The sequence below is a fragment of the Sturnus vulgaris genome, chromosome 28 (assembly GCF_052056855.1).
Source record: "Sturnus vulgaris isolate bStuVul1 chromosome 28, bStuVul1.hap1, whole genome shotgun sequence".
In the NCBI taxonomy this organism is placed as follows: Eukaryota; Metazoa; Chordata; class Aves; order Passeriformes; family Sturnidae; genus Sturnus; species Sturnus vulgaris.
The window spans coordinates 6,003,444-6,115,505 of record NC_142270.1 but is presented as its reverse complement, the minus strand read 5'-3'; the positions used below and the strand labels follow the sequence as shown (position 1 = coordinate 6,115,505).

Below are 112,062 nucleotides of genomic sequence, written 5' to 3'. Positions count from 1 at the left end.
TTGCTCTGGGTAAGGGATTTCCCTCAGTGAAGCTGTGGTCAGCAACACCTGACAAAGAAGAGGAGAGCAGGAATCTCCCTTTCTTTAACTGACGTTAATGTTTCTCTCACCATTCTGGGAGATCTTGCTGCATTTGGTTCTGCTTCGCCAGCGGTTTCACTCTTGACACATCAGCGCTTTTACACAGGGAAACATAACTCTGCCAGTCAGTGCCAGGTCGTGTCTGGCTGCCCAGGGATCTGTGGAGATCTGCCACCACAGTCTGGGGACATCCCTGGATCCAGGGCTGTCATCCTGCTGGGCTGGATGCGGGAGGAGCATCGCCAGTGACAGCAAGAGCAGCCGTGCTGGGTGGTGGGATGTGAGGAGCTGGCCCTGCCCTGACTCTGCTTTCCTCCTCCACAGCTTGTAGGGGCTGCCAGCCCTGCGGAGACCCCCCCGTGCCCGCCCGGGGCCCCCATGGAGTGGGAGTTGCCGAGCCCAGTCGCGGAGCAGTAGCTGCAGCAGTGGGATGTTTACCTGGCGGTGCCTCATCCTTTGGGCTGTGCTGGTCGCAGCCGCGCTCTCCGCTGCCCGGCCGGCCCCCACCCTGCCCGACCAAGGTAAGAGCACAGCCCGGTGTGGCCACTCCTTGTCCTTAGTGTTCCTCTTGACAGCACGAGCTGCTCTTCCCTGCAGCACAGGCTGGTGTGTGCTCCAGCCCTGGGGCCACCAGCACGTGGTGCCACCTGTGTTGTCACCCTGCTGCTTGGGAGCTGGGGACGTGGCACACGTTGTCCCCAGAGTGGTTTGTGTGAGCACAAAAGTGGGTATGTGGCTCCAGCAGTGCCTGGGGACATTTTAAACCTGGAGAAAAATTGTGACAAACCCTGACCTGTTGGCTTGGAGGAGGATACAGAGCCCTGGGGGCTGTGTCCCCTGCGGGGGTCACTGTGTGTGACAGCACTTGATGATCTATGACTCAGGATGTGTGTGAGGCTTGGCCCCACTGGGGTGATCCTGGGCTCAGCTGGTGGGGATGAAGGTTTGGGTTCAGGGCACTGGTTCAGCTCCTGCCAGCTGGCAGTGCCAGGGATGGATGCACCCCACAGAAACCCTCGGGATGCTCCAGTGCTGCTCCCAGCTGGGAATGCCCAAGGTGGGGGCTCAAAGCCAGGGCTGGCTCAGGTGATTTGTGCAATTTGTCCCAATCTCTGCTCCCCTGGGTCTGGGGAGCACAGCCCTGACCAGCACATCCCTCCCTTGTTATCACTGTCCCCCAGCAGCAGTGCAGGGCTGGTGGCAGTGGCCAGGGGTGCTCCTGGCTCCGGTGAGGGCACCCCAAGGCTCAGGGATGGGCCAAGTGGGTCGCCTGGCCCTGGGCAGAGCCAGCACTGGCAGAGAGCCGTGCTGGGGCACGTCAGAGCCTTGGCCCTCGGCGAGGCAGAGAAAAACCAGAGCCGGCAACGGCGCGCGGGGCTCTGACTCCTTTTGGTTCTAATTACCCAAGAATGTCTGGGCTGTGGGCACTGCTTTGCTGTTTAAGACTCGCTCCCCCTTCCCCCTTCCTCCCAGCAGAGCCCTGAGAGGCAGATCGCTGGTGTGGCCAGCTCGGGCTCGGGGCTGTGTGGTGCCCCGGGGTCCCCTCAGGGCTGGGGGTGGCAGCTGGTGGCGGGTGACCCCTGGGAGATGCCTGGGTGATGCTGTTGGCTGCCAGGGTTGGCACCTCTGACTGGAAGTGCCCCGCAGGTACCCTGGTCACAGGGTGAGGTGACACCCCAGGACATGCGTGGTCCCTGGGGAGCTGCAGCTCCGGAGAGGAGCCCGGGCAGAGCTGCACTCACAGGAAACATTGCTGAGATTTTTTCACTGGCGTGCCTGCTCCCCGCATCTGTAAACAATGCGGTTGACAGTGGTAAACATGTTTTTCTCGGGAGATTGCTCTTCCTGGAAGAGGTTTCCTGGCAGCGTTTGGGGATGGCTCTGTGCTGCCAGGAGAGCAGCACCTGCAGCCCCAACCCCGGCTGTGGCGCTGAGAAAGGTGTTGGGGTGTTCAGGCTGAGGGAGCTGACTGAGCACAGGTGAATTTTGGGGTGTGTGAGGAGCTCTGCAGCCCCTGGAGGGTTTGGGAGCAGCGTCAGGCGGTGGCAGTGGAGGAGGAGAGGCTGGAGAGGAGGGAGCTGGTTCCTCGCCAGCCTCATGCCAGGGCTAACAATAACCTCTGGAAACATTTTCCGACACGGTTCTCACCAGGGCAGCCCAATTAGTGCCACAGCAGGAGCCCGGCTGGGGCAGAATCCGTCCCTTGGCTCGGGAACCGACTGGTGGGAACAAAATGTTCCCAGCAGGACGTGTGGGATGGGAAGAGCCAGCTCTGGGCCAGGACCTGCAGCCAGGGCTGAGCCACCAGCATCTCTCAGGGGCAGGCTCCGACCTGGACCCAGGGGTTTTGGGATCCCGTGGGGTGTGAGTGAGGTTCAGCTGCCATGCTGAGGCCATCGTGTCCTGGGGGCCAAGGTCTCTGTCCTTCCCCCTGATTCAGGAGTGTCCCCCCATCACCCTGGGGGCCAAGGTCTCTGTCCTTCCCCCTGATTCAGGAGTGTCCCCCCATCACCCTGGGGGCCAAGGTCTCTGTCCTTCCCCCTGATTCAGGAGTGTCCCCCCATCACCCTGGGGGCAGCCGTGCTCGGTCCCTTCCGTGCTGGAGGCAGCAGCTTTCCCGGACTTTGTTCTGGATGTTTATGGGGTTTCAGTTTACTCCCGGTTCTGAGGCAGCTAAGCTCCCTTCTCAGGGAGGAGTAATCCCCCGCGGCCGGTCAGTGGCCTGGCCTCGTGTGGAGGGGGGTTCAGCTCTGGCCCCCCTCTCCTTGTGGTGTGGGAGGGAGCTCTGCTTGTCAGAGGCTCCCTCCCAGTACCAAAAAATCTGGAGCAAATAAAATATTAACAGGCACTTACTGCATTTTATAGTTACCTAAATTTGGAGGTGGTGAAAAAACCCTGGTTAAGGGGAAAAGCCAAGAAATTTCCATGCGCAGCCTCTGTCCCTCCCTCGCACAAAGCCGCTCTTTGTCTCCAGGTTAAATAGAAACCTGCAGAAAATTGCCAAGGTTTTTTTTCCCTCTCTCCTTGTCTGCCATTGTCCCAGGCGCTGCTCAGGCATCTCCTCACAGGGGCTGCCCTGGCCCTGCAGGGGTGCCGAGTGGCCGAGCAGATTTTCGTGGGGAGCCGTGTCCTGGGGCAGGAGGGTCCTGCCTTGGGCAGCTGGTTTTGGGACACCCTGAGCCCCAAACACCCCCAGGGCAGCAGATGCCTCCCCGGGGGTGTGTTTGCACTCCAGAGCACGGGGGGTTTGGCTGCAGCCCCCTCCCCATGGGGCAGGGGCCCAGGGCTGCCCCATTTCCCAGAGTTGCCCAGCTGGCCACAGGCTTAACCCCCCCTCCCTGGCCATCTGCAGGGGCCCTGGCTCCCGGGGCTTTGTTGTCCCCTGCTCGTCCAGGGGGTCTTGCTCTGCACCCTGTGGGAGCCAGAAGTCCGAGCAGGCAATGTGTCCAGCCCGGGGAGCTTGGGGGAGCCCAGCATCCCTGCAGGCAGCACCACGAGGGTCTTTGGCTTGTCCCCCCTGCTCCCCAGGGCACTGCTGACCCTCGGCTCTGTCCCCCTCCCCATTTCCCTGCTGTCCAGTCCCTCCTTGATTTTTCAGCTCTAGGTGTGTCCCAAAACCTAGCCAGTCCTGCCAGTGCCTCGGGGAGCCCCAGGGGATCCCATTTGGAGTAGCTGCCTCCTTGCTGGAGCCCCACAAGCAGCTCAGGGATTCCCTACCAAGCCTGCAGCCTCCTGCTCTTCTGCTGTTGATGGCAGCAGCCCAGGAGTGTTCCTGGAGCTCCGGGGGCCCAGCAGCACCCCCAGACCCCACTGCTGTGAGACATGGCTGTGTCCTCCAGGGCTGTCCCCTCCCAGCCTGGCCGGCATTGTTCCGTCCTCCCGCCTTCCCACTCGGATGCTGTCACTCCGGCCCTTAATTGAGGAGGAAAAAAAGAAATACGAGTCTTTGGGGAAAACAGCGAGTCTTTTGGGAAAGCAGCCGTACTCTGGCGGAGCCTGGGCTGTGGAGCTGCCCCGGGAGAGCAGAAGGGTCCCCGAGGGTCTGTGGGGTGTGGAGCATCCCGTGTGCAGCACTGGGGCTGTGCAGGAGGGAGGTGAGCAGAGGGATGGGCACTCGGTTCCAGCAGTGAGCCAGGGCAAGGCAAAGCCAGAACCCGTGAGCATTGGGGTCTTGTGTCTCCTGTGCCCCCCGTGTGTGCCGTGCCCGGGGGGAGCCCATGGGGAGGGGTCCGTGCCTCCAGGGCTCTGAGCTGCTGCGGAGCCCCGAGCACGGCCAGGGGGGCCCAGGGAAAGGGGTGGGTTTATCCTGACAGCTTTGCAAACTCCCAACACGCCTGTTAATTAAGTGCTGCTTCATTTGCAGCACAGGCTGGGAGAGCGGGAGAGCCTGGAGCGGGACATCAATCCCCTGTCCCTGCGGAGGAAAAATCCCGGGACCGAGGGTTCGGGGGAGCCCGCGGGGTTCGGGGGAGCCCGCAGCCCCCCCGGCTGGCTCGGGCAGGAGGAGCTGGGGGTGCCAAGAGTGTGCCTTGAGCCCGTGATGCTCATGTTGGCATCTCCCTGCTGATGCTTTCCCCGGAGCATGGATCCAGGGATGTTCCCGGCTCTGGAGCCGCTGGGGTGCCGGGATGTCGCCCCTTGGGCCATGCCCCCGGCACGGCCCGGGCTGGGGGGACACGGCAGGGTGAGGAGCTTTTTAAATCAAAAAGAAGCCAATCCCCACGTCCCGGTGAGCGCTTCCTGTTGGGATTAGTGGGGCTGCCGGGCATGTGTGTGCTTTTTCTTCAGGAAATACCTTCGGAAAGCCCCGCTGGGGTCTCCAGGGCAACCGGCGCCTGCGGCTCCGCGCCCCCCGCCCGCATTGTCCCCGCGCCGCTTTGTTGGCCCCTTTATTGCCATCGTCACCATCGCCATGGCCAGCACAGCCATGGCCAGCGCAGCCTGTGGCTGTCCCCGCTCGGAGGGTGCACCCGGGCTCCCCGCTGCGTGTGCCCAGCCTGGGGGGCACAGTGGACACGTGCAGGTCCTGTCTGCAGGGCTGCCCCGTGTCCCTGCCCCAGTGTCCCCGACGGGGCTGGCCCTGGTGACAGTTCTGTGCACTTGGTGACACTCTCCATCTGGGCTCTGCTCTCGGTTCATTTCAAAGCTGGAATAGAGTAATAAACCCCGGCCAGGGCACTGCGTGCCTTCTGGGGTGCTCACGGAGGCACCATCGGCTGGAGCTGCTCCTTGCCTCACTGGGGACCTTGGGGCTCCCCATGGGCGTGAGCCCTCCTGTCCCCGGGGACAGGACACTCCCCTGTGGGACTGGTGTTCCTGTGCTCTCCTTGCTGTCACCCCTTTGTGTGCTCAAAGGGGCTGTGACCAACCCCACAGCTCCAGCTCAGGTGAGGACTCCCACTGACCGACCTTTGTGCAGTGCTGGGGGCACCCGGAGCCCTGGGGGTGAGAGCCACGTGTTTGTGTGGCTGGTTAATCTTTGGGGAGGTGGCCCATGTGGGCCATGGGGAGCAGCCAGCCGGGGGCTGTGCTGGGGGGGTTCTGCCGTGGGTTTTTGTTGGGAGGCTGCAGCCGGTGCTGTGGTTTAAGGTACAGGGAGGTATCAGGGTAATGAGTCCAGCAATCATTAACCACACCAGTGCCACCAGCAGCTCTCAGTGCCCCCGGTGCCATCTGTGCCATCCCAGCAGCCACAGAACTCTCTGCCTGCCGGGCCACAGTGCAGCTCAAGCACTGAGCAAACCTGGACATGCTCATTAGCCTGTGCATTCCTTCTCAGGCCGTTCCCTCCAGGCTGCGCTTTCTGCCTCGTCCCAAGTGCCAGAGGAGTGCCATGGGTGACCGAAGGGCACCGTGCCCTCTGCCTCCATCACCTCAACACCTCCGTGCCTCCCAGTCCTGCTGTTGCTGCAAACCAGCCCCTGGCTCAGGGGGGCTGGAGGAGGGGGCTGGCAGCTTTGAGAGGGGATCTGGCCCCCCTGCCCAAGGGTCTGCAGAAGCAGTGGCACCTGCACAGTGTACCCAGGGACCTGTGCCCATTGGGAAGGGACCCTCCTGAACCTGGAATTCTGCCTCCTCAAGCCCTGCCATCAGGCTGGGGTCCCCTGAAATTTCCCCTTCTCCGTGCCCCGGCTGCCTCTTCACATTCTGCAGGTGCAGCGTGGGGTGCTGGGGGAGCTCGAGGTTTTCCTGCAGGGTGGTTCAGTTCCATAGGGAACTCTGCTGATGCGTGGGAAGGGGCAGAGCTGGGAGCCAGATAAGGGCAGATGTGGCTGCAGCCCTGGATTCGTGCTGGTTTGGGTTTTCATGGCTGTTTGTTGCCCACTGACCTTGCTCTGAGTGAGGAGGGAGTGGGGACAGGCAGGAGGAGGTGGCGTTACCCAGCCTGGGGTGTGCAGATGGACAGGATGGGATGTCACTGCTGCTTTGTGAGCCTGCAGAGATGCCTGTGACTAATCACTTGAAACACAAATCAGAGCTGTGAGAAGTGCCCGTCCTGTGGGAGAAAATCAAGGCAAAACAGAATTGCAAAGCAAGACCCTTCCCCACCACCAAAGGGGCTCCCGTTGGTCTTCTCCTTCTACATTAAAATGTTTTGTAACCTCTCATGGATGAACTGGAGCCCTGACATTGGAACTACAGCAACCGAGGAAAGGGAATTCTTTCCCATCCCATTGTTTTCCTTCAAGTGCTGAGCAAAAGAAAGAGGAGAAACTCTGGAGCTGCTCATGAATGTTTTTCCCATGAAGCTTCTCATCAGTCCAAGGCAAAGAGAAGTGGCCAAAAAGTGAAGTGCAGGTCACGGTGCAGTCAATCAGAGTTCTGGAGAGCCGAGGTTTCATTTCTGGCTGGACAGAGTGGCTGTTGGGTGCAGGGAGAGCAGGGAGGTGTGAGGCCTTGCTGCTGGTCCTGGTTCCTCTCTGGGGTGCTTTGTGCCAGTAGAGACCCTGGGCCACTCTACAGCCACTGGCCCAGGGCGAGCTCTCTGTGGCTGTTCAGAGGGGGGAGCAGAGTTTGTTCTTGTCTGGCTCATTGGGCACCCAGAAATCCTGGGGTGCTCAGCCCTGGAGCTACGGATCAGCTGAAGCTTGAACATCTCCTGGCTGTTCTGCTGCATTTATTGGGATTTTCCAGCACAGTCTCTTGCCCCTGAGAGCAGCATCTGCAGCAGTGCCCTGTGTCCCTTTGTGCTGCTCCCACAGCATCCCACTGGCATCCAGCTGGCCAGGAACAGCTGGACACACGTTACAGGGGAGGAGACAGAGGCCAAGGGGTGCCTGAAGAGTTGGGCTCTGGAGCTGTGCCCACCAACCTGTAGAGCTCAGTCTGGGATGATGATCACACTGCATCCACCCACATCATCACCGGGAGCCTCTGCAGAGTCGGAGCAGCCCGGACCCTTCCTTGGGCTGTGGGATTTGAAGAGGTGATTTGAAACGCAGCATCTTCCCCAAGCCTGGGACCAGGAGAGCTGCTCATGCACCACCCACCATGGAGGGCAGGACTTGAGGAGAGAGCGCTGGAGACTTCAGGGCTGGGAGAGATGAGATTGTGTCACAGCAGGATGGAGAGAAAGGATCCTTGTGCTGCTCACACAAGCGTCACCTCGGGGAGCTCAGCTCCCCTGCCCGGGAATGCTGAGGATGGGAACACCATGGCCGTGTGTCCCACGACCCTGTGTGTCCAGAGCTCCCTGGGCTGCCCTGTCCCCCCTCACTCCCTGCCTGCTGTCCTGCCGCAGCCCCAGCCCCTGCCCTCTCCTCCCTGCAGCGCCGTGCTCTAACCAGGGCGGGGTCCTGGGGACACGGGGACCCTGGCCCGCTTTGCTGGCTACCCGCTTGTGGTGGTGGGGATCCTGAGAGCCCTGCGAGGCAGCAGAGCCGTGCAGGGCTTTGGGATGCTCCTGGGAGAGGCTGGATCCTGCCACGGCAGCAGCACTGAGTTGTCACGAGTTTCTCCCCCATTCGGGAGCCCCTGCCCTGTCACGCTCCATAAGAGCCGAGAAGGGCGAGGGCTTTGGAGCTGCCCAGGCACGGAGCAGGTCCTGCTGTGCAGGGAAGCACCTGGGGCTGCTTGGGGTGCTCGCAGCCTCTGCCTCTGCCTCTCCTCTGCTCTGCTGCTGCTGCAGGCTCCATCCCCTGCGTGCTGGGTCCCTGTGCTGCAGAGGGAATATCCCAGCAGGGGGAATATCCTAGCAATGGAAACATTCCAGCAGTGGGAATATCCCAGCAGAGGGAATATCCCAGCAATGGGAATATCTCAGCAGTGGGAATATCTCAGCAGTGGGAGCATTCCAGCAGTGCATGTTGCCTCATTAACCAGGCCACAGCTGCATGGTTTTTCTTTGGTCTCTATTTCTTTTCTCCTTTTTTTTCTCTTCTTCTCTCCCCTAACTCCTCCAGCTCTGCCCAAAGCAAAAATCGAAGTGGAGTCCTACTCAGCCCACCCCGGCGAGCTGCTCCAGCTGCGCTGCCGGCTGCGGGATGACGTGCAGAGCATCAACTGGGTGCGGGATGGCATCCAGCTGGCCGAGAACAACCGCACCCGCATCACCGGCGAGGAGGTGGAGCTCAGGGACGTGGTGCCCCAGGACTCGGGGCTCTACGCCTGCATGACCAACAGCCCCTCGGGCAGCGAGACCACCTACTTCAGTGTGAACATCTCAGGTGTGTAACAGCCTGTGCAGGGAACAGGCAGCCACGGGGCCGGGCTGTGAAGAGAGGAGCAGGCTGCCCCTGCACACCTGTGAACGCATCTGTGCACCTCTGCACACCTGGGCACCCCTGTGCACACCCCTGCACACCTGGGCACACCTGGGCACACCTCTGCACACCCCTGCACCTCTGTGCACACCCCTGCACACCTAGGCACACCTGGACACCCCCCTGCACACCTGGGCATACCTCTCTACACCCCTGCACACCCGGGCACACCTGTGCACACACAGTGGCCATGCGTGGGGAGTTCAGGCCCACCTGCAGCTTGCCCAGAGCAGTGTCCACTGTGGTTCTGTGCCCTCCTGGCTGCTGCTGTGCAGGAGGAACAGCCAGAAATGATCTCAGGTTTACCTGCAGGGCTGCCCCAGGAGGGGGCTCTGCATTGGTGGTGATGAGTGTGAGCCTGGAAAGGGAGGAAGGCTCGAGCTGGGGACGTGTCTGTGTTTGGGGGATCCTGGCTGCCACCCCCGGGGTGTTGGTGGCACCAGACATGGGGTGAGGAGCTCCGAAAACACCTGGGACAGCAAATCTGGATGTCCATGGCTGCAGGCACTGGGCTCTGCCAGCCCTGGATGTGCTGGGGATTGTGCAGAGCATTTCCCTGGGATCCCAAAACCCCTGGCTGTGCTGGGGATTGTGCAGAGCATTTCCCTGGGATCCCAAAACCCCTGGCTGTGCTGGGGATTGTGCAGAGCATTTCCCTGGGGCCCCAAAGCCCCTGCCAAGCATCAGCACAGCCCTGCGCTCCCACCCCACTGGGCACAGCCCCCACCACCCACCCATGCCATCCACAAAGGTCCCCTCACGCTCAGGTACTCAGCTGGGCTGTCCCTTCTCTTGCAGATGCTCTCCCCTCTGCAGAGGATGATGATGATGAAGATGATTCCTCATCGGAGGAGAAGGAGGCAGATAACACCAAGCCGAACCGTAAGTTCTGGGTTTGCCCCTGGTGCTGCCCTGTGGCCAGGCAGGGGGAGGCTGGGCGCACCCAGGGCTGGGGCAGGTGGCCCAGGGCTCCTGGCAGTGCCCAGGGCACAGTGGGGAGAGCAGGTCTGGGTGCAGGGGGTGAAGCAGCAGGGTCAGAGCACGGGGTGTGCTAGCACGGCTGCATTGGGGTCAGCCCTGTGAGCTGAGCATGCACCCCACAAGGAGGGGCTGCTGTGACTCGTGGGCAGTGCCCTGTGTCCCAGAGCTGTCCTCCCTGCTTCAGCCAGGCTTGGCTGCTGCCATCCCTCTGATGGCTGCCTCAGCCCTGCTCTGGGCACGCTTGGGGTCACTCCAGGAGCTGGAGGCTGCGGGGTTCGGCCGTGCTGAGCCCTCCCTCTGCTCCCCAGAGGCCATCGCTCCATACTGGACCTATCCTGAGAAGATGGAGAAGAAGCTCCACGCTGTCCCTGCTGCCAAAACAGTGAAATTCAAATGTCCCTCGAGTGGGACACCCAACCCCACGCTGCGCTGGCTGAAGAACGGCAAAGAGTTCAAACCTGACCATCGCATCGGGGGGTACAAGGTACGGGGCTGGGGCTCTGGGGAGGGCTGGCAAGGGGCTCTGTGGCTGGAGAGGCACCAAGCCCCCAGCCAGGCACCCCAGCAGGGCACATGGGCCCCTGTGACTGCCCTCCAGCCGTGACCTGCTTCTGGGTCATGTTTGTACCAGCTCAGCCTGGGGGGAGGGGGCTTGTGCCGAGGAGCCAGGAGGAGCCAGCCTGGCCTGGCCACCTCTGCCTAATCCCCCAGCAAGGAGAGGGGCCCGGGCAAGGAGAGGGGTCAGGAGCCAGGCTGCAGATGCCACCTGGGCATCAGCTGGGAGGGAGGAATGCAGTCGTGAGCAGGGCTCAAAGAGGGTTTGCCATGAGAGGCCACAGCTGGAGCCAGCAGTGACAGGGCTGGCTTTTGGAGAGCCTCCTGGTGCCCTGTGGCCAGAGGGACCTGGGCAGTGACATTCCCAGCAGAGCCCCTGAGGCTGTCCAGAGATGCATGGGGTGCAGGACACCCAGGCTGGCCCACTGACCAGCACTGGCCATGGGGAGCAGTGGGGCTCTGAACCCCAGGACCAGCTGCCCCAGGGGAGGCTGCCCTTGCAGGAGGAGCAGTGCTGGTGTGTTCCCTCCCCACACAGGGGCCACCAGAGGGGTGTCCCCACACACCAGGCGAGGCTGACAACATCTGCTGCACAGTTGGCTCCGTGTCCCTCCTGGGACAGCTGGGAGCAATTACAGCCCCTCTGAAGGGAAGGGAAAGGTGACCTCAAAGGGAGATTTATGTGCTGCCTGTGCCAGGGGTTGAACCAGCCCTGACAGGAACAGGACCTGGGCTCGTGTGTGCTGCACGTAACTGGCTCTGTGCTCCCCCTGCCCCCAGGTCCGCCAGGCAACCTGGAGCATCATCATGGACTCGGTGGTGCCGTCTGATAAGGGCAACTACACCTGCATCGTGGAGAACAAGTACGGCAGCATCAACCACACCTACCAGCTGGATGTCGTGGGTGAGCAGCACAGGGCTGGGGGCTCAGCCCCCTCCCCATCCCCTCAACCTTCCCAGGCAGGGCTGGGTGCTGCACCCTGTGAGATGGGTGCTCCCAGGGAAGGGGCTCGCCCACCATCCCCGTGGCCACCTCCCATCCCCGTGGCCACCTCCCATCCCCGTGGCCAGTGTTCTCGTCTGCAGCACAGCAGGCAAGGAGCCAGCCAGGCGGAACATTCACCCCACCCTGTTCTGGGGATTTTTAATTGTGGCGAAAATAATTTCATAGACCAGACAGAAACTTTTTCTAATCGCCTTATTAGCCATAATTCCCAGCTGGGAAGGCTGGTCTGAGCAGTTCCACATGTGGAGCTGCTCTAAATGCCAGTAAATGAACCATTAAAAATGTGATTTAATTTGATTACACTGAGCAAACTGAAGGGAACAGTCAGAGAGGTGAACAAAGGGGTTTGTTAATGCTGACTCACCACAGTGGCAGCCACTTTGTTAAGGACCAGGGCCCTCCCTAGGTTTGTTTGACCTCTGACCCTGCCCAGTAGGTGCTGATGTCCCTGTCCCCTCACCAGGGTTTCACCTGTCCCCCATCCTGGATGCTCTAATCCCATTGCAGGCAGGCTCCTGGGGAAGGGGACACTAATGCTGCGTTGGGGCCACCTCAGCCAGGGGTCCTGGGCATGGGGGCTGCAGGGTGCACCCCAGGATGGGCCCCAGGGCACCCCAAACCCCGGTGTGAGGTGCCCCGTGTCCTGGTCCCGCAGAGCGCTCCCCGCACCGGCCCATCCTGCAGGCAGGGCTGCCTGCCAACAAGACAGTGGCCCTGGGCAGCAACGTGGAGTTTGTGTGCAAGGTCTACAGCGACCCTCAGCCCCACATCCAGTGGCTGAAGCACATCGAGGTGAACGGCAGCAAGATCGGCCCGGACAACCTGCCCTACGTGCAGATCCTGAAGGTAAAGCCACGCTCTGGACCCAGCCATGGCCCTGGCTTCCCTGTGCCTGGGGCAGGACAGGGCACTGGCAGCCACGGGGATGGGCCAGAAGAGTCACCTGGGGCTGGGGACCACCGGCCTGGTGACAGCTGGAGCCCCAGAGCCACCAGCAGCCTGCTGGGCAGGGAGCAGGGAGGGCTGTGGTGTGCCAGCCGTGTGCCACACTGTGCTGGCTCTGCAGTCCCTTCAGAGCCCTAAGGGCACTCACCCCAGGGCTGGGTGGGCAGTCCTGGGCAGCGAGCACAGCCCTGGAGCTGGGAGCTGAGCTCTGGATCGTCCCAGTGAGAGCAGCTCCCTCTGCACCCCAGCAGTGCCACTCAGCGGGCACACTGGCCACTGGTCCGGCTGTGGCAGGAGGTCAGGCTGGGTGGCCTTTAAAGATCCCAGCCCGTTCTGTGATGCCGTGCAGCCATCCCCAGCTGTGCTCCTGACCTGTGGGGAGCAGAGGGGAGCAGGGTTACCCCTCCATTCCTGCCTGCTCCTTCCTGCTGTGACTCCTGTGTGCAGCCGCACCCCTCGCACCCAGCCGGGGGTGTGGGGGGAGCCGCCCCTGCGCTGGCAGAGCGATGCCAGCCCTGGGGGCACTGCGGTTCCTGGGCACGTCCATCCGTGTGACTCCATGTCGTTGGTCTGTTCCAGCACTCGGGGATTAATAGCTCTGATGCGGAGGTGCTGACCCTGTATAATGTGACAGAGGCCGAGAGCGGGGAGTATGTTTGTAAGGTTTCCAATTATATTGGCGAGGCCAACCAGTCTGCGTGGCTCACAGTCACCAGGCCCCTGGCCACAGGTAAAGGAAGAATGCCTGGCGGTGGAAAACAAAACTCTGGGCTCTCTTGTTTCTGCTGTTTCTGGTGCAACAACCATGGAAAAATACCCGGCGGGGCCGGCTGTGCTCTGTGTGTGTGTCCCAGTGTCTGTCCTGTGTGCTCGTGTCTCGTGTCCTGCTGTCTGTCCTGTGTGCTGCCCTCCCCATCATGCAGGCACCAGAGCTGCCCAGGTACCTGCTGGGTCTCTGAGGGTGCTGCCATCGGTCCAGGCACCCCAGACTGGCACAGTGCTGCATCCCCTGTCTGTGCTGCCCTCCCATCTCCATCCTGTCACCATCCTCTCGTCTCTGTCCTTTCTCTGTGCTCTCATCTCCATCCTTCCATCTCCGTGCTCCCAGCCCTGTCCCTGTCCCTCCCTGTGTCACTGAGCCAGCCAGCTCTGCCCGGGCTGATTTCTCCATGCAGCCCATCGCCAGCATGTTCGGATGGGCAGGAGGCTCCGTTTGGTGAAGGGATTTTTAACCAGCATCTCCCTAGGTCGGCCGGGATGAGTGGTCATCCCGAGGGTCTCTCTAGCAGGTCTGCAGTGGTCTGTCTGCTCCCCGGGGGTCTGGCAAATGAGACTGGGCTCTCCCTCCTCTCTGGCCTCCTCCCAGAAGATCTCATGTCGTTTGCTTCTCCGTTTTTTGCTTCCATTTTTCCTTCCAGACGGCTGGCGTTAACACGACAGACAAAGAAATGGAAGTCCTTCACTTAAGGAATGTCTCATTTGAGGATGCTGGGGAGTATACATGTTTGGCGGGTAATTCTATTGGGATCTCCCATCACTCTGCATGGTTGACAGTTCTCGAAGGTATATACTCCTCTTCTCTCCCTTTCCTCCCTCCTTTCCAATGTATGCATTGTGGTCCGGGAGAGAGCATTCCCTGCCCCTGTCCCCTCGGTCAGTGTGGGTGCAGCTGGAGCACCATGGGGCAGTGCCCCCCTGCTCTGTGCCCCCCTCCACCCCAGTTGGGGTCTGTCCCTGCTCTCTCCCTGGCCGAGGCAATGCATACCTGGGGAATTTAACCAGGGCTTGCTCCACTGGAGCAGGACAGTCCTGCACCCCCGGGCCGGGCCAGGCCAGGCCAGCTCTGCCTGCTCAGGGGGCACCAGGGGAGTTCGGGGGTGCTGCCTGCCAGGGCCTGGCCTTGCCCTGCAGTGCAGGACTGCCCAGGGGCTGTGTGTGCTTGCCTGTGGGGATGGCTGCCCCGTCCCCATTGATGCTGCTCCTCAGTGTCAATGCGTGGACCAAAGCCTGATAACAGCTCTGGGAAAGCTTTTGGGGTGCTGCATGCTCACTGCTTTCCAGCCAAAACTTTCCCAGTTATCAGCCACTGCTTTGTCAGCCAGGTGTGCTCAGAGGTGGGACAGGAATCTTCAGCTCCCTCTTACGCCTCTCTCTGAGGCTCTGCTCTTTGGGGGTGTCAGGCTGGGGGTGCAGACGGTGCAGTCACAGCCCTGTCCTGCCGGATTCACCACGGACCGTGGCACGTGGCTGCGGGCTCTGAGCTCTGCATGGCTCCAGCACCACCTCAGCCACCAAAGAGGGTCTGTGGGTCCCTCCTCTGGGGAGGAGGTCACCCTCCACTGGGGTGCCACTGGCTGCTCTGTTCCGAGCTCTCCCCAGTCATTACCAGTAAGGCCTGGACTCCCACAGCCTGGACACTGCCAGACCCCCCATTCCATCACACATAACCCCAGATCCTGAGGGACTGCAGCTCCCAAGCTGGGACAGAGAACTGTCCCCAGAGGTGCCCGTGGTGCCACATCCCTGAGGGGTCACTCAGGCCCTGTCCCCCCACTTCATGCCTGTCCCAGTTGACCCCATCCCTCCCTGGGCCACCTGCAGAGGTGGTGAAGGCACTGCTTGGCCATGGGGATGAGCTGGGGGCTGCTTGCACGCCTTCCCTGCAAGGGTGGGTGGGCAGCCCTCAGTCCCTGCTGCACCAAGGTCCCCACTGAGCTTGGGGAGGAGCCAGGGGCTCCCCAGTGCCACTCCCTGGGGCCTGGCAGGTGCTAACAAACGCCCTGTTCACGCTGACCCAGCTATTGAGGACACCCCAGCCATGATGACATCTCCCTTCTACCTGGAGATCATCATCTACTGCATCGGAGCCTTCCTCATCTCCTGCATGGTGGTGACCATCATCATCTACAAGCTGAAGAGCACCACCAAGAAGACAGACTTCAACAGCCAGCTGGCCGTGCACAAGCTGGCCAAGAGCATCCCCCTGCGCAGACAGGTAACAGAAAGTAGAGAGGGGGTTTGTTTGCACCTACTGCCTCTCCTGGAGCCCAGCCTTCCCCGGGGGTGTGGGGGAGGAGGGATGGGAACCACCGGGACCATCTCACCCTGCTGCATGTGCCACCCACCCCAGCCTGTGCCCAGCAGTGGCACGGGATGGGAACTGTCCAGGCTGTGCCTGCAATGGCAGCAGGGTGGGGAGGGGGCTGCACAGCTCCCCCCATTCCCCCTTGACGGGGCTCACGAGGAGATCCAGGAGGATTTACAACAGTGCAAGGTTTGAGCAGAGCGTGGCACACACTGAGGACATGGCAGAGCTCCCAGACTGTGCATTTTGGGGTACAGCATGATGGAGACTAATTAAAAATTCCGTAGAGGGGGCAGCACCCGGGCAGGGTGGGCAGGGGCTGCGGGCAGGGCCGGGTACCAAGGCTCCCATCACCATCTCCCCCCCGGGGGCAGCCAGCCACGGGCCTGGGCACTGTGTGAGGGTAACCCACGGCCCCCTGCAGGTGTCAGCCGACTCCAGCTCCTCCATGAACTCGGGCGTGATGCTGGTGCGGCCCTCGCGCCTCTCCTCCAGCGGCACCCCCATGCTGGCCGGGGTCTCTGAGTACGAGCTCCCCGAGGACCCTCGCTGGGAGCTGCCCCGGGACAGGTGAGCTCCAGCCCCGCTGGGACCTGGGGGAGGCTGCTGCTGCTGGGACTGACCTGCATCGGGGTCTTCTCCCACCAGGCTGATCCTGGGCAAGCCTTTGGGAGAGGGGTGCTTCGGGCAGGTGGTGCTGGCAGAGGCCATCGGCCTCGACAAGGACAAGCCCAACCGAGTGACCAAGGTGGCGGTGAAGATGCTCAAGTGTAAGTGGCAGCAGGAAGGGTGGTCCTGGTGCGATGCCAGAGTCCTGGCTGGGGTCTGGGGTATGCAGCCTGGCACCCCCTAACTGCTGCCTGCTCCCCTCCAGCCGACGCCACGGAGAAGGACCTGTCTGACCTCATCTCTGAGATGGAGATGATGAAGATGATTGGCAAGCACAAGAACATCATCAACCTGCTGGGAGCCTGCACCCAGGATGGTGAGGGTGCATGATGGGGAGGGTGTCCCCTCTGCCTCCCCTCCAGTGCTGTCCACTGGGAGGGGCTGGCCTGGCTCCGTGTTGCAGCCTCTGATCACAGCATCCCCCCAGGACCCCTCTATGTGATCGTGGAATACGCCAGCAAGGGCAACCTCCGGGAGTACCTGCAGGCACGGCGGCCCCCGGGCATGGAGTACTGCTACAACCCCGCCCGTGTCCCCGAGGAGCAGCTCTCCTTCAAGGACCTGGTCTCCTGTGCCTACCAGGTGGCACGGGGCATGGAGTACCTGGCCTCCAAGAAGGTGAGGAGCTCCAGGAGGCTGTGGTGGGATGGGCCTGGGCCATGCACCTTTCCCCCCGTGGTGGGGAACCATCACTTGTTGGGGTCCAGCTGACAGCCCCGTGCTCGGGCAGTGCATCCACAGGGACCTGGCAGCCAGGAACGTGCTGGTGACAGAGGACAACGTGATGAAAATCGCTGACTTCGGGCTGGCCCGTGACATCCACCACATCGATTACTACAAGAAGACCACAAATGTGAGTGGGGTGGAGATGCTCCAGTCTGTGCTGGCAGGGCCACACTCAGCCCTGCCCCAGGCTCCCTCCCAGCCCTGGAGCCATTGTGGGGTTTTGTGTCCCAGGGTCGCCTGCCAGTGAAGTGGATGGCTCCTGAGGCTCTCTTTGACCGAATCTACACCCACCAGAGTGACGTGTGAGTAGGGCCTCCTGGGGAATGCGTGCATGGGATTCGTCTTGATTGATTGAAATTGCACTTGGTGTCAGCCAGCCAAACATTTTGAATCCAAATTGTGTTTGGTGCTGGGGCTGGTTTATCCTGCAAAGTGAATCGAAACTGTGGAGAGTTGTTCCTCTCAGCAAACCAACCTCTCACTGTACCCAAACTGGGGCCCAGTGGGGTGTCAGCACCCCAGAGCCGGTGCCCCAGCATCCGCCCTGTGTTCCCAGGTGGTCCTTTGGGGTGCTGCTGTGGGAGATTTTCACACTGGGTGGGTCACCCTACCCTGGTGTGCCCGTTGAGGAGCTCTTCAAGCTGCTGAAGGAAGGTCACAGGATGGACAAGCCCAGCAACTGCACCAACGAGCTGTGAGTGCAGTGCTAGGATGGGGAGGAGGGGTTTGAAGTCTCTCGGTGCCATTGCCAGGCCCAGAACACGGGTGGGGCATGGAGGGTGACCGGCAGATGTCTGGAGTTACAGCCCCAGCAGTTCCCAGCCCTGCAGAACCATCAGCCCATCAAATTTGCATAATCAGCATCTCCCTGGACAGGAGGGAATCCCAGGGTGACCCCAGCACAGGGACCAGCCCAGAGTGTGCCCACCCTCCTCCCCAGACAGCCCTTGGTCATGAGGGCAGGCAGGAGGGTTTCCCTTCCTTCCCCGTGGGGATCACCCTCAATCCCTGCAGGGTAATTCCTTCCATTGGCCCTGGCTGCCAGCCTGGGCACAGGGACACGGTCCTGGTGCTTCTCTGCTCCTGTGGGTGGGGTCCCCAGGGCCTGCCCCGGGCTGAGCCCCTGCCTGCCCCCCTGGCCTGGCAGGTACATGATGATGCGGGATTGCTGGCACGCCGTGCCTTCCCAGAGACCCACCTTCAAGCAGCTGGTGGAGGACCTGGACAGGATCGTGGCCATGACCTCCAACCAGGTAGGAGAGGTGGCACTGGTGGCCCTGAGGTGCTCCCTGGGGGCTGCCCAGTCCCCTCCTGAGCCCACCCCTGGGGTCTGTCCCTCTCAGGAGTACCTGGACCTCTCCATGCCTCTGGATCAGTATTCTCCTGGCTTCCCCGACACCCGCAGCTCCACCTGCTCCTCGGGAGAGGACTCTGTTTTTTCCCACGACCCGCTCCCGGACGAGCCGTGCCTTCCCAAGTTCCCTCCTCAGCACAGCAATGGTGGACTGAAGCGACACTGAGGGTGGCAGTGCCAGGGGAGTGCCGTGCTGTGCCACACCGTGCCCGTGGACGTGCCTGCACAGCCTGGTGCTGCTGGGCTGTTGCAGAAGGGGTTCAGAGACATCTGTAGCATCTCACGTAACCAAAACCACCCAAAGCACCTCCTGCCAGCTTCTCCTGCCACCTCCTGTCAGCTCTGCACAGCCCAAGGGTTCGGCTCTGCTGTTTTTATGGCATTTCCTGCTCCTGTTTTTGAACCTCCTCTCCATGAATCCTGTGCTTGAGTATTCCCACTTGGCTGAGCTGAAATCCTCTCCCGTGGGCAGTGCATGGCCAAAGAGCCAGCCAGGCATCCTGGGATGGCACATCCTGGTAGGGCACAGAGAGCCAGGCTGGTCTGCCAGGTAAAGAACCTGAGAGCCAGGAGCAGCACCCGGTTCCTGCAGCTGCACCAGGGGGGAGCCTTGGTGTGCCAGGAGCTTTACTGGTGTGCCAGGAGCTTTACTGGTGTGCCAGGAGCCTGGTGGTGTGCCAGGAGCCTCAGTGTGCCAGGAGCCTCGTGGTGTGGGGCTCCCCCTGTGCCCAGGATGCCCCAGGCTGGTCCTGCAGCCTCACAGGGCCAGCAGCAGTGGGCTTTGCTGAGCCAGGCCTGGCACATCCGGGGCAGGAGCCCTGCACTGCTCAGAGGTGACTGAACCCACCTGTGCTAAACCCAGAGTCCCGTGTACATAACGAAAAATATGTATAAATATGAATATATATTTACATGTCTTTTTAAAAAGGGTTGTTACCAGAGATATACCAGTTTGGTAGGAAGGTACTAGTGGCTGGTAGATATCAGTTGCTATAAAAAAAAAAAAGTCATATATTTTGCTATTTTTGCTGTTTTTATTTTTTTAAATTATGTTCTAAACCTATTTCAGTTTAGGTCCCTCGATAAGAATTGCTGCTGCTGCTTCAGTTTTATATGGGGTTGTATTAAACAATAATAATAATGTGTCGATGCCTTTTGGGAATCTGTTGTCATGACGTGCCTGGCCTTGCCCCAGCCCTGCGTCCCCCCAGCTCCCTCCCAGGGTTCTGGCGGGGCTGGGGCTGCCCAGTGCCCGTGTGGGGGGTCAGGGCACTGCTGTGGGATGGGCACGGTGCCCTGGGAGGGGGGCGTGGGTCACACCGGGTGCCAGCCCCGGGTGTCCCCGTGCAGCCCCCGCTCCCCGGGCAGTGCCAGTGCCTTACTGGGAGCAGCCTCACCCAGCCCTGCCCGTCCGTGCTCCCCGGGCTGCGCCACTGCCCGAGCTCTGCCCCACCGAGCTGCTACCTGCCCGGCCGGGGCAGCTCACCTGGATCCCCTCCCTCCCTGCCACCGGCGTCCCCACGCTGGAGCCAGGCCGCTGTTACTTGAAAAGTTTATTTTGCCTTTGTATGGAGAAATATTATTTGTTGTAAACTCTTCTGTAATGAATCTGGAATTCTTGTAATTATTAAAGACTTTAACCGCGACTCCGCCACCCTCGGGCCATCGCTGGGGGGGCGATGGGGAGGGGCTGCCAGGGCTCCGGGGGCTCAAGCAGCAATTGGGGAAGATGATGCTCGGGGAGCTCGTGTGATGGCAGCTGGTTTTGTGGGAATTCTGTTTTCCACGGCTCCAGCACTCGCTGTAAAATGTTTTAGCAGCCTGCACCCCACGGGCAGTGGTGTGGGTGGAGGGAGGGGTGAGAGGGGCTGCCAGCCCCTCCCCAGCCCTGAAATGGTTAAACTGAGGCAGCTGCAGCACCCCCAGCCTCCCCGGCCTTTTTAAATGCATCTGCTTGTTGCTATTTCCCGGTGTAAATTAAATCGATCAGCTGCACTCTGCCCACCCCCCACCCCCTTTAAATTAAGTAGAGCTTTTAATCAAGTGATTTATGTAGAATTTGCAGCCCTGGATTAAACTCGCAGCCCAGGCGGGGGGAGCAGGGCTGGGGGGCTCCATAAATCACTGCTCTCTGCGGGCCCGGCTTGGCGAGGAGCAGGGAGAGCTGGACTTGGTGTTTACATCATCCCAAACTGCAGCTCTCACCGTCTCCTGCTCATTTCCTGGGGTTACCAGGAGGGCAATTAAATATGATAATAAGCAGAGCAGCTGCAGCAGAGCTGCTGGTGCTCCCTGCCGGGCTGGGCAAGGGGCACCCAGCTGGGAGCCCCCTGCATCCCGTGGGGACACGGGCATGGGGGGGTCCCCGGGTGCTGCCCTGCCTGGCGCCCAGCACAGACCCCGGGCACTGATGGGACGGGGCTGCCTGCGTGCTGGAGCCCAGCAGGGAGATCCAGCTCCTCTCTGCTCTTCCCGGTAAGCCATCCTCTCCACGTGGGCAGTCTGGGAGATGGGCATACCCCAAAACTGGCCTCAGCACCCCACGGGTCCCACCCAGTGCTTTGGGGGACCTGCAGGACCAAAGCACCCCCCAGCTGGGACCCTGCCCAGCACCAAGTCTCTGCTTAGGAGGGAGATGGGATAGGGTCCCTTGGGAAATGGCTCCAGAGCAGTGGAGGATCTGAAGGTGCTGCCCTGAGGAGCCCCAGGGGGGTGGGGTGTGTTGGGCATCAGTGGCTGCTGAGTGCTTGGCCTGTGCCACGTTTGGCTCTCGCAGCATCCTTTGTCTTCTGCACTCCTCGCCTTCCTCGTTCTCTCCTTTTAAAGCCCTCGGACTGTGCAGGGCCAGGACAATCTCTTGGCCCCAGCCCAGGACGTGGCTGCTCTGCCAGCGCTGAGCTGGGCTTTGTCCCCTTGCCAGCCATGGCAGGAACCTCCTGTGCCTTCCCACCTTGGCACAGGGTCCCGTGGCTCCCCCAAACCCTGGCTGTCCTGAGCCCTGCCCTGCACCGTGCAGGCACCAGGAGGAGAGGCAGGATGGACACCTTGACGGGCAGAGGGATGGGACCATCCCTGGGGACACCTTGGGGACATTTCCACCTGCACCCCATCCCACTCCATGCGAGGTTTGACACGGAGCCCTTGTCCCACATGACTTTAGGCTGGGATAAAGCTCCTTTTCCTTTGTTACACGTTTACAGCAGAGGCAGAAGGGCTGCAGGAATGTGGTGCTGGGATCCGGGAGCTGTAAATCCCAGCCTTTGTTGTGCTTGGGCCGCACTAAATCACCGCTTTTCCCTCTGAATACTAATCTCCTCCAAAAGTGCTGACCGGGGCATCTTTCCCCAGCAGCTTTCTGGGGAAGAGGCTGACGCAAGGCCCAGGGCTGGCGCTGGCACAGGAGCAGCATCCAGCAGAAATCCCCGAGTCCTGGGCAGGGTGGGACGGGCACGGGCACCACAACAGCCGGCTGCAGGCTGGGCTGTGACACTGTGAGGGTGCCTGGGGGAAGGATAAACAGCAGAGGAGCTGGTTCTCCAGGCTGAGGGGAGACTGGAAGGTGTTTGGCAGTGGCGTGGCTGGAAAAGCTCTCCCCACGCCAAAGCACACACGGCCTTGGATCTCTGCAGCGTTTCATTTGCCTGATGTTGCAGAACAGAATCCCGTGATTTATGGGGCTCCACGGGGGTCGTTTCCTCCCCTCACTCCGAAGGTCATGGAGCAGAATTGCTGCCCCTCCCCTGTGTGTGCCTGCAGGGTTCAGGGGTCCTGGGAAGGTGCCTGGGGTCCCGACATGCCAGGCAGAGGTGAGACCTGGGCACATCCCCCAGAGAGCCCTGCAGGGCTGGGGGAGGAGGGCATTTCTGAGCTGGAAATAGGTTTGTTCAGAGGTAAGGAATTGCCTCGGGTTCATCTCCCTGTGCCTGTTCCAGGCCCGGCTCCCCTGGTGCAGCCAGGCTTTGCCTGTGCTCCCTCCAGGCTGAACACGGTGTGGGGCTGGTGGTCACCACAGGAAATCCAAGGAACGGCGAGTCCCAGCTTCCAGATCTTTCTAAATTGGAAACACAGGAGGCAGTGGGACACACGAGCCCCTGCACACACAGCAGTGTGACGTGGTGGTGGTGCGTGGCTGGAGGGCCACGGGAGGCACCAGAGCTCGCCCAGGGCAGGGCAGTGCCCAGGCGATGCCCGGGCTCCCCGCCAGCCCCTCTTCTCTGTCCATCTGTGAAAGCTCTCACAGAGGAATGTGCTGCTCCCTCGGCAGCCGGCGCTGGCTGGCTCTGCCTTCATCCCGCCCAGGACACTCGCCAGCCTCCTCCTCTCCCTCCTCCTGGAGCCAGGGCTGCCGGGCAGGAGCTGAGTGGGCGCTGGGAGCACGCACAGGTCGGTGCTGGGATGGAGCAGGAAGCTCTCCGGGCTGCTGGAGCCCACCTGGCAAATGAAGGAGCCGTTACCTGATCACCCCAAACATCCCCGGGGCTCCAGAGGCTGCCAGGAGAAATTCAGCAGGGTTTGGGAGTGCAGCAGTCACAGGAACACCAGGTGGGAGGAGATGCCTTCCCTCGTTACGGCGCTAAGAGGCAGCAGTGACTCCACAGCAAAGGTGTTATTTTATTGAAATAACATTTGCTCCCATTTATTAGACACAGGTCCAGCACTGCAGGTGGGCTGGGTGAACAAGGAGAGGTTCAGGTACAGAGCTAAGGACACAGAACTCCTGACAGCTGGCTCTGTGTTGCTGTAGGAGCCTGGGGCCTCAGGTTTAAAGTGCTGCTCACACCTGACCTTGGAGAACTGGCTTTCAGTCGGGTTGTTCTAAAAGCTGTCTGACCTCTGGAAGAGACATTTCATTCCTACTTAGCACCAAATCTAATTTTACAGTAAGTATAAATATACGTATTTAAAATCCATAATGTAAGTCATTTCTCAGCATTTACATAGGACAGAGTAAAAAATTTAACAAATGCTAAAAACAGCTTTTCAGTATCCTCTGAAACTCTGGCAAAAACTGAGTCATCACTAGAGCGTGTGAGGAGTCACTTTGTGAAGTATGGAGAGCACCTGGAGTGTATTCTGAGCCTGGGAAGGATTAACCAAATCTCCACGCTTGGGAAAAGTGTGCAGGTCCCTGGCTGCTCCTCATGTGGCCCAGGGGGATCCTGAAAGTGCAAGTCTGATTCTGTCACAGTGTGTGGCACCTGCACAGCTCTCACTGGGGAAGCAACACTCCCAGGTGGAGGCTGTTCCTGTCACTGCTCTGTGGGAGAGCTCTGTCTCCTGTCCAGCAAGGCCTGAAGTCCTGATCTGTTCTGCCACAGCTCCTTCCCTGTGCTTACCCTCCTCAGTAAAACTGTGGCCAGTGGGTCCTTGTGGGCTGGTCATTGGTTACAATACCCTAACCAGGACCAAGAGCCTGAGCTGTGACACCCAGGACAAGCTGCTGGCCCTGGGAGTGGGGGGGGATGTTCCTGCAGAGGATTTAACACTCAGAACAGGCTTTGCTGGACCCCCAGCCCAGCCTGCTCTGACATGAAAAGCTGCCTTTGCTAAGCACAAACACCTGCTCAGGAACAGCACAGACAGCAGCACCATTATTAACATATTTACACCATAAGTTAAAAGTAGCAGGGCAAGGATCCAGCACAAAAGAGATGTCTGGGGCCATCCAGACAGCAGTGCTAGTTGCTAACAAGCTTGGGACAGAGAGAGAGGCTCCTGAGGGCTACTGCCTTGTTGTGTAGAGCAGCCTCCTGGGAAACCCCTGTTCCCTTTGCAGGAGTGTGGAGATGGAAGCTGCTTCCTCCCAGTGCTGCCTCCAGCTTAGGCTCCATTGGCACCAGCCTTGCTGCTCTGGGATGCTTCCATTTTGGTCTAGGGGCAAAAGAAAAGAGCAGGTTTTAGACAGTACAAATGTTTCTTGAAATCCAGAATCTTTTCTGAAGGTGTCTTCCCGTTTAGCATGGGAAGCTGCTCTGGAGGGTAACAGCTGATGAGGAGCAAAGTTCTTCAGGTTAAAGGAGACAGGAGTCTGTCTGGACTCCCAAACTCGCATCCCAGACGTGCACAAAAGCACCTAAACTGAAATCAAATATTCACAGAAAGAAAATGGGCAAAACAAAGGCAATCACTGCAGAAATATTTTTACAGATAGGAAGTGGCTCTTACCACCCTGGTGACTCCAAGGGAAGGCTGCTCTGTCCTAGTGGCCCAAGGCAGATTATTAAGGAAGAGTACAAGGATATACCAGTAATTCCCCCAGTGCTCTGCTCCCTCCTCCAGTTTGCTGCTCTCTGTCATGTGCCATTTTTGTATTGAATAGCCCTCAGTGCAGTTCTCATCCAGTTTCTCCAGCTGCTCCTTGAACCCAGTGTTCACAGCATCCTGTACTATGAACTTCCACGCTTTGGCTGCAAGCTGTGTGAAGAAGAATCTCTTTTGGGAGGTGGAAGAACTCTGACAAGCTCACCTCTCGTGGGGGAGGCTTCACTGACGCTTCTGAGAATGGCAATTTCTCTGTTGGCTGGGACACAAATTCTTCATTCTTTAAGGAAAAAGCAGCTGTAAGTCACAGAACCCCCTTGGAAAGGGCTGAACCCCCCAGCCCCTTCTCCCTCCTGAGCAAGGCTGTTCCCTGCTCACTCTGAAAGCTATGCTGGCATTTCCATTGTTTCCCCAGCACAATTTAACTATGTGGAAATATTTCTGGCAGTTGATACAATATTCTTTGATTCCTGCTGCTGCTTTTATCAGCTGGGACTAATCTAAGGAATTCACTGCAGCGTGATGCTGAGAACCATATGCTCTGGCTTCCTTACTCTAGATATTTTGGCTCATTTTGTCCTGGACAACTGAACCCAAATTCAGTGAGAGGGCTAAAAACAAGTCCTCTTTAACTGGCTTCTCTGAGCTGAATGTACCTGGGCTGAGGCCTGAAGCAGTTCAGTCCAGTCCTCCCTGGCTGGGAGCCAGTACCATGGTACTGAGTAACCAGCTGTTCCCAGCCACAGGACCAGTTTGTCACAGCAGATCCCTGTTCCCTTCCCTTGCCTCTTAAATCAGAACATGCAGCTGTGAGGCTCTTGGGGGGAAAGATCCACACAGTGCAAGAACAGACACTGCTCGTGCTCTGTGCCATGGTGTCAAACATTGGTTTTGTCCAGCTTTGGAAAGCTTTGGTCACACTCAATTCCCAATGATTTCAGCACATGTTTTCCTGCTTGCAAACTGCTATTTCTAACCTTTCTTCCCTGTACAACAGGGGCAGGATCCAGGAGGGTCTCCTGACCTTCAAGCACAGATGTCATCACTCCTGCAGCTTCACCTGTCTGCAGAAGAACACAGAGGCATAAGTTCAGTCCACTTGTACGATCAAAAAACAAGGTTCCTGTCACAGTCCTTCATTTTTAAAATGTATAATGGTTGAGCTATTAACCCAAAAGTTTTATTCAAACAACTTGCCTTGCTCTGTGGAATGGGAACAGATTGTGGCTTCAGGTCTATTAAGTACAAGGCACGGGAAAGCAGGAGGAGAGAAGAAGGAACGTTCTCCTTCAAATGCAGATCCAGCCACTGTTGGAAGAAAACAGAAGGAAAAGTTGCTTCATATTGGCTCTATGTGGGTATTTGTTAATACTACACTCTTTGTCCTTAAAGCAATCTTGAGTTTGGATAATACAGTTTTAAGTTACCATAATGAGAAAAAATGGGTCTGAAGAGTTAAGAATAGCCCCCACTTCACCTTGCTTCTATCTGGCCCTTGTTCTATTTGGTTTTCTCTTTCGTCTAGGACATAACCTGGACCCTTTGTGCCTTAGAGCTTAGATCTGCAGGTGAGGATCCAGCTTGAAACTCGTGCATGAATTCTCAGGAAGCTGTGCCTGCTGCACCTGTCCTCTGAGGAACCTGGCCACAGCAGCCCAGGCCAGGGCACACTCACCTGCCCAAGCTGCTCCTTCAGCTGCTCCTCAGTGAGCCCCAGTGACCGCATTCCTCTGGCCCTGCAGGCGCTCTGCAGCTCTGACACGCTCAGGCCACTGACCCCCTCCTTGGCAATCATCTGGAATGAACAAATGAACAGCAACGTTCCCATCCAGGCACAGAGCAGGCCAAGACCTTGTTGTACCTGAACGGACTTCTGGAGGTCCCCAGTCCAATCTCCTGTTCAAAACTGCTCAGCATTTTCCATTTGTGCTTTGAGCCTCTTTAAGGATGGGATTTGACATCTTCCAGACAACCCGTTCCCCTGTTTACCTACTCACTGATTTTAATTTTTTTTCTTATCAACTTGAAATTCCCCTTGCTGCAACTTACGGCCATTACCTGCTGTCCCTCCACTCTGCACCTGTGAGTCTGATTCTATTTTCCAAACAACCCCATTGCACATTGAAAAACATCCCTTTTTTCTAAAACTCTAAAACAAAATATTCTAGTGACAACATCTGCAATGCCACCTTCATTACAGTTCCCCAAAGCCTGCAGGAGTGCAGGGAGATGAACTCTGATTGTGTTTCCTTCTGGAATCTCTGACAGGGAGGATCTGACTCCCCTGCTGTGGGGGTGAGTGGGCAGGGACACGAGGCTGGTGCCAGCACCAGCAGCTCCCCCGTGCAGCTGCACACCCACCTCGTCATCGGCCTTGATGCTGCGCAGCCGCAGCAGCAGCTGGAAGCGCAGCAGGTTGTTGGTGCCCAGGGGCTGCAGCTCCAGCAGCTTGCACAGAGCCACCAGCTGGGGCCTCTCCAGGTGCTCCAGGGTCAGCTCGTCCTCGAAGAGCTTGGAGAAACGCACGATCTCCTGCGTGCTGGGCTGGTGGCCGCTGGGGCGGATCTGAACCGGGCACAAATCAAACCTGAGCAGGGTGGGAATCTCCTCCCCCATTCCCCTTCCTCACACTGGAATTCCCGTCCCTGGTGGAGACAGGATGATACAGTTAAAGGTTAAAGTGAAACTGTTATTGAGTGGCCACTGGAAGTTTCACAGGGTGAAAGGTGCACCCTTCCAGGATGGGAATTCCTGTGAGCAGGGCTCTGACAGCAGGGTCAGCAGGGAGGCACCCAGGGAACAGCACCTGGCAGGGCAGCTCTGTCCACAACCCTGGTACAAATCCCGTGCTCTCTGCCCAAACCAGCAGCACTAAAGGTGTGTCTGTGCCATGCCTGTCACCCCCAGCCTGTCCTACCTCATGCAGGTAAGAGGAGAATTGCTTCCCTTGTCCTGTGTCTGCTTTGTTCCTTTTGGCCATCTCTGCAATGGTCTCCCGCAGGAACTTGGCTAACTCCAGCCTTGCATTTAACTTCTTCTTCAGCTTTTCTTCCTTCATTTGGGAAATACAGAATTATAAATTAGAAAATGTGATGTAGGAAATGGAATTGCTGTGCACATTCCTTCTGATCCCGCCTTCCAACTGCCCCACTCAGCTCAGGAATAAGCTGGGAATGTCTCATGCACTGGGTGAGGCTGATCCTCACATGCAGCAGCAGGCAGGGAACAGCAGCCCTGCACAGCTGCACAGATGTTCTGAGGAGCTGTGGACACTCCACAGCCTCAGAGAGGACACAAACCTTTTTTGACTCCGTCTCAAACGTCGAGGGCAGCATTTGAGGGAAGAGCTTCAGGAACACAGGTAACAGAAACTCCATGAAGGGGACAATGAGAAACACCAGGAAGGGAACCAGGCGGAAGAGATCTGCACAAGTTCTCAGCAGCTGCACGGAGAAGAGCACAGCACAGATTACCCTGAGATTATCACTCAGCCAGACACACAAAATGTGTCCAAAGAAGGGGTTAAGCCTCTTATTGCATCACTTTATGTAGGTGTTGTGGCACTTACCCTTCGCCTCTCCCTCCTGGTGAGCACCTGCCCGTGGAGCAGCCTCCACACCATCCTGGCAGCCACCTTGGTGTCAGTCCAGAGCAGGTGGAATCCATGGTAGTAATACTTCAGCTCATCCACAGCTCTTTGTCGCAAGGACTTTTTTCCCCCAGGAGCCTCTATGACCTGCTTTGTCAGAATCTTAGCAGGTTTAGCTCCCTGGTTTCTGGTATTTTGGCTGGGCAGGGATTCACGTGGGAGCTGCTGCCGTGGGCTGGTGTGCAAGGTGTGGGCAGGTGAGCGAGGCAGGGCAGCGCCCAGGCAGGCATGGCGTGGCCAGGGGTGGGCTCTGGAGTCTCTTGAAGTCCGGGTTAACTGGGAATCCACCAGCTGGACAAGAGCGACGGCTGGAGAGTACAGAGGGCTGGAGTGCGCCAGGAGATGGGAGCCCCTGAAACTGGAGAGTGGTTTCAGTTAAGAACAGTGCAGTGAGAACAAAGTGCCGAGGCATCACACCCTGCTCAGCACCAAATCAACCTCGTAAAATTGATTTTGTGGCTGAGATCCCGATCCTTCAGCAACAGCTGAAATACTGACAACTTGTCCTGTGCTAGCAACTCATCTCTCGGGGGAACCTCCGTAGCGTCTCTCGGAGCCCTTTAACCAGGCAATGCGATAAACGAGGAAGCTGCGAACAACCCCCCCACGGTTCATGCCCACCCCGCGCGGAACAGAGCCCGGGGCACTGCGGGGCTCACCTGGCCCTGGCCGCGGCCAGGAGCGCGTTACAGCCGCACGCAGCCATGGCTGGGCCGGGGGCGGCGGCACCTCAGCCCCGGCAGCGGCGGGGGGCGGCGGCAGCTCCGGGGGGCACCGGGGGGCACCGGGGCCTGGCCGGACCCATCTCTGAGCCGCTGCCTGGCGCTCCCACGGGCCCCCGGCTGAGCCGGCCGGGCTGCGCTGCCTCTCTCCGGTCTCTGTGTTCGTGTCAATGCCGGTCCACCGATCCACTGATGGTGATCCCGGTCCTGCTCCTGGTACCGGTGCCGGTGCCGGTCCTGGTGCCGGTTCCGGTTCCGCCGGCCGCACTCCTCCCGGCCCTCCCACCCGTCCCGTCGTGCCCCGCACGCGCCGCTCTGACCCGTCGCCGCTCTGTGGTGGTTGCGCCGTGACGCCATCGCGCAGCACCGCGCCTCCTCGACGTTAGCCAGTCAGACGTCAGAATGCCGGCCCTTCTGGAGGCCCGCCCAATGGGAGCGGAGCGGGGCGCGGCCTGACCCGAGGAGCCCCCGGGAAAAGCCGCTGATTGGGTGCGAGAACGGCGGCGGCGCGCGGGTGTCGATGTCACGGGCCGGTGCGTGACGCCATCGCGAAACGGAGAGTTGTGCATGACGTCATGTGCTCGGGACCGGCCCGCGGGGTCGTGAAGCCTCTGGAGGAGCCGCACCGGGACCTGCCCGGGCGGAACCCGCCGCTCCCCGTCACGGGGCCCTAGAGCGCATCCAGTGCCAGCCCCTGCCGTGGGCAGGGAACCTCCCACCATCCCCGTCCGTCCCTGCCTCGGACACGTCCGGGGACGGGGCAGCCACAGCTTCACTGAGCAGCCTGTGCCAGGGCCTCTCCACCCTGGCAGGGAGGAGTCCTTCCCTGTATCCCCTGGCCGTGGGAAGCCGTTTCCCCTTTCCTGTCACTGCGGGTCCTTGTCAATAGTCTCTGTCCATACAGTGCCCATAAATCTACAAAACCCCTCGGGAGCAGCTCTGTGTGTGATGGGACAGCAGAGCAGAGACTCCTCTGCATTCGGGGAATGGCCTTGAGATGGAACACACTGACAGCTGGAGAAAAGCTCTCAGCAGGTTACAGGTGACTTGATCCCTTGAAATTTTTAAGTACCTTCCAACCCAAGCCATTCTGAGATTCTATTAAAATACTACCTGGTTTTCAGAGACTAGAGGGGGAAAAAACACTTAATTGCCCTACTGAAAAAAGGGTCTGGAACTCTTTGGCTAATGGATTCTCAAACAGATGAACAGTCTTTTTAAAAGCAGGAAATAAAATGACATAGATGGGTGAAAAAGGGGACAGAGCTCCCGAGTCTGCTGCCAGAGCTCCCAGTACAAAACTGGAATTTAAACACATTTAGATTACGTCTAAAAGAGATATTCCTGTGAGAATGAGGGAAATAGATGAGTCTCCTCTCCTGCTCCTAAGGAGACTCATCTATGGATGTTCGTGTGCTCTGCAAGCGCCTTTAGGAAGATCCCTAAAGTGAAGCAGAATCGCTTTTTAAATTTCCTTTCTTAGAGCTGTTCCCAGCCCAGCCCCTTGTCCCTCTTGTCCCAGGAGCCCAGAAATGGACACAAATCCCGCCCAGTCCTCTCTTCTCCCCGGGTCCTCTCGGGGGTCACTCCACCGCCTCCCCCGCCCGAACTACATCTCCCGCGGTGCCTTGCGGCGGGCACCGCCCGAGCGGCCAATGGGTGATGGCGGCGCGTGCGCGCGCGGCTGCGTAGTGCGGCGGCGGCGGGGGGCGGGCGGAGGCGGAGGCGCTCGGCGGGGCCGCACCGGCACAGCCGCTCCAGCGCCGCCGCCGCCAGCGCCTCCCTCGGCCGCCGACCCGCCGGACCCGCCGGGCCCCGCCAGCGCCTCCCTCGGCCGCGGCGGGCGCTGGGGGCGGGCGGCCTCCCCGGGGCGGAGCCGGCGCCAGCGGCGGGGGCGCGGAAATCGAGGCCGGGGCTCCGTCGCGGCCTTGCTGGTGCTGCGGGAGGAGGAGGCGGAGGCCCCGCGCCGCCCCCGCCGCCGCCTTTGTCTGCGCGGGGCCGGGCGGACGCGGCGGGGCCGTGAGAATGGAACTGACTGAAGGTGAGCGCGGGGCCGCGGCGGCCCCGGGGCGGAGGGGCCGCGGCCGCCATGTTGCTGCGGGAGCTGCGGCGGCACCGGGGCGGCGGGGCCGGGCCCGGGACAGAGCCTGGGCAGGGCAGAGCCCGGCCAGGACAGGCCCCGGCTCGGCCGGGCTCGGTGCCGTGCCGCGGGACCCCCGCGCTGCCCCTCCGGCCCGCCCCGCGCTCCCCGTTCCGGCCCCGCGGCTCTCACCGGGGCCGCCCCGACCGGCTGAGAATTTGGGGCTTTCACCCAAGCGGGGCCGCCGGTGTCGCGGTGCCGCCGGTGTCACGGTGCCGCGGCCCCCGCAGCTCGCGGAAAAGGTTTTACTGCGCGCGGGAAGCGCTGCGCGGCAGCGCAGGGTTTGTTGTTGCTCTGATGTTATTTTTTTTGCGGTGCTGTTGCGTTGTGCTGCACTTTGTTGTGGTCTCGCTGTGCTTTCATTTCGCTGTGGATACACTCAGTCGTTTCAGTGCAATTTGTTGTTAAAAGTCTTAATGATGACATAGTTCTACAGATACTAACTGGCTCAAAGGGCAATATTAAGTAGCCAGTAGTTATAGTTGAAGGAAAAAGGTAGCCTGCTTTGATGACTGTAAAAGTCTTTCAGTGACCTTTTGCAGAGATGCACAGTGAATGCCTTGGTAGTTATATCTATTTCTTTTTATTATTTATTTTTATGAACTGCTTGAAAAGATTTTGTTCCAAAACCTAAGCGCGTGCAATGTGAAGGTACGGAGTAGGAATGGAGGATGCTGGTCAAAGACTCTGGTTTGTTTCAATACAAACATGTTCTGCATTTTCCAGTTTCACGGCTTTGCCTGAATTTGAGGGGGTTTGTGTGAGACACGCTGTGGTTCTTGCCCTGGCTGTGATGTGACTGCCTGTCACAACGTTACAGTGTTTGGTGTTGCCAGAAATCTGAGTTCTGGTTTTATAGCAGTATTAGCCCATGACTTTTCCTGAAGATCCGAAGTTTTTGCTCCGTGTTTTCCATTTGAATCACACGACTCTCTAAACAAATGAGTCTCTGAGCTCCTTTTTCAGACAAACCCCTTTTCTCTGCTGTCCAAGTTGTTTCTTTCCACAGCACCGTGGGAAACTTCTTCCAAAAGCCCTTATCAAGCCCAGTTACAGACGTGACTGTTTTTTCTGGCATTCAGAAACCAAATACAGAACACCTTTACAAAGGTGCACAGGGAAGCAGCCTCACCTCATGCTTTCAAGTTTGTCAAGAGGCCTCTGATTCACCGCTGGTGTCTGCCAGGAGGAACAGCTCAGTCCAGCTGGAGTCAGGAAAAATCCACAGGCTGCAGGTTTCCTGTTAAAGACCCACGTGCAGGTGAAAATTTGGCGTTGTCTTAACGTGTGCAAACAGAGCTTTGCCTGGGGGATTTGTTAAGGACATGCAGAGAAGAATGGTACGAAGCAGATTGCACAGACTGAATGCAGAGATTAGTAGGAACGAGTGTTTTATTTCTATCTGCGGTTCATACAGTTCTGCCCCACCAGGATGGTGTTGCAGGTCACAGAGGTGTCCCTCTGGGTCATGGTTAATGTGACCAGAAGCCGTGGGTATGCTCAGCTCTGGGGAGGAGTGAGGTGCTGGGTGTGTGTGAACTGCAGGCTTAAGGTTTTGAGAGGTCAGGAGCGATTGCATCACTTCAGACACCTGGCCTGGCCAGCCAGGCAGCTCTGTCTGTGTGTCTGTCCAACACCTGCAGCATTGAACAGATACTGAGAGCAGCTGCTGTGTTGGTGCTTGAGGAGACAGCACCAGTGCAGGTTGGATACTTTGGGATGAAACAGCACAGGAAATGGCAGTAGACACCTGTGGGGTCTTGGTAGGATGTGAGCAGAGGTTTGCATCTCTCTGGCTTAGGTCTGTGTGCACAGGAACTGGGTTGGTATTTGGACAGAAAGATGTCCTGGAACTTCTGCTTTTGAGCCTGTTGATAGAAAGCCCAGCTCAGGGTGACGAGGCAGTGGCTGACTCACAGCAGAGCCTCCAGCTCCTTTAGGGAGCCAGCAGGCCAGGTCCTGTCTCACAACACACACTTGCCATCCATAGAACACCTTACCTCTGGCTGTGCTAACCCTGCGTGGGGATTGTCAGCAGAAAACGGCAGAAAAAGGTTTTGTGAAACCTCTGTTTAAAATATGTGTGTGCTGGACTTTCATCAGTGGCTGTTGGGTTTCTCTCTGCTGTGACCACAGCCAGTCTCAGCCAAACGTACAGAACTCCCTGGTTGGGAATAAGAAAAGATGTGATCACGTGGGATTGGAATTGTTTGATGATCTGACGTTAGTTGTTATTTAGTCTAATGCAGCATGGAAGCAAGGTTTGAGAACTTCAAGTCTTGTTTTCTGAGAGCAAAGTTCAAAAATACTCATGCTAAAGCTGGTTTTAGATAAGTGCAGTTGTTGGTGAAAGGGTGAACCTGGTGGATCCATAATCTCTGCAAAACCTTCCTCTCACTGAGCACTTAGGCTTGGAGTGGGACTGATTTGAGTTGTGCTCAGTTGAGCTGAGAATCTTGGGATGGGAACTGTAACAAACAGTGTTCACTTAAGAAGGAGCTCCACTAGGCTGACCTGCCTTATTCTGCTTACTTTTTTCCATTTACCTTTTCCTCTTGTTACTTTGGATTATGACTCTCCCATGGGTGGCGGGAAAATATTTACTGAAGGTGTGTTGAGTCTTGGTGTTTGTAAAGGGTCCTGTGTCCCTGTCTGGAAAAGGACCAGCATAGGATTGTGGACACTCACCTTTAAAGAGGAAACTCTTTCTCTCATTAGGGAATCCAGCTGCACTTTCGGAAGTGTTAATTTCAAATGGTTTCATTGTTGATTTCAAGTTGTTTGCATTCGCTGTGAAGTGTCCATTTCCTATAAACCTTGAAGTGATGGAACTGTTTCTTTATCTGTTGATCTCCAGTGCAGGATCTGTTATGGGTCATGTTTGGAAGCCAAATTGTACAACTCACAGGAGGCTGACACGGTGGGTTAATAGAGCAATCACTGGCATAGTGAGAAGAATTTATTCTGGAATACTTTCCTGCAAGATCAGCTGGAAATCCTGTTGCCCTGTGGTCTGAGTGGTGTGGCAGGCACAGCTCTCTGTGGTGACAGTGGGGTGTTCTTCACATCAGTGCTCAGGAGGGACATACACAGAGTGATCCTTCCTTGGTTTGGGTGTTGAGAGTCCTCTTTAAATTTAAATCAGGATTCCTCATTGTGTCCTGTTTTTGTGGGTAGCTCTAGGGCCTGTCCTCTGGCTGTAATCCTGCCCAGATGCCCCTTCACTGGGCAGCATGTGGGACCTGATCCACTCAAGCAGAATTTTGGGAAGGAGGGTGGGAAAGGTGTGTGAGCAGTGCTGGCAGCAGGGACTGGGCAGGAGGGAGCTGGCAGTGATGCCAGAGCTGAGGGAGCACAGGGAGCAGCCTCGGTGCTTTGGGGCTGCTGGGGCAGTTGTGTGGAGCCCTGACCCTGGCTCTGCACGGAGCTGCTGAGGAGCCCGTTTGGGGTGGGGTGTCCCAGCCGTGCAGCACAGACTGGCACCCAGGCTCAGGGACACGGGTGAGCTCCAGAGGGAATTAAAAACAAACAAATCATAACTCTGTTCTTTAACTGGTAGCTCCTAAATGCAGTGCTCTGAAGTTCATTAATCCACTCTTCTGTCATGTAACAAAACAAAGCACAATGCAGCCACCTCTGCAGAGCCTGTGGGAGCTGCACTGGCAGCTGGGGCTGGGCCCATCCAGCTGTGGATGTTCCTGAAGTACTGCCACAGCTTCCCACGAGTTTTTTATAAATATTCTGAAGAAAAGATTGAAGTGATGGTTTTAGTAAGAAGTAAAACCCAGCCTAGTGTGAGAATTTACTGTTTGCTCTTCGGTTTGGCAGATGGAAAGTAACAATTTGGTGGTAAAATAAATAGTACAAACAGCCCCACTTCCTCTTCCTAGAACAGGGGTGGTTGGGTTTTTGACCTTGCTGTGCAATCCCACGTGCTGCTCCTCAGGTCTGTCCCCCCGACAGTGACGCTTGTGTTGGTTTGCTGGCTGATGTGCAGAGCTGTGAAGGAAGGGATGGTTTCATGGCCCCGAGGTTTAAAAGTTCCTGCAATGAGAAAATTCTGCTGCAGAGCCTTGTGCTGTTATTGCCCTGAATTGCTTAATTACGGTGACAAACGTGCCTGAGTCAAACTCACAGGGCTGTGAAGATGAGGACAAGCATCAATTTAGTCTGAGTGTGGGGATCATCGAAAAACATCACCCCAAAACATCCAGCACAGATCTGATCAAGTTCCTGTTCCTGTTGGAACGGGAGTTACTTTTTGCCGTCTTGGAGGAGGGAAGTTCTCAGTGTTAGGAAAGCTCTTAGCTGAGGTATTTAGAGGCATGGCTTTGGGAGGGTGAGAATTACATGTGGGCAGGGTTTAATGGAGATTCCCTTTAGATGAAGTGTCTGTGGGATGCATTAATGTCATTTCTAACCCAAACCAAAAGGGCACAGTAACCCTCCTGTGTGCCCACACGGGCAGAACAAATACCATGGGGCCGTGTTTGCTTTGGAAGGGCTGAACTAACTTTGTGGGAAGCAAACTGGTGTTTCTTACCTGCAGGCCAGGTCACTGTGTTGCTTCTTGTTGAACATTGAGCTGCTTACGTGAATGCCAAAGCCTTCCCTGAGCCTGCAGTTGAGTTTTGGAAATCTAACTTTGATTGAGTCTGCTTTTGGTGGTCTAATGTGCGCTGGAAAGGTGAAGGGGTGTGAGTCTCATTCAGTGAGTAACCTCACAGTCTGGGGGGCTGTTGATGCTGAGGCACAGAGCCATGCAGTGCTTAATATTAAGATAAGGTGTGAGGGGCAGGAGAATAACCCTGCTCACACAGCTGCTGAGAGCCAGTGCATGCAAACTGTGCCCTGCTTTTCTGGGGAGGGAAGAGCTTGGGAAGCTCCTTCTGAGGTTTCCCAGTGGCCAAGGTGGAATGACCCACTTGTTTTCATTGTGCTGTTGTTCAGAGCATCCTGTGGCTTGCCCAAAGGCTGCTCATGTCTCGAATTTTGGCAAGGAGGTGGGGAGGGAGGAGGAGGAGGAGAGATTTCTCTGTTTGTCTTTCTGTGTTCCTGGCTTGTGCAGTTTGCAGTGACTGTGTCAGGAGAACTTGCTACTCTAACATGCTGCAGGGTGAAATCCTGTCCTGCTGTTTTGGGTTGGAATAACCCTCCTAGGCCATGACTGGGAAGGCTCTAGAGAGTGCTGGGGATTTTGGCACCATTATTCTGACTTTGTCGTACTTTCCCTTAGAGTTCTTAAGCACTTGTAGGTGCTTCTGGTATTTTTTGCAGTGTCTTGGAAAAGAAGAAATTTGCCCTATGAAAGACATGTCAGAAACCCTTTGTGAAGGCTCAGTAACACCAGTACTCTGTAAATCCATGTGAGGGTGGCTGCTGAATAGAGAGGGGGAAATTGTTCTTGAGATCCCTTTTTTCCTCAACTGTTTAATTTGCTTAATTACTGTTTTTTAATTTACACTGACTTCTTATTTCCCTTCCCCTGCCTCTAGGCCCTATGAGAAAAAGGGAAAGCTAAGGATGCTGGAGCAGAACAATGGATTTCTCTTTCTCTTTCATGCAAGGGATCATGGGAAACACAATTCAGCAACCACCTCAACTCATTGACTCGGCCAACATCCGCCAAGAGGAGGCCTTTGATGGCAGCAGTGACACTGCCGAGGATGGGGCCCGGACGCCGTACGAGGCCGCGCTGCAGCAAGGCTTCCAGTACCCCCCGGCAGAGGAGCTGCCCCCGCTCAGCAACGGCTACGCCCCGGCCATGGGCATGTACGAGCCCCAGGGCAAATTCCAGAGCTACCCTCAGTACCCCAACGGCTCGGCCAATGGCTTTGGCAGCGGCAGGAACTTCAGTCCCCCCGAGTATTACCAAATGGAGAACTCCAACGCCAGGCCCCACGAAGCTCTGGAAAAGCCTTCCCCTCCCCAGCCGCCGCCTCCAGCACCACCTTCAGCGCCACAAGTGGGCATTCCAAAGAAGACTGGCTCACCAGAGATCAAACTCAAAATAACCAAAACTATCCAGAACGGCAGGGAATTGTTTGAGTCCTCCCTGTGTGGGGACCTGTTGAATGAAGTCCAAGCGAGGGAATACGCTAAGGCAAAACATGAAGGGAGGAAAGAGAAAAGGAAAAAAAGTAGCAAGCATGACTCTTCCCGGTCGGAAGAGCGCAAGTCACACAAAATTCCAAAATTAGAACCAGAGGAGCAAAATGTAAGTGGAATGGTAATTTCAGCCATCTGTACACCTGGTGTTGTTGATGGAGAGCGTGTCCAGCAGGGTTTGTCCTTGTTCTGGCTGTGTGCACGCTGAGTCACCAGGCTTTAGGTACTCGTCAGAGCCTCAGGATGAGGTTGCCAGGAGCTGTCTCTGTAGGTAACACGATGTTGGTTTAAAGGCGTGTATGAAAAACAAATTTTAGAAAAGGTTGTATATTGTTTTTTAAATGTTATTTAGCGGTATAGCATGTTTAGAGTTTGCTGCACTCTGGCCAGTGTTGAAGATGAAGCTTCTGGACAAAAGCTCACATATTCCTAAAATTGCCTCTTAAAAGATTGCTAGATTGCTGAGTGGAAAGTCGGGTTACTTGGGGCATTCAGCAGTGAAACGTGAATTAATCTCGTACCATATTGTCCGTATCCAGAGGATGTACATCACGTGGTGTTAACTGAGATTTTGGGAAGCAAAGAGCCAGATTATGTTGGTGCCTTCCCATTCTTTTTCTTTCAGTTTCTTTTCATAAGCCACTCCAGTATTTCTGTTTCCTTTTGTCATGTTTGTTCCTGCCACCTCTGCGGTGCTGGTTTCTGCCTCTCCCAGTTTGAGGGAATGGGTGGCAGAGAGGCTGGTAAGTGCCAGGAATGGGGAAGTTGCCATATCTGGCCAGGACAGAAATTGCCCAGTGAAGGCTGGGCTGTTACAGAATGTAGCCGAGTTTGTTGTGAGGTCTGTGAAAGCTCTTGGAGCTTGCTGCTTTCAGGGAGAAGATCCTGTCCTGCAGGGGTCAGCTCTGCTCTGGCAGAGTGGGTTCTGTGCTCCATGGAGGTGCTGTAGGAGCTGCTGTGTCCTGCTGACACTCCCTGAGCAGCCTCTCTTGCACTGTACCTGCTGTCTGGCCAGGCTCCATCACCCCCACATCGGGCTGTCAGTTTGTTTCCCCTCTTACCAGTGACTCCTGTTCTACTCCTGGAGCTTCAGCTGTGCCTGTCCCTCTGGCTCTGTTACCTGCTTACCACGAGAATGGAATCTTCTGTCTCTCACAGACTGAACTAAAACCTTACATCTTGAATTCCAAGTTCCTAGTCATGTGTGTCATGCAGAGTTCACCAGAAATCTTATTCTTGCTCTTGTCCTCCTTGTGGCTTCCATTTCCCTTTCTAAAGGTGGTGTTGCAATAAATGTTTCATGTTACCCAGCCCTGTTTCTGACAAGGCCTGCTCTGACAGGAACAGGATTTTTTTGGTGGTTTTCAGTGTGAGTTTGCCAGGTCAGTTTCAGGTCCATCGTCCCATCATTTTGCTTTCTACTGCACAATTTCATCTTCATGTACACTTTTGTGATCTTCATTGTTAATGGTGTGAGACCTGTGACTTGGGATCATCTTCATAGGAACAAACTTTGGGTACAACTGTGGTTGTTTTATAGTTTTACACTCAACGAGGCTGTGGCAAGTCAGGTGATCACCAGTTGTTCCTTATTCTGACGCTGTAATCTCAGTGGAAATCCACTGACTCTGAGGGAATGTCCATACTGAGAGGCTGATTTAAAATGGAAATGTGAAAACGCTAGTGAGCGTCAAGCTCTGAATCCTTGTTTTAAGAATCAGCCTCTCTGCTCGGTAGTTCTGTTCTGTGGAAATTTGCAGGCTGTGAACCCAGCTTGGCTCTCCTGGCAGAGGAAGGTTTCACTCGCTCCTGTAGTGAAATAAAGGCAGGAATCAGTGCTGTGCTTCCTGCTGTACAGGGAGGGAGAATTTCTGCCCAGCAAATAACAGTGTGATTAGTCTCAAATGGTGGTTATGTACAGACAGCTCCAGCTGAGACACTGGGCTGTGCCAGCCCTGACCTGAGCTGCTCTGTCCCTTCCCTTGTGTCCCCATTTCTCTGGAGCACACGGCATGGGCTGATGTGGGGTCTGTGCTTGGAGTGGCCTGGGAATAATGGGGGTTGTCAGCACTATTAGTTCCTCACTGCTTGTGGCTGACCACTCCTTTTGCTGCTCTTTGAGTCCTTTGACTTCTCTGCTGCAGGAAAAACGAGTGTGTGGCAAATGTCTCCTGAGATGGCTCCTAGCCCAGCCTTATCTCAGCCCCTGTCCCCTCACACCCTCTGGCATGGCCACACCACGTCCGTGTCAGCTCCTGCTTGGGGCTGATTCTGCTCTGTGTTATGGACTTTTGATCCTCCAAATATATCTGTCAGCTCTATGCAATTTAACATGGATTTTACAATTATCATGTTGTATATTTGGCATAATTTATGTACTGCAGTTCTTGCAAATAATTGGTGTACAGTGAGACTCACATCACTATGGTTATCCTCACATGGGCTTCTCTGGTTTTTGGAAGTTGTGTGTTATTTTAGGTGGAAAGTTCTTTGAATTTGCTGTTTCTGAATGTGTGTTCTTCTGTTACCTGTTACAGGAGAACATCCTTATATTCAGGTGTGATAGTAATGTAAATGGTGCAGGGGAAACCAGGTATTTCTTTATTGTGATGTTACTATGTTAATTGGGTACGTGGAATAGTTATATTCCTGTTTTCTGGGTTCGTGGTTGCCTTTCTCTCTGTGAATTATTTTTTTCTGCCTGGTTTCTCTATTATCTTTGTTGTTTCACTGCCCCCTTACCTTGTTTGTGTTTGTTTTCCTTTTTTCTCTTCATTGTTACCCATTTCTTAGAGACCAAACGAGAGGCTTAGCACACTCTCTGAGAGACCAAGAGAAGATGCAGTACTGGAGGAAGCCCCGGTTAGTACCTGCACCAATTAACACTCTTGGAACTTGGAGAATGTCACTATTTTTGGACTGTTTCTTCCATTGAGTCTTGAATTTGTCTGATACATCAGTTGTCATTTCTTTTAAACTCTTACTGCTCTCATTACTGCATCCATGCATCTCTTATTTTACTGGATTTATTGCTTTATTTTATCCTAAAAGCAGTATTTCTAATCAGCTTAGGAAGCAGAATTGTTTTTGGGAGGGTTGGCAGTTGCTCTTTTGTGTCTCAGTTTGTCAGTGATGCTGTTACGTAAATCCGAGCCGTGTGCAGCTCCTTTCACGTTTCTAAGAAATGTTTTTGTCATCTTGGATTACCAAACCTCAGGGATGGCTGAGAGAACAACAACAACAGGTCCCAGTGGATGGTGTGTGCATCTCCCCGTGCTGTAAATCCTCTCCCGTGGCTTTAATCTGGTGTTTCCTTTGCAGGTGCAGCCGCTCGTGCCGTCCCTTCCAGCACAGGTCACCCACGACGTCAAGTTCCAGGTTGGGGATCTGGTTTGGTCCAAGGTGGGGACGTACCCCTGGTGGCCTTGCATGGTGTCCTGTGATCCACAGCTTGACGTGCATACCAAAATTAACACAAGAGGTAAGGGAGGAAGCTCTTTGCCAGAGCGTCAGGGTCTGTAGCTGTTCTTTATTAAAAATACCTTCATTCTGAACTGCCTTTGTGGGATAAATTCTGCTCTGTGTGTGCTGAACTAGCACAGAACTCGTACGTGGTACTGTGCAGGTGGCACTGTGGGAATGGGCTTGTGCACAGGTGTTTGTGCTTTTCTCAAGCCAGCGTGAGAGTGTTCAGTGTGGGCAGGGTGTCCTGAGCTTCCATCTTAAACTGTTCTGGATCTGGCCTCTTGTATTTCTGCACTTGGCCAGGTGCCTCCACTTGCAGGAATGAAGCACTGGGGAGGAGGAAAGCATGAGCTGAGCAGGCAGAGCAGTGTTGGTACAGCTGCTGACTGGAGTTTGCCCTTGCAGGTGCCCGGGAATACCACGTGCAGTTCTTCAGCAACCAGCCAGAGCGAGCCTGGGTGCACGAGAAGCGCGTCCGGGAGTACCAAGGGCACAAACAGTACGAGCAGTTACTGGCTGAGGCAGCCAAGCAAGCCAGCAACCACTCTGAGAAGCAGAAGGTACAGGGGGCACTGGGGGATCACCTCTGTAAGGGACGTGTTCCAGGGCAGCTCTGGAACTCTTCAGAGCTTTGCCCTGAGAAGGACTGGCTGCATCTCACTGGCAGGGAACTCGGTGTCCACATTCAGTGTCAGAAATACCCTGTAAATGGAGAGCAGGCTGCAGTCTGCTGCCTGAGAGATGCAGAGACCCTCAGGATTGTGTTTAAGTGCTGTAGTGGCAAAATCTTGAGTGTAACCAAGTGCTTGTCCTGTCCCTTAAGATTCGCAAGCCGCGGCCGCAGAGGGAGCGAGCGCAGTGGGACATCGGCATTGCCCACGCCGAGAAGGCGCTGAAGATGACCCGGGAGGAGAGGATAGAACAGTACACCTTCATTTACGTGGACCAAGAGCCAGAGGAGGCTTTGGCCAAAGCCAAAAAGACTGCAGCCTCCAAATCGGAGGCCAAGAAGAACCGGCGGCCGAAGGCAGCGCCGAACACGCAGCCGGAGCACGGCAGCGCGGGGACAGGGACGGGGACGGCGCCAGGGCCGGGCTCGTCACCCTCCCACGCCGAGGCACGCAGGCAGGGCCAGCGCAGGCAGCCCAGCGGCGAGGAGGAGGAGGCACCGCCCGTGAAGATCGCCTGGAAAACAGCTGCAGCCAGGAAGTCCCTACCAGCTTCAATAACCATGCACAACCTGGATCTGCAAAAGTGTAACATGTCTCCGGTTGTTAAAATTGAACAGGTTTTTGCCCTTCAGAATGCTGCTGGGGATGGAAAACTCATCGATCAATTTGTTTATTCCACCAAGGTACGTGCTTGGTGCAGTGACCCCTCTTTTGCTCCTGAGTTATCCCGAGCCTGCCTTACTGGGGAGTTGAACTGTGTCCACCAAGCTTTCACCATCCTTGTTCCTTTCACTGGAGAGATTACCAGACAGACGTGACAATAGAATCTTTCAGTGCACTGAGCCCCACTGGCAGTGCAGCTCTGGCAGTAACTGTTTTGCTGGTGGCAGAGCAGCTCCCTGAAGATGGCCATATTTTTGTTCATAACATTAAAAATATTAAAGCTGTTTAACTTCAGCTTCCTAGTTGAAATAATCCAAAAATTATTGATAAAATCAGTGGTTTTGTGGGAAACAGATGACAAAACTGTTAGTAATGTACTAAAAAGTATTTTGTGTAACAGACTTTTAAATTGAGTTCTGCCTCTGAGCTTCCTTCAGGTGCACAGCAGCTTCCCACAGTCAGTGTAAGGAAAAGGCTTAGGACTATTTCTCTGCCTCCTTCTTCTGCCTCTCTACCTGGAGAGTGTTTATTTCATCCTAAGCCCTGTAGAGAAGGTAATGTTTAGAAAAGTCACTGGAATTATTTTTTCCTTATGTGTAAGGGGAGATTGAGAGGGTGGAAAGCTCTGCAGGGAAGCAGCTCTGTAGTAGATTAATTCTGAGCGTGTTGTTGGGATGGAGAGCACTGGTTGTTTCTGTTCTGAGATTCAGGGGCAGGTCTGTTACCTGGTAGCAGCACACCTTTATAACAGGGGAAGACAATCTTTTCCTTTTTTCTTTTCAAGGGAGTTGGTAACAAAACAGAAATAAGCGTCAAAGGACAAGAGAAGCTCAATTCTTCATCAGCACAGAGAAGTGAAAAAGCAGTGGTGCAAAATGCTTCCTCTCCTGAGACAACTTCTGGGCTAGCAGGTAGGGAAACTGCAGTCCTGGTCTGAGCCTGAGCCCTCAGCATGACAATTCAAATACCAAACCCAGCATTTTCTTATTACTTAAAAATGATTAACATCTTTCTGTTTAATAATAACTGTAATGAGCATGGCTAATGTTACACATGTGAGCCAACATACACAGCATGGCTGTGGGGTGGGATTGGTGGCTTGGCCTCTGACCTTACAGCCCGAGTCAGTGTATTCAAGGGATGATGTCCTATGCAGAACAATGGCAAGCTGGTTCAGAAGACAACCCAGGGGATGTGTGTTAGCAGGGCATTGCCATTGCTTTTGGCCCCAAATGTAAAATACAAGAGCTGTCATGAAAGCAGAAGAGTCAGGCAGTGGCACATTTCAGTAGGGAATGTCTGATTCAGGATGGAGGCCCCCCGGGCTTTGTGGTTGAGTTTTTGCATGACCTGTTGAAGAACAGGGAGTTTTAAAAAACTGCTTCATCTAATTCCATCAACCAAATGAGGTAGTGCTTGCCTGCTGAAGCCATCTCAGGGGGCACATCATAAAGCAGTGAGTTTTGAAATACCAGGTCTGAGGGAGAAGAACCACTGAAGCAAATAATGGAACTTGGGCCTGAAATGGGGAAACCTTGAATGAGCTATTTGCATCTCATAATGTTGCCAGGTGTCACTTCTGCTGTAACTATCCATCTATTTGATGATTTCGCCCTTTCCAACCATGAAATAGGTGAGAACCAGAGTCAGAATCTCAGTGGTCAGCAGCCATGAGTCCTCTGCAAACACACTTCAGGTTCTGTCTGTGATGGTTTCAGGCAGAGTTATTTGATCTGCTGCTTTATGGAGCATTTGGGACGTGGAGCACACGGGCCAGGAATTCTGGATTTCCTGCTGTGACTGGGGATTCCCCTGCTGTTGACCGTGGTGGTTCTTTCCAGCTGTGGTTGTTGTGGTTACCTGAATTGCCTTGCAGCAGGAGAGGCCATCATTCTGCTTCTCTCACCTGGGATCTAAAGGCTTCAGCTTCCCTGAGGCTCCTCAGATGCAGGGGTGAGAATTCTGAGCCTCTCTTTTTTCGTTTCCTTAGGCCTTTTGGATACGTAACACTCCACCTGCTAACACCCAGTAAGGGCCTGAGCTCACCTGCAGTGCACACTCCAGTCCCTCAAAGCCATTTCCAAAGTCCAGTTATTGGTCCCCTCTTGTGGAACATAACTGCCAAGTCCTTTTTTCAAATGTAAGGTCAGCGGAACTTCAGAATCCCTTACGGTAAAGTATTTCCCTGGCTGGCTCTGGGAGTCCTTACTGATAACCTGCAGTTAGAGACACAGAATTCAATAATGCTGGAAAGAGAATTTTCTTACTTGAAATCTGCTACTGAAAGAGCAGCCCTGAGGATCCCTGGTGCCTCTGGCCTGCAGACACTGAAGTAGGATTTACCTCCAGCGAGGTGAAGGGCTGGTCCAGCTTCTGTCCTGAAACTTTGGATGAAAATTTACCTGAAGATGGGATGGGAGCATTGTGAAGGTGCTGGCTGGATCCTTGGAGAGCAGGAAGAGGAGAAAGTGCCCGTTGCAGTGGTCAGCATTAGACACTCTGGTTCTGGAATTCTCTGGTCCAGGGCTTGGTCTTATCTCCTTGGCTTCAGTGAGGCAGCACAGAGAGAAAATCCATTCTTGGTTAAAGTAACTGTTGGTCACACCTGCTCAAATTTACCTGAAGCTGCTTCAGGGGATTTTGGTCACACAGCAAAGTGACAAAAGATGTTCCCCAGCTCTGATGTGGGAGTTCCTCAAGGGATGGGGCCTATTGGAACCAGAAGTTACATGTGGATGGACATGATAGATGTTGATCTGACTCATTAATTTCTAAATTATTAATAACTAATTGCTATTATTCATTAATTAATATGCTCTAAAAGTTTCTTCCCTTGAAGAATACCAATTTTTTCCCCTCAGAAATCCAGTTATTGTAACATGATAACTTTTCCAGCTGGATAGTTTAGTTACTGAGACATTCCCAATCTATGCAGCCATAGGAACAATGTTCATCCAATGGATCAAGAGGAGTTTTCATTTTTTTCTCTGAAGTCCTTTTGCAAGGCTGTCTTTCAGTCTGATTCAAGCCCGTGTGTGTCTCTAGAGACTTGATCTTCTGACAAGACCAGGCAGGTTTAGCTCCTAACAGTGCAGTCAGCTCCCAGGAGTTTGCAGTTTTGCTTGGAAGAAAACAAAGTATTTCCTGGTTGTGTCCTCTTTAGGTGAAGCTTCCCAGCAGCTCATTGTAAATCCTCAGGTGCCAGTTTTGTGTCAGCTCCAAGTGTGTGCTTGTTCAGCAGCTGCCCGTGGTGTTGAGTGTCGTGTCCGTGCTTCTCCATGTGCCTGGCTGGGAGGTGCTGGAGCACAGAAAGGCCTTTTTGACTTTGCCAGCCTTACTTGGAAAAAACCCAGTATAGCTCCCTCTTCATCTGTTGAAATATCACAATAACCTCCATTAATCTGAGTTTGTTTTCTCTGGTAATACTTTTAAAAACCTGTTTTTCACATTCAATAATGACGGTAACACATCGTGGTTGATGCTTCTGTTTGTGCTGAGTTTTTCTTCACCTCAAAACCTTCAGGTGAGCACTGAGGTCTGGTGTGGCTGCAGGTGGTGCAGGGTGGGGCTGGCTGTAGTTATGTGGCAGAGCCATCACCCCACAGAGGGGGGCACAGATCTGGCATTTTGGGGGAAATCCTGGAGCTGTGCTTTGCGTCTGAAATTTCTAGTTTGTTTTTGTTCAAGGAGTTTGTTGTGGCCACCTTCCCAAAACACCAAAGATGGACTGTTTGGTTCAAAATTACCCAAGTGAAGACTGTGCCTGAGAGGTGTGTTATGGATCATGGAAATCTGCTTGCCCTAAGCTGAATTCCAGCCTTTTGTTCCACTCTGTTACTTGTGTGTGTTTTCTGAAGCTGATCTGTCTCTGCAATCAGAATATGTGTCTGCAGCCTCAGCACCAGCTGGTCAATAGCTTGGAACTGAATTTAAAAATAAAACATTCAAAAGAGGACAGAGTCTTGGTTTCGTTCCTTTACCTCTTGATTTGGTGTTGCACATCTTGGTGTACCTCAGAAATGCAAGGAATCATGTAATGGAAACCTTTTTCCTTCTTCAGGTTCTGTAGAAAAGAAGCAACAGAGAAGATCGATTCGAACCCGCTCCGAGTCTGAGAAATCCACTGAAGTTGTGCCAAAGAAGAAGATCAAAAAGGAGCAGGTTGGCTTCCTCCATGTAGAGAGTTAAAATATATCGTATTCATAAATGTTGTGGCTTATATTGGTGCCTTTTTATTTTTCTCCATTTTTCCCCATCGGGTTTCGGTTTGGACTATCCTCCATGAAATCCCCCTGTCAATGCCATTGCTGTGACTCTGCTACTGGCATCTTCTCAGTATCAGTCAGGCTATGGAAGTGGGAACGCAGTGATGGATGACTCCCAATGAACCTGCCATGTTTCCTTTGAGATTTCTGTTCTGAGCAAAATGGGTTTGTTTCAGTGATTTCTCTTGGATGGAATTGCCACCAGGTTCCTTCCTTTGGCTCTTGATTTAGCTGCTGGTTTGTGTTGAGGTTTTGTTTTTCAAATGAAGTTAGAGTGATTAAATTTGACCACTTCTGAAAATGGACTTCAAGAATGATTTCACTTAAAGATGAATAGTCAGACTTTCATGTTGGCAGACATCAGCAAAACAGTTCTGGGATATACCATTTTTTTCATGAAATACTTCTAACGTGTACAGGGCATTCCTTTAATCTGGATGTCAGATAGACAAATGTTGTTGCTTTAAAAAAATTTAATGATAAAAAACTTCTGCGTGGAAATGAGTAGGAGAGTGCAGTGGATGGACAGAAATATTAAAACCTGCATACACTTTTAACAAGTTTGTCAAAGTTGTTGGTTCTTCTCCTTGCATGGTTGATTTTTCCCTCTTCAAGGGGCCTCTGCCTGAAAGCTGAGAATTTTATATAAAAGTTTCATAGTTTAGCTTTTCCCAGTGAGAATTTTTAAAGAGCGACAGTCAGGATAAAGATTTATATGGGAAGGGGAAAAAATATTTTTATCTCTTTAATTTATTCTTTGCCCTTTGCGCTTTGTTTTGCACTTCCTTCACTTCAGAGACTGAAAGTGAACTCCGTTGCTTTTTGGGATTTTTTCCCTTATTTTTCCTTTGATGCTGCAGCATTTCTGCACTGCTGTGCAGCAGAGGAGTGCTCCAGCTCGGGGCAGTTTCTTGCTGAAACTTTAAAGCAGTTTAAGTGTTGGGTGTGTGACACCTGCTGTGGTCTGTGGAGCCTCTTGGCACGAGCTGTTGCAGCCTCCCCCTTTGAAAAGAGTTGGTTTGTGTTTGTAAAGGTTTCTTAATCTAACAAAGGTATAAGAACCAACAAGATGAACTTCATGGCTGCCAGGTGGCTTCATGTGCTTCTCTTACCTGGCTGAGTCAGTCTGTGGACATTAATTAAAGTGCTTTTCTCAGGAGAAGTATCTGACTAAAGTGAAACCCAGGGGCACTGTAATGCGCTAAACCTTGAATGTATTAAGTTAAATTTTAAAAAAGAAAACTTACTAACTTCTTACAATTATGCAACAATATTTGTTACCCAAAGTCAAGTTTTCTTGATTCCCCAGTTAGTCTGCAACAACTTGGTATAAAATTATAACTGGAACGAGTACAATTAATGGGAAAAACAAAATGTTGATGCTACTGTTACAGTGACTAGTGGAGAAATAAAAGTGATTGTTTAGATTTTATATTTGTATTACAAAATGTATCCTATACAAATCCTTCTACTGTATGTTTTTACCTATTGTACAACAAAATAAAATATTTTTTAAAAAAATTATAGAATAATCCTTAAATATTTACTAAATGTGTTTCTCCATGGATATGTAACCACATTGTAAAGAAATAACTTGTAATTCTTAACCTTGAAAACAGGATTTTAGGCAACAGCTTTCTTCTGTAGATATTATCCAGTCACCAAATTCCCACATCTTCCATGTATGTTGGCAGAACAGTTCCTAAACTTCTCCGTAGGGTCAAGGACTGGAGGTGCTTTTGCAAGGTTGTAAAGTTGTGCCTTTGTGTGGTGACGTGCCCTGGAGTCCCAGTGTGTAGAGCCCTGCACCTCGGCACCGGGCGGGCCCGTGCAGAGCTCTAGACGGGAGGAGGGGCTGCAGGAGCTCCGGGGAGCGCTGCTGGGAGTGGCCCCGCGCTGTGTCTCACTAGCCCAGTGCCAGCCCTGCCAGGGGAACTGCGCTCACGCACGTGTGGGCTTTGCACAGCATCGGGGTGGCTGCCCAAAGCCCCGGTGCTGCCTGCTGGACACGGACACAGCGCTCCTGTCACCTTCATGGCCCAGGGGAGACAGAAGGGACCTGGCTAGTGACCTGGCCCGTGGCCCGTGGCTGCCATGGCTGCGGGCACCAGCCTAGGCAGGAGTGGATCCAGCGGGACACGGAGGCTCGGGCTGAGGAGGGGATGGCAGCTCCCACCTGAGTTCTAACCCCTTGAACTGACCTGTTTGCTTTTTGGTACTAGGGAGAAACTTTCCTGTGGTGTTAACTGTGCATTTTCCTTTCAAACAGGTTGAAGCTGTCCCACTGGCAGCAGTGAAGACGGGGCTGCAGAAAGGTGAGTGACAGGAGAAAAGGAACTCGCCTGAGCTTGGTGGCTCATGGCCCTTGGGCAGCAGCTTTGTCCCATGTGAGCTGCAGTGATGGTTCTCTGGGGGGCTGAGCTCCACTTCGCTGGGTATGGGCTGTGTTTGGGCTTCTGGTCCTTGTGCACTGCTGGGGGAAGGATGATTTGTTCATGTGCTGTAAGTCCTTAAGTCCTGGGCATTTCTTAAAAGTTTCTGCTTAGCCAAAGTTAAAAAGATGGATGATGAAGAGAAAATCTCCTAAGGATTTATCCTCCCTTAAAGACAGTTTGTTGCCTTCTTCTACTGTCTCACTACGTTAAAGTTGTCAAAAGCTCTGCCTAAGCTGGTTTTCAGTTAATTTTCAGGGAGAATACAACTAGTAACAAAATTGCAAACTGAAAATTAAGGCAGATAATGGAATCCAAGGTCTCGTCTTTCTTTCCTTTATTAAGTTGAAGCAAAAAGTTGAGAACATATATTAAACTAATTTTAGCATGTTGTGTTAAGGTGCCAGTGAGATTTCAGACTCCTGTAAACCCTTAAAGAAGAGAAGTCGTGCCTCCACAGACATGGAACTGACCAGCTCAGCCTACAGGGACACATCTGACTCTGATTCCAGAGGACTCAATGATTTACAGGTAAAGGTGTGTTGGTTCTCACAGGGACCTGATCAAGTGTACAAGAGGCTTTTTAGTTGATTATTGCTAAATATGTGAACACTATTTTCGTATTTTATTATCTGAAAACGTAAAGCATAATCTGTTTCCTTCTAATCCCCTCCATTGCTTTGTTATGAAAATAGTGTTTACTTACAAATTTTCCTATTACTTTGTCTGACAAAGCATTGGTTTAGATCATGGTTTGCTCTGTGGAAGGTTTGAAATTCTTGGGAATTGGGAGATGCTGCTGTATGTGGTGTAACTCCAAGGAGTGTCTGGAAAAGTAAGAGAGCTCTTTATGGTGTTTAGCACTTGTGTCATCCCAGTGAAGTTCAGCACCTTTCCAGAACCTTTGTGTCTCTTGCCCTACCAAATGCTCTTTTGGTCAACAGTGACAGATACTGTCCCCAGTGTGGCTGTCCTTTGGAATGGTGTGGTTTGAGTGCTGTGGGTTTTTGCTGTTTGTAGGGCAGTTTTGGGAAGCGCTCAGACAGCCCCTCAGCCACTGCTGATGCTGATGCCTCGGATGTGCAGTCGGTGGACTCCAGCTTATCCAGGAGAGGAACTGGAACAAGTAGAAAAGACACTGTTTGTCAGGTAACTGGTGATACTGGGAAGTGATGGATACTAAACATGTATCTCCTATTTCTGTTAGTTCTCTTAATTCGACCTCTCAGATAAAATATCCAGGATTTTAGGACTTTTTATCCTCTGGAAATTATTCATATTGAATAATGCCTAAGCCCTTCTACAGGCCAGAAAGCTCAGCAGCTGGAAGGTGGTGTCTAAGCCATACCTGCCAGAATCAGTAGAAAAAGTAGATGCCATTTTCTGCTCCATTTAAAGATTCCAGCTGGTTAGGATAGGAGAGAGAGTGAGAACTTTTTGGTATTTTGAAAAAAAATCCTGGGATCTTCTGTCCAGTTCCGTGGTCAGTAGTAAAGGACCTGAAGAACAAGAGCAGCTTGTTCCCTGAGAAATGGAAGAGTGCAGTGTAGTGCCTCTCCTGTCTCTGTCCTGGCTCACACTGTTACCCCAGAGCAAGCTGCAGGGAGTGCTGGGGTTGTCCTTGGCCTGAGACTTGCCAGGTTCAGTTCTCCTGCCTTACCCTGACTGTGAAGCAATTCCAGGCAGTCCCTGGCCTGTCAGGGCTCCCTGCTGAGCTCTGTGCCTGTTGCAGATCTGTGAGAGCTCTGGCGAGTCTCTGCTGGCCTGCGAGGGGGAGTGCTGCAGCATGTTCCACCTGGAGTGTCTGGGCCTGAAGGCTGTGCCTGAGGAAAAGTTCATCTGCACCGAGTGCAAGAACGGTGAGTGTGTTCTGTGCCTGGAAAACTGGGAGGGATTTCCCCCTTTGCTCAGGAGCCACATTCTGGTCAGAGCAAACCAAGGTGGTGCTTTTCTAGGGTTTGTGACTAAGCTTGGGTTATTCCCAGGCTTTTTTAACCTCTGAGACCAGATCCTCATTTTCCATTTGGCAAGTGCCTCGTCAGAAAAAAAAAGTAATGAGCTGCTTAAGGTTTTACTTGAAATGAGATTTTTATGTGAGCAGCTACTCCGGTGTTACTGTAGATCACAGCAACCACCCAGCCTGTGGGACAGGGAGGATCCTGTATTGCTCACGGTCTGTTGGCTTCAGAATTTGTTGGGACAGTATCTGTGTGTCAGAGCTGGCTTTTACAGCGGGGGTTCCTTATTCCTTCTCTCCCAAGGAGAGCACACGTGCTTTTCCTGCAAGCTCCCTGGCAAGGACGTGAAGCGCTGCTCTGTCAGCACGTGTGGCAAGTTCTACCACGAGTCCTGTGTGCGCAAGTTTGCCACGGCCCTGTTCGAGTCCCGCGGCTTCCGCTGCCCCCAGCACTGCTGCACGGCCTGCTCCATGGACAAGGACATGCACAAGGCCAGCAAGGGTGAGGACAGCTGCTCCGAGCAGGGGGAGGCCCAGCAGCAGCACAGCAGCGCTGCACCCACTGGCTCCACTGTCAGTAACGCAGCAGGCAGGAGTGAGGTCATCAGCTGAAATAGCTCATGGGTGGGAAGCAGGCAGACCCTGTGCAGTGTACCTGGATCTGGAGCCACACACCTGGTCAGCTCCTGGTGCCGGGTTTGATGGAAGCCAAGGGTTCATAGTACGAGGCCAAGGAATGTTGAGTTTTAAAGACAGTTTGTAGTGGCCTTGTGAGCAATTATTTTTCAAGGAAAAAGATCCTTTTAGAAACGAACCAAAGTGTTTAAACCAAGCAAACACACTCTAGAATGATAGAAGTTTTTCTTAATTTTAAAGTTAGGGGATAATATTTGCAAAACTTCCTTTAGAAAAAAGATGTAGCTGTTTCTTTGTTTTACCCAGTACTGCCATTGGAATAGACCTGCCCTTACCTGTGGGGAATCCAGGCAGTCCTGAGCCCAGCCCTGGTTGCCCTCAGTGGTGTTGAGTGCTGTGTTGTGTCGCAGGTCGCATGGCGAGATGTCTGCGCTGCCCCGTGGCCTATCACTCTGGAGACGGCTGCATCGCTGCAGGAAGCTTGTTTGTGTCATCCCACATCCTCATCTGTAGTAACCATTCCAAAAGGACTCACTCCTCATCAGCTGTAAATGTAGGCTTTTGTTTCGTTTGTGCAAGAGGTGAGACGCTCGGTTTTTCCCTGTTTTATAGTTCTGTTGTCACTTGTGCAGTTTAGTGATAAAAGTAGTGTTTCATGAGGAACTCCTCCCTTAGGGCCTGCTGGGGTTAAATGGGATTTTCTATCTAATTTAATTTTATTTTATTTTGGTCAGCAGTTCTCATGAGATTCCACTCGCTGTGTTGGTCCATAACATTTGACAGCCAGAAGCAGCAACAGGCCCTCAGGCCAACTTGTTCTGCCAGTAGGGAAAAGCAAATCCCAATTCCCCCATTCCAGCCTTTTCATGCTGAGAATGACTGCTGTGTTGTTAATCACTGTAATAAGCAGAAGGGAATTCTTTCACTGCTACAAACTTAAAACTGTTTAAGGCTAAAAGGTGGAATTTACTTATGAACTAGAAAAACTCAATTTGTAACTGCCATCACATTTGAGAACTTTGAAAGAAAACCTTTAGCAGTACTGTATGAGCAGGTTTCATGCTGGGCTTTTCCATGTGTCAAAAGTTCTTTTTTTTTTTTTTAATTTTTAACTTTTTTCCCCACTTGTTACTTTTATGGTTCTTCAGTCACCAGGGTTCTGCTAGAGAGCAGCTTAAAAAAATGTCAGTGCAGCAGTTCCTTTGGTCTCCAGATTCAAAAGCACCATTATTCTTAGGCATTGGAATAATATTAATATGTACCTTCTACAGAATGCCAGCAGTGTATATTGGATGTGTTCTCTGCAGCAGTTTTGAGAGTCACTAACAGGGAAATGAAAGTCAGCTGGATCTTGAAGTTACTTGTTTTCAGTTGTGTTCATTCAGGTGGAAGTTTCGTTTGGCTTGACTTTGCAAGAGCAGAGTAGTAATTACACATCTCAGAATGATAAGGAATACAGAAGGAATTTTTCATGCTTTTTTTTTTCTTCCACTTTACATTTGTTTAGTAATTCTCTTTATACCTGAATCTGGCTCCATCAGAGATTAAACTGCACAAGTCTGTGTTTTCTCCTGGCAATCTAAATAACCTCTTGAGCCCTGGCAGATGGAATTCCCTGTCCTGTGCATTCCCCAGATCTTAAATAAGAGAACTTGAACAGTTACAAACCATTGCCACTGCCTGAATTCTCTGTGTCTTAGAGCAACTCTGTACTTGTTCGTGTAGGACATTCTTGTGGGGCTTGTGTCCATCAGCCTGGCTGGAATCAGGAGCCAGAGTGCTGAGGACAGTACCTGGGGCTGAGCACTGAGCCACCTGCTCAGAAAGAAATGGGGAACTGAGTGCTTTGGAAACCCTTGGCTATCTCTGTGAGAATGGTGATTTAATCAGTGTTAGTCACTATCACAAGCAGAGACTTTGTATTTAGATGCAGTGAAGTGGGAAATGTAGATGAGAGGCAATCTATAAAATATACAAACTTGCTTACAGTGAGGTACTTGAAATGCAAGATATTTAAAGACTTCTTCTTCACCACTCTGCAGTCTGCATGTTACAGCTCTCCTTGCATGTGTAGGTCCCCTTGTTTTAGGAATCCTCCCAGTGTCCGGATGGGCTGACCCCAGTCTTCTTACAGCAGTGTTTTAGGCACCACCAAAAGCTTCTCTCCAGCCCTCAGCTCTGTGTCCCTCTGGGGAGGAGTTGGGGGCTCTCTTGGTACCTCATCTTTGCTGTTTCTTTGGGGCTCAGTTGCTCTGCTCTTCTGTGAGTTACTGGCCAAGGCTTCTGCTCTGCAGCTCTGGGCTCTCAGCTGGGCTGCCTGGCTCTTTGGGGTAAAGAGGAAAAGCTCTTCTTGCTGCAGGACTGAGAACTGCAGAGGTCTGGAAGGGGTTCTGTAGGGAACTGAGTGCTGGACTGTTCTGGAGCAGCCCTGGGAGGGCTGGGTGGGGGAGCTTCACCAGCACAGCCTAGGGCAGAACCTCCATCTGTGCTTCCCCCTTGGTGCCTTGCAGAGCACTGACCTGCTCCTTGCTTTCCAGCGCAGTTACAGAGACAAAACACTTCTGTAGGCGAGATCTCAGGGATGGATTTGTAGGGAGTGGGATGGTGAGCTCTCATTCCCAACATCTGTTCTGTCTGTAGCCCCAGCTCAGACAGAGCACGGCCCTGCTGCAGTGACCATCACTCCTTTTGTCCTGTGGGAAGGAGAGGGGTTCCCACAGATTCAAGCTTTGTTGCTTTTCTTGTGCTAGTCAACAAATGCACAAATGAAGGGTGAAGAACCAATTGAAATTCCACTCAGAAGCAGCTTATTTCATTGCAAGATTTTCCAGTTAAGTTTGAGTCTCTCCAGCACAACCTCTGTGCTAGAGCAGAAACTTTGTCAGACTTTCCTTTTTCTTCATTTTATCCTTTTTTCATTCCCACATAACGCATTAGAGGTGTTCATGGGGTTTATTTGATTTTTCCTTCATGGAATCATGGGTAGTTTCATTGCAACTCATCTCTTTCTGTTTGTTTCGTATAGGGCTGGTAGTGCAGGACCATTCAGACCCCCTGTTCAGTTCCTATGCCTATAAGTCCCACTACCTACTGAATGAGTCAAATCGTGCTGAGTTGATGAAATTACCTATGATTCCTCCTCCTTCGTCAGCTTCCAAAAAGAAATGTGAGAAAGGTAACCAAAATAGTTTCTTTCTCTTTAATTTACTTTCGCTTTTTCTATTTTTTCTCTCTAAATCAACGGAGAAATGTCTGCTTGTCCCCACACTGACTGCTTTCAGTGACCTTCACTCATGGTTTTTGTGAGCCTGTGTTCATGTTGTTGGCGATTTTTTCTTTTTTTTTTTTTTTTTTAATTATAAAAGGGCTTAAAATAATTGCTGTCACTAAATTCTCCTTGGAAGAGGTTTGGTCACTCTGTACCTGGCCTGGGCTGTTCCAGGTTCAGGGAGCTGTTTGCAGAGCAATGTGAAGAGGAGGACATGGATCTCGATATTGTTGCAGTTCAGTATTTACCTGGATGATGTAAAAGCACTTCTTAAATGGATTGGAAGCAGAGGGGGGTGTGGTGCTGATCTTGTGCAGGTCCTGAGAGGAGAGAGGGCGTTTGGGGCTGGGCCAGGGTGGGTGCTGTGTCCTTCTGGAGGGTGCCAGAGCAGGAGGGCAGCGAGCTTTGGCCCGTGTGTGTCCCCACTGAGCCTCGTGTGCCACCTCCAGCATGGGACAGCAGTGCCCTGTGCCTGTCCCCTGCCCCAGGATGGCTCCTTGCCCCAGCCAGGCTCTGGCCCCGTCCTGGGTCTTTTCCTGCAGCTGGGGGGGCCGGGGCTCCCCAGATCCCTGCCAGGGCAGTCGTGCTGTGTGTGTGCAATGCTCAGCTGTGATGTTTCGTTCCCCACAGAGCTTTGGTTCCCCGGGAGCGTTCAGAGCCGGTGCCCCATTGCCCAGCCCAAGTTAGGTCACTTGGAGCCTTGTGGGATCAGTGGCTTGCAGTAGTCCTGTAATTCCTGGAAACAAGAATTATTTTGAGCCCTGTGCTTAGCTTGAGCCATATCTGCCTAATGCATCCCGAGAGTAATGTTGGGTTTTTTTCTTGCTTAGCATTGACAGTTTCGTGTTTGATTGTGTTTGATTTTTGCATCTCTTGGCATTTTCTCATCTTGGATAATGTTTCAGTAATTTGTCTGTATTTCCTCTGAAATTACATTTGCAAAAAATACTTGAAAATTTTCACTATGGGTTTGGGAGCTCTGGAGGATCCATATGACTGGATTTTACTGGTTTTAGCAGAGGAAATACAGTGCTGGTCATGCAACTGAATTGTTTAAGGAATGCTCCTTGTAACATGCAATAATCAATTAATGCAATGATATTTTGGGAAGTCTATAGGTGGACAAGATTTTCTGATAAAGGTTTGAAAGTGACTATTCACACATCTTTTTATACTGTGATTGAAAATTGATTTGAATACTCTCAAGTCTGTCTCAGATTTTCCATCTGTGAGACAAAAACTTGTTAATTTAAAAATATATATACATTCTTATATGTATATATATGTATTTTTATATACCTACATGTATAAAATATTACAGTGTGTGTAATGGATCAAGTCCTCTTACATGAGCTGCTTTGCTGAGGGTGGCTTAGAGATGTGCTGTGGCTCTCCACACGTAACACATCCTCCAAAATAACTTTTGCCCAAATTAGTGTAAACTTCAGAAATTCTTGTGAACCCCAGTGCTGAGGTTCCCTCTGTGCACCAGGAATTCTCGGGATGGGGACAACTCACACGTGTCTCATTCTGCTTTATGTACTGGGCTCATCCTGGTAAACCTTCTGTGGAATAAACACACTTATCACATTGCTTTTTCCTGTCCTTGCAGCAGAAAAGTATTGATCAACCTATAGGCTGTGGGGTTGGTGCTCACTAATGATTGGGGATTCAGTCAGAGCAATGTTGATTGAAAAGGATTCTTTAAAGACCTGGAGGTTTTGGTTGCTTTGGCCATCCCCAAAGCACTAAAAGCTGTTCCCAGCTGCAGTGCTTCCCTTGGGAGTGCTGCTCCTCCTGCCAGCTCGCCTCGTGCTTGAGTCCTCAGCTGCTTTTTTGTGTGATGCAGCTGAGTCCTAGCTTAGATTAAGCACTGCACAGTCCTTTTTAACCAACATTGCTATGTTTGACTTGATCCCTTTCCTTTGCCATTTTTCTGTGGGGCAGTGGGAATCTGAAGTGGATGATTTAAAATGAATGTCAATTGCTGTGCACGGGGGGAGCAAATCCTGACTTCTACAAACCAAGCAGGGCTTCTTTGTTTCAAGGTGGCAAACTGTTGTGCTGTGAGTCCTGCCCAGCTTCCTTCCACCCCGAGTGTCTCAGCATAGAAATGCCTGAGGGATGCTGGAATTGCAATGACTGTAAAGCTGGCAAGAAGCTGCGGTACAAGCAGATCGTTTGGGTCAAGCTTGGGAATTACAGGCAAGTTCACCTTTTGGGGCTTCTAAGGCTTTGGGTGTTTTAATGTACTCTGGAATTGCAGGAAGATAAAGCAGCTCAGTCATGGTGAACGAGAGGTAGAAATGCAGAAATTGCTCTGCTGGGGTCAGGCATGGATGTCACCCTTAGATGCAACGCTGCTGCTTCTCCCGGGCAGCGATGGACTCTGGGTTGCAGCAGAGGGCAATCCCACACCTTTGCTCTGCTGAGCTGATCAGGATGGGGGAAAGCAGGGGCTGGCAGAGCCCAGCTGTCCTTGCTGCAGTTTGCTTTAGTCAGCTGCAGCAGTACAGGTGTTTACAGGTGATCCTGGAAACCCACTCTCAGGCCATGGATATTCTTAGAAGGCTTTTCCAGAATTTGGAGTAAGAACATTGCTTGTGTTTTGCATGGAGCTTCCCAGGCATTGCCAGCAGGAGCCTTGGCTGTGTGAGGGATGAAATTCATTTCCTTAAGAAAGGAAAACTGGCTTTAATTCTCAATCCCATTAGGGAAGCTCTGGTTCAGGGAACTTACATTCTTCTTTTCTCCCCTACTCTGCAGGTGGTGGCCAGCAGAGATCTGCAATCCCAGGTCTGTGCCTCTCAACATACAGGGCCTCAAACATGATATCGGGGACTTCCCAGTATTTTTCTTTGGTTCACATGACTACTATTGGGTACACCAGGGCAGAGTTTTCCCTTATGTTGAAGGAGATAAAAGCTTTGCTGAGGGGCAAACTAGTATTAACAAGACCTTCAAGAAAGGTAAAATCAAACAAAGTTTATAGTGGTTTATGACAAAAATTCCACGTGTTTGTGTCTCCATCACCACTTAACCTGCATGGGAATATTATGTGACTAGTGTTCTGTGTTCACGTGAAATCCAAGCATTGTGTTGATCCCTTGACTGCAGATAAAAATGTGTTTAAGTGCCTACTCATTGTGTGTTGTTGTGGGCCAGTTCAGTGATTCCACAAACGGGGAAATGTTAAAATGGATCTTGGGCTCTGCTGCATGGGATCGTTGTTCAGTATCTTGGTACCTGCTGAAAGTACCTGATGATAAATTCATTATAAATTTCAGTAACTAATTTTTAGTTTGTCTTGTTGTTAATAGAGTTCTGTTCCTAGTCTTTAAAAAAATATTTAAATAGATACATGTACATGTATATATTTGATTAGCAGCAGCTGGGGCTGATTGCTTTCTATTCTGAATTCCTTGCACAGCACTTGAAGAAGCAGCAAAGCGTTTCCAGGAACTGAAAGCACAAAGAGAAAGCAAAGAGGCATTGGAAATTGAAAGGAATTCAAGGAAACCTCCGCCCTATAAACACATTAAAGTGAGTTGGCATCTTTCTTTATTATTTTTATTCTGTGTGTGAGGAAGTTATGTTGTGCATGAGTAAGGATGCCTAGAGAAGGTGTGGCTGCCCACTCCCTGGCAGTGTTCAAGGATGGGTTGGAGGGGGATCAGAGCAGCCTGGTGTAGTGGAAGATCTCCTTGCCCATGGCAGGGGTTGGGACTGGACAGTCCAACCCACACTGTTCTGTGATTCTGAGTTATGTACTTACACCAAGGTGTTCAGCAGTGCAGGCCCAAAGAAATGAATGTGAATCATTCTGCTGTTCTATTCACTAATCTCCTGTTGTATTCTACAGTACAGTAAAGCACAGGATAAAACAGTTTTTTCTTTGCCTTTTCAGGTCAGTTGTTGACTCTTGTTTGCAGTGCATTGTGTTCATCCTTTGCTCTCCCCCTTTGTTCCCAGTCCAACAAGGTGATCGGGAAGGTTCAGATCCAGGTGGCCGACCTGTCAGAGATCCCGCGCTGTAACTGCAAACCCTCGGACGAGAATCCCTGCGGGCTGGAGTCCGAGTGCCTCAACAGGATGCTGCAGTACGAGTGCCACCCGCAGGTGTGCCCGGCCGGGGAGCGCTGCCAGAACCAGTGCTTCACCAAGAGGCTCTACCCCGACGCCGAGATCATCAAAACCGAGCGCCGCGGCTGGGGGCTGCGCACCAAGAGGAGCATTAAAAAGGTGCAGTGGGCAGGGCAGGGCGGGGACAGCCAGCAGCGAGGCTCTGGGGGAGAGCACTCTGCACCTCCAGAGCATGAGCTGTGTTTTAACCCCTCAGCAGCTGACTGGCAGTGCCCGGTGCATTGGTGACCTTGTATCGAGGTGTAGGTCAGGTCCCAACTCTCCTGATTTTCCTTAGAAAACACTATTGGCCTGGAGGGCTGCTTTAAACATGGGGTTTAGCCATTAATTTTATTTAATTCAGAACTTTTAATATCTGTGTTTCTTGAAAACCTTGTTACTGCAAATGTTCTGAGTTTATTGACTACTAAAGTCCTAATAAAAGTGAAGTATGTAGTGAAAATGCTTACTGGAACAGTTCCTGCTTCCTGAGGAGTCCATGAATATCATCACATTGTCCTCTTTGAAGAAAGTGGGAAGGTTGAAAGGATTTTATAGATCTGACAATTGTCTTGTGTACTGAATGCAGGAACAGAACTGCCTTTCCTTCTGCGTGGGTGTATTGCTTGGACAGCAATTACCTGGTGCATGTATTCACATTGTGCCTACCAGAACCACTTTGTTCTTTTTTATAGGAAATGCTTTTTCTGTGCTGCTTCCCTTTAATTGTGATTAGGATGCACAGATTTCTTACTTTTGTTCTCCTTTCCTTTGCAGGGTGAATTTGTCAATGAGTATGTTGGGGAGTTGATTGATGAGGAGGAGTGCAGGCTGCGGATCAAACGTGCTCACGAGAACAGTGTCACCAATTTTTATATGCTGACTGTAACCAAGGTGAATATTGTGTCTTCTTTGATAGCAAATGTCACTCAGCAGCAGGAAACCTCTTTGCTTTGTAAGTACTAAACACGTCTTTGTCTTTTTCCTTGAAGGACCGAATAATAGATGCTGGCCCAAAGGGGAACTACTCTCGTTTTATGAACCATAGTTGTAACCCAAACTGTGAAACACAGAAGTGGACAGTGAATGGTGACATTAGAGTTGGACTGTTTGCTCTTTGTGACATTCCTGCAGGTAAAAGGATGGCATTATTTGGCGTGTTTGCTTTTGTCTTGCAGTAGCCAAGTTCGTCAGTTAGAATCACGATTTTTTCTTTGAAGTTATTAATGCCAGTGAGGTGTTCAGGAACTTTTTTATTCATTGGAGTGGAGCTTATGGTCCCAGTTTTAGCAGGGGTCTCATGATAACAAATGCTAATGAAATGTCATTGTCACAGGCCTGTCTTCCCTCGGTGTGGGTGAATTGTTTTTCTTTAAATTGTAGGAATGGAGTTAACATTCAATTACAACCTGGACTGCCTGGGCAATGGCAGGACCGAGTGTCACTGTGGAGCAGAGAACTGCAGCGGCTTCCTGGGCGTGCGTCCCAAGGTACGTGGGTGAACCTGGAGCTTCTGCTCCCAAATCCAGGCACTTGGCAGGGCAGAGAGGGGTTTGATTTGCTTCCCTCTTTAGCCTGTCTAATACTTTCTACCCTTGGAAGTCTCCAAAGATTTTATAGTGTGCCCTGCCGTGGTGTTGTACCTGGTGGGAAGTTAATTCAGGAACATCTGAATGAGCACTTCTGGTTTTTAGAGCTTAAAAACTATTTTAAATGGATGTAATTTAAGAAAAGTTCATGGAAATAATAACCCAAAATTGACTTGGATGCCAGGGGTTTATAAGTGACTCTGTATTGTGATTTTCTCCTTCTTAGACAGCATTTGCAACAGCAAATGAAGAGAAAGTGAAAAATGCAAAATTAAAGCAGAAGAAACGGAAAATAAAAACAGAACAGAAGCAAATGCATGAAGATAATTGTTTCCAGTGTGGAGATGGGGGAGAGCTGGTCATGTGTGATAAGAAGGACTGTCCCAAAGCATACCACCTCCTATGCCTTAACCTGACTCAACCACCTTTTGGTAAGAGCAGTCACGTGGCTCCTCCTGCTCAACTTTTCCCTCTTGCTACAAGACAATGTTGGAGGTGAAATGCAGCATTCGTGTACATAAAATACACTCTTCACTTGCATTAAATTCAGTATTCGTTTGCACTAAGTGCACCAAATTTGCTTTTGCAATACCACTCACTTTTAGCAGTACATCAGGTGACTCTTCCTAAATGTGACAGTGGGCAGAGGCTTTGTCATACTTTTTTTTGTTGTTCTTTTTCCTCTTCTTAAATCAAACTTCATCTTATTTTGATTGAAATATGAGCATCATCTTGGTGTCCTGGCACAAACAAATGTCAGTTCAAACACTGACAAAACCAGCAGAATGTGTAGGGCTGACCTAAAGCTTCCTTTGGAGGTACCCTGTGAGGAGCACGGTGTCCAGGGCAATGTGAGGTGCTCACAAATCAGGAAAAAGTACAAAACAAACTCTGTCTTGCAAGGACATGCAGTGCCTTGATGCCTAAGGGGGTAGATCTGACTGTTTTAAGGTCTGGTTGTGCATGTAGTAATGTTCTGGGCTAAGAGAGGCCTAAGAAAATGTAAAACAGAACTGTATTCACTCAGATTCTTGTAGAATCTCAGATGAGAAGCAGAAGTAGCAACTGATTTTTCTGAACTTTATTTGCATTCATCTGAGCAGTCCAGCACGGAGTGCTGTCTCCAAAGTGCACTAATTCCAGCTTCCTTTCTCTCTCTCCTGCCATCCTCAGGAAAGTGGGAATGTCCATGGCATCAGTGTGACATCTGTAGCAATCCTGCCGTGTCCTTCTGTGAGTTTTGCCCCCATTCCTTCTGCAAGGATCACGAGAAGGGAGCCCTGGTGCCGTCGGCGCTGGACGGCCGCCTCTGCTGCTCCGCACACGACCCCAAATCTCCTGTGGCACCCGAGTACTGGAGCAAGATCAAGTGCAAATTGGAAGCACAGAACGCTGTGGAAGAGGCAAAGGAGTGAATTTGGTTAAAGACAAACACGGGAGGGGAGAAGAGGGGCAGCAGGCGATGAACTCAGAGATTGCCATGCCACACTCGGCTTTGTCCTCGGGGCCGTCACGTGTGAGCTGGAACGGGACCATTGAGCGAGGAGGACCAGGCACTGGTGTTTGCTTTTTATTGTTTGGTCTTTCTTTTACCCTTGAATGTGCTACAGCAGCTCTTACTGTTGGAAACCAGGAGCGTCTTGGCCTTTGAAGAAAACCGTAAACCTTTTGACAGTGAAAAGAATATTCTGTTTAAAATAATGTTCTTTGAGTGTAGAAAGCAAAGCATAGCCACATATTTATTTATTTAATTTTGAAAGGGTGTTGAAGATCTGGCTTTGATCAGTCATCGTGTCTTTAAAAACAAAACAGCGAAGCCAACGTAACTTTTGTGTCTAGTTTATGGAAAGAGCAAAGCCTGTCCCCTCTGTAACACTGAGATGCCAAACAGACAGGTGTGGGTGTCAGACCAGGTGACTCTGAAATGCCTCTGTTCCAGTACTTATTGTTAAAGGCATTGGAGAAGGTAGGTTGTCTCTCATGTTTACTTATGAATATTATTGTGAAGCTTTTCCTGTGAGAAATCAGGTGTGTGACTTCTGGGAAGTGCTCATAACACAAGGTCTGGCAGTGGGGAAGAAATGGTGGTTCCTTGCTCCAGAGCTGTCTTGGCTGTTTGCAGACAGATGGAAAAATTCAGAGTTTAATTGCACAGCGGTCATTTCTTTATGCCACCTCTTTTGGAAACCCCTCCCAGGCAGGAGAGGCTCCCACCCTCAGTCAGTCCTGGGTGGGTTCATCATCTGCCACATGTGCCCTGCTTTGGTGGCAGTTCCTGAGTGTGATTCTTCAGTCCTGCCTTCTCAGTCCCCTTGGCTTCAGGGAGACTTGGGCACGTGAGGGACCTGACCCATGTGCGCGTTGGTTTCGATGGAATTAAGATTTTTTTTTTGTTGAGAGAGATCTTCTAACTTTATCTTCATTGTTAATGGAGCTGAGGAACATCTCAGCACTTCCTCAATGAACAGGGTATTTTGTGTCTGGGTAAGGGGCCACATCCCAGCAGCCAGCTGATGCCTCAGGAGCTTGTTCTGTCTTGGATTTCCTCTGTTAATCAGAGAGACAGACTCCTCCACTGAGGCTTTCCAAATGGCTTGTGTTGGCTCTTGCTCCAGAATTTTTTTTAGAAAACTTATATTCCTCCATTTTTTTGTGCAAGGGGGGCACTGGAGCTGGTTTTGTTGACTTCCCCCCCCCCAGCCCACGATCTCACCAAGCACTGTCTCCCCCCTGCCCTGGCACAGTGAGTATTCTGACTCGTGTACTGATAGCAGCTACTCCCTGCCAGCCTTTGCTCGTGGGTGCTGAAAATAATCAAGTGTTGCTGGCATCTGGCTGAACTGAGCCTTGGAATTAAGATCCTTGTCTCTGGAAAACTGCTTACACAAACCTGTGGGAGCACGGAGACTTCTCAGATGAAGAAAATAGGCTGGAAAAGTCTGTGTGGAATTTAGAACATGTCTTGTCCCTGCCTGGTGTCCTTCTCATCCTCAAGCTGATGGACAGGGGGAGTTTTTGTGTGTGCATGGTAGAGTGATAGATACACTACAGCCCCTGAGCAGCTGCCCACGCCTGCCTTGGGGTGACAGAACCCAGAAGTGTCTGGGCCAGCAGCTCTTGGGATCCCTAAAGCACTTCCTGCTGTGGGCCACACTCCAATGAGGGTCCAACACTAACCCTGCTGGAAAGCAGTGCTGGATTTTGGTATTTTTAAAGGAAAAAAAAAATTACAAAAAGGATTTTATTTTTCTTAACGTTTTGTGTGAGAAATGTCTCTTTTTAAGCTCTTATTAATGATGTTTAACCTTCTCAGAAATTCCAAACACAGCTCTTGCTACCACATCTGTAGGGCTCGAGGTGTTCACTTTATATTATTTATTAGGCTTGATAATGTTCAGTGATTTTTCTCTGAAGTCAGAGCATTCTGATACTGCAGATATCAGCTGATATATTCTATATATATCAGATATGTTGCTGGTATCGTGCTGCTGTGTGAGTGCACTGACCTGCTCCATTCTTTCCATGTCCATGGTGACCTGCTGAGCACAGGGATGTGGTGTGGCAGCACCAGGACACCTTGGGAGCCACAGACTGTCAGTGGCCACCTTGGCCAGGGCACAGAAGGCTTAAAACTTCTCAAATGCTGTGATGGAGGCTGCTGCTCCTCCTGTGCCACTCGATGTCTTGGCTCACTTTGTGTTCAGACTTCTTAGAGAGGCTTCTTTTTTCCACCAAAAAATCATCCATAGCAGCCAGCAGCTGGGTTTGGACTCAGAAGGGAAAACCAGAGAGGTTGTTCAGTTTGTGAACAAAACTCTGAACTGAAGGTGAGTCTTTGAAAGAGCTTTAACATTGTTAGATAAGAAAGGGCCAGTTTAGATGATCTTGGTGACTGCAGGGGCTGTTCTGAGTGCCAGACTCAGATGTTAAAATGCACATTTTAACCATGTCTTTGTAAACTGAGTAACCAGAATGTAGTTTGCTTAGTGCAGCTCCTTTGTAAGGAAAAGATTGCACAGCTGTTCTGATGGATTGGCTTCAGCAGAGTGGGAGGCAGCTGCTGAATTAATTTGTGTGGGCTCCAAAATAAGGAATCTTGGATAGTTGGGTCATTTCATGCTGAGACCTAGAGGAAATCCACAGAACTGGTGATTTTGGTGGGACCTGTTCCTTCATGGGAACACACTGGTGTGTTTTTCCTTTCCTTTTGTGTTAAATTTTTGGGGTGGCCTCACACTTCTGGTGACCTCCCTGCCCTGCCCAAGAGCAGGGTTTGTGGTTTACTGGAGCTTTTCCTCTGCAGCTGCCCCTGGGCACAGTGCAGGCATCCTGCAGCCCGTGGCCAGGTGAATCCAGGAGTAAGAATTCCAGGATGCTGTGATCCCGGAGCTGCAAGGCTGGTTCCACCATTCCTGAACACATGGTGCAAGCATTAGCTGTTGTAGCTGTCAGATTATTGTATAGACTTGTCCTGTCCATAGACTGTTGAAGGCGTTTGCAGCTCAGGAAGGAAAATTTGTGGGCAAATCACCTTCTCTGGTCACCACATGGTCTTGGAGAATCAGTTCAAATGGAGTAATAGGGCTGGAATGTGGATTTTTGGCCTTTCTTTTAAAAAAAGCCCTTCTTTTATCTTAATTTCAAGATAGAATGGGAAAGACACAATTACTAGACATAATTATCAATGAGCATAAAATCTGTATATATTGAAACTTGACAGAATTATGTGGGTGGGGAGGGTGGGATGGGGTGTCCGACTCTGGTACGGAGAAGTCACTTTAACATGGAAACCTCTGCCTCATTGAATTCAGGGTTTAATGTACTTGAAGCTCTGCGGTTCCTTTTACAGCTTTTTTTATTTATACATGAATTTTTTTTGTATAATGCATTAAAAATGTCCTTGACTTCCCTCAAGTTCCCTCCTGCTCCCGCTGTACAGTGGATCCGTGGCAAACGGGAGGGTTTGGAGCAGCAGGCTCGGAGCTCTGTGTTCACCGGGTGTTGTGTGGGAGACGGCGACCTTGGAGCAGTGCTGTCCCTTCCCATTGCCATCAGCTTTCCCCGCCATTTCTCTTTGTGTAGCAAAAACATTTGCACTTACCATACACTCCTACACGTTGGATGTATTCCCAGTGTTGTTCTGAAGGAAAAAGGAGGGGAAAAAAAGGCAAAACAGGAAGAAAAGAAAAGCTGTTCCCTGTGAAACTGCATTTCTGAGTGAGCAGCTCAGGTCTGTGTTCCCCTGTGCTCCAGAGCAGGAGGTAGGGAGCTGGGACTGTGCTTTGTGTAGGGGATTTCTGTGATTAATGTGAATAAAAAAGGGAAAACACGTATGAATTTGCCAAAGCCATTTACCGCTCCCTGTGGCCCGGGGCTGTGCCCTCCCTGTGCCACCACCAGCTCCAGGGGCAGGGGTCCCTCCGGAGATCCCGGCTCTGTGGGGTCCCTCCGGAGATCCCGGCTCTGTGGGGTCCCGGCTCTCTGGGTCCCTGGGAGCCCCCCTTGCAGTTGTGTCTCTCTTCTGGGCCATAGCCAGACTGGATGAACCCCTGCTCCCTGTTCCAGTGATCTGTCTCTCATTGCTGGTGTCACTTTTCCTGTCCCAACAAGCTGCAGCCCCGGGCTGATCCTGTCCCGTTTGAGCCGGGGTTGGGGTTGACATTTGGGGTGCTCTGAGGACCCCGACCCGTTTGTCTCCACGAGTGATGTTGCACAACACAGATCCCTGCGGATCCGTCTCCATCCCCACGTGCTCTGTAAGATGGACCTTTGTAGAGTCGTTATTTCTGTAGACTTTGTTTATCTGTAACAAACTTTGTAGATTCTGTGAAATGTTATTTTAAGGAAATCACTCGAGTCTTTAATAGCAAAGCATCGATATTCACCCAAGTGGTATGGAAGAGATTCTGGACGCAGATGCAGCCCTGACACTGCCGAGGAGTGTCTGATTCCACGGGGCATTACTGTATCATGACTTGATGTTGCCGCATAGACTTTGAGATATCCAATATTTTGGGGGGTTTGTGTTGGCCTCTGTCCTCTTGCATAGTGTGAAGCCTGTAAAGCTGGTTCCCTGTACATAGATAGCTCCTGTCCTCTAGGTAGAGCGTATCGAGACTTGCCTGTAATATTTTAGCTTCTTACTGACTGTGTGTGATGGTAGAACATATAATTTTTGTACATTCTATTTACTGAGATGTTGCCTTTTTTTATTTTATTCTACAAATACTCTGGAATTCTGATGTGGTTTTTTTGGGGCTTTGGTTTGTTTTTTTAGTTTGTTTTCCTTTTGTTTTCTTTTTTTTTTTTTTTCCCTTTTGCTTTTCCGTGAGGATTCCTTTGGAAAGGTTTTTAATGACATTCCACTGATCTGAAATTTTTTGCTTGAGGTTGACTTCAATAAATCGTTCTGAATGTTCCAATGCTGAGATGAGTCAGTTCCGTGTCGGGGCGGGGCGGGAGGATAACGGGAGGATAACGGGAGGAGGATAACGGGGCTGCGGTCCCTCCTCCGGGCAGGGCTGCGCTCTCCCCGCCCCGCCCCGGCGGGCGAGCAGTGGCCATGCGGCGAGCGGAGCTGGCGGGCGAGGCCGGGCTGCGGGTGCTGCTCCTCGCCACCTTCGGGTGGGTGCGGGACCCCCGCCCGGAGCCGTCCCCGCCCGCTCCGGGCTCATGTGCTTGTCTCGTTCCAGGATCATGGAATTCCTGCCGCCCTTCCAGCGCGTGCTGCAGCCCGAGGAGATGTGGCTCTACAAAAACCCCTACGTGGAAGCGGACCGTGTTCCCACAGTGCTCATGTTTGTAAGTTCGGTGGGTCCGTGGTTTGGCTCGGAAGGGACCTTAAAAGATCCTTTCGTCCCTCCCTTCCACCGGACCGAGCCCCGCACTGTCTGTGCTCTGTCTGCGCACAGTTCCGGGCACGGGGCATCCACAGCTTCTCTGGGCAGCCTGTGCCAGTGTTTCCTGCATTTGCTTTGATTTATTCTCAAATTACAAGCTCTCCTTTTAAAGCAAAGCTGCTGGCTAAAGGCCTGTCCTGCAATACCTGCAGCTCCTAGTGCACGTTGCAGAAAGTGCAGGATATCGTATCCATGTGGATAAATAGGGAAGGGAGAGGCTGTGAGGATGGAGCCGGGCTCTGCTCCACGGGGCACCAGCTGGAACGTGGACATTTCCACCTGAACACGAGGAAGGACTTGGCTGTGTGGGTGACTGGGCAGTGACTGCCCAGACTGTAGTGGGAGTCTCCTCACCTGGAGATGCTCATAATCCATGTGGACACAGTCCTGGGTGATGTGCTCTGAGACCCCGAGCAGAGAGGATGGACCTGATGGTCCCAGTGGTCCTTTCTACCCATCCTGTGAGAATAGAACCAATTAGGCTGAACATATTTTTATGTTTTGAAGCTTTACTGTCCAGAGTTGCCTTTGGGATTTGAGGTTCATGAACTAATGAGGACTTTGCACTGCTGTCCATAATCCATTCCACGTCTAAATTACTGGGTGCGTAGAAGACAGCGCAGCACTCGCTATCAGGGAATGTTTTCCTTGTAAGCAGCTATTTTTAGCAGAGATTTATTATCATTTTATTGTCAAATGTTTTCCTCGAGGGCTGCAGGCTTGCTTAGAAGAGTTTGACTAACTCTGTGTTGGATTTCCTGAGGAGAGCAGTGTGTCAGAGGGATTGGTCCCTCTGTCACCGGTGTGAGGTGAGGGGCTGTGGCTCTTGAGTTGGCAAATGGCACGTGGGATTTTCTGCAAGAGGAACATGAAGGACAAAAGCTCGGGATAGCATTTGGAACAGGCAGTGTAAAGCACCACACGGGCCAGAGTTCAGGTGGGCACAGACTGGGTGGGAGCCATGGTGAGGATGTCCCGGGGTGAAATGCCCCCGGGCTGAGATGGGGATGATGAGAACTGGTTGCTCTGAATCAGCAGCTCCTGTGCTTTTGCTGACAGAGCACGGCTGCTGCTGACAGAGCTAATGCTGGGGCTTGCAGGGAGGGGAGAGCTGAGGTGGTGTGCCTGGGGACACCCCCAAACCAGCCAGAGCAGCACTGCCAGAAGAGCTGTGTGAGAGCCAGAGCATGGGCTGGGCTGACCAGGGCCTGCTGCGAGTGCAGCTGATGGGGGATTGTGTTCTGATGGAGCTGCAGGGACTGCAGAGGACAGATTGCTGCTTGGCTCTGGGAAAGGAAAGTGTACTCGGAGTCTTCTTGAGTAACTGCTCTTGTGTGCTGGTGAGAACTTAAACCTGCTGCACTGACACCTGAAATTCTCCCTGTTTTGTGCAGTTCATCGCATTTCTGTCTCCCTTGGTGCTCATCATCCTGGCGAGGCTGTTCATGGGTGCTGACCACGAGGACACGAGGGAAGCCTGCCTTGGTGAGCTCCTCCTTGTCCCAGAGAGAGGCAGCTCGAGCCTGCCCGTGCCTGGATGTGCTGCATTTTCAGGAGGGGATGGTGCTGATGTGACCCTTGTGCTCTCTCTCAGCTGCCAGCCTTGCCCTTGCCCTGAACGGGGTTTTCACAAACGCCCTGAAGCTCGTCGTGGGGAGGTGAGGACTGGCTGGGTCCCAGCTGCACCGTGGGGAGGGCGGGGGAGGCAGCTCTGCAACAGCCAGATCAAGGCCAGCAGCTGAACTTGGACACGCTCAGCCTGGAAAGGAATGTGGTTTTTTTCTAGCTGTAAAGACAATTTAGGATTAGAAAAAACACTGGGGAGCTGCTGTCTCAGGCCATCATTCAGATAGGCTCATTTAGGGAGGATGGGGTTGGCAGGGGCAGCTCCCGGGAGTGCCCAGCCTGAGCCCTGAGCTTCGGTTCCCTGTCCCAGGCCACGGCCTGACTTCTTCTTCCGCTGCTTCCCCGACGGCCGAGCCAACTCGGAGCTGCTGTGCACGGGAGATGCCCGCAGAGTGACCGAGGGCAGGAAGAGCTTCCCCAGCGGCCACGCTTCCTGTGAGTTCTCCCCGGCTCCTTCCTGCTGCAGCCTGGGCTCTGGGGAGCAGAGGGTAGGGCAGCTGGCATTTGCTTTCCTGCACCCCACAGCTTTGCATTTGTATTTTGCATTTGTTGACGTGTTCGGGGGACTCAGGTTTCCCTCTGCAAAGCAATGGGGTGAGAAATGTGGTGCAAAGCTGTCTGTAACCCTGGAAGGAGGGATGTGTGCCAGGTACCAGCTTCTAGGATCCATCAGTCCCAGCTGGTGCTTCCCTTGGCTCAGGGACAGGCAGACACCTCTCACAGCCCTGCCACTGCAGCAGCAGAGGGTGAGGGTCTGGCAGCAAAGCCTGGAGCTGTTCTGAACCAGGACTCTTCTGTTCTTTTCCAGTTGCCTTTGCTGGTCTTGCCTTCTCTGCCTTCTACCTGGCAGGGAAGCTGCACAGCTTCGTTCCAGGCCGAGGGAGCCGGGCCCTGCGCTTCTGTGCCTTCCTCCTCCCCCTCTTCCTGGCCACCCTCATCGCCGTGTCCCGCACCTGTGACTACAAGCACCACTGGGAAGGTGGGTGAGCGTCTCTGTGCACCTGGACAGGGCACTGCAGGCACAGGGGGCTGTGGTGCCACACAAATGTTCAGAGCCCCTAGCAGGGACTTGGGGGGTTTTTTTTGTACTACTCCAGGGGCAGTTTTGGTGCCACCTGCAGGGAAGTGATGCCTTTCTGTGTGGTTTTGGGATACAAACCAGGCTTGTGTTTATAGCCAAGTCAGGTTGTGGATCTAGCAGAAAAGCTGCTGCTGAGGAATTGATTGAGGCTGAAGGGCATTAACTGTGCTCTGCTCTCGCCCACAGATGTGTTGGTTGGCTCAGTGATGGGCTTGGTGCTGGCATACCTGTGCTACAGGCAGTACTACCCTCCCCTGACAGACACCACGTGCCACAAACCATCCCTGGCCAAGCCCAAGGCGCTGCCGGTGCACGAGGAGAAGCCTCCAGCTCCCAGCTTCCACATGAGCATTTAGTGATGGGGCAGGGCAAGGCTGGGGGAGGCTGCTCAGGAGAATGCTCCCACGAGGAGGAGCCCCTGGGCAGGTGTTCCCTGCTGAGCTGGTGAGTTCCCTGCCCCGGCCCTTGTGTTGCTTCATTTCCTTGGATTTTGTAGGCCAGCCCCTCTTCAGGCCCACTGTGCAGCGAGGGAGGCACTCGAGGTGCCAGCCTGTGCAAAGACACTTGGGGTGTGAAGGTCCTGAACAAGAACTGGGAAAATGTGACAACCCAGTGTGCCCAGTCTGGTGGGAGTTCTTGTGTCCAGTCCAGGAGCACCATTGGTCACTTCCCTGCAATCCAGCCAAGCTGTCCCAGCCCTTCTCCTGGGAAATGAAGTTCAGGACCTGCCATTGAGTTTTTCTAACTTCCCAAATAAAGGAGTTTAATTTTTGTAATGAGCTGTGGTACTAAAACTTCATTTCAAGGCTAGGGTTGTTGCTTTATAACCTGTTTCCTCTGGTGTCTGCAGGGGCTTCTGGTGGGTGCTCTTTCCTTGCAGCTTTAGTATAGTTTTGAGGAGATGACAGCAGAAAATGAAATGGTGTCTGAGAGCATCCCTGCACCTGTGTGAGATCCCTGCAGAGGTGCTCGTTTCCCTGCCCATGGTCTGTCTCTCCAAGGGCAGATCCAGGGCCAGCTGCCTGGCAGGGGCTCTGTGAGCACTTGTTGGTCACTGGTCCCCTCAAAGACAGGTGTAGTAGATGCAAACAGCACAGGTGAGGCTGCAGCACAGCAAGGCAGGTGAGTCAGTAATGAAACCCCATCAGCTGCAGTTTGGGCCCTCTATACCTCTGTAGCTTCAATACAATTATAGAAATAGCTTCACTTTCCCCTAAAACTGCACATATTAATTTTTCAACCTTTCCTCTCCCCCCAGACATGCACACACCACAGTCATCTACTTATTTATTTTGGCTTTTACTGGAAAAGACATTAAATAACATTTAAAATGTATTTAACTTTTTTTTTTAACAAAGTGCATAACTTAAAAAGCTGATCATTAGTGTCCCATGTTAAGACTGTCCCTTTTCCTACTCCCATGAGACCTTAGCCAGCAGTAGTTCAGGTGCTGACTGAGCAGCTTGGCTGTTCCTGCAGTCAGGTAAAGAACAGCTTCTGTTCCTTGGGAGGGGAGGAGGGATGGAGGCTGCAAACAAAACCCTTCCAGTAGTGCAAATAACAGACAATGGAGGAAAAACAAACCAACAGGCTGTGGGGGGAAAAGGCTCCTTACCCCATGCAGGGCAAAAGTCAGCAGGAGGGAAAAGTGGTTTGGCTCTTCCAGAGGCTGCACAGCAACACCTCACACAGCACTGAGCACAGCCCAGGGGCTTTGGTGGCCAGGGAAGGATCACAGAGGCTCTCCAGCCCTGTCCCCCTCAGAAAAGATCTTCAAGGCAGGTGCAGACTGAGCTGCCTACAGAGCTGGTGTCATTCCTGCAGTGTCCAGACTCTGCTGGATCTGGGCTGCACCTTTGCTGGCTGCGTTGTGAACATTTAAAGCTAAAAACAAGGACTGGATCTCCATCCTCAGCTGACAGCTCCGTGTCCTGCAGGGCACAGAGGGCTCAGGCCGCCCTGACACTGCCAGGAGCAGCTGCTGCTCCCCAGGCTGGGCTGGGGCTGGAGGTGAAGCTTTCCTCGGAGCAGGTACAGCAGGGCACTGGCACTGGGGAGAGCCTTGGTTTGCCAGCGTGGGCTGGGTGAGGGAGCTGGGCTGTCACTGCCAGCACACCACAGCAGGGAGGAGCACACACATGCTGCTCTCTTCACAGGGCAGCCCTGCCTGGCACGGCCAGGGCTGCACAAACGTGCAGCAGCAGTGCAGGGATGAGTGTGGCTGCTGCACGGGCCCTGCTGGCTCAGCCTGTGCCCTGGGCTTTGCCTCCCGGGCCTGCAGTGCTGCTGTGGGTGTTGGTGTTAGCAGTCAGAACCTGCCCTGCCCCAGGGCTGCTGCAGCTCTTTCCATGCTGTTTGTTTAAGGCTTTTTCTCCTCAGGGTCCCCTCCCCAGGGACACCGTTCTGAGCCTGTGCTGCAGGGCTGGAGGAGCTGCTGTGGGGACTCACAGGGTGCAGGGTGAAAAGTAAACGTTGCCACAGGGAGTCACTGTACAGGTGTTGTGTGTGCTTGAGCAGAAGTGGTTTTCCCTTGACAGTTTTTCCCCCTACCCAGACCCAAAACGGAGGAAAATCCATCCTTATCTCCAGGCAGCAGCAAGTACTTGGGAAGCAGCATGCAGGACACAGCAGCAGAGGAGAGGAAGGCAGAGAAGAGATCTGGACTTTCCTGGTGAGTACTCAGTGGGATTTGACCTAAGAAAGCAAAAGGAGACCACAGGCAAAGGTTCTGACAAGCCAAAGAAGAAAGCTGACACAAGTTCCCTGCCTTAGATAATGGATATTACTCCCTCAAATAAACCAGGTCTCCTTTGAGGTGCCCTAGGAAATTCAGAAGGGGTTTAGGAAAGGTGACTTACAGCCAGAACAGCACAGGTTGGTCACTGGCTTCCTGGTAAAGGTTGATCCAGTGTGATGCCTTGAGTCTGGTAGATCTCCTTCAGAACCAGCAGAACCGTGTCCTCTGACTCCCTGCAGGAGGAGGACATGGCAATCAGAAGGGAATTCCCTGCACTCTGTCAGGACATGTGTGATGGCTGGGGTAGATGCAGATGCTGCACCACAAGTCCTTCCTTTGTCTGTGCCCACCCTGTGTGTGTCACAGACAGGAGAAGATCTTGTTCCCGTGATCAGCTGAGGCTTTTCTTACTATGCTGGCTTTGAAACTGATGCCATTCTGCCTCCACCACAGGTAAATGTGAAGCCCTGAGCATTTCACAGACACTTACCAGTAGCAGAGATGCCCCTGGAGTGCAAACAAATACTCATTGAAGCTCTCGATTGGCTTCTCCTGCAGCACGTAGTCGATGCGGTTCCCTCCGTTCAGCCTCCCCACGTTGATCGGGGGCGTCTCTTCCTTCACTGCTGCTGGGGGCTCCTCTGGCTTTGTGTCTGGAGCAAGGAAGAGCAGCGTGGCTCAGCCACAGGGCACCAGCAGCCATGACAACACAAGAGCAGGGCCCTGCCCTCCCTTGACCCCTCTGCAGCTCCCACAGGGCAGAGGCAGCTGAAGTGCTCAGAAACAGCAGTGCAGGAGACAGGTTTGAAACGTGGTGTGCTGTGCTGTGCTGTGCTGAAACCCCCCAGAAAAACCCTTCATCAGGGGCTAACAGGGAAGGCCACAGCCTTTGGGGAGAGCCAGGTGCCTCCAGAGCCCAAAGTGATCCCTTTGCTGGGCACTGTGGCTGTGGGAGCCCAGGCTGCACAGGCAGCTCCCAAGGCTCCATCCCTGGCTCTCCCCTGCCCCACACATCCCAGTACCCACCTGGCTGCTTCTCAGTGCCAGCCTCCGTCTCTGCTTCAGCCTCAGTGCTCCCTGCCTCCAGGGCTGGCACTGGGGCACGGGTGAAGGACTGCCAGGCCACCCGCAGCGAGCCCAGCAGGTTGTTCTTCAGGTCCACGCTCATGCGAGTCAGCCCCTCCTTCAGTTCTGCAAGGCAGGAGGGGGGTGGCTGTGGGGCTGGGGGCTGCAGCAGCAGCCCTGGGCCGGGGGGCAGGGGCTGCCTGTGCCATACCAAGGTGCATCCTCTTCCTGCCCTTGTGGTGGGGCAGCAGCATGGGCTCGAACTCCAGCTCCGGGACGATCATGGGCTCGATCCGATACGCCACGGGGTCAAACTGCACACAAGAGGGGGACAGTGGCCAGGGCTCGTGCTCCACGTGCCTCACCCAGGACAGCTCTGGCTCTGATACCTACGGGGTGGAAGATGTTGAAGAAGCCCTTGCAGGTGGGCAGGCTGTAGTTGGGGTCGATGCGCTTCACTCCTCGCACGGTGAGGAACATCCCAATGGGAGAGCCAAAGGCAAAGAAGATGCTGGGCTTGTAGTTCAGCTGGGGGTAGTTTGCTGAGACCTGGGAGAGGGGTTCAGGGTTGTTCATGAGACAAACTCCGTGCTGGTGTCACGAGAGCTTTGTGGGTGCAGCCAGAGCTCAGCTGTTACCTGTCCCAAGCCAACATCCCTGTACTGGCAGTTCCTGACATCCTCTGAGCTGTCCCCGTGCTGGGACAGGGACCCTGGCTCTGCTCCACGCTCACTGTGCCCGGGAGCTGCTGAGCTCTGATCCTGCAGCAGCACAAAGGGGTCCTTGTGTCAGAGGGATGGAATGGGATGGGATGTGATGGCATGAGCACAAGCCATGCAGAAAACAAACCTTCGTCTCTCTCTTGGAGCTGATGTAATGGAGTATTTTCATTCTTGGCCCTAGGGGAATTCCCATTTCTTTAAGGTTTTTCTCTGTGCACAAGAACTGGAAAATAAGCAAGGCCGGTGTTAGTCCAGGAGCAGAGGTGTGGTGTTTGTTCCTGGTGAGACTGTGTTCTTCCTCAGAGATGTTTCATGTGTGACTCAGTACCAGAAGATGTGTAGTGGTGGAATGATGGGGAAGAAAAGCAAAGAAGAACCACAAGAGCCAGGTAAACAGGGGCACTTCTCACCAGTGCTTGCCTGTCCATTTTCTCCTTCTCAAAAACATCACAATACTCAGGCAGCTCCAGCTTCTTCAGGATTTCTTTTACTTCCTCAATACCCCCCATGCTTGAGGTTGTCCTGGACACCTGTGAACAGATCCAGAAGGGATCATGCTTTCTGCTCACCACTTTGCTCCTGTGCATGTTGAGTTCTCTCCTCCATCCTCACGCAGCTGCAGGAGGGATGGGTGAGTGGCCTCCCATACCTGTGCACAGTGCTCGTCCTCCTCGGGATCAGCTTTCTGGTTTGTCAGGAGATCAAACAAAATGAGTGACCCTAAAACCAGGCATGGGCAGAGCATCAGCACCTGGAGGGGAAGAGCCCGAGCCAGCTCCTCCTTGGGATGGAAGAGCTGCACCCTGGACTTTTTTACAGGCAGACAGTGACAGGACAAGGGAAATTGGCTTTAAACTGACACAGGACAGGCTGGATTAGATGCCAGGAAGAAATTATTTACTCAGTGGTGAAGCACAGGCACAGGCTGCCCAGAGAAGCAGTGGCTGCTGCACCCCTGGAAGCTGGGACAGGGCTTGGAGCAGCCTGGCCTAGGGGAAGGTGTCCCTTCCAACCCAGAGCATTGAGAGCCCTCCCAGCTGCCCTGGCACGCTGATGCTGCCAGGAGCCTCACCCAGGCTGTGCCCCGCGATGGACACCCCGCCCTTGAACTGCGGGTTCCTCTGCAGGAAGAGCTGGTGCAGGCGGTTCATCTCCGAGGCCACCGTGTCCACGATGGTCTGGCAATAGGTGGAGCTGTTGTAGAAGAACACGTCCAGGATGGTGTCGTTGATGAAGTGACGCAGGCGGTTGATGCTGGGCAGCGTGATCCGCTCCAGGTCACTGCGGGCAAAGGGCACGGGGGCTGCAGCTGGGGGAGCCACGGAACCCCAGCCTGCTTCTACAGTCAAGTGTAAGGTCAGAGGAGGATTGACACAGTCTCCAAGGAGGTATGTTGTAATCCAGACCCTCGGCTTATGCACAGACTGAAGGCAAAGCACAGCCTGTGCTCTTACATTCCCAGAACAAAGAGGCTGCCCAGGAGCCTGGCCTGCTTCCTGCCCTTGCTGGGGCACTGCAGAGCAGTGCTGCAGTGCAGGAACTGGGTACTCAGTTCTCAAAGGCCTTTAGTAAGGTGTGGATGTCCACAGTCCCTCCCAAGATCAGCCAGGGAAAGGCAGATCCCTGTTCCCTGCTGTGTGCTGCAGAATGGGGAGGTGCTCTGGAGGTCCCTGTCTGTCCTGCTCACCCCTACCCTAAAAACTCACAGCTTTCCCTTTGCTTTTCCAACAGAAGTGCAGTTTCCAGGGCAGGAGGCTCCCTGCCATCCCCCTGGCCCGGGGGCCGTGGCTGTGGGACACTTACACGTCCACACCCGTGGAGTGCAGGGAGCTGTGCCAGTTCACAGGCAGGAACTCCACCCGCCCAACCTGCTGCTGCTCCTGGGCCTTCTTGAAGTGTGCTTGCAGCATGCTGAGGGAGACGTTCCTGAAATCATTCACTGCAAAACAGAACAACTCTCATGGAGATCCACCAGGCTCAGCCCGTGGCCCCAACAACACTTAATACCATGAAAGATCATTACAGGGAAATCCCACCAGGGTCTTTAATCTGCTGCTGCTCCCCTAAGTCCCTGAATCTTTAACTACAGATCAGGGGAGGCTCCATGTCCTGCCATGTGTGTTTACTGGATTTCTCTGCCCCATCTGTACCTCCTTCACAGGGGCAGGGCTTTAGTCTGGCAGTGAGGATAAGGCACTTTTAGACATTTATAAAGAATAGCTCTGTTGTCAAGCAGAGCTGACGAACAGCAGTTGCCTAAACCCCTCCAGAATGTGGGATTTGGTGGGTCAGTGAGTGTTCCATTCACACTGCCCACAGTCAGCAGTTTGGCCGTGCAGCCTGCCCGTGTGTGGGGATGCTCTGAGGCCCCATGGCAGCGTTTCCCAGTCCCAGGATGAACTGGGAGGTTTTTGCCCCAGCTCTGGGAGGTTTTTCCCCCAGCTCTGGGAGGTTTTTCCCCCAGCTCTGGGAGGTTTTTTCCCCCAGCTCTGGGAGGTTTTTCCCCCAGCTCTGGGAGGTTTTTCCCCCAGCTCTGGGAGGTTTTTTCCCCCAGCTCTGGGAGGTTTCCCAGCTCTGCACCTACCGCACTGCACGATGCTGCGGAAGCGGATGTCGCAGGCGGGGCCGATCCCGTGCACCACAAACACCAGGTGGTCGATCTGCAGCGGCTCTCCTGAGGAGGGGACAGAGCTCAGGGCACGGGGGACAGCGCCCAGCAGGGAAAGGAGCTGCTGGAGACACCGCTGGAGCTTCCCACCCTCACCTCAGCCCATGGAAACCCTTGTTAGTGCCTGGATTGGCACCTCAGGGGTGCTGGGATTTCTCACATTTCTCTCAGTCCTGCTGAATTCAGGTGCCTGCCCTGGGATGGATCTGGATCAAGGGGACAGAGAGGAAGGGGAAGTGGCTCATCCCCATTGCTCTTCACCCCTGTCCAGCCATGGGAATCGTTCAGCACAGGGAACTGCAGGATCAGGAGGTCTCAGTGCAGCTGCCCATGCCCAGCCCCATGGAACTGCATCTCCCAGGTAGGCCCCAGGTGGAGTCAGGGCTTGTTCCCTACTTCCCACACACCTTAGTTTGCATACATGCCTTGCTGAGAGCAGGCACCCATGCAAAATGGAGTAACTGCCTGATGTCCTCATGGGGACAAGTCCTGAGGCCTGACTGGGAGCTCAGGGCAGCTGGGAGGGGACAGAGCTGACACTTGGCTGCAGAGATGGGGACAGCATGTGCCCCAGAGAGTCACCAGCATGCAGGGAAGTGACAAACCACTGTGTGCCTAGCAGGACAAGAAACTCCTCCTGTAGAAATCCAGACATCGAGAGCTCAGGGGTAATTTGAGGCAGGAGCTGGCAGCTCACCACCCTTCCCTTGGATCTGCAGCTCTGCACGTTCACTGATGCTGCTGTGAACTCGCTGGGGCTGGGGAGGTTTCTGAAACCATTTGGATCCTTTTGGCACAAAATGTTTTGACGTGCACTTCACTCCAAGGATCATGGGAGCTTCTGCCAGTCCTTTTGAGTGACCAGGTTGGGAAACTCCACAGGGTTTTGGATGGGTGGAGGGGAGAAGGGAGCTCACCGTTGGGGATCTCGACAGCGATGTTCTCCACTCCTCTCTTCACAGTCCGGGGCCGACCTTGTTCCGTGGGGGTGGAGACCCAATCGTCAGAGCTGGCAACGGGATGGTAGTGAACCATCAGCTTGGGAACAAGAAGAGCCTGTCAGTGACCCCAGAGCAGAGACAGCCACAGCAGCTGCCGGCTGACACGGAGTGCTACTACACCATGCTGGGCTGAGCCCTTTGCCCAAAGAGGTGCTGAAAATAAATGTGAAGCTGTTGGCAGACTCAGCTGCCATTGCCCTCTCCTCTGGTACAGGCAGGTGAGTGGAATGCCATTGGGACAAACCCATTTGAAAGGAATAGCACAAAGAAAAACAAAAAGGGGGTGTCACCACAGAGATCACCAGGCCCTGCTCACCTTTGGGTTGTGCAGGATAATGACTTCTCTGTTGGGGGACTCCAGCTTCTTCTTCCACTCACCCAGGGTCACTGCAATCATGTAAGCTTCCTACAGAAGAGAACACCCACTGTGAGTCAGCTGGAAGTATGCCCATCAATGCCCAACCCAGTTTTCAGAATCTCTTATCAACACTTTGCAAAAGAAGCAGAGAAATCAGCTGGAGGAGCAGCAGGGTCATCCCAGGATCACCTGCTGAGAGCGTTTAAGAACTCCCCACTTTGACAGCAGCAGCATCAGACTTCTCCATCAACTTAGAACTGGTTTTGGTACATCAGAATAGAGATTATTGCAAAGATGGGTATTTTTATACGTCTGTATTTATATCTCTATCTTTGCATCATCCCAAAGGAAAGCCTGGCACTTTAAGGTGCTGTGGAAGGATGCAAGGAGGGCAGGGGAAGGGGAGGCCATGGCACCACTCACAGCTACATCAATCAGCCACGGGAATGCCGTGCCAAAGCCTCTTTGGAGTTCGTGTCCTCAGGCCTGACTGTGGTGCAAGTGGCCTTGTTTGGGGTTTGGGACGTCAGAGACAGTGACAAGGAAAAGCAGAGATGGAAACCAACAGGAAAGGTGTGTTTACCTCCAGTTCCTCACTGAAGGACTCCGAGTAAGGAATGAACTTATTGTCCTTGTCCCCCTTGTAGAACCAGGTGCAGCGACGCACTTCAGTCGCCTCCTCCTCCCAGTACACGGCCACGCGGCGCCGCGCCTGCAGGTGCACATCGTACCTGCCCCCCGACGTGGGCACGACCACGTCATCCTGCGCCTTCCCTGCGGGAACCGAGGCTGCAGTTAATCAGGGGAGCCTGGAATGGCCAGGGGTGAGGCAGGAGCAGGTGAGAGCCACGGCAGCAGATGCCAACGTCCTCTGTACCCGAGTTCAGAGAGCGGTGTCAGGACATCTGGGCAAGACTTCCTCGGAGGCACAAGGTGAGATTAAAATATTACACTACACTATCCTCTCTAGCTTAGGCACATGTTTACACGGCTTCTCCCTGCCCCGCCTGGAGGATAAAAGCGAAACTGTGGCCGTGGGAAGTGCATTGTGTAACAGAGGGGTGCACCAGGGTGTCCTGTCTCCAAGCCGTTCCTCTCTGAAACACAGAACTCTCTACAGACCCCAATACAGACCTCAAACTCTGCGAATTTCGGTGCCTTCGGGTCTGCCTGTGGGCTGGGCTGGTGGCAGAGCACCCCGTGCCAGGCTGGGCCAGGCAGCAGCACCAGGGCTGGGCAGCACAGCCTCTAATCCGAAACTTCCTGGGCGAGGGAGGACGGGAGGCAACCCTTGGGCAATGGGAGCTCTGCCTGTGGCAGCAGCAGGTGGCACAGATGGTGACATTCGGCACACGAGGGCCTCAGCACGGGGCTTGGAGCTGCCCTCCAATCCCTGCTCCCACAGCAGGCACAGCTCCACGCTGTGGGGACTCTCCCAGTGGAATTCCGGCCCTCCTGCCAGCGTTCTCTCAGCCTCACCAGAGGATGCTTTGCAGTATGAGTATATATAATTTAGAGCGGTATCAGCTGAATGGGGTCAGACCATTTGATGCATCCTAACACCTCCGTTATTGGGAGCAGGCACATGGCCAAAGGAGTCCCAATTTAAAATTCCTCGAGGGAAAAATCTAGCATCCCAGGTGGAAGCTAGGGATGCATCCAGGGAATTTTCCCTGCTACCCAAGCACACACCTGATGCTCCCCCGTGCCCCTCCCCATTCAGGTCCATTCAGGATCGGGGCCGGGGGATGCGGACCCGAAGGGCGGTGGCGGGGGCTGGACCGGCGGGACCCCCGGCCCGTCCCGCCCTACCTGCGCCGTGCGCCTCCTCCAGCCGCTCCGAGTCCTGCGCGCTGAACGGGACCCAGCGCTCCCGCGTGTCCGTGACCTTGCAGTAGAACCAGTGCGGCACCACGGCCTCGTAGCGCCCGCCGGGCTCCGGTTCCGCCGGCTCGGCAGCGCCCGGGGGCGGCCGCGGCGGCTCCTGCGCGGCCATGGGGCTGCTGCGGGGGCAGCGCCGGTGCCGCCGGTACCGGGGGCTCCGCGGGTCGCGCCCTGAACCGGGGAACGCGGCCCCGCTGCCCCGAGCGGCCCCGGCCCCGCTGCCCCGGTGCTGCTGCGGCGCGGCCCGGCCCGGCCCGGGGGCAGCGCAGGCTCCGCTCCGGCCCCGGTGCCCGCCCAGCCCGGGGCGGTGCTGCCCGCGGCCCGCCCCCGCCGTCACGGCCGGGGAGGAGCGGGGATTGCCCGCAATCTGTGCCCGCAGTGCCGGCAATCTGTGCCGGCAATGCCTGTCCGCACCCCCTGCCCGCGATCTCTGCCCCTGATCCCTGCCCGCACCCCCTGCCTGAGACCTTTGCCCTGTCATCCCTGACCCCTGCCCGCGTTCCCGGCCCCTGTTCCCTCCCCGTCACCCCTGCCCGCGATCCCCACCCGGGCTGGGGTCACCGTGGCCCCGAGCTGGATGCAGGGCACTGGGGTGCAGGGAAACTCCCACCCCGGTGCCAGCTGCGGCATGAACAAACACCCCAGCATGGGCTGATTGCAGCAGAAACCACGCGGTGCTGATTTAATGTTTGTTTTTCAGTTCCTCTGTGACACTTTAGCTTCCGTGGCGATTGAGAAACTCTCTGCCGAGGGCGAGCACTGCTGGAGAAGCAACGGGCAACCCCAGAGTAAGAGTTTGGTTTCTGCAGAGACGAGCCCAGCGATAAACAGAGACAGACTTTCTAATTTGGGGGTTGTGATGTGGGTGGACGCTGCAAGATAAACCAGCTGCCAGGAGCTGCTATCCCAGTGCTCACCGTGGCACAGCAGGGACTGGTGAGGAGAACTGAGGGGTCAGGGGTGCTCAATTCCCCCGTTCTGCAGCTGCAGAGCGTGCAGAGCCTGCACAGTCGGTGCTGACACAGCTCCTGCACCTACCAGACCAGATCCAGTCTCCACTCGGATCATCCGGCCGAGCTGTGACACGCTCTGCTCCTGTGTGGAGGAGGCAGAGGCTGCAGGTAGGGATGTGGCTACAGCAGGTAGGGATGTGGCTACAGCAGGTAGGGATGTGGCTACGGCAGAGTTTCCTGCAGGCTGAGCTGTGGGACGTGGGCCTGACCCCTGATCCCAGCTCAGCTCAGCTTTGGGGGAAACACAAAACCCACCCAGGTGTGCTGGAATGTCACAGGCAGCCACGCCGTCCCACGGAGCTGCTCGGATCCCCACGCCCTGCAATGAGAACCTGCCATTTCAGCCCACTTCTTCATGTTCTCTCTTTTTCTCTAGGGATTTACATAACCCTCTGCCAAGGAGGCAGGGACAAGAAATACTGTTCAGGAAGATGTTATTCAGGAATAGCTGGATGGGTTCAGCTGGTCGGGGAAGGGATGGCACTCACAGGGGCTGGGCCATGCTTCACCAGCACAGTGCCAGGGCAGCCCTGGGTGCTGTGAATTGCTTTGGTCCCCCAGCACAGCCATCCCCAGCAGGCAGATTCCAGGCTGAAAGCATGGAATAGCTCAGCCTGGCTGCTCCCTGCCTGGCACAAAATGAAACAGCAGCTGAGCCTCTCCCTGTCCCAGGACATCCAGCTCACCCTGGACGTGGCTGGCCGTGCAGGATGACCACACGTGATCATGGACACATCCAACAAGCTCCAAAGGTCAGTGCTGTGCCCACAGCCCTGTCTGGGAATGTGGGATCTGCCAGGTGCCTCCAGGACCTCGGCTGGCTGTCAGCACACAGTGCATGGTCAGGGCACTCCCAGCCTCAGGCATCCCAAATCTCTCCCAAACCCCTTCCACAACTCAGCCACAGCTGGAGGCTCCTGCAGCATCTGCACTGCCTGGGAGGCAGTGGGGCACCCGGGCACCCCAAAACAGCCTTCTCAGACGTTCCATTCACCCCTGACCTCAGCACTGGTACAGCGGGGCTGGAGTTTTGGTCTGAGTTACAAAACCTTCCCCACCACTTCTCTTTGAAGAAAAAGAGACTTTGAGACATCTCAATTACAAAATAACATTTAAAACTGGTCAGGGTTTATTAGGAGTCACACGCAGCAGTGAGTTGCTGTGCAGGTGGTGACCAGGAGGCTGGAACAGGCCGAGCTGTTCCCTCCCCATGGTGCTGCACAGTGGGACACAAAACTCGCAGGACAGGGACATTAAACAGGGGATTTTGACCCAAGTGACCTGAAAATCACTTCCAAGCATCCTGCATCTGTTCTTTCCTTGACTTGCACTTCTCCCTTCCAGTGGCAGAACTGGGATTTCCAGTCTGTTCCCGTGCCCACAGGGACACCCCACACTGGCTCTGCACCACAGAAGAGGAACAGCACGACATGACCTGTGCCAGCACAGTCCCTCCCTCCAGCACTGCAGTGTTGCTCCTTCAGTGCACTAAACCCAGACAACCCCTATGAGGACACACGGGGTTTATGGCAAGGGAGCTGAAGCTGAAATTACAGGCAGTGAGGACAAGCCCAGAGTCTTGGTTGGTGGCTGCACATTGCAGCACATCTGAAGAGTGTTTAAAGAAAGGCTGTGGCTTGAGGAGGCACCCAGAGACTGGGCCTGGTCTGGGAAACTCTGTACACGACCCCACAGGGCTCCATCCTTGGCCCAGTTCTCTTCAACATCTTCATTAAATACTCTTGCTGCTTCAAACCTCTCTCAATTTGTCCTTTGCTGAGTTGTTTATCAGGGCTGGGCTTCTGGGCTGGCTTTTTTGGTGGGTTTGATTTGATTTGTTGACTCAGGGCTTATTGCTATTCCATTGTCAATACTGCGTAGCAGAGAGAGCTGAGATTTGAGAGAACTGAAATTCTTTGGAACCTCAACAACAGGCTGTGTGTTGTGGCTCACGTGCTTTCACAATCCCTTTCTTTCCAGTTTTTCCAGTATGGCCTGAATTCTGTGGACGGACTCTTTCCTGGCCTGCCGGACACTGTCCTGGCCCCCAGTCTCAATGGAATCCAGCTCCAGCAGCAGCTTGGTCAGCATCTCCTCCAGGAGCCGGTATGATTTATCTGTCTTTCTCCCTACAAATTCATCCACCTCTTCCTCCAGCTGTTCAGCCTCCCCCATCACGTGGAGGATCCTCTGAATCTCCGGCTGCAAGGCTGCAGGATTTGTGCAAGGCTGGTCAGCAGATTTGAAGCCCAGCTCCCGGCTCCCAGCCAGGGCCTTCCGTGGGGCGAGGTCATAGAGCTGGGGCTGGGCACTGTACTGCACCCGGGGCTGGCACGGGGCGGGCTTGGCCATCCTGTGCTCAGTCACTGCCCCCGGGTGCCGGTGCTCCACGTCAGAGTAGTAGCTGTGAGGGCTGGGGCTCTGCTCAGGTCTGTCGTAGACAGAGTCCTGCAGTCACAAGGAGAAAACATCTCTCAGTGCATTTCCTTTAAAACCCAGAAGTTTCTGCTCTCATCCTGCACCAAATGGTGGACAGGGCTGGGGATGCTGGGGACAGGGATCTGTGCTCTGGTCCCCATCTCAGAAAGCAATACCCCAGCAAGGGGCACCTGTCCAGAGGAGGAGTCTGAGCCCCTGAACCCCCCATCAGGGCTGCTACTGCCTGGGGACCAAAAATGTGGAGTCACTTAATTCCTGATCCAACCCAGAGAAAGCCCGTCAGACCCATTCCAAGACCCACCCCAGGACATCCTGTCCTTCCAGTGCTTTGTGGAATCACAGCTCTGGATTCAAGTCTTGTGTGTGCAAACAGGAGCTCACCTGTCCCTGTGACTCCCAGGAGGGAGGCTGGGCAGGAGCCCCGCTGCCAGTCCAGGCTGGGTGTGAATCATAGAGGCTGCTGTGCCCCGAGGCCGCGGGCCAGGCGTAACGTGGCTGCACCCCATAGACAGAGGGGGGGCCCCACGTATCCTCCAGGGCTCTGGGCTGGGGCCCCGTGACCCCTGCACTGCCATCTCCATATGGATACTGCGGCATCGGCATTCCCGGGGTCTGCAAGGACGGAGGAACAGGAATTCCAGCCGGGGTCACCCCCAGCACTGCACCCCCAGACAGCCCTGGGAGCTGGGCAGGGCAGCCGGGGGGGTCAGGCCCTGCTCCCAGGGAACAAGGGACAGGACAAGAGCAAACAGCATCAAGCTGTGCCAGGGGAGGGTCAGGCTGGACATCAGGAGGAATTTCTTCATGGAAAGGGTTGTAAAACATTGGAACATAAAGGCCAGCGAGGTGGTGGAGTCCCCATCCCTGGAGGTGTCCAAGGAAGGAATGGATGTGGCACTCAGTGCTCTGGGCTGGGGATTGGGCACAGCTTGGCCTCTGTGATCCTGGAGATCTTCTCCAACCTCAGCGATTCTGGGATTCTGTGAAGTGGCTGCAGCTCAGGTTGGCTGCCCAGTTCCTGCTTTCCTAGCCCAAAAGCTCAGGGTCTCCAGAGAACAATGTGACCACCAGTTTTTTAAGGACAAGGCACTCAAGAGCCACGGGGACCCCCAGCTCCACCAGAGCCACTTCCCCCAGCCCCCAGCCCCACCATGCCAGGAGCCGCCCGGGGCTGGCAGTGCCCTTACCTGTGGTGGGGAGTAGCCGGGGACCTGCTGCCTGCGGAGCGCCGAGCCCTCGCTGGGACACTCCGGGGGCACGAAGCTCCAGGCGGGAGCGGGCGACGGGGGCCGGTACAGGCCCGTGGGCTCCGGGGGGTAGGGGCTGCGCGGGGGCCCCGAGCAGTAGAAGCCCCGAGGCTGCGGCAGGCTGGCATAGTGCGGGTACGGGGGGCTGTAGGCTCCGTTGGCATAGGGAGAATCCATGGCCTGGGGGCAAGGGAAGAGCACAGGGAAGGAGATGGGACGTGGATACGGGCACAGGTGCTCCAGGAACGAGGACTGGCACTTCCTGCAGCATTTACCCAGGGGCTTCCTCTGCCCTCAAGCTGATCTGTCCCAGTTTTAGGCTTTCCTGGTCTAACCTGTCTGTACCAGGTCTAACACTGAGCTTCACTCAGTCAGCCGAGGATGGGAAACACTCAAGGAAAGTTAATTTCCCCTCTCATTCTCACACAGACACGATGCAAACAGATAATCTCTGCCAGCCAGCGTTCAGCTCCTTGAGTTGCAGGTGCTGCGGGTCTCCGTATGGAAGATCTGCATATCCAGGGAATGTCCAAGGATTTACCTGGATACATCCCATAACTCCTGTGTAGGGAACGTGAGTTTCCACCTGACTGTAGAGGGACGCTGAAGCACAGGATCTCAGGGAAAGATCCCTGAACCTTCGGGCAAAGCAGGGTTTTGCCCCTGCGCTGTACAACCTGCTGCCGGGGTTTATGGAAGAGCTGGCCCAGCCCCGACATCCCCGAGGATGAACCAAACTCACATAAAGCTCAGCCGTGACTGCAGAGCGGACCCTGCTCGGGCACGGCAAAGCCGTTCTCGGCACACGGAACTGGCACAGCGGCCCGAAACCCCGCAGGAAACGGATCCGGGAATGCCCAGCCGTGGGATGGGATCCGGGAATGCCCAACCACGGGATCGCGGCCCCCCCGCTCAGCGATCACCGCGCTCCCGGGATCTCCGCACTGATACGCGAGCCCACAAACGTCCCCGTGCACCCGCTCCCGTCTGCCCCGTTACACGCCTGGACGGGTCCGCGAGCAGAGCCACGAGAAACCGGCGGGCGTGGGAGGCTCCGGGCAGGAGTCGAGGCCGGGGGCGCTGCCCGCGCCCTGGGACCGCCCTGCGCGCCCGTTACCGGGGCAGGGCTGGGCTGAGCGCTGCCCGCTCGCCCCGCGGGGCCGTGCCCATCCCGGGGCCGTGCCCATCCCGAGAGCCGTGCCCGCCCCACGCCCCCGTTACCTGCGCGGCCGCGGCGGGCGGGCGCGGGGACCCCGCCGGGTGTAGCGGGCACGGCCCGGCCGCGCGGGGCTCCATGGCCGCCGCCGAGGCCCCGCCCCCCGAGCCCCCCGTGCCCAATCGGCGGCCGCTCCCCGCCCGCACCAGCCAATCGGCGGCGGCCCCGCGCGCACGGCTGGCGCGGTTTAAAAGGGCAGCGCCGGGTGGGCCCCGCCCGGCGCGGGCGGTTCCGGGGCGGTGGCGGCGGCGGCGCATGGCGGCGCTTCCGCTGCGGGCGCGGCGGCACCATGAACTACATGCCCGGCACGGCCAGCCTGATCCAGGACATCGACAGTGAGTGCTCCAGGGCCGGCCCGTCCCCTCCGTGCCCTGCCGGTGCCGCCCCGCCGCGGGGTCTGGATTCCCGCTCCCCCGGGTCCTGTCCCGCGGCTCCCGGACCCCTATTCCCGTGGCGCTGTCCCGGGCGGGGATCCCGGCCCCGTATGGTCGTGCCCGACCCCCGTTCTCCTTTCCCGCAGAGAAGCACCTGGTGCTGCTGCGGGACGGCCGGACGCTCATCGGGTACCTGCGCAGCATCGACCAGTTCGGTACGGCCGGGCCGGGGCCGCGGGGAGCCGGGCAGGGGAGGAGGAGGAGGAGGAGGAGGGACCGCGGTGCGTTTTCCCAGTGTGGTTGTGCTGGGGGTTAAACATCCGCCTCTGTGTGGGACCCCCCTGGACTCGGTGCTTCGCGGGGGTTTCTCCCACACCTGGGATCGCGTCCAGCGCTGGCTCCGCTCTTTGGGCGGACTCGGCCGGGTGATGCTCATCCTCTAACCAAGCGCCCAGAGCTTGCAGCACCGGCGTGGACATCACCTTCTGTGCTCGGGGGGGCTGCAGTGTCAGTGGCTGCGGGGACCGAGCGATGGGGGACAGCGAGCACCGGCACTGCCCCGTGGGACCGGGGACGCCTGAATCCACCGTGGAACGCCGCTGGTTTTGTGTCTCTCTCGTTGCTGCAGCAAACTTGGTGTTGCACCAGACCGTGGAGCGCATCCACGTGGGCAAGAAGTATGGGGACATCCCTCGGGGCATCTTCGTGGTGAGGGGCGAGAATGTAGTGCTGCTGGGGGAAATTGTAAGTGCACAGCTCCTGCTGCAGCCTGGGCCTGAGCTGGGGGTGCTTGTGGTTTGTCTGTCTGTCTGCTGTGAAATATTGCTGTTGTGTTGGGCTGGAATTGGAGCCGTCTCCAGGGCCAGTTCAGGCTGAACCATCACAGAAATGCCAGCCTGCAGGGCAGGGGTGCCTCCTGCTGCTGCAGCCCCTCTGGGATGATGTGAAAGATGAAGAAGAATGCAGAGGGAGCTGTGGGGATGCTCCACCTTGTGTGGCATTGCTGGAGGGTGGCATTGCTGGCTGCCTCTTACCTCCCTGCTGGCTCTGCACCAGGGGACACCACCTGAGATGGGCTCAGGAGGAGCTGAGCGCTGTTTGGGGTCCCCACCCCTCAGAGTGCTTCCAGCACCTCTGTTTTCTGTCACCCCCACCCTTTGCTGGCACTCCTGGAAGGGGTGTGGGTGCCCTGTGCTCCAGGGATGCTGTGCAGAGCTGAAGGGGCCGTTTCTCCTGCAGGACCTGGAGAAGGAGAGCGACACACCCCTGCAGCAGGTGTCCATCGAGGAGATCCTGGAGGAGCAGCGGGTGGAGCAGCAGGCCAAGCAGGAGTCGGAGAAGCTGAAGGTGCAGGCGCTGAAGGAGAGGGGCCTGTCGGTGCCACGGGCAGACACGCTGGATGAGTACTGAGGCTGTGCTGCAGGGAGCCAGGGCTGCTCCGTGAGCTGCCTGGGCAGGGACACATCTCCTTGGAAAGGCGGGTTTGATTTTCAGATTGTATTTTCCGTGGTGCTGGTAACTGTACACAAATCATGCCTTTAGTCTCCTTCTGGAGAAGGAGGTGAGGAGGGCCCAGTGCTGGGAGTGCTGCAAGAATTTGTGTTTGGGAGGCAAATCACTGCTCCTTGGGTTTGTTTGCTTTTTCCTCCTCACATGACTCTGGGTGAGAGTTTTCCTTGACATGTAAATAAATCCTTGATCCTGACATTGATGGCTTTCCGGTATTCTGGTCCTGACAGTTCCTCCTCTCTCAGGATGAGCACCCCCTCAGGCCAGATCTCGTCCCCTCCATGTGCTGTGCAGGCATAGATGGGACCCCTGGTCCAGCCATGGGCTGGGCTCACTCCAAGAGAACAGTGGAGCCTGTGCCAAGATCCTGCTCTGGGATGGGGAGCAGAACCTGGGTACCCCCGTGTACCCCAACAAAGACTACCTGTCCCCCCCAGCCAGGCTGTGCCACTCCCCTGTAGCTGCACCCACTAATTACCAGCTGAATCCACTAATTACCAGCTGAATCCACTAACCTGCTGCTGAAGGGCTGCTGCACCTGGGGCACTGCAGAGCCTGGACCTCCAGTCCCTCCTCACCTCAGTGCAGATGTGTGGGGTTGGAGAGTCCTTTGGCCCGGGTGTGTCCCGGCCCTTCCACAGGTAGGAGAGTCCTGGGCTGGCTTTGGGCAGCTGCCAGGCTCCAGGAGCCTCCTGGGTGTGGGCAGGGACAATCTCTGTGGAGTCTCAGGGTGGGACAGAGGACAAGCCTAGCTCTGCTTGCTGGGGCTGAGCACAGCTGTCCTGGGGAGCTGACAGCGGTTGTGGCCAGCACTGGCCCCCTCTCAGTGGCCCAAGGACCACTCACCTTCAGGGGAAACATTTCTGCCCCATTGGGCTTGAGTGGGTGTTGTGGGTTTGGGGGTAGCAAAGGTTTAAACAAGGAAATGGTATTTCTTTTTCTAACAAAATTCAATAAAAAGCATTTATGAAGCTGGCTGCTGTGGCTGGAAAATCTCTGGCGGGAGGGGATGGCTCTTAGGGGGTATCATGAAGGGCAAGACATGGATCTGTTCTTGCTGCTCTTGACCCATTATCTTATCACAGCATTGGGTGTGACCTCTGTGGGCACCAGGGGCTGTGGTTTGTCTGCACTCTCCAAATAGCACCAGGGCAGCCTTGGAAGGGGGGACACCCCCCAGCCCTGCTGCAGCAGGAGGAGGGACAGGGTGACCCCCACAGAGCCTCCCTGCTGCAGCCATGCAGTGGGAAACGGGCTGGAAGAGGGGAATGTTCTCCAGGGTCAGGGGCTTGGAGCAGCCTCGGGATTCTGGGTCCCTCAGCCTTGAGGCCCTGGTGGATCTCCAGTGCCTTTGGTTGGCAGAATTTTGGTCTTGTACATTTTGTACATTTGTGGGTGTCTGTACTTTGAGCCCTTCTAAGTGAATACAAGTGGAGCTGTGTGGTGACTTTGTGCAGGAGCCTGGGGGTGCCTCGGGGGGCTGGGGTGTCCCAGTTAACCAGATCCCCCCGAGGGTTCTGGGTGCCTTTTTGGGGTCTGTGTCCTGCTCTGGGGACTGGTCGCCTGCAGCATTTCCTCACGTGCTGTGGCACAGTGTGGCTGTGCCTGTGTCCCCTCCTGAGGCCACAGATGGGTCGTGCCCCTCCAGCCTGGAGCCAGAGGGGCGGCTCTGCTTGGGTTGTTTTGGTTTTTCTCACAAACAGCCGCGTGTCCTTGTGGGAGGCCTTGTGCTGGGAGCAGCTGCTCCATCTGGGATAACAGTCCTGGGTCTTGGCAGCTCTCAGGGCAGGGGGGCTCTGAGGGCTGGGGCACTGCACAATGCTGGGGTGTCCCTGGTGTCCCCGAGCACCCAGCCCTGTCAGCTCTGGGTTGGACACTCCTGGCTGTGGCTCTGGGATTTCAAACCCTTCTGGGTTTCCCTCTCCACTGTGTGCAGGGAGGAGGGAGCAGCCCGGACATGGGGAGAGCTGTGCCATGACCTGGGAATCACACTTGTGGGAGCATGGCTGCACAGAGGAGCTCCCAGGAGAGGTTTTGGAAAAGGGACAGTGCAGCTTCTATCTTCCTCCTGGTCCCTGCAGCACCTCCCTCTAACCCCTCACTGCTGACCTGAGCATGAGGTGTTTTCTGGAACACAGTGCAGAATGGCAGCCCTGGCAATGGAGAGGAACATCCAGGACCGTTCTGGATGTCAGGTGGGACTCAAATCATCTCAGGAAAGCTGGGGACAGGCCGGGGGGGACCAAGGGCTCCCCGGGGCCGGGCTGCTGGCGCAGTCAGGGGGTGACCTCCCCCTGGGCCAAACTGTTGAAATGGGGGAGGAAGGTCAGGCTCCCTGCAGGAGGGTGCAGGGGCTGACGTCAAAGGAAGCAGCTGTAATTCACAGGTTCCTGGGAGTGCTGCTCTCCAGGCCATAATTCATCCCAGAAATGTCATTTCAGCCTTGAGTGTTATCACTGCACTGCACTGCTGGGGCAGATAACAGGGCCTGGGGAATAGGGGGACTGCCCCTCACTTCCAGTCCCAGGCTCAGCAGCTCAAAGTATTTAATATTCAGTGTTCTACAGGCTGTCCTGGTTCTTGTGCAGTGTTGGCAGAAGCTCAGCCTGGGTCGTTATTCCACGATGGTTGTGCTGTGAGATGCTGTCGTCCATCGTTATCCCTGATTATCCACTGTTACCCATCAAAGGTTGGACTCCATGACCTCGGGGTCTTTCCTAGTGTTAAGGATTGGTTGTGTGACGCTGTGATGATCTGTCACAGCTGTCCATGCCATGGAGCCCTGCTCCGTTCCTGGCAAGGGATCCCCTGCAGGCACGGCAGGAGCTGCTCGGGGGGCTCGGGGCTCTGCATCCCCCTGGCCCTCGGGGCCCCAGGTGCCCGGGCTGGGGCTGTGGCTGTGGCCGTGCCTGTGGCTGTAGCCATGGCTGTGCCTGTGCCTGCTCCTGCTCCCGTGGCCGTACCCGGGGGTCCTGCCCGGTCCCCGCACGCTCCGAGCCCCGTGCCCTGCCCGTGGCCCCGGCAGATGCGTGCGGAGCCGGGGCTGGCCTTGGCCCGCGGGGCCCAGCCCGGAGTGACGGCTCTTATCTCCCGGCTGACGGGGCAGAATCCTTCAGCCCCAGATACTTAAGGCCGAGCACGGCGGGGCCGGGGCAGAGCGGCGCTCGGCGCAGACGGACGGACACTGCGGCCACCCCTGCGGCCACCACAGCCACAACCGCGGCCACCACAGCCACAACCGCGGCCACCACAGCCACAACCGCAGCCACTGCCCAGCCCGCGGCTCCGACCCCGCACGGAGATGCTGCCAGCCACGTCCAAGCTCTGCGCCGCCATCTCCTACCGCCACCTGCGCAACATGACCGGTGAGTCCGGCTCGGGGCTGGGGCAGCCCCTGCCCGGCTGTCCGGGACAGGACAAAGCTGGAGCAGCCCCTCTCCGGCTCCCTGGGGCTCCAGAATTCTTTCCGAGTGGGAGTTTCTGATAAGAGTTTATTAGAGAAGCTCCTGTTGAGTCACAGGCTCCAGAAAGGACCTTCTTTCTTTCTAAACTCCTCAGAATAGTGGCTGGGGCCTCGGGGATGTTCTTCCCGCTCTGTACCATGTTGGGTTCCTAATTTAGAAATCACAGAAATTGAAACCCTGAAACCCCTTTTGCCACCATACCTCTCACAGGGGTTGGCTCGTGTCACTGTGACCAGCTCTGGCTCCCACTCCCTCTGGCTGTGAGAGTTTTGTACCTCTGGGCTCCATTTCCATGCTTTTCCCTGGCACCTGCACAGTGCTCCTCAATATTTTTACTGCTGTGTGTCTCGGAGCTGGAGCCAAGCTCAGGATTGCTTAGGACAGCCTATGCCAGGGCAGTGTGATGGCAGCCAGCTCTCCCTGCTCCTGTAGGGTCACTGAGATGGTGACAAGCAGGGACTTTTCCATGCTGTGTGTTTAAACTGGGGAAAAGCCCAAGTTAAGGGCAAGGCCTGGGCAGTGTGTTGCCAGCAGGTAACTCTCTCTCTCTCTCTCTCTCTCTCTCTCTCTCTCTCTCCCCAGGGCTGAGGAGACAAGCTGCCGTGGCCATCAGCCAGGAGCTGAGCAGGCTCGCCAGCCACAGCCCAGGGCCCAGCACCTGGATCCACCAGGTGCGCAGGAGAAGCTCCTTGCTCAGTAAGTGACCCCTGAGGGGTCTGCTCCTTCCTGCTGGGGGGAGGCCATCCCAGGCTGGGAAAAACCTGCTTGAGGTTGGGCTCTGCTTCTGCTGAACCAACGGCAGAGTGGGAACTGGGTTTAACCCCCGTGCCCTGGGCACAGAAAAGGGTATTTGGTGTAGATAAAGCTCATCTGCCTTTGTCTGGTGCTGGCAGGCTCAAGGCTGGAGGAGAAACCCTTCAGCGAGGTGGAAATGTCTTACATCAAGCAAGGAGAGGAAGCCCTGCAGAAATCCCTCAGAATCCTGGAGGACCAGGATGACTGGAAGACAGAGACGGTGGCGGTGGGTGCTCTGCCCTGTGGTGCTGCCTTGCAGCCCTGCTGTGAGCAGCTCTGGTGGTAATTGTGCCATCCCCTCCCCAGGGTAATGGAGATAAAGTGCTGAGCAAGGTGCTGCCAGACGTGGGGAAGGTGTTCCGGCTGGAGGTGGTGGTGGACCAGCCCCTGGACACGGTGTACGGAGAGCTGGTGGACAACATGGAGCAGATGGGAGACTGGAACCCCAACGTCAAAGAAGTCAGGGTAGGAAATGTGTGCCAGACCTGTCACAGTCAGCCTGTGTCCTCTCCACCTCCTGCTGCAGATGTAGAGGAGTTTTTGCAGCATCTTTGCAGCAGTATTGCTGCAGCAGAGGCGAGTCTGGAGCAGTTTCTATGTGACTAATTCTGCAGGAAAGGCATTTTCCTGCAAGGAGCAGCCAGTTCTGCTGGAACTGGGGGCTGATCTGGGGAAGAAACAGCCCCAAGGCACAAGGAATCAGAAAAGCATTAAGGGAATAGGGAATTAAGGGAATTTTCACACAGGAATTGAAAACAGTTCTGTGCCTGGGGGCGAGAAGTATTTGGAATTATTGTCACTGTAAACACCAAGTCTTTGTCAGACCCTGTACCTGAACACCTGGTAACCTCAGTTTTAGCTGTGCTTGCAGTAAACACTTCAAATGGAGGTTTTAATTCTGAACTGCAGATTCTGGAGAAGATTGGGAAGGACACGGTGATCACCCATGAGAAGGCGGCCGCCACCCCCGGGAACATCGTTGGGCCACGGGACTTTGTGAGCGTGAGGTGCGCCAAGAGACGCGGCTCCACCTGCGTGCTGGCCGGGATGTCCACGACCTACGGGGCCATGCCCGAGCAGGAGGGCTTCATCAGGTACCCACCACTGCTGATAGAGCTCTGTGTGTGCAGGGAGGGCTTCATCAGGTACCCACCACTGCTGACACAGCTCTGTGTGTGCAGGGAGGGACATTCCCACAGGACACAAGGGTTTTACTCTGGGCTGAGTCGCTGGGTTTCTGTGAGCAGCAGGAGCTGCTGCAGGAACCCCAAAGTGCATTTTTGAGGCTGAAAAGTCCAAGTTTAGGTCTGAGCTGGGCCTCTCCCCCCACCAGGGCTGAGAACGGTCCCACCTGCATGGTCCTGCGCCCGCTGCCCGGCAGCCCCTCCCAGACCAGGCTCACCTGGCTGCTCAGCATCGACCTCAAGGTACCTGGGGCTGGGGGAGGCCGGGGGGAGCCAGGGGCTTTGGGGAGGCAGGTTCTGCTCACAGGCTGTGTCTGCTCCTCTCCAGGGGTGGCTGCCCAAGACCATCATCAACCAGGTGCTGTCCCAGACACAGGTGGACTTTGCCAAACACCTCCGGCAGCGCCTGGCCAGGACAGTGCCTGTGACCTGCTGACCACCCCTGCAGGGCTTCCTTCAGGGGCACAGTGTGGGATCCTGTCACTTCAATTAGCCAAGGCCTTCAATAGCAGCCTCCACTAATTAATACATAGTTACAATCAATAAATAGAAAGGTTTATTTATTGAGCTCATTGTGTAAGTGCAGGACCAAAAAATTTAATTCCTGCAGTTGCTTAACTGAGCATGTGCTGGCCCAGTCAGCCAACTCCACTCTCCCTAATTACTTTCAATTAATAAATAAAGCTTTAATTAGTGCTGTCTACAATTAAAGGTCTGGGAGACAGCTGACTGGGAAGGTACAACCTCAGTGAGGCAAACACAAGCCTGATTGAACCTCAAATTTTACTCTCCCAAAACTCAAACAGCATTTACTTAACAATTTTGTTTCCTCTCCCCCTCAAAGCAGCTCTAATTTATTTTTTCCTGTACCAACACATAAGAAGTGTCAAGTTATTTATTCACCCAAAGCTCTGCAATGATGATCATTAGCAGGAGGCCCCACGTAACTCCTGTACCCAGGAGATCTTCAGCTCAAGTGTAGCTACTTTGAGTTTTAATGTCACTTGTAACAATTTACAAGACAAAAAAAAAAAAAGAATAAAAAGAAGAGTTAAAGCCTTTATTTTTAAAATGGTTTCCAGTCTGTGGGGGAAAAAAAATACAGTTTGGACAGAAGCCCAGATTTCAGTCTTACATGCAGCTGTGTCGTTCCAACAGAGCCGTCCTGGCTGGGAGCTGTTGTCACCATGAGCCAAGCACACCTGAGCACAGGGGTCACTGCAGCCACACCTGGCAGCTCCAGCTACACCCTGGGTGTTCTTCAACACCCTAATGGTCCTGGGGGCTCCCAGAGAGGCCCCAAATTATCACAAAACACCCCAGAAGTGACTCGCAGGGGCAGGGGGAGGTGTGAACACACAGACAACACCTGCCAGCCAGGGCTGCATCCACCTCGGCCTGCTGGGTCCTTGGCTGACCACTGAGACACAGATGCATGTTCCTCTGCAATAAATCCACGGTGCTGGGGGTTTATGGCTCCCAGGGTGGGCTCCTCCTGCCATCCACCTCTGTCTCCACGTGGTACAGGACATCAGCCAGCGTGTGCTCCACCACGGCCCCCCAGCCCATGTCACTCATCTGCAGAGGGAAGCACAGTTAGCTCCCCTCCTGCACAAGGACTGACCACACATCCCAGGGCTCTTTCCCTCCTCAAAATAGTAATGGCAGGGGGAAAACTCCAAGTGTTTCCTTGAACAACAATTCAACCCCCTTACTGACAAATGAGGCCAACACAGGCAACAATCTGTCAAGAGGAACAAGGTAACAGCACCTGTTATTCAATTAAAACTTAATGATTTATTTGGATATCTGTCGTTAAGTATTTTTAATCCTTTTGGCTACACTATCCAGGTACTGAGACTGAAGGACAGGTACAGGTGTGGTATGAATCACACCAAAACATCTTTGATTTAAACAATGAGGCTCTCAAAGAGGAGGCAGAAACTTCAGTTTTACTTACAGGATGGTAAGTGATGTCTCTCGGGGGATACTTGAAATATGGCCCAAAGTTTATAGAAACCTGTGGAACACACATTTTTTTAAATCTGAAAATCCAGGAAGATTTCTTTTGTCCTCTGCCCTCGTCCCTTCCTATTCCCTGTGCAAGCCCACAGGAACAAACATTGCTGATGTTACTTCAGCAATTTGATAATCTCATTACACATGTGAACAGCAAGAGTGTTCCAGAGTCACTGACATGATTCCCATCTTTCCTTTTCACTTGGCACACTCCTGCAGTGCCCACACTTTGTGCATTACTGAAACTGATGGATTTAGGAATTCCCCTTCAAAGACCCCTCACTTACCGTGCAGCCTTTGTACAGAGAAATAGCAGGAAAATAAACCCCCTCAAAGATGTCCTTAAAGGCAACTCCTTGGCTGACACCATTCTTGAAGAATATGATCTGAAAAATGAAGGGTTTTCCCACTGATGGTGCTGTCAGGACACAGCAACCCGGACAAGATTAATCCCTGCTCCCTTTCACTCAGGTCAGGCATGGGCTGAAGTGACAGCAACAACTCACCTGGCTTCCCGGGGCTTGCTTTAGGCTCTTCTCTGCTTTGTCTACAAAATCCTTCTCTTCAAAGTACAGGTAGCTTTTGAATTTGATCAAAGCCTGAAACAGCAGCAAACAACGTCAGGAACAAACCCGAAAATCTGTCACCTGTCACCTGCCCTGCTCAGGGCCAGGTGTGCCTGCTGTCAGAGTACCTGTGAGCAGTGATTCCCACAGCTCAGAGATTTGAGAGCCAGGAGGGGAAGGTGAAAGGAGATGTGGGCAATCCCATCCAGGAGTATTTTGTTTTCTTGAGATCAACACTCTGGGCCTCTCCCCCACGGAGGCACGGAGAGGGAGGATGGGAAGGATGCACGGAAAGGGGCACGAGTGAAGCCACAGCAACTCCTTTTCCAGTTTCCCACCTGCCAATGCTTAATGCAACAGTGAACTTGCACCTCACCTTGTCTTTGTAGGTGTCAGGCAGGGATTTGGCCGTCTCAGTGTCCTCTGGAAGGCTGATGTAAAATCCCAGGACATCACCCTGTCCATAACCAGAGGAGTAGTGTTTCCCTATGGACTGGTGAAACTTGGTTCCCTTTTTGCTGCGCCAGGAGTAACTGAACTTGTCGTATCCCAGAGGGGCCTGGAGGTTCCCTGTGGAAACAAACGCTTCGTGGTGACCGTGGGGAGCGCACAGGAGAAACGTGCAGCTAAGAAATGCTCTGTAAAATGATTTACCCAGGGGCTGTGACCAGCCCAGCCTGGCAGCCGTGTCTGGAGGCATCTCGTCCATGGAGATCTCGAAGTACCAGGCTCCCTTGCGCACGCCGTGCGAGGCTCGCACCATGGAGTAACCCTTCTCCCCCACCACAGTCAGCCTGTCGTCAGAGATCTTCAGCTGGGGAGCTGCAGGGGAGCACAGCACCCCTCAGTTGTGCTTTAGGGCGTGCAGGGGTGGGTGTCACCTGCGTGCCTGTGGCAGGAAGGGGGGCCCGAGGAGCTGCGTACCTCGGTCATGCAGCGCCAGCAGCACTCGCTCGTACAGGCAGGCTCTGTACAGGTCCCCGGGGATCGGTTTTCCGGCCCAGCAGTCCAGCTCCAGCTTCTCGGGGTCGGGGGCGTGCGGGTCGGGCTCGGCCAGGATGTAGCGGTAGCCGTCCTTGTTGAACGGGTGCTCCAGGGGGTAGCCGTGGGGGGGCAGGCGCTGCGCCGAGAACAGCGGGTCACTGCAACACAGGAACTCAGGCTGGCACTGCCAGGAGTGTCCCCAACCCGGGACAATCCCTGCCACTGCCCAGGACAGCCCCCGAGGGTCACTGCAACACAGGAACTCAGGCTGGCACTGCCAGGAGTGTCCCCAGCCCGGGACAATCCCTGCCACTGCCCAGGACAGCCCCCGAGGGTCACTGCAACACAGGAACTCAGGCTGGCACTGCCAGGAGTGTCCCCAGCCCGGGACAATCCCTGCCACTGCCCAGGACAGCCCCCGAGGGTCACTGCAACACAGGAACTCAGGCTGGCACTGCCAGGAGTGTCCCAGCCCGGGATGGCACTGCCAGGAGTGTCCCAGCCCGGGATGGCACTGCCAGGAGTGCCACCAATCCAGGATGGCACTGCCAGGAGTGTCCCCAGCCCGGGATGGCACTGCCAGGAGTGTCACCAACCCGGGATGGCACTGCCAGGAGTGTCACCAACCGTTTGAAACCAGAGCAGCAAAAATCCCACAGCTCTCATCTAATAAATGATAAATCACACACAGCCAGGCACACCACACATCACAGGGCACTCACAGAATAATTTATTTAAAAAAAAAAATTAAATTTGTAAAATTAATTAAAAAACCAAATATAAAAAAAACCTTAAAAATTAAAAAAAAAAAGCAAAAAACCAAAAAAACTCAGAGACATTGGGGCACACTCAGGCACACCCAGATACCACATGCCCCTCATATAATAAGTTATTGAAAAAAAAATTAAAATAAATTAAAAAACAAACAAAAAAAACCACCTCAGACACACTTAGGCACACTCAGATATCACATGCCCCTCCAAATAATAAGTTATTAAAAAAAATTAAAAAAAATAAAAAACAAAAATTTTAAAAAATTAAATAAAGAAATCTTAAAAAGCCAAAAAAACTCAGACATACTTGGGCACACTCAGGCACTCCCGGATATCACATGTCCCTCATATTGCAAGTTATTTAAAAAAAAAAATTTAAAAATTTTAAAAAACCCCAAAAAACTCAGACACACTCAGGTAGACTCAGATATTACATGCCCCTCATATAATAAGTTATTTAAAAAAAAGTTAAAAAAAAATTAAAAAAAGGAATAAACTCAGACACACCCAAATATCACATGCCCCTAATATAATAAATTATTTTTTAAAAAATTAAAAATAAAAATTTTAAAAAAGCAATAAACTCAGACACACTCAGGCACACTCAGATATCACATGGCCCTCGAATAATAAGTTGTTAAAAAAAAATAAAAACCAAAAATTTTTAAAAATTCAATTAAAAAATTTTAAAAAGCCAAAAATCTGAGACATACTTGGGCACACTCAGGCACACCCAGATATCACATGTTCCTCATATTGAAAGTTATTAAAAAAAAACCAAAACCAAAACAAAACAAAAAACCCCAAACAAACAAACTCAGGCACACCCAGATATCACATGCCCCTCAAATAAAAAGTTATTAAAAAAAATAATTAAAAATTAAATTAAAAAAATTTAAAAATTTAAAATTTAAAAAGCCAAAAAACTCAGACATACTCGGGCACACCCAGATATCACATGCCCCTCAAATAATAAGTTATTAAAAAAAAATTTAAAAAAATAAAAATTAAATTAAAAAAATTTTAAAAGCCGAAAAACTCAGACATACTCGGGCACACCCAGATATCATATGCCCCTCAAATAATAAGTTATTAAAAAAATTTTAAAAAATGAAAATTAAATTAAAAAAATTTTAAAAGCCGAAAAACTCAGACATACTCGGGCACACCCAGATATCACATGCCCATCATAAATAAGTTATTAAAAAAAAAAGTTAAAAAAATAAAAATACATAAAAAAAAAAAATGAGACGTACTCAGCCACTCAGCACACTCACGTACACTCAGACACTCCCAGATATCACATGCACCTCACATTATAACTTATTGAACAAAAATTTTTAAAAAATTAAAACAAAAAAAATTTTAAAAATTTTTAAAAATAATAAAAACACTAGAAATTTTAAAAAAATAAAATTTAAAAAAACCAAAAAAACAAAAAAATAAACTCAGACCCACTGAGGCAACCACACGCACACTCAGGCACACCCAGATATCACATGTGCTTCATATAAAGTTATATTAAAAAAAATTAAAAACAAAATTTTTTAAAAATTCAAAAATTTTAAAAATTTATAAAAATGTAAAAAATAATTTAAAAAAAAAATTAGAAGCTCGACTATTCCTGCCTGCAGATCCATGAACATGAGCAATCGATCGGCAGTCGCGATCAATGGATCGCCGAGCTAATCGATCGGCAGGCGCGATCAATCGATCGCCGAGCTAATCGATCGGCAGACATTAGCAATCGATCGCCGATCTAATCGATCGGCAGGCATGAGCAATCGATCGCCGAGCTAATCGATCGGCAGGCGCGATCAATCGATCGCCGATCTAATCGATCGGCAGACATGAGCAATCGATCGCCGATCTAATCGATCGGCAGGCGCGATCAATCGATCGCCGAGCTAATCGATCGGCAGGCATGAGCAATCGATCGCCGAGCTAATCGATCGGCAGGCATGAGCAATCGATCGCCGAGCTAATCGATCGGCAGGCATGAGCAATCGATCGCCGATATAATCGATCGGCAGGCGAGATCAATCGATCGCCGATCTAATCGATCGGCAGGCATGAGCAATCGATCGCCGAGCTAATCGATCGGCAGTCGCGATCAATCGATCGCCGATCTAATCGATCGGCAGGCATGAGCAATCGATCGCCGAGCTAATCGATCGGCAGGCATGAGCAATCGATCGCCGAGCTAATCGATCGGCAGGCATGAGCAATCGATCGCCGATCTAATCGATCGGCAGGCATGAGCAATCTATCGCCGATATAATCGATCGGCAGACACTAGCAATCGATCGCCGATCTAATCGATCGGCAGGCATGAGCAATCGATCGCCGATCTAATCGATCGGCAGGCATTAGCAATCGATCGCCGATCTAATCGATCGGCAGGCATGAGCAATCGATCGCCGATCTAATCGATCGGCAGGCATTAGCAATCGATCGCCGAGCTAATCGATCGGCAGGCGCGATCAATCGATCGCCGATCTAATCGATCGGCAGGCATGAGCAATCGATCGCCGAGCTAATCGATCGGCAGGCGCGATCAATCGATCGCCGATCTAATCGATCGCCAGGCATGAGCAATCGATCGCCGAGCTAATCGATCGGCAGGCATGAGCAATCGATCGCCGATCTAATCGATTGGCAGGCATGAGCAATCGATCGCCGATATAATCGATCGGCAGGCGAGATCAATCGATCGCCGATCTAATCGATCGCCAGGCATGAGCAATCGATCGCCGAGCTAATCGATCGGCAGGCATGAGCAATCGATCGCCGAGCTAATCGATCGCCAGGCATGAGCAATCGATCGTCGATCTAATCGATTGGCAGGCATGAGCAATCGATCGCCGATATAATCGATCGGCAGGCGAGATCAATCGATCGCCGATCTAATCGATCGCCAGGCATGAGCAATCGATCGCCGAGCTAATCGATCGGCAGGCATGAGCAATCGATCGCCGAGCTAATCGATCGCCAGGCATGAGCAATCGATCGTCGATCTAATCGATCGACAGTCGCGATCAATCGATCGCCGATATAATCGATCGGCAGTCGCGATCAATCGATCGCCGAGCTAATCGATCGGCAGGCATTAGCAATCGATCACCGATCTAATCGATCAGCAGTCGCGATCAATCGATCGCTGAGCACTCGATCGGCAGGCATGAGCAATCCAGTGCGGAGCAATCGATCAGCTGGAATTTGCAATTGACGGCCAAGCAACTGCTCGGCAGACACTGGCAATCAAGCACAGAGTGCTGGATCAAGGCAGGAGCAATCGAACTCAAGAGTGATGGATCAAGGCAGGAGCAATCGAACTCAAGAGTGATGGATAAAGGCAGGAACAATCGAACTCAAGAGTGATGGATAAAGGCAGGTGCATTCGAACACAAAGTAATGGATCAAGGCAGGAGCAATCGAGCTCAAGAGTGATCAATCAAGGCAGGAGCAATCGAGCTCAAGAGTGATCGATCAAGGCAGGGGCAATCAAACACAGTAATAGATCAAGGCAGGTACAATCAAACGCAGCCTGATGGATCAGGGAAGGAGGAGCAATCAAGCACAGAGTGATGGATCAAGTGAGAAGCAATTGAGAGCAGAGTGGTGGATCAGGGAGGGAGGAGCAATCGAGTGCAGAGTGATGAATCAAGTGAGAAGCCTGTGACTCATCAGTCATCCATTATGTCATCAGTGACATCACAGGGCTCTGGAGTGACCCAGACACCCACCCAGGGCAGCGATAGCCGGGAGGCAGCTTAGAGCATCACAAGTGCCACTGTCCCTGACTGGTGCCCATCCCCACATCCGTCCTGTGCCCATCCCCACACCCTTCCCCACATCCATCCCTGCACCCATCCCTGTGCCCATCCCTGCACCCTCGTGGCACCTTTGCTCTTACCTCCGTGTTTTCTTGGCCGTGCCGGTGGTCCCTCCGTCCTGCTGCTTGCGCTTGGCCCCTCGGCCCTTCCCGCTGCCCCCGGCAGCCATTCCCCCTGGGCACACAGAGCAGGGGTCAGCAGCTGCTGCTCACCAGCACCCACACACACGGAATCTCCAGGGAGACAGAGGCAGAGCAGCCAAACCAAAATCAGCTCGTGGGCTCAGGTGCCTCTGTCCACAGCTAATGTGAACCAGACTTCACTGCCAACGAGCACAGCAAAGTCCACAACTTTTATGTGGCTTCTGGTCAGCTTTTGAGGTGTCTGAATTTGGAGCAGATGCTAAAGGAGATTGAGCAGCAAAACAAGCTCAATTTGAGCTTTTCAAGTGGGAATTAAGAATCTTTTCTCTCATCAGAAGGTTCACAGGCAGCAGCACTGGGATTCACTTCAGGGGCGTTATTATTATTATTATTATTATTATTATTATTATTATTATTATTATTATTATTAATGGAGATTCCAGTCACAGCCCAAATCTATTTCTGCAGAAGCAGCAGAAACCCATCCTACAGCACAGCCACCAACCCAGTGACCCTGCGCTGGAGGAACACTGACACCAACCAGCAATAAGCACTCAATGTTCAATTTCCATCTACAAAACAAAATACACCTAAGTTGAGGAAAAATGAAAAGCAAGAGGTGTTTCTCTTCAGTACTACTGAAATCAGTTCTATGATTGAGCAGCAAACCAGTTTGAATTCAGCACTCAGTTATAAAATTGTAGGTTAGGAAAAGCTACATGTCAAATTTAATCAAAGTAATATCAGCATGTTTTAATAAATTAAATCATACATGCATTTTATCATCCTGCCATTTCCAAAGATACCACTGCTGATTTATAAGGAAAACTATGGAAATTTTATGTACTGTAGATAAACACCTTCAGGAACCACATTCATGTGGTAACTAAAAATCCAGTCAGCTCCTCCATTACCAGCACTCCCTTACAGTGTAAGGGATCCAAACCATCCAGGGAATGCCATATTCTGCACAAACATGACCTGATCCAGCTGCACTCGCTGATTTCAGTGCACACAAACATTCAGGCTCTCCAGTTTGTCAATAATTACTTGCCTGAACCACAGTGCTGTAAATTTCAGACCCACTGTTTAAGCATTAAAATGACAACATCAGGTCAATCGATACAGAATAAAAATAAACATAACTGTAAAATAAATAAACAAAACCTTTAAACCAGTCAAGTAGGGCAGAATATGGCAATTAAAAGCATCTAACTACTAAGATCAAAGAATGGAATTGCTGGTTTGTATTGAAGTCCAACTGCAATCACATCAGGGCACACTTTCATTTTTGATTGACTTCGGCTTCTAAGAAAATCGAGCAAGAAAAGCTTTGCAAACAGCAATACTTAAGTTTAAGAAGCTGAAAGGTAAATATTCACCTCCCAGAGAGGCTCCACCTGCAAGAACAGAAGTGGCACCACACGTTTGTCAGTCTCCCAGAAATGAAATAAAAAATAACCAGTGCATGACATGGAAACAACACAGCTGAGATATCTCTAACTTGCTTCAGAAAGACCCAAATACCTCCCGTCTGTATTACTGGGATGTGTTTAATAAAGATTATTAATATATAAACCCATTAACAGTTCTTTTACTGCAGCAAGGCTGCCCTGAGTACCCTCAGCAAGATGAGAAACAGGAAATCTAAGTAACTCAAGGAGATAATTGAAAACCATTCTAGGAGCAAAGTGACAAGCTCAGCTTTCAGTGAGCATCTTGATTTATGTGGTCACAGTGAAGAAACGGCTGAACCTCCCCAAGATCCAAAGTTAATCTTTCTATAAAAAGGCACAGTGAGACTGTTCGGAGCATAAGCACAAGCTCAGTTCACAGGACAGTTTAACTGCATAGATGCCCAGAGCACTGAGAAATCCAGCTCAGTCCCAAATAGCCAAACCCCTCCTGAGTAAAGAACTTGCCATTTAAGCTTCCACTTGTGGACACAGCATTGTTCTGTTTCTGGTTGTCATAGGCTGGACCAATATTGGCAAGATCCTGAAAGAGATCAAACAATCTGCTGTACACACTTGGTCAAAGGGAACACTCCAGGCCTGAGCAGGGCACTCCAGGAGCTGGGGCTCCCATCCACTGCTGGCACAAGATAGAGCTCAGAGATCTGCCCCTTGACTGAGCAGAAAGGCACCAGAGGGACCCTCTCAACCCCTTCTCAGCTCCCCACCTTTCTCCTGTCTCCCAGCACATACCTGGTCTAGAAGCCCAAATTTGGGGTAATCTTCCTCTGGGTCTTTACTGCCTGGGTCGGGATGTTCTTTCACCAGGAACACGTCTCTTTCTTTGCACTGAAACAGATGAGTTTTAGTTACATTAAAACTTTAGTTACAGCCTTCAGTTAGGGTAAGATCATAACAAATTCATTAACAAGGGTTTAAATCCCAGTAGTTCATATTAATATGTGTTAGGTACATCAGCTGCCTAAGAAGCATCAGCATCTTTACCCTGTAGCTCCAAGCTCCAAGCCCTCAGCACACAGCAATGTCAGAAACCCAAAATTTGTGGGAATTCTGCCACGGATTTACCCTCAATTCTTACCATGGTTTTGACAATATTATTGGGCCAAGTCATTTTCCCAGGCCTCTGCCGTGTTGTCATGCACTCCCAGTATTTATCAATAAAGGGGATAATATCCTGTAAGAACAGAAAGCGTTTGTGTGAGCTCCTCCTCACTGACACCATCACTGACATGGGTCCACGGTGGTTCCCAAACAGCCAAACCTTATCCTTGGAGAACATCGTTTTGGGGTGCTCATCTTGTGTCCTCGACTGCCACGTGAGGTTGGCCAGAGCACTAAGGCACATTTCCTTGAGATCTGAGAAACAAAACACCCCAGGGCTACAGTTACACTTGGTGGGAAGATCAGATACCTGTGTACACAGTGATCACCCTGAGAAACTGCAAAACCTCCCAAATTCTGTCCTGACTCAGCCCTCGCTGAACCAGTTACATCACCTTCATAAATTAGTAGCAAAACATTTTTAGAAGAAGCCACACATGGTTGTTAATATGGGATTTTGAGTCACTTTCCAGAAGTCTCAGCAGAGCCCACCCACCAACTTCAGACAAAACCAACCCTCCAGGATGATCCTGCACAAAACATCTCCCAAGGTGCTTCTCCCAAACTCACTCGCTTGTTTCCTCAGGAAGTAGGTGTTCCCACTGTGATGGCACACGTTGCAGTGGAAGCTGTAGTTGGTCATGAAGGGCAGACAGGACCTAGGAAAAGGCAGCTTTGTTAGGGTTGGGTGCAGTGTAATTGTTCCCTGGGAGCAGAACCCGATCCCCCCTGGCAGCCCCCTCCTGGCAGGGAGTTGTGCAGAGCCAGAAGGTCCCACCGAGCCTCCTTTCCTCCAGGCTGAGCCCCTTTCCCACCTTCCTCAGCCCCTCCTGGAGCTCCAGATCCTTCTCCAGGTCTGTTCCCTTCCCTGGACATGCTCTAGCCCCTCAAAATCCTTCTTGGAGTGAAAGAAAATCAATTATTCTTTACTACACTGGGTTAAGAAACTAACTATTCCAGGTTAAAACCCAATTATTCCCTCCCTCCCTAAAACCACAAACATCTTGCAGGCCCAGTGTTATTTCCTGCGGGTGCTTTTATCATGGACAAAGCTTTATTTACACAACACACCAGTTCCCAAGTGTCCAAGGCCATGGACAGGTCCTTGGGAACTCAGACTCCAAACACTCCACTTTTGCCAGCAGAGCCCCGTGCTGGCCCTGGTAGCCATCACATCACATCATATCACATCACATCAGTGACATCACATCACATCAGTGACATCACGTACGTGGTATCGATGCCGAAGGTGTCAGCTGTGAACCACTTGGTGCAGATCCCACACTGCAGCTCGATCTCGCCCAGCTGCCGAGTGTTCTCCTCGTCCCCCGAGCCCCCCTGCACGTCCATGGCTTCAGCACCGTCCCCAGCAGCATCCTAGAACAGGAGCAGAGCCAGGAATCAAACAGTGCCCGGGGCAGGGAGCACAGGGGCTTTGGGCAGGAATCTGCCACAATGCGGTTTTAGAGGGAATAAATCCTTTTCCCTACGGCCACACTGCAAGCAGACTGCAGCTGTTTTGTACACTCAGCTCGTGAAGATGAGCCACATGGATGAAGATTTATCTTCCAAAAGGATCCTTTAATGAAGCAACGCTGGCGCTAAGGGATGCTCCCCTCGGGCTGAACCAACCCATGCCCACAGCACCTACCAGGGGCTCCTTCCCGTTGGCCGACTCGGTCTCCAGGGCCGCGCTGACATCGACCATGGCGGCGTCCGCCCTGCCAGGACACAGCGGTCAGTCAGAGCGGAGACCCCACACGGGGGAACCCCGTGAACGGGGGACCACGGCCAGGACCCGGGGGGCACAGCCAGGACCCGGGGAGCATGTCCGGAACCCAGGGGGCACGGCCAGGACAGAGGGCACAGCCGGGACGCGGGGCCTGGCGCGGACACCCCACGGGCAGGGCCGGGACCCCCATCCCCGTTCCCATGGTAACGGGCCAGGTCCCGCGGAGCCCTTACGGTCCCTCGGGCCCGCCCAGGGAGGGACATACCCGCTCTCGGCGTCCGTGGCGGGCGGCTCTGGCGGGGCCGGGGGCTCCGGGGCCGGGGGCGGCTCCGGGGGGGGCTCGGCGCCCTCGGCCGCCGCTGCCGCCGCCATGTTCGCGCGTTCCCGCGAGAGGCGCGCGGATCTCGCGAGACTCTGGCTCCAAGGGGCGATGGGGGGACCCCGCCGCGGCAGAGCGCGCCCCCTGCCGGCGGCCGCCGGGAGCACGGCGCGGGGAGGAGTGACGTCACCCTGCACTGCCGTGACGTCACACCGCCGCAGCCTGGCCTCGAGGTGCGGGGCTGACAGCGGGGGAATAAGCCGGGAGCAGGTCTCAGGTTCCTGGTGCCCTGCGGGAGAACTGAGCGCGTTTCCCCACGGGAAGGATGAGTGTCTCCTCTCTGGGAGGCTGGCGGGGGGGGACCCCAGTTGGACCCCCCACCCCAGAGAGGTTGGGGTCCACGGGTGCCCCAGACCCTGCTCCCTTCTCTAAGGAACAGGGCAGGATTGACTGGGGGGGATGTGCCCGGGTCACTCGTGCCCAGCAGCCTCGGGCTGTGCCGGGTCTGGGGACAGCGGTGTCCTGGCACAGTGCGGGAGTGGCCGTCCCCAACCTCACTCCACAGGGAAGGAGAGAGAGAGAAAGAGAGAGAGGAATGGTGGTGGGGATGAGTCCAGGAAGGACGGAGGGAAAGACGGACGGGGAGAAAGAGAAGAACTGGAGGAATGCAGGGATGAGGCAGAGATGGATGATGGATGGATGGAATGATGGATAAGGCTGGAGGCAGCGGGGGAAGGATGGGGAGAAGGAGAGAGGGAGGAAGAATAGGGCGGGAGACGAGGGCAATGGAAACGGAGAGGGATGGCCGGGGGGTAGATGGGGGTGGAGGGGAGGGAGGACAGAGATAGGGACGGAGGAATGGGAAGAGGGACGGGGAGAAGAGGGGAGGGGGCTGTCGGGGAGGGGGGTGCCGGGGCCGCCCAGGGCGGCGCTCGGGGCCGCTGTACAAATAGGGCGGCTGCGGGTGGCCCGGGCAGACATGCGGGTCCCGCTCCGCTCCGTGCCCGCTCTGGCGCTCTGCGCCCTGGCCCTGCTCCGCCTGGGCTGCGCTCCGACTCGGGCACTCACCTGGGCACCGACCGGAGCGTCCCCCCGGGCACTCACCTGGGCACCGACCGGAGCATCCCCCGGTGCCCCGGCCCGGGCCCCGCCGCGCTGCCCGGCGCTGATGCTGCAGCTGCTCCGCGCCCCTCCCGCCCCGCTCCGCGCCGCCGCCGCCGCCGCTCTCAGCCTCTCCCCGCACGGTGAGTGGGGCCGCGGGCATCCCTGTCCTGGGACCGGCACCGGCACCGTCCCCGGGGCTCGCAGCGTCCCCGAGCATCCCTGTCCTGGGACTCGCATGGTTCCCAGAACCGGCACCACCCCCGGGCATCCCTGTCCTGGGACCATCCCTGTCTCTGTGTCCCTTACGATTCCCGGGCAGCCCTGTCCCCGGGATCAGCACCGTCCCTCTTCCCGGCACTGCCACTGTCCCCGAACCTCCCCGTCCTGGGTCCAGCATCGTCCCCGGGACCTGCACTGTCCCCACGCATCCCTGTCCAGGGATCCCCACTGTCCTGGGCATCCCTGTTCCCAGAACCAGCCCTGCCCGAGGCTCTCGCTGGCTCTCAGGTGGATCCAGCTGCTTTTTCCCGACCCTCGGGCTCCCACGGCAGGGATGGTTCCCCGGCAGTAGGAGGGGGCACCGTCGCCCCCAGCTCTGGCACCCCTGGCACCAGGTCCCCTCACCGTGCCCTTGGCTTTCAGACTCGCTGCAGAACGGTTCCCGCTGGGCGCTCTCCTTCGACATGTCGTCCCTCTCCAGCAGCCAGGAGGTGAGTCTGGCTCAGCTCCGTGTCCGCCTGCCTGGCCTCTCCCGTGCCCACAACGTGTCCCTGGACATCTACCACAGCCAGCGCCGCAGGTGCCGGCGAGACGGGACCTGCGCCCACCAGCTCTTCCTGGGCACCGTGGCTGGCAGCCCCTCTGCCACCCAGGCCTCCTGGAAAGTCTTTGAGGTCACCAACCTGCTGCGGTCCTGGCTCCACCAAGCCGTGGTCCCTGGGCACCCCAGTGCCACGGGAAGGGGGCAGTGGGATGTGAGTGGCTCAGCTGCCCCGGCCACCACGGCCCTGAGAGACACCGGCCACGGGGACCCAGCCCTGCCCCAGGACGCGGCAGACAGGGTCCTGCTGCTCGTCTTCTCCAAGGACAAGTCTCCGGGAGACCACAGCCTCATCAGGACAGCGGAGACCTCCAAGTACATCATGCGGGACAGCGGCTCGCAGGACGCGGGGTCGCGCCGGCAGCGCAGGAACAGGATGGAGAAGCAAAGGATCAAAGCGAGCGACCCCGGCGCGGCCGTGCCGCGGGAGCAGGGCAGGGCGCTGTGCAGGAGGGTGGACATGGTGGTGGACTTCGAGCAGACGGGCTGGGGCAGCTGGATCGTGTACCCCAAGAAGTACAACGCGTACCGCTGCGAAGGGCTGTGCCCCTCGCCCGTGGACGAGACCTTCAAGCCCACCAACCACGCCTACATGCAGGTAAGAGGGGTCCTGCCCCTGCGCCCCCCGCGCCCCCCACACCCCCAGCCCTGCCCGCAGCAGGGGGATGTTCTGCCCTTCCCGTGTCTCCCACAGAGTTTGCTGCAGCTCTACAAGCCCAACCTGGTGCCGTGTCCCGCCTGCTCCCCAGTCAAGATGAGCCCCCTCTCCATGCTCTACTACGAGAAGGGTGAGATGGTCATCCGACACCACGAGGACATGATCATCGAGGAGTGTGGCTGCAACTGAGGCCACCCTGCACCCTGCCAGGAAGGTGCACATCTCTGCCCAAAAGTGCCCCAAGGACCCGACCCACGAGCACTGCACAGACCAGGGCGTCTCTGAAGCCCACGCCCTTGGGTTGGCACAGCCCCGGCTGGACCTGGGGAGGAGTTGGTGCCCGGCAGCACCACACACGAGCACAGTGCCTGGCTGGATCCAGGCTCTGCGTGGAAAAGGGCAGCAGCCGCCTCGCTGTGGCACCAGGGGCAGCTCTGGAGTGCTGGGTGCCCCGTGCTGTGTTTACCAGGGAGCTGCTGTGTCTGGGACAGAGGCAGGAGTGAGGTGCAGGACTGGGGGGGCACAGCACTCCCGGCTCAGGCAATGCTGCTTTTCCCAGCCATGGGAATCACCAGGAGCAACAGGTTCTCAGCACCCTGCAGCTCCAGTGTCTGGCCATGCTGAGCATCCACACCACTGGGATTTTCAATCTCCCCTGGGGCTTAGGCATTTCTCCTAAGAAGTCTATTATATGTCTATTAAAACGATCAGATTTCTATTACAACTCAGACAAGTGAATGTATTACCCAATGTCCAGAGCCCCAGCTGGCAGATCCAGGTGGGCAGCTGTTACAAACAAGTAACCACAGCTCTGCTCAAGCCTTTTCCCCCTCGCTGGATGGGGTGTAGTGAAAAGGTCACAGCTGTACAGTTCATCAATAAATTATATATATTAAAAATGCCCACTGGATTCTGTTGATTCTTGCTGTTGATGGCCTGCCAGGGTGTGAGTGTCCCCTTCCCTGTGTCCCATCTGTTGCATCCAGAGCTCCTCCCTGCTCTGGCTGCAGCTGCTCCGGGAGCAGGTGGGCTCTGGCTGTTCCTTAAACCACCAGAGCAAGGGGGTTCCTCCAACAGTGCAAAAGATGCTCGAGAGCTCCAAAGCTCACGTGAGATAAGGACGAACCCTGATGAGGGGTTGCTCAAGAGCAAGGGAGGCACCTGCAGGCATGGAAGGGGAGGCTAAAGGGATTTTCCTCCTTTATTTACCCCTCGGAGATAAGGGAAGGGCCGTGCTCTGTAAGAGCAGTGAATTCGAAGCCCGTGGTGCAGGCAAGTCCTCTGGGTCACCCACCCGGAGCAGTGATGGGGCTGGGGGCGATGCCCGGGCTCCTGAGTGTCCCGGGGTGGCCGTGTCCTCCCGCACGGCAGCCCCGGGAAGGAGCAGCGAGGATCAGACCCCGGGATTGACCCCGGCCGTGGCTCTGGGAGCCCCAGGCTGAGAGCTGCCTCCCCGGACGGGGACACAACACACGCGTGGGGACCCGCCGGTGGCCCCCAGGCAGCAGAGGGCTCGGGCGGGACCCCCCTGCAGCGGCGGGTGGCCCTGGGGGCTGTGCAGGACGGGACAGGGACAGGGGCCACCCCCACCCCGCCCCTCCTGGGAGCAGCAGCCCCGATTCCACATCCCAGCCCAGCCTGATTATCGCAATCCACATCCCGGCCGGCGGGTAAACAAAGCGTGTCTGGTGCTCCCCCGCCCCAGCAGAGCCTCCCCGGGGCCGCTCACATATTCCGACAGCTTTCACACTGCGACCATCCCGTCATTAGAGGGTCATTTGCAGGAGCTGTCAAGGGTGGGCAGGGGGCTCGGGGCTGACCCCCGGCAGGAGGCAAAGCAGGAACCTGCGCTCTCTCTGTGCTCTGGGTGATGTAAAGTTACATTCTTTCGCCTCTTCACGGTTTTGCTGCTCCTGCTCACACACGGTCCCAAAGCAAAGATTCTCTCCCCCACGGCCCACCCCGGGACCCCCTGCCCCCCTGTGCTGTATCTCTGCCATCTCTGCCCCTCCTGCCTGCCTGCAATCCTGCAGCGGGTTCAAAAGTTGCGGCGGGGCAGGGGGAGGCAGCAGCCGTTCCCTGGGAAGAGCAGGGTGGAAAAATAAAGGCTGGGATTCCAGGGCTGTAAGGAAAACATCAAAGTGTGAACAATGACAATAAAGTCGGGTTTAGGCAAGGATCTGCCGGCGAGCCGGGCTCTGCCAGGCTTGGGCTGTGAGGGGGAACCTGAACTGAGCAGGGAGAGCTCTGGTCCTGTCCTGCCCCAATCTACATCGGCTGGGGGACAGAGGGAGCCCAGACACGAAGGACAATAAAGAGGGGGGACAGCCCCAGTCCTGCCCCGGACCCTTCAGCATCCCTGGGGGAAGCTGGCAGGTTCTGCTCTGGGAAGGGCTGGCTTGGCCGGGGGGGACTGCAGGCACAGATTATTTTGGACACACAAAAAGGAAAAAGTGAGAACAAGCAGACCGAGGGATCTTATCACCGGCCGAGGGTGATATTTGTACAAATGGTGCATTAGAGCACCAGCTGGCTCGGGCAGGTGGTGTTTGTCCCGTGACTGGGACACAGAGCAGGGCACAGGGACATGGGGCAGGACACAGGAACACCGGGAGTGTTGCTCTGCCTGCTTGAGACAAAAAGGGGCTGGGATGGGAAATGCAACGACAAAGCCAACTTGTCCCCGGACCTCCCCGGAGCATCCCAGCTGTGCCTCAGCCACCCACGACTGCCTCCCTCCCTCCCACTGTGCACAACTGGGCTCAGCCCGTGCAAAAAGCAGCTCCTCGGCCTGTGAGGGTGAGGAACAGACCCTGGGGAAGCGGGGATGTGCCCTGGAATGCTGAGCTGCTCCTTGCAAGGCTCGGGCAAGCTTGGAGAGCTGCAAACATGAATGCATGTGGGAGGTGGATCCAAAGCTGTCTGGCTGAAGGATGCAGCAGCTGGGGGTGTGAAGGGTGAAGGTCCAGAGCAATGGGATGCTGAGACCACTTGGTCCCACAGCACGGGTGAAAAAGTTTAAGGAATGGGCTTAGGACAAATTGCACCAGAGCAGATGTCCGTGAGTATCATCACCTCATCACACCCGGCTCTCTCTGCCCCCCACAACGGTCCTGATGTGCCCATGGCCCCAGGGCC

General features: G+C 54.1%; 10 protein-coding genes and 1 long non-coding RNA gene across 25 annotated transcripts; 7 read left to right on the top strand and 4 right to left on the bottom strand.

Moving 5' to 3' along the window:
* The first annotated feature begins 444 nt into the window (after positions 1 to 444).
* FGFR1 (fibroblast growth factor receptor 1) lies at positions 445 to 19,810 on the top strand. Of its 7 annotated transcripts, XM_088180092.1 has the most exons (18): positions 458 to 602; positions 799 to 813; positions 8,496 to 8,747; positions 9,642 to 9,725; positions 10,133 to 10,308; positions 11,160 to 11,283; positions 12,041 to 12,231; positions 13,749 to 13,893; positions 15,129 to 15,325; positions 15,840 to 15,985; positions 16,064 to 16,185; positions 16,290 to 16,400; positions 16,512 to 16,702; positions 16,815 to 16,937; positions 17,042 to 17,112; positions 17,367 to 17,504; positions 17,958 to 18,063; positions 18,154 to 19,810. In XM_088180092.1, exons 1-18 carry the CDS (start codon positions 512 to 514, stop codon positions 18,328 to 18,330), a joined length of 2,460 nt encoding a protein of 819 aa, XP_088036218.1. In that variant the 5' UTR covers positions 458 to 511; the 3' UTR covers positions 18,331 to 19,810. The 7 variants fall into 7 exon arrangements, with proteins under 7 accessions (XP_088036215.1, XP_088036219.1, XP_088036217.1 ...); XM_088180089.1 differs by lacking the exon at positions 799 to 813 and having other exon boundaries at positions 445 to 602; positions 8,484 to 8,747; positions 15,129 to 15,332; positions 15,841 to 15,985; XM_088180093.1 differs by lacking the exons at positions 799 to 813; positions 13,749 to 13,893 and adding an exon at positions 12,910 to 13,060 and having other exon boundaries at positions 445 to 602; positions 8,484 to 8,747; positions 15,129 to 15,332; positions 15,841 to 15,985.
* Positions 19,811 to 22,755: 2,945 nt separating this feature from the next.
* LETM2 (leucine zipper and EF-hand containing transmembrane protein 2) lies at positions 22,756 to 29,078 on the bottom strand. Its single transcript, XM_088180096.1, has 10 exons — positions 28,734 to 29,078; positions 27,994 to 28,432; positions 27,725 to 27,868; positions 27,343 to 27,477; positions 26,787 to 26,990; positions 26,101 to 26,220; positions 25,619 to 25,733; positions 25,403 to 25,485; positions 24,631 to 24,705; positions 22,756 to 24,035 (listed from the first exon to the last, which is right to left on the bottom strand). The coding sequence occupies exons 1-10, from the start codon at positions 28,778 to 28,780 to the stop codon at positions 23,985 to 23,987; spliced, it is 1,413 nt and encodes a 470-aa protein (XP_088036222.1). The 5' UTR covers positions 28,781 to 29,078; the 3' UTR covers positions 22,756 to 23,984.
* A 1,574-nt stretch (positions 29,079 to 30,652) lies between these two features.
* Positions 30,653 to 66,534, top strand: NSD3 (nuclear receptor binding SET domain protein 3). Of its 5 annotated transcripts, XR_015808694.1 has the most exons (25): positions 30,656 to 30,837; positions 36,432 to 37,153; positions 39,838 to 39,906; positions 40,366 to 40,525; positions 40,915 to 41,069; positions 41,333 to 41,863; positions 42,628 to 42,754; positions 45,904 to 46,004; positions 48,378 to 48,423; positions 48,941 to 49,071; positions 49,561 to 49,689; positions 50,273 to 50,399; positions 50,802 to 50,999; positions 51,544 to 51,714; positions 54,159 to 54,308; positions 56,450 to 56,606; positions 57,168 to 57,370; positions 57,832 to 57,944; positions 58,374 to 58,643; positions 59,301 to 59,417; positions 59,516 to 59,657; positions 59,907 to 60,013; positions 60,339 to 60,543; positions 61,286 to 62,078; positions 65,028 to 66,534. XR_015808694.1 is itself a non-coding variant. In XM_014890817.2 (24 exons), exons 2-24 carry the CDS (start codon positions 36,476 to 36,478, stop codon positions 61,525 to 61,527), a joined length of 4,329 nt encoding a protein of 1,442 aa, XP_014746303.2. In that variant the 5' UTR covers positions 30,656 to 30,837; positions 36,432 to 36,475; the 3' UTR covers positions 61,528 to 66,534. The 5 variants fall into 5 exon arrangements, 4 of the variants coding, with proteins under 4 accessions (XP_014746304.2, XP_088036212.1, XP_014746303.2 ...); XM_014890817.2 differs by having other exon boundaries at positions 61,286 to 66,534; XM_088180085.1 differs by lacking the exon at positions 30,656 to 30,837 and adding an exon at positions 31,251 to 32,197 and having other exon boundaries at positions 61,286 to 66,534.
* On the top strand, positions 61,945 to 70,494 carry PLPP5 (phospholipid phosphatase 5). 3 transcript variants are annotated; one of them, XM_088180098.1, is made up of 7 exons: positions 61,945 to 62,078; positions 66,805 to 66,913; positions 68,406 to 68,496; positions 68,606 to 68,669; positions 68,948 to 69,072; positions 69,446 to 69,616; positions 69,905 to 70,494. In XM_088180098.1, the coding sequence occupies exons 2-7, from the start codon at positions 66,809 to 66,811 to the stop codon at positions 70,072 to 70,074; spliced, it is 726 nt and encodes a 241-aa protein (XP_088036224.1). In that variant the 5' UTR covers positions 61,945 to 62,078; positions 66,805 to 66,808; the 3' UTR covers positions 70,075 to 70,494. The 3 variants fall into 3 exon arrangements, with proteins under 3 accessions (XP_088036224.1, XP_014746318.2, XP_088036225.1); XM_014890832.2 differs by lacking the exon at positions 61,945 to 62,078 and adding an exon at positions 66,644 to 66,736; XM_088180099.1 differs by lacking the exon at positions 61,945 to 62,078 and adding an exon at positions 66,648 to 66,736 and having other exon boundaries at positions 66,833 to 66,913.
* Positions 70,495 to 70,992: 498 nt separating this feature from the next.
* Positions 70,993 to 80,280, bottom strand: DDHD2 (DDHD domain containing 2). Its single transcript, XM_014890809.2, has 17 exons — positions 80,082 to 80,280; positions 78,853 to 79,043; positions 78,228 to 78,317; positions 77,828 to 77,948; positions 76,827 to 76,916; positions 76,046 to 76,181; positions 75,315 to 75,523; positions 74,892 to 74,962; positions 74,653 to 74,772; positions 74,370 to 74,465; positions 74,159 to 74,281; positions 73,914 to 74,069; positions 73,732 to 73,834; positions 73,482 to 73,646; positions 72,946 to 73,108; positions 72,577 to 72,688; positions 70,993 to 72,412 (listed from the first exon to the last, which is right to left on the bottom strand). Exons 1-16 carry the CDS (start codon positions 80,263 to 80,265, stop codon positions 72,598 to 72,600), a joined length of 2,109 nt encoding a protein of 702 aa, XP_014746295.2. The 5' UTR covers positions 80,266 to 80,280; the 3' UTR covers positions 70,993 to 72,412; positions 72,577 to 72,597.
* Positions 80,281 to 80,339: 59 nt separating this feature from the next.
* Positions 80,340 to 83,356, top strand: LOC148221006 (uncharacterized). Of its 2 annotated transcripts, none has more exons than XR_015808697.1 (3): positions 80,340 to 81,089; positions 81,195 to 81,274; positions 81,543 to 83,356. It is a non-coding gene; the product is annotated as an uncharacterized LOC148221006 (long non-coding RNA). The 2 variants fall into 2 exon arrangements; XR_015808696.1 differs by having other exon boundaries at positions 80,354 to 81,089; positions 81,839 to 83,356.
* BAG4 (BAG cochaperone 4) lies at positions 82,265 to 86,160 on the bottom strand. The gene is made up of 4 exons (XM_014890829.2): positions 86,074 to 86,160; positions 84,793 to 85,032; positions 83,987 to 84,217; positions 82,265 to 83,614 (listed from the first exon to the last, which is right to left on the bottom strand). The coding sequence occupies exons 1-4, from the start codon at positions 86,146 to 86,148 to the stop codon at positions 83,126 to 83,128; spliced, it is 1,035 nt and encodes a 344-aa protein (XP_014746315.2). The 5' UTR covers positions 86,149 to 86,160; the 3' UTR covers positions 82,265 to 83,125.
* A 117-nt stretch (positions 86,161 to 86,277) lies between these two features.
* Positions 86,278 to 88,922, top strand: LSM1 (LSM1 homolog, mRNA degradation associated). The gene is made up of 4 exons (XM_014890833.2): positions 86,278 to 86,403; positions 86,589 to 86,657; positions 87,071 to 87,186; positions 87,682 to 88,922. Exons 1-4 carry the CDS (start codon positions 86,358 to 86,360, stop codon positions 87,850 to 87,852), a joined length of 402 nt encoding a protein of 133 aa, XP_014746319.1. The 5' UTR covers positions 86,278 to 86,357; the 3' UTR covers positions 87,853 to 88,922.
* Positions 88,923 to 91,180: 2,258 nt separating this feature from the next.
* On the top strand, positions 91,181 to 94,457 carry STAR (steroidogenic acute regulatory protein). Its single transcript, XM_088180097.1, has 7 exons — positions 91,181 to 91,316; positions 91,998 to 92,111; positions 92,309 to 92,436; positions 92,517 to 92,675; positions 93,120 to 93,304; positions 93,544 to 93,637; positions 93,723 to 94,457. Exons 1-7 carry the CDS (start codon positions 91,253 to 91,255, stop codon positions 93,828 to 93,830), a joined length of 852 nt encoding a protein of 283 aa, XP_088036223.1. The 5' UTR covers positions 91,181 to 91,252; the 3' UTR covers positions 93,831 to 94,457.
* ASH2L (ASH2 like, histone lysine methyltransferase complex subunit) lies at positions 94,441 to 106,412 on the bottom strand. 2 transcript variants are annotated; one of them, XM_088180094.1, is made up of 17 exons: positions 106,289 to 106,412; positions 105,943 to 106,012; positions 105,523 to 105,668; positions 104,862 to 104,950; positions 104,452 to 104,546; positions 104,269 to 104,364; positions 103,923 to 104,018; positions 103,638 to 103,713; positions 103,098 to 103,115; positions 101,653 to 101,746; positions 96,904 to 97,121; positions 96,634 to 96,801; positions 96,356 to 96,549; positions 95,920 to 96,012; positions 95,701 to 95,799; positions 95,355 to 95,414; positions 94,441 to 94,972 (listed from the first exon to the last, which is right to left on the bottom strand). In XM_088180094.1, exons 1-17 carry the CDS (start codon positions 106,393 to 106,395, stop codon positions 94,865 to 94,867), a joined length of 1,827 nt encoding a protein of 608 aa, XP_088036220.1. In that variant the 5' UTR covers positions 106,396 to 106,412; the 3' UTR covers positions 94,441 to 94,864. The 2 variants fall into 2 exon arrangements, with proteins under 2 accessions (XP_088036220.1, XP_088036221.1); XM_088180095.1 differs by lacking the exon at positions 103,098 to 103,115.
* A 1,685-nt stretch (positions 106,413 to 108,097) lies between these two features.
* Positions 108,098 to 109,827, top strand: LOC106862081 (nodal homolog). The gene is made up of 2 exons (XM_088179916.1): positions 108,098 to 108,864; positions 108,961 to 109,827. The coding sequence occupies exons 1-2, from the start codon at positions 108,130 to 108,132 to the stop codon at positions 109,111 to 109,113; spliced, it is 888 nt and encodes a 295-aa protein (XP_088036042.1). The 5' UTR covers positions 108,098 to 108,129; the 3' UTR covers positions 109,114 to 109,827.
* The last annotated feature ends 2,235 nt before the right edge of the window (positions 109,828 to 112,062 follow it).

Excerpts from the sequence above, each read along its gene's own strand:
- STAR (XM_088180097.1), top strand. The coding sequence starts at position 91,253 with ATGCTGCCAGCCACGTCCAAGCTCTGCGCCGCCATCTCCTACCGCCAC. Across the intron at positions 91,317-91,997 it reads CCACCTGCGCAACATGACCG|GGCTGAGGAGACAAGCTGCC; the intron begins GTGAGTCCGGCT and ends CTCTCTCCCCAG. Across the intron at positions 92,437-92,516 it reads GGAAGACAGAGACGGTGGCG|GGTAATGGAGATAAAGTGCT; the intron begins GTGGGTGCTCTG and ends TCCCCTCCCCAG.
- DDHD2 (XM_014890809.2), bottom strand. The coding sequence starts at position 80,265 with ATGGCCGCGCAGGAGCCGCCGCGGCCGCCCCCGGGCGCTGCCGAGCCG. Across the intron at positions 76,917-77,827 it reads CGCTGTCGAGATCCCCAACG|GAGAGCCGCTGCAGATCGAC; the intron begins GTGAGCTCCCTT and ends TCCCCTCCTCAG. Across the intron at positions 74,963-75,314 it reads CATCGCGGGGCACAGCCTGG|GGTCACTCATTTTGTTTGAT; the intron begins GTGAGGCTCCTG and ends GCCTGGTTTTAG.
- ASH2L (XM_088180094.1), bottom strand. The coding sequence starts at position 106,395 with ATGGCGGCGGCAGCGGCGGCCGAGGGCGCCGAGCCCCCCCCGGAGCCG. Across the intron at positions 106,013-106,288 it reads GCCACGGACGCCGAGAGCGG|GGCGGACGCCGCCATGGTCG; the intron begins GTATGTCCCTCC and ends GTGTCCTGGCAG. Across the intron at positions 104,951-105,522 it reads ACCTTCGGCATCGATACCAC|GTCCTGTCTGCCCTTCATGA; the intron begins GTACGTGATGTC and ends GCCTTTTCCTAG.
- FGFR1 (XM_088180087.1), top strand. The coding sequence starts at position 3,977 with ATGCTGTCACTCCGGCCCTTAATTGAGGAGGAAAAAAAGAAATACGAG. Across the intron at positions 10,309-11,159 it reads ATCGCATCGGGGGGTACAAG|GTCCGCCAGGCAACCTGGAG; the intron begins GTACGGGGCTGG and ends CCCTGCCCCCAG. Across the intron at positions 18,064-18,153 it reads TGGCCATGACCTCCAACCAG|GAGTACCTGGACCTCTCCAT; the intron begins GTAGGAGAGGTG and ends TGTCCCTCTCAG.
- PLPP5 (XM_014890832.2), top strand. The coding sequence starts at position 66,675 with ATGCGGCGAGCGGAGCTGGCGGGCGAGGCCGGGCTGCGGGTGCTGCTC. Across the intron at positions 68,497-68,605 it reads CACGAGGGAAGCCTGCCTTG|CTGCCAGCCTTGCCCTTGCC; the intron begins GTGAGCTCCTCC and ends GCTCTCTCTCAG. Across the intron at positions 68,670-68,947 it reads CTGAAGCTCGTCGTGGGGAG|GCCACGGCCTGACTTCTTCT; the intron begins GTGAGGACTGGC and ends TCCCTGTCCCAG.
- BAG4 (XM_014890829.2), bottom strand. The coding sequence starts at position 86,148 with ATGGAGCCCCGCGCGGCCGGGCCGTGCCCGCTACACCCGGCGGGGTCC. Across the intron at positions 84,218-84,792 it reads CCGGCTACTCCCCACCACAG|ACCCCGGGAATGCCGATGCC; the intron begins GTAAGGGCACTG and ends CCGTCCTTGCAG. Across the intron at positions 83,615-83,986 it reads CCTGGGAGTCACAGGGACAG|GACTCTGTCTACGACAGACC; the intron begins GTGAGCTCCTGT and ends TTGTGACTGCAG.
- LETM2 (XM_088180096.1), bottom strand. The coding sequence starts at position 28,780 with ATGGCTGCGTGCGGCTGTAACGCGCTCCTGGCCGCGGCCAGGGCCAG. Across the intron at positions 27,478-27,724 it reads TTGAGACGGAGTCAAAAAAG|GAAGAAAAGCTGAAGAAGAA; the intron begins GTTTGTGTCCTC and ends TCCCAAATGAAG. Across the intron at positions 25,734-26,100 it reads TGAAGGAGCAGCTTGGGCAG|TGGCTGGATCTGCATTTGAA; the intron begins GTGAGTGTGCCC and ends TTCTTCCAACAG.
- LSM1 (XM_014890833.2), top strand. The coding sequence starts at position 86,358 with ATGAACTACATGCCCGGCACGGCCAGCCTGATCCAGGACATCGACA. Across the intron at positions 86,404-86,588 it reads CCTGATCCAGGACATCGACA|AGAAGCACCTGGTGCTGCTG; the intron begins GTGAGTGCTCCA and ends CCTTTCCCGCAG. Across the intron at positions 86,658-87,070 it reads GCGCAGCATCGACCAGTTCG|CAAACTTGGTGTTGCACCAG; the intron begins GTACGGCCGGGC and ends TCGTTGCTGCAG.
- NSD3 (XM_014890817.2), top strand. The coding sequence starts at position 36,476 with ATGGATTTCTCTTTCTCTTTCATGCAAGGGATCATGGGAAACACAATT. Across the intron at positions 41,864-42,627 it reads AATTTGTTTATTCCACCAAG|GGAGTTGGTAACAAAACAGA; the intron begins GTACGTGCTTGG and ends TTTCTTTTCAAG. Across the intron at positions 57,371-57,831 it reads TAACAAGACCTTCAAGAAAG|CACTTGAAGAAGCAGCAAAG; the intron begins GTAAAATCAAAC and ends TTCCTTGCACAG.
- LOC106862081 (XM_088179916.1), top strand. The coding sequence starts at position 108,130 with ATGTCGTCCCTCTCCAGCAGCCAGGAGGTGAGTCTGGCTCAGCTCCGT. Across the intron at positions 108,865-108,960 it reads CCAACCACGCCTACATGCAG|AGTTTGCTGCAGCTCTACAA; the intron begins GTAAGAGGGGTC and ends TGTCTCCCACAG.